Source organism: Oryctolagus cuniculus, chromosome 2, assembly GCF_051225735.1.
Source record: "Oryctolagus cuniculus isolate XC-2025 breed Fujian yellow rabbit chromosome 2, ASM5122573v1, whole genome shotgun sequence".
Classification (NCBI taxonomy): Eukaryota; Metazoa; Chordata; class Mammalia; order Lagomorpha; family Leporidae; genus Oryctolagus; species Oryctolagus cuniculus.
In genome coordinates this window covers 68,858,078-69,001,149 of record NC_142868.1, presented here as the reverse complement: position 1 = coordinate 69,001,149, position 143,072 = coordinate 68,858,078, and the positions used below count along the sequence as shown (strand labels likewise).

General features: G+C 47.2%; 1 protein-coding gene and 1 long non-coding RNA gene across 10 annotated transcripts; one reads left to right on the top strand and one right to left on the bottom strand.

Annotated features, from left to right (window-relative positions):
• Nucleotides 1-72,907: 72,907 nt before the first annotated feature.
• On the top strand, nt 72,908-140,444 carry ACSL1 (acyl-CoA synthetase long chain family member 1). Of its 8 annotated transcripts, none has more exons than XM_070068333.2 (21): nt 72,908-72,964; nt 94,035-94,261; nt 107,559-107,673; nt 112,250-112,314; nt 115,222-115,323; nt 118,119-118,218; nt 118,766-118,944; nt 122,223-122,255; nt 122,416-122,467; nt 122,999-123,072; nt 125,555-125,632; nt 127,243-127,377; nt 129,813-129,947; nt 130,549-130,644; nt 131,620-131,692; nt 133,760-133,848; nt 134,410-134,526; nt 135,936-136,079; nt 137,499-137,600; nt 137,712-137,783; nt 138,776-140,444. In XM_070068333.2, exons 2-21 carry the CDS (start codon nt 94,067-94,069, stop codon nt 138,914-138,916), a joined length of 2,097 nt encoding a protein of 698 aa, XP_069924434.1. In that variant the 5' UTR covers nt 72,908-72,964; nt 94,035-94,066; the 3' UTR covers nt 138,917-140,444. The 8 variants fall into 8 exon arrangements, with proteins under 8 accessions (XP_069924434.1, XP_069924433.1, XP_069924438.1 ...); XM_070068332.2 differs by lacking the exon at nt 125,555-125,632 and adding an exon at nt 125,411-125,488; XM_070068337.2 differs by lacking the exon at nt 125,555-125,632 and adding an exon at nt 125,411-125,488 and having other exon boundaries at nt 72,908-73,024.
• On the bottom strand, nt 95,376-107,520 carry LOC149127821 (uncharacterized). Of its 2 annotated transcripts, none has more exons than XR_016229056.1 (4): nt 103,371-107,520; nt 97,418-97,493; nt 96,913-97,040; nt 95,376-95,908 (listed from the first exon to the last, which is right to left on the bottom strand). It is a non-coding gene; the product is annotated as an uncharacterized LOC149127821 (long non-coding RNA). The 2 variants fall into 2 exon arrangements; XR_016229057.1 differs by having other exon boundaries at nt 96,913-96,985.
• Nucleotides 140,445-143,072: the final 2,628 nt, after the last annotated feature.

Here is a 143,072-nt window from a genome sequence, read left to right as displayed (position 1 = left end):
CTCCTTCTCTCTGTGTGTAACTCTGACTTTCAAGTAAATAAATAAATCTTAAAAAAAAAAGGCATCCAGGCAACCTCTCTGTGATACCTGCATCCGGCAGCCCAGCCGCTGGGGGAGTCCTGTTGCCGAAACAAGACTGTGTCATGCCCTTTCTTAAGCACAGGTAAAAGGCAGGGGGTCTTTTTGTTCCCTCTCTATTTATAAGACTGAGACAGAGACACAGCCCATCTTCGTGGTTCACTTTCCAAATGCCTGCAATTGGCTGGGGCTGGGCCAAGCCAAAGTCAGAAGCCAGCAACTTGCTCCAGGTCTCCCGGGTGGATGACACAGAGCCAACCACGTGAATTATCACCTGCTGCCTCCCAAAGTGCACATTAACAGGAAGCTGGAATTGGGAGCAGAGTCGAGACTTGAACCCAGGCATTTTATTGTGGGTCATGGCTGTCCTAAAATCCAGTCTTAGTCGCTAGGCCACACGCCCACCCCAGTCAGGTATCTTTAATGGTGGAAGAGAATGGACACTGATTTGCTTGGCTGAAGGGCTTATAGCAGCTGCATCTGTGGCTTGTTCCTGTGACCTGTTTGGCCAACTCCCATGGCGTTTCTGGTTTGAAGGCCAGGGAGAAGCGAGCAGGTGGCTTTGGGCCCTTTGTTGATGTTGGCCTAGGGGCCTGAAGGATTGCACATCTATACAATAACTGTACTCTGGAGTTCCTAGAAACTGCCTTCTGCTTGGGGATGGCACCTTGTGCCAACTGCACACACCAGGAAAGCTACAGCTGGGCTACTGGGCAATGAGATTCCAGGAAAATCAGACCCTTTGTGTTCTTTCCTGTCTTGCAACATATGGGCAATGTTGGGAACCTGGGAGCTCCCTCACTAAACCTGCTCTTTGTCTGGGACAGGCTGCCTAAGCCATTCCTAATCTGTGGTAAGCCAGAAGGGAGCAGAGTGAGCATGTCGTATGTTAAGGCTCCTAGTCCCTTGAGTGTTCCTTGGGTGTCTTACTACATATCGGGAATGTTTTAGGATGCTTCCAGAAGCTAGTCTATCCTCTAGGGGCTTGCTTTGAGCAATGAGCCTTCTTCTCTGTAAGAAATCCTTGGGCTGTTTGCTCAAAGCACACAGGAGCAGAAACATCACAGCACACTCTCAAAGACATGGTATGATAAGTGGATGATGGAACCACGAAGGACAATCGGTCCTTGACTGAGATGGTGGAGGTCGTGTTCCGGCAACAGTGATTTGGGGTGACGGAAACAGTGAGAAGGAGACAGAGACCTTTCTCCTATCTGGATGTGATTAGATCATTGCCTTATTGCTGCTATTATTGCAGTTTTGTTTGTTTGGATGGGTGAAAAGGCAGGGCAGGTACAGAACGGGGGGCTTTTAGCTTTTCATCAAGCATCCGCTGGCTCACAAAGTGGCCACTCAATGGAGCAGCATCAGGGCCAGTGGATGCCAGCATCTCACACTGGAGCAGTGGTTCAGGTCCCGGTTGCTCCATTTCCAGTCCAGCTCCCTGCTAATGCACCTGAGAAAGCAGTGGAGGACAGCCCAAGTGCTTGGGCCCCTGCACCTGTGTGAGAGGCCAGGAAGCTGGAGATCCTGGCTCCCGGCCTGGCCCAGCCCTGGATGTTGCAGTCGTTTGGAAGAACCAGCCAATGGAAGGCCCTCTCCTCTCCTCTCCTCTCCTCTCCTCTCCTCTCCTCTCCTCTCCTCTCCTCTCCTCTCCCCTCCCCTCCCCTCCCCTCCCCTCCCCTCCCCTCCTCTCCCCTTCCTCCCTCCATCTTTCCCTGTTACTCTGATGAAAAAAAATTATTATTTAAAAGGCAAAATCATATACACAGGATGTGTTGGGGGAATAGACGGGGAGAAAAGGAGAGAGAGATCTCCCAGAGACTCAGAGTCCAGGGCCCAGCCCACTGCAAGTGTGGCTCTTTCAACCTGGGCTGGGGGTAGTCTCTGGGGACCTTGTGTTGACTCCCTGCAGCTGTCAGAGGCCACCAAGCCTGACAGATATCTGCACGTGTCAGAATCCGAGCGCTGGACAGGAACCAAGCACCTTCCCCCGGACGGAGCTTTTGGTAAATGGGGAGTGGGGGTGGGGGCTCGTTAGCTGCTCCAGGGCCCCTGAAGCCCCATGCACCTGGATTGTGAGTGTCTGTGCCTGGCGGCCCATCTGGCTCAACTTTGGCCCAACCAAAACCCTGAGGCTGAACTGTGTGTGTTTACGGGACAGAAGAAACGGTCAGTGCCCTCCCGCCATTTGTAAAGAGAGATTCTGGAGACTGGAGACCAAGCGTGGTGGTGGTGGGGGGAGGGGGGGTGAGAAGGTGGACCTTAAAGGGAAGCCCAGGCTGGTGCCACAGCTCAGTGAGCTAATCCTCCACCTGCGGTGCCGGCACCCCAGGTTCTAGTCCTGGTCGGGGCGCCGGATTCTGTCTTGGTCGCTCCTCTTCCTGTCCAGCTCTCTGCTGTGGCCAGGGAGTACAGTGGAGGATGGCCCAAGTGCTTGGGCCCTGCACCCCATGGGAGACCAGGAGAAGCACCTGGCTCCTGCCTTCGGATCAGCGCGCTGCGCCGGCCACAGCGGCCATTAGAGGGTGAACCAACGGTAAAGGAAGACCTTTCTCTCTCTCTCTCTCTCTCACTGTCCACTCTGCCTGTCAAAGAAAAAAAAAATAATAATAATTAAAAAAAGGCGGGGGGGAAGCTCAGACCTGCTGTGATGCCAGCAGGCAAGAGATCATTAGAAACCAGAGCCTGCTGGGCCTCAGGATGGGACACGCTGGCCCTGGGAGCGGAGCGGTTGCTTGCTAGCGGAGCAATTCCTCCAGGTTGAGTTCCACTCTCCTTTTTCCAGGAGATGTGTTTGCTTTGGTTGGTGACTAGTAGGAAGCCCAGCGGGTAGCAGCCTGCCAGCCAGAACAATGAAAACGCCCCGACCGCCCTGCACAGGTACCCTGGCTCCTCCGAGAGCTGGGTTTCTTCCTCCTCCCCGAGGCCTTTGGGCCTGGGAGCAGCAGTGAGCACCCCGGGGCCCTGGGCTGACCCAGAGACCTCAGGAAGAAGAGAGAGGGCCCTAAGGGAAGAAGAACCCAGGGTAGCCAGTGGGAAGCAGAGAGTGGGGGTTGACTTATGAGGAAGCGGAAGCAGTGCTGGGGTGGCAGGGGTGTGGCTACACACGGAGGGTGGCGCAGCCAGGTGGGGAGGGATGGGAAATGTTGCTGGGTGCCTCGCATGGGAGACCGAGTCTTTAGGTAGAAGCTTTAGGTATTCACCCTCTTATACTGTAATTCTTTCTGTCTTAGCTTTTTAAAAATTATGGTAAAATATGCATAAGATTGCCATCTTAACCACTTTCAAGTGTGCAGGTGTGGGGCAGTAAGCAGGGTCACCATGTTACCCAGCCATTGCCACTAGCCATTTCTAGAACGTTCTCACCATTGCAGACTGAAACTCTGTACCTATTGAGCAATACTTCTTGTTTTCCCTCCTCCCCGCAGCCCCTGGTGACCTCTGCTCTACTCACATCCCCGTGAATTTGTTGACTCTCAGTGTATTATGTAGATGGAAAGGACGCTGTTTGTCCTTTCGTATTTGGCCTCTTGCACTTAGCGTGTGTGTAAGGTTTATCCCTCTTGTAGCAAATTTCAGGATTTCATTCCTTGGAAAGGCTGAATCATATTCCCTGTGCGTAGATACCGCGTTTCATTTATTCGTTCATCTATTGGTGGCTGCTTGAGTTGCGTCTGCCTTTTGGTTATGGTAAATAATACTGCTGTGGACTCCAGTGGGAGCGGCAGGATTTCCCGTTACCGCTGCCGGCACCCCACAGACTGATGTGCCGCTCCTGTGAAGACCGGAAGTGTTGGTGGCAGAGGGAGAGGCGGCCTGTCCCTGTGCCCACCTGCACCTCCGCTGGGCTCTGGTGGGTGGGGACCACAGCTCGGAGTGCCACCACTCGTAACAGGGGCAGGAGTGGAATCCCAGGACGGTGGAGGACCGGCCAGGGAGGGCGGCTATGGGGGAGGAGCAGTAGCCACCTTGAACTTCCCTCTCCATGCAAGGAGAGACTGTTGCGGCCCAGGGAGGCGACAGAGACGGGACCCAACCTACAAGGCTGTGGTGACTCCACTTAGGGCACCGCGGGGAAGGGTAGGGGAGCTCCGAGCCAAACGTGTCCAGTGCTTGTTTTGGCGGACGGAGTTTTGGTGATATTTACTTTCATATCGGATAATAACAGCAAGTTGATTACCGAGATTTAAAAAAATAACAAAATATTCTGTTTCCATGCTTGTACTCAAAGATAGAACCTTGTCGCCACTCCAGGTCTGCTCTGCCTTCCTTAATTCTCTCCAGAGGAAAGGTTTTTGCATCGGAATCATCACAAATTTTGTTAGTCTTTTTAAACGTTAACCTGAAAGACTGCGAATCCATGGCAGGACTGATCGTCTGTGTGTAGCGCTGTCAGGAAACTAAAAATGAAGTGGAGAAATGTTTAGACCATCAGAAATATTCAATGCCAGCACCATACATAAAAATCTAAGATCCCAAACCGAATTTCTGTCACTCTCAATAGAAATACTGGGTAGGTTGGAGGAGCAGGTGGCCAGCTGCTTCTCGGCGGGTCTCTGCGGGTTGGAGACCAGTGCTCCGGAAGGGGCAGAAGCAGGTGCTGCCACCTCACGCACCTGCCCAGCAGGAAGCTTCCATGGGTGAACCAGGAAGAGCGTGCGGTGGTGACCGCATTATTGCTCTGCCAGTGCCAACACTTCTTAGAAGGAAAGGGGAGTGTCTCAGTCCATTTTCTGTTGCTCTAACAGAACATGTCAGACTGGGTGATTTATAAAGGAAAGAGATTTATTTTCGTTCACAGTTCTGGAGGGTGGGAAGTTCAGGTTTGGGCTGTTGCATCTGATAAAGGCCTGGAGCTGTGTCAGTTCCTGGCAGAAAATGGAAGGGCAACAGGCAAGTAGGAAAGAGAGAAAACCAGGAGGGGTAATCTTGCTCTATCACAACTCGTCCTGGAGCAGCAAAGGCATCCATCCATTCTCGAGGGTCCCACCCCAACGACCCAAACACCTCCCACTGGGCTCCACTTCCCAAGAGCCAGAAGCTCCATCCGGGTCGCTCATGTGAGTGGCAGGGGGCCAAGGACTTGAGCCATCTTCTGTTGTTTTCCCAGACTGAATAGCAGGGAGCTGGACTGGAAGTGGAGAAGCTGAGACTCGAACTAGTTCTGTAATATGGGATGCTGGCATTGTAGATGCAGTCTTAACTCACTAGCCACAACACCAGCCTGGAGTCTTGATTCTAACACATGACCTTTGGAGGGACATATTCAAACCATTAAAGGGAGCTATTAGTAATTGTACCAGAACCAAATACACAAATCAGGATATGTGTTTCCCCTAATAAAAGGTGTGTGGGATAATGAGGTCGCCATCGTTACCCAGCAGCAGTGCGAAGCAACATTCTTTAGCCTCAGGTCAAACACGTATCCCTGTGCCGCCACTGGTGTGCAGTCTGAAAGCGAAGCCAGACTCAGCAGTTCCCCAGGGGAGCAGAGCAGAGTACTAGGCACATGCTCCCTTAGGGTGTGCCCAAAGGGTTAGCCACTGGCACGACTCCCCCTGCTGCTGTATTTAAGACTGGAAACTAGAGGGATCAATAATATGAGATGATTGGGGAAGTCCTCATCCATTCATATTAGCTTTTACCAATAATGTCCTCAAATGTTTTTCGTGAGAGGGACAAAAACCACATGATATAATGCTAAATTTAAAAAAAATGGTATAAAGGGCAGGTGTGGGTTCCAGAATCCCTCAAAGATACCAAAATCTGAGGACTCACAAGTCCTTATATGAACTGACCTAGTGTTTACACATAACCTACACAATCCTGTATCCCTAGGGGAGGCATGGTGGTGTGGGGAGCAATCCGGACTAGACTAAGTTACTCGAATTAGGACTTATTCTATGCATCTGCTCTCCCACAATATGGCGCTGGGAGAGAAGTAAACAGCTTCCGCACAGCTGCCTCCAGTTCAACCAATTAACTGTAGGACTTGCTCCTGATTGGAGAGCAGCGTACTCGGCGTGTGGGCAGCCGAGTTGGGATTGGCGGAGGAGGACTATAAAGGAGGAGAGAGACGGCATGCACCAGGAACATCTATGGGGAACATCTGAGGGAACCCGTGCAGCCCCCGAGAGAGCCGGCCGGCGGTGTGCCGCTCCCCTGCGGAAGTGGGGAATGCGGCCAGGGGGAACTGCCCTTCCACGGAGGTGGAAGGGATAGTAGCCAACCCGGGAAGAACCAGCAGCAAACCCGGGGAGGGCCGAGCAGACGAAAGAACAGCGCAGGGTCCTGTGTCGTTCCTCCACGAAGAGGGGGAGCGACATGGTGGTGCAACAGGCTAAGCTGCCACCTGAGCTCTGGAATCCCGCATCAGTGCACTGCGTCAAGTCCTGGCTGCTCTGCTTTCAAGCCAGCTCCCTGATACTGTGCCTGGGAAGATGGTAGAAGGTGGCCCACATCCTTGGGCCCCTGCACCCACAGGGGCGATGCAGATGGCCTTCCAGGGCCCAGCTTTGGCCTGGCCCAGCCCTGGCTGTTGCAGCCATTTGGGGAGTGAACCAGTGGATGGAAGATCTGGTTTTCTCTCTGTCTCTCCCCCTCTCTGACATTCTGCCTTTCCAAGGAATTAAACAAAATTTTAAAAATAAATAAATCGTCTCTAGATTACTTGTAATGCCTGATAGAAGTGCCGTGTAAACAGATGTTATGCTGCATTGTTTAGAGACTAATGATTGAAAAAATGTCTCTGCATGTTCAATACACACGCAGTATTTTTTCAAATATTTTCAATCTGCAGTTGGTCAAATCAGTCAGAAGATTGACCATATAGAATTTTGAGCTATTGGTCACTTGTAATAAAAATTCCTGCTGTTAAAGAAACTGAGACCCGATATACTTTCATAAAAAGTGGAAATGCAGGGGAAAGAAAGAAAACAGATAAATCCAAAAGTCCACTGAGAATTTCATTGAGGAGTGTGTCACTCTGGAATCCCGGAAATGACTGAGTATACTGGGAGCTCTGGTGAGCTAGGTAGGACCATGATTTGGGAAGAGGTTTGGGGTCTTTGGGCCCAGCAGGGCCACAAATTGTGCAACCCTCAATTTCCTTGCCCCTAAGATGAAGTCAGTGGTTCCCAAGCGAAATTCTGCAGGCTAATGGCAAGACGGTTACCACCAGATGATGCTTCTGCGTGTTGCGGACTGGGATGCACGAGCCAGATCCGGTGACTGCTGGGCTCTGTGATCTTCTCCCCAGTCTATCTTTTAAGTGGAGAAACCTAAATTTGCTTTGCTGATAGAAAGCTGTAGCAGAGAAGTGAAGAAGCCATCTCTGCTTTGCTAGCGCAAAATGAAAAGGAAAAACAAACACGTTTTAACATGATTTGGTGCCGGACATTTTTTTCTTGATAGGATACTAGAGAATTCGTCAAGAGTTGTTAAACAGGGAAGTCAAAGGTTCCATTGCAGAAGCTCACTCAATATTTGCCGATTAATAGATTGATGTGCTAATTCAAGCAGAGAAGGAATTTTGCCTCTTTAAAGTCAGGATCTCTAATTGCCCATTCAGAATAAAAATACACTCTGTTCAGCTCAGCAGCCTAGGCTGTCTGTTCCATTATTCAAACAAACACCAAAAAGAATCTAATGTATCCTTTGGCAACCAGAGATAGAACTCCCACATCCAGCTTCTCTCAGGCAGATGTGGCTGAGGGATATTACACAATCCGTGCCCTGGGTTTGACAAAGCAGGTTTAGGTTCTGAGCCCCCAGTCCCCACCCCCAGAAGGCCAGGCAGAAATCCTTAATCAAGCCCCACCTCCAGGGTGTTTACGGGGGCCTCCCAGGGAAACCGGCAGGATGACTGTGGCTGAGCTTTTCAAAACAGACAGAACCCAAAGTCCTTTCAAACAGGCAGCGATCAGAACTATTGATTCCAAAAGGAGCGATTTCCAGTGGCACGGAAAAGTTGGCCTGTGATCATAACTGGAATACATCTTCTTCTCAGCACATTGACTTTCTATTCAAGCGTATTCAAAATGTATTTTTGTTCAACACATTGAGAGCACTCAGCCTTTAAAAAGTGCCCCACTCCGGTCCCCCCACCCCAAATTACTTGTCTCTACCTCTCTCCATAGGCTCGTGGCCCTTTAAATGTTTTTTTGCCCTGTTAAGGTGCCATCACTTGAATGATGCCCTTGCATTTTAGGTAAATGTGGGTGATTTTAAATAATGACAATGCTAAGGTAGTAAAATATCAATGAATGGGCAACATTTGGAAACAGTACGAATGCCCCCATATCTGTGGGATCCGTCTAGAATGGTGTGGCCAGAGCATAGACCACGTGAAATTTCTACTGCACGTCCCTCGTCTGGTGGCTCCTCCACACTGTCCACTAGGACGTCAGGTGTGCCATTGGGTGACTCTGGAGCAGGGATCTGGCTGACTCACACAATGTTTTCTTAAACAGTCATTGTTTGGGTCAATTAACATCTTCCCATCCCTGTGACTGTGTCACTCACGCTATTATAAAGTAATGGTGCGGAAAACATTCTTTAAGTGGCTATGAAATAATGTGGGAGGTGACAGACAAGAAGGCCGGCTGCAAAATAAAAGGACTAGGGCTAGGACATTTCAACAAGCATCCTTAAAGCAAAAATGTGCTACCGGAAGTCTCCGTTTATGCTCCCTGAGAATATATCCCCTTCCCACTTTGTGATCACATTTGTAGGAAAATTAGACTAAACTTAAGAGAATCTTAACAATGTTCTTCTTCCGGAGGGCTGTTCCCTTTGAAACAGTTTCATGTCAATATAGTGTATATCCCTCCTGGATTGTAATCTCTGTAGAGGAAGCAGAAACCATCTGTTATTTTTGTATTCCGAACTCCAATGGCCTATTAATAACAATGGTGACACTGTGAGAGAGGTTTACTACTTACAAAGTCCTTTTGTCTCAGAGCCCCCTCCCAAGGATCCTGTGGAGTGAGTTTTATTGTTTTCCCTGGGTGACAGAAGACACAGGGATGCAGAGAGAATCCCTGCCTTGCTCACCCTGGGCAGCAGTGAGCGGTGGGTAAGAAAACTGTCCCGCTAACATTTGCCTCTTAGTCTGATACCCTTGTGTCTAGGCACGGCCTGGCATGAAGTCTGAGATCCCCGTGTCTAGGCACGGCCTGGCACGAAGTCTGAGACCCCGTATCTAGGCACGGCCTGGCCTCATGGGGGACAAGAATTTCAGTCCCTGTTCCCTGCTGCTGTCTGTGACTGTGCTGTGCCACCCCTTTCCCCCGGGAATCGGCTAAGGCAACACTTTTGTGCGGGGCTGTCTGGTGACCAAGAAAGGTCCCTCGTTTGCCCTGGTTCAATGCATGGAGCTGTGTCGGGTGGAGATGGCAAAGAGGGGCAGTATAAACCGTAGCAGAGTCACGGCCTTGGGTCCTCATGAGAACAGCGCAAAAATCAGGGGCTGCGTTCTATTTCCTCCCGCCACCCCCGGCAGTCAATTGGCCTGGATTCTTTTCTTCCAACCAGAGTACTGAATTACAGTTCAGGGAGATAAAAGTAGGGCTTGCAAAGCAAAGTTCATTAAAGTCCCTTCCAAAAGACGAATGAGTCGGTGGAGAGAAAACCTGGCTCCCTTTTGCTGTGGTTGGAGGCTTTTATCCCTGAAATCTGAGGGGCATTGACCGGTGATGTGGCCGTGATGCTCATGACTGGCGTTTTTGATTGACATCTGGGACTTGCATATCTCGAGCTCTCTGTGCATGCGGCTTCCCAGCATGCATCAGGAACGCCCACGGCGGGAGGAGGGAAAGACGCAATGCTGATTGTATTATAATAGATGAACAAGGAAGCAGGATCACTGTGCTGGCAAGCTGGGTCACTGTGCATGTCCCGTAAACTGGGCCTTTCTAGCTTGCCTGAGTTCCCTCAAGGTCAGAACACTTTAACTGGGTGGTCCTGGGTGGGCCCAGGGCAAGAACAGGGTCCCTGGTCACTCCCCTGGCGGAGCGCTTTGTGGACCATATTGAATTTTCTGCCTCTCATGACCGCCACAAGTCACAAGGTCTTGGAGCAGCCCTTAACCTCTCTAGCCCTTAATTACCTCTTCTGAAAAATAAGAACAGTCCTTATCCCCACTACCTCAGAAGACTGGTGAACTGCTGGTGTGGATGTCGCTTGTCCCCAAAATGTTTCACGGGCTAGAGGCCCGATCCCCAGTGTAGTGGTGCTGAGAGGTAGTTTAAGAGGTGGGGCTTAGGGAAAGATGATTAGGACCCTGAGATTGATGCTGGCCATGTGGAGTGAGCGACTTCTTTGAAAGAGCAGGTTGAGGGGCTGGCACTGTGGCATCGTAGATTAAGCCTCTGCCTGCGCCCCAGTATTCCATATGGGCACAGGTTTGAGTCCCAGCAGCTCCTCTTCTGATCCAGCTCCTGTTATGGCCTGGGAAAGTGGAAGATGGCCCAGGTGCTTGGGCCTCTGCCCTGTGTAGGAGACTCGGAAGAAGTTCCTGACCCCTGCCTTCAGATTGGCCCAGCTCTGGTCATTGTGGCCATCTGGGGAGTGAACCAGCAGATGGAAGACCTTTCTCACTGTCTCTCCCTCTCTCTGTCTGTGACTTTCTCAAATAAATAAATAAAAATCTTTAAAAAAAAAAAAAAAAAAAAGAAGAGAAAATAAAGAGCGGGTTGTTGTAAGGGAGGATGGCCTACATGCTTGACCTCTTTTGCTGTTTCCCTTTCAGCTTCTCTGCTCCTGCAGCCATGGGGGCCTCGCCAGGATGCTGGTGCCATGCTGCTTGGACCCTCCCATCACTAGAGTTGAAGGCAGATAAACCTCTGTAAGTTACCAGCCCTGAGTATTTTCAGCACCACAAAATGAGCTAATGCACAAACCCTGGGGATATTTCCTACCTAATGCATGCCACACGTGGCCAGGACACATCCAAGGACCTACCAGGAGCCTACAGCATGGAAGCCCCCTACCCCTCATGTCCCCCAATGCTCCCTGGTGGGTACACACAGGGCTTGGCTGTTATTGTTAAATAAACTCAGCTATTTGACTTCAGAAAACAAATAATAATATGATGGTGAGGCAGAGAAACTGACATATGTTTTTATAAACAAAACTGCTTATTGTTAGTTTTTACAGAGAGAAAATTATGTCTCCTTTCTGTTCTCTAAACTAAAATTGACAAAAAATTATCCAGGTAGAAGTAAAATCCATTTTTTTTTTTTTTTGACAGGCAGAGTGGACAGTGAAAGAGAGAGACAGAGAGAAAGGTCTTCCTTTGCCGTTGGTTCACCCTCCAATGGCCACCGCGGCCGGTGCAGCCAGCGCACCGTGCTGATCCGATGGCAGGAGCCAGGTGCTTCTCCTGGTCTCCCATGGGGTGCAGGGCTCACGTACTTGGGCCATCCTCAAAAGCATTGATTTTGGACGTGCCCAGAATGAGCAATTTTGATGTATTCAAAAAGAATGCCCCTTCCTTGTTCCCAGAATGTGCACAAGGATGGCTTTGCCCAACAGGGAGCTTGTCCTTGCGTCTGAGATCAGGGCGTGACTGGGCAGGTAGCACCAGGGAGGAGGAGGCCTGCTCCCACAGGCCTGCTAGCCTGGAAAGAGGGCGGGGCAGGAGGCGAGAACACAACCCCCCCTCCCCGCCCCAGGGCCCAGCAGGCAGCCTGCTCCCTGCCTTCTGCTGTCAGCCCTTCACCTCCCAAGCCGCCTGCTGTGTGCATCTGATTTCACTTGCCCTAGTGGATCTGCGGGCAGTGGTCTGGTGTAGTGGCATTTGCTCTGGGGAAAGAGAGCACCAAGCTTCATCTTGTGATCTTTTAGCTCTGGCTGCCTAGAGTACCATGTTGGAAATGAGTCTCAGAGCAGACGTGGCTCAGGGGCAGAGAGCACAGAGCACCCCTCCCATGCCACTGCTTTCCCTTCTCTTGGACCTAATGTTTTCTGAGGATGGTCTTGGTTGGCAGCCTATGGCACGCAAGCTTTGTGTTTTGTTTTATATGCACCATACTTGTGTATAATGTAAATTTTGTATATTGAAAAAGGTGTCTTCCATCTTACTTGCTGTGTAAATGTAGAGCTTACGGAATCCTCAGATTGCAGACAATCTAGTGCAAATCTAGATTCATCCCTTTCCCTTTAGTACACAGGGTCATTCTGAAGTTGAGGAGAGAAGCTCATGCAGATCCTGTGACTTGTCGGAGCTCACTCCCAGTAGGTAAAAGCCAGGGCAGAACAATTTCTCTGTCCTCTCTAGCCATGGGACGTGACTGGCATGACCACCATGTATCTGTCAGATAGGTCAGACTTGTAAGGATTGGAACCCGGGGCTAGGTGTCCCTGCTTAAGTGGAGAGCACATGGAGAGGCCTTGGCCAAGCACAGGTGCAGTCTGTGGCTGCAGAGGGAAGAGGTATAATCAACAGCAGCTGGAACCTGAGAGGTGGCGGTGAGAGTGGGTGACGTTGGGAGATTGTGCAGGTATGTGGTGTTTGGTACTCAGACCCAGGCATTACATTTTTGGTAACAGAAACTCAGCTCCACAGGACTAAAGTGGTTGGCAAAAGAAAAAAATGGATATTTAAGTTTAAGAAATAGGGCTGGAACCCAATGCTCAAGTCAAAGATGGTGTTCATTTTGGGGACAACAAAATAAGGACCAGAGAAGGCGGTGAGAGTACCTGGTTAAATCCGCTAGGGCTGTAGACAGGATTGGTCCCGGGGTCAGTCTGGGGTTGAGTGAGCAGGACGGAGATGTTGAAGGGGGACAGAATGGGGACAAAGGTGAAGAATGCTGACCAGAAGGACTTTGACCAGACTTTGAGTCCATTGCTCTTTTCTATTAAATATTTATCTGTTAGTTTATTTATCTTTGTAGTTCTACGAAGCTGGACACTTTTCACCCTTGGACCGTGTGTGAAAGACAGGATAAAGGGATGTGAGGCACTGACTGGCCCTGCTAGTTTGGGAAAGCAGTTGCATTTGCCCAGATTTAGCAATGGCATTTTGGATCACTCAGGCAAAGGGAAATTATAGCTCTGATAGATTCTGTCAAATTCTCCATAAATACTAGGGAAATGGGCACTTATAAAATGTAACATAGGTCAGTCTTGCAAACAGTCATATGGGAAGTAAAATGTGCAATCCAGTGAGAGAAATGTTGCCATATGTTTCATTGTTCGGGAACAGTGGGATTGAGGCTATATCTGGGGCAGGCCGGAGTGGCAAGAACACTGGTGCTGCTGGGGTCAGACCCTGTAGCTTGACCCTGCTGTTCCATTGGCCTGGGCACTGTTCTCTTCTAAGACCTGGGGATTCTACATCCCAGACAGGGCTAAGGATTCAATGCCGTCCTGCTCTGCAAGTACATTCTAGGAAGTGCAGAGAACCATCCTGCAGTGTGTTTTCCATCCCCTCGGCTGTTCAGATGTCCTTAGCTGACTTGAGGATTGAACACCCCCACCTGATTTGGTGTGTGTAGATTGAACTTCATGTTAACTCCACAGTCCCTCAGGAGCTCGGTGGCTGTCCTTCCAATAGCAACTCATCTTGTATCCAACCCCACACTCACTCTCTTAGAACAATAGAGAGAGGCTAGCATTCCTTTCCCTATCTTTGCATACAAAAGTATTAGGATCAAGTCTTATCCGACTAGCTCCTGTTTATCCCATAGCAAATACTGTATTGCAGAGTTGTCCTTGAGCTTATAGAAGAGAGGCGAGCAGACTGATTAAGGGTAATGTCGGATTGATTATAGCTAGCTGAATGAATATTTCTTTGGAGTTGATTAATGTCACTATGTTACAGGGAGATCACTAGGTTTTTGTTCTTGGCCATGGTCAAAGTGACCATTTTATAAGTGACACAGATGAAGCAAAGAAAGCATGCTTATCATATCTGTAACTGTGGGGAGAATAGTTACAACTCAATAACAAATGCTAACTAAATAAATGACGAGCAAAACTAAATAAATCCCCAAATGATTGTATCAATGACTTCCACTTCTTGCTGTGCAGTAGAACCGATGGAGGAGTATTTTTAGAAACTATACCTAATCATTTAGTATCCTTGGGAATAAAGAAAGGAAAGGAAAAAGAGGGGACACTGTCACAAAACCGAGCTCTCTCCTTGGAAGTTCTGATTCAGCGTGGCACCAAAGTGTGTGAACACCGTTTCAGAATTGAGAACAAGTAAGACAAAACAAAGATATAAAGTGGCATATGATAACACAGATATATATGCATGTGTGTGTGTGTGCATTTAATATATATACATATATATATATATATAAGATGAAAAACTAGTGAGGAACTACCCCACACTGTTAACTATGATTCATTCAGAGTTAGGAGGCCCACTGATAATAAATTACTCTTACTTTCTGTTTCACTTAGTCACCATAGATTGCTCTGCCTCCCCACCCTCCCCACATGTGGCCTGTTCTGCAGAACTGACCTCTCACTGGCCTCTCCCTCCACTCAGCCGCTCAAGAAGGAAAAGGGATCAGGCCTGAGTGAGTCCTTCGCATGAACCCACTGAGTAATGCCGGTTGCCAAAAGAATCATGAGAATTGTAGGCTGCGTGTGCATGAGCACGGTGGCCCCCGAGGGTCGGTCATGGCACTGCTGTGCTCTGCCAAGGGCAGATGTTGACCGCCCAGGGGACATCAGCCACCAGGAATGAGGAGTCTGCAGCCACGTCATGTGAGTCAAGAGCAGGAACCCGGCTGGGCAGAGAGAAGACCTAGAGGGACGTGACAACCGTCTCTTTATGTCCGACATGCTTTACGGGAGAAGGGCCGTCCTCAACTCGGACGCTCATCGGGAGGAACCGTTGACTCAAGGTCAGCCGGATGTGGAAGTGATAAGACAGTCTAGTGGCTGGGCAGGCTGCTTCCAGAGGCATCAGGCACCCCACACTGCAAGGTGTTTAAGCACAGTCTGGAACTTTATATATTTGGTAGGAGAGACTTCTATGCCCTGTGCGTAATCAAAAATTCACCGAGATACTTGCTGACTCAACAGATATTTACTGAGAATATTGTGTGTTCCAAGAAACTGGATTCAGTGGCCTTTTGAAAGTTCTTTCAGATCAAACCAGGATTCTACTTGGTTCAAGAGAGGGTTTGAGGTCTTATACTATGAAATTTATCCGAGAAAGTTTTTAGTAGGTACTAATTATCCAAGGAATATTTTTTCCAGCATCGACAATGAACTTATAAGATTCATTATATGAGCTTATCAGATTAAGTCTCAGGTGTGTGTCTCCCAAGCCTGCAAGGCCACGACCCTCAAGAGCAGCCGGGGAAGCCTGAGCAGCTCTGAGAATGCAGTCCCATTCCAGAGGAAGGCATTTGGCTTGACTCATCAGGACAGGAGTGACGTGAATCCAAACCAAAGTCAGCAGCCTTGAGAGAACCCAGAAAAGAAGCTGAAGTCAGGAGACGAGAGAGAGGCCTAAAAGGTACTGGACTCTTAAACGGCAGTGGATGGAAACAGAGATGATGGAAAGGCCGGGTGATCTGTCAGATTTTCCCATAGGACAGCCCTCCCCAGCTCTGCCTCCCCCTCCCCACAAACATCTGGCCTGTTCTGCAGAACAGACCCCTCACTAGCCTCTCTCTCCACTCAGCCGCTCTAAATACCCGATTCGCAGTGAGCGGCTCAGCACACCTTGCGTCTGTAGAGGGCCCATATGAAACAGGTCTTTTCTCTTGTTCATTTGCACTTTTCTGAGCTCTGCTTTGTCTCCGTCACTGGCACCCATGCACACAGGTATGTGTGTACACCCACATGCACATGCATGTACACACAACCATGGTTTTTCTGAAGCTCAGGAACACATGGTACTTCAGGCAAGGGGAGGAGCGAGTTAAGCATTGAGCTCCAAGAGAAGAGATTCTCACGGTTTATCAATCCATTAGCCCAGGCCCAGGAGCCTTGAACAAGGATCCTGCAGCTCCTTTGTGGCTCCCCTACTTGAGCTCTTTCTCACCCCTGGTTGTCCCGGAACTATCCCAGCACCCCCCACTGTACAGCAGGTAGTGAGAGCTGGACTCACTTCTGAGAGTGCTCAGGGCATTGCCCTCTGAAATTGGCAGCAAGGAACTGTCCAGGCTGGCATCAGTGCGGTCCCGCCCGGGAATCAGAGAGAGTCCCAGGACAGCCTTTCTGGGAAGATGCTGTTTATTCCCAGGGCTGTGTCCTCTGTCTGGCGCTGTGCTACCTGCTTTGTGTATGTGAATTCTTACAAAATCTTATAGAGCATCCGATTCTGGGGCAGAGTAAGATGAAGATGATAGAAGAGAGTGGCTTGCTTAATGTCGGCAGGTAGCAGGTAGCAGAGTTGGTATTCCAGCCCAACTCGGTTGGGGGACAAAGCCCATGCTGCTTATGTGACAACACAGTGCTAATAATTAACAGTGCTAATAATTAACAGGGCTCGGGAGAGGGGGAGGGCTGGAGCCAGAGCCTGAGAATCAAAGGCCACAGTCAGTTAGATCAAGGCCAAGAGCCCAATGCTGACGATGCAGACCCGTCCTCTCTTCCCTCCTCTGCCTGTACCTTTGCCAATCTGGGAGAGGTGGGACCCCATGGGGGTGGGGAAGGCATGTGCAGGGCCCAGAGGTGAACCGAGAGAGTGAGGCTCTAGGGATCAAGCAAATGGATCAGAGCTGTGAATTCACTGAGAGTGTGCAGGTGCGCAGGGCAGGCAACTCACATCTCCTTCAGGACAGGAGGCCAGCGCCGGTTGTCAGTCAGGCGACAGGCAGGACTGTGTGTGACCAGAGGCCAGAAGGAGGGCTCCAGGCAGTGGGCTGAGTCATGGCTGAGGGCAGAGGAGAGCGGCGGCTGAGACTGGCTCCGAGAGGCCACGCACTCCCGCTGCACTTAGCCTGTGCAGGCTCTGCTCGGAGTGTGTGTGTTGAATGACAATGAACGGTGGCTTGAATTCAGATACAAAGAATCAATAGTGATGATATTGCAGGAAAGAGGAAAACGTCAGAGAGGTCTTAGGGCAGGAACAAGCGGGAAGAGGGAGGAAAACCACACAGGAGTGGGGACAGATGACAACGAGTGGTTGTGTGGGACCGGTCAGCAGGGACCCTGAAGGCCGCAGAAGTATTTGGTTCGTTCTGGGGGCCACCCTAGTCGCAAGCGCTTTGGCATCTCTCTGGGTGTTGAATACGCAGCTCAAATGCATACTTATTCTAAAATGAGCCTCAAATCCCAGCTGCTCCCATCTTAGTCCATGGCCACTCCACTCTTCCTCTTGCTCAGACCCAAACTCTAAAGTCAGTCCAGAACCTCCCCTTTCTCTTACAGGCTGTGCCCAGTGTATTGGCAAAGGAGATTAGCCCTTCCTTCCTGCTTATGGCATGCAAGCCCGTCTCACCCCCTCCACTCACACCTGCCCAGACATCCCTGCCCAGGTCAACGTTATGGCCCCCTCCTTGACCTCCCTGACCCCCCTCTGTGCCCTAGAGTCCCTTCTGTTGGGCAGCAGCCAGAGGCATTGTTGTAAAACACAAGTCAGACCCTATCCTTCTCTCACTCAAAACCCATCAGGGGCTGGGAGGGAAAGGCCAACGTCTTAATGTTCAGCATGGTCAATGGCCTCGCATGCGTCCCTGCACCCTCCACCTTTCCAGCCTCACCTCCACCTGCCCTCCCCTAGTCACTGCCCCTGCTCCAGCTATGTTGGCCTCCCTGCTGGCCCTCAGCTCTCTGGGCATGCTCCTCTGCAGGTGCTGGGTGGCTTCTATGCAGCTCTTCTGTGCCCGTGCCCTGATGTCGTCATTTCAGACAGCCCTTCCCATCACCTGACCTAGACCTGTACTGCTCTTCCCTCTCGGCACTTCTATCCTTTGTGTTACTTTCCTTCATAGGACTTATTTTAATCCAACATAATTACATATTTGATTTATGTCTAGCTCCAGCAACTAGACCATAAGCCCCATGAGGCTCGGAATTTTGGTCTGTTTTGTATATTACTATGACTTTTGCCCTAGGACAGCCACTAGCACATATTAGGGTTTCAATAAATTTATGATGAATTCATGAAGGACTGATAGAACCCAGGTTAGGGAGAATATTAAAAGTAAATAACAAGAACAACACAGTAATAATGGTACCACTTTAACTTTTTTTTTAAATTTATTTTTATTTGAAAGACAGAAAGACAGAGACAGAGTCTTCCATCTGCTGGTTTGCTCCCCAAATGCCTACAACAGCTAGGGCTGGGCCAGGCCAAACCCGAGAGCATGGAACTCAATCTGGGTCTCCTCCATAGGGAACAGGAACCCAAGTACTTGAGCCATAGTCTGCTGCCCCCCAGGGTGTGCAGTAACAGGGAGCTACAAGTGAAAGTGGACCTGGAACCCCAACTCAAACACTCCGATATGGGCATCCCAAGCGGCATCTTCACCACTGCCCAAAATGCCTACCCCGATCCTTTTTAATTTTTTATCTGCTCGTTCGCTTAATCTCCAGCTTGATTTCAAAAGACTTCTCTTAGCTATGTTTCATTATCTGTCTTCTCTCTGTCCACCACTGTCAGGTGGCAGCTTTGCAATTCAGTTGACAGAGGTTTATGTGATATTAGGGGTCAAATTGTGTCTAACCCCCTAGGTACCTCAGAATGTGGCCTTATTTGGAAATGGTCTCTTCTTAAAAATTTATTAAGGGCCGGCGCTGTGGCTCACTTGGTTAATCCTCTGCCTGCAGCACCAGCATCCCATATGCACACCAGGTTCTAGTCCCAGTTGCTCCTCTTCCAGTCCAGCTCTCTGCTGTGGCCTGGGAAGGCAGTGGAGGATGGCCCAAGTTCTTGGGTCCCTGCACCCACATGGGAGACCAGGAAGAAGCACCTGGCTCCTGGCTTCGGACGATGCAGTGACAGCTGTATCAGCCATTTGGGGAGTGAACCAACGGAAGGAAGACCTTTCTCTCTGTCCCTCTCTCGCTGTCTATAACTCTACCTGTCAAATTAAAAAAAATATTAATTTTTTATTTAAATAAAGGGAACAAATTTCATGTGTTTCATATATAAAGTTTTAAGAACATAATGATACTTCCCACAATACAAAAGTTGCATTTTATATTCTACTTAAAACTATTGGTTGAACTCTGTAATTAATGCACAATTACTCTTAGGTGTTTAATTAATGCTATAACTAGTACTCAAATAGTATTTTACACTTTGTGTTTCTGTGTGGGAGCAAAATGTGGAAATCTTTACTTAATATACGCTAAATTGATCTTCTGTATATAAAGATAATTGAAAATTAATCTTGATGTGAAGGGAAGGGGAGAGGGAGTGGGAGAGGGGAGTGTTGTGGGTGGGAGGGAAGTTATGGAGGGGAGGAAGCTATTGTAATCCATAAGCTGTACTTTGGAAATTTATGCTCATTAAATAAAAAAAAAAGAACATAATGATACTTCCCACAATACCCTCCCTATTGCCTTCACTTGCATCATCTCTCCTTCTTTCTCATTTTTCTTTTTAACTTTTGCAATGGCATACTTTCAGTTTACTTTAGAATCACAAGCTTAACCCTCCACTAAATAAAGTTCAACAAGTAAGTCCTCAGGGATAGAGACAATGGCTATGAACAGTAATCAAATTTTAAAATGTCAATTTCACTCCATCAAGTTAAAAGTAGGTCATTAGCATGGGTTGTAACCTAATAGGGCTGATATCCTTTGAGAAAGGGCAAGTTGGACAGTGGAGCAGACACAATGGAGGGAAGAGATGTGGGCAGACATGAGAAGACAGCCATGTGCAGAGAGAGGCAGAAACAGGAGTTGCACTGCAGAAGCGCAGGCACCGCTGGGGCCGCCAGACCCTGGAGGCAGCATGATAGTTCCCCTCCCAGCCCCTGGAAGGAAGCAACCCTGGTGACAGCTGATCCATCCTGCACTTCTCTGGGCAGCACTGTGAGATGAAGTCTCTCTGGATTAAGCCACAGATTGTGGTTCTTTGTCACAATAGCCCCAGGAAATGAATACATTTGGGCAGCTTCCTCCTTTTTTTTTTTTTTTTAGAACTAATTTGTTTATTTATTTGAACATGCAAAACAATGGAGAGGGAGAGACAGAGAGAGATCTTCCATCTGTTGGTTCACTCCCCAAATGACTGCAATGGCCAGGTCTGGGCCAGGCCAAAGCCAGGAGCCTGGAACTCCACCTGGGTCTCCCATGTGGATGGCAGGGGCCCAAGCACTTGGGCCATTTTCCACTGCCTTCCCAGGTGCATTAGCAGGGAGCTGGATTGGAAGTGGCGCAGCCACAACACCAGTCGGCGCTCTGATATGGGATGCCAGCATCTCACGTGGCAGCCACAGTGCCAGTCTTAGCAACCTCCTTTTCACCAGGCAGTCAGTGTGATAGAAAACCATGGCCTCACATGTCCTCCAACATGTGGGATGTGGGGTGCACTTGGCAGGCCGTGTGCCTGCCTGTGAGGAATGGGAGAGCAGCCTGGGGTCCAGGTGGGAGAGAGCACAGCATGGTTTCGGTCTCCACCCCACCTTCTAGACCCCTGTGTCATCACTGCAAAACAAAGCTTTGGGGTGGCTCTGTCTGCAGCTGCTGGCAGCACCCCATATTCCAGGGCTTGATGGCATTCTCAGAGGTCTCAACACCCCTGCAGGGCGAGGAGAACATTTGATGAAACTGTGACCCTGAAGAGCTTTCCAAAATAACTATCAATTTGCAGAGCCTGGTGAACCAATTTAAAAACTTTGTGGGTTTCTCTTAGCCAGCTTCTCTGCGCTTATTCCCAGCCTGGGCTGATGTCACTGACATCACGCTGGGGACTGATGGGCCTGAAGGGGTGGCTACTAAATTAAGCCAGCTGTGGCCTCTCCGGTTCAGTTTAAAAGCAGACAGGGAAAGCAATCACAGAAAGGAAGAGGCCCCGTGGAAGATAGAATTTTTGGTCCTGTTAAAGAATAGATTTGTGCCGAGGGGCCCAAAATAACACAGCATTGGCAAGCTTCATGTCGTCTGCCACTTTAGTCCCAGTGGAATTCAATGTCCATTGTATGAACTGCTATAAATAATGATTAGTTTTCTAAAAATTATGTCCAGACAGAAAAGCCAGTGTCCTGAGGGACCCGCGTCTTTGAAATATCTGGATTTGGAAACGATGAAGCTGCCTCCCAAATCTGCCAGCACAGCCTGCAATCATCGAAGTGTTGCAGCCACCGGATTGAGGCAGCCCCTCCCCCTTGAGGAGGAAGTTGGGGGAGGGGATTATGCCCAATCGTTCTGAAGAAGACACAGCTGTTGTGGAATCTGGGAACAGGGACCTTTGAGGGTGTCTGTGCAACCAATCCTTCAACTCAAGACATGGAGTTGAAAGGGACTTTCACATTAATTTCTTCAACACATCCTATGAGAACTTACTGTCTCCCAGGTGCTAGCACTGGAAACACAAGACGGACCCTGTTCTGGTTTCACTAGGCCTATGATGTAAGATGGAGTGCTAGAAATGATTTTAGGACCTGCGAAGGAAACAGAAAATAACAAAGGCATTTAACTTTAGTAGAGTGATCGGGCCTTTGATTGACAGTGTGTTTGAAAAGGTAACACTGACACGAATGAGAGCAAGAGACGCTTAAGAGGAAGCTCAAGCCAAGAACAGCAGGTGCGAAGGCCATGGGTGGGAAATTTGTCTGCTGCTGAAGTAGAGAGATTACATAGAGATATAAATTCTTAAGTAGGGCAGAAAATTACAGAGCTGGAACAATGGTAGACAACAATTTGCCAAATCCGAATAGCTTTTATTATCAAAAGTTTCTCATTGCCTTTCCTAAATTCTAATGGTAAATCGGTAGAAGAGGGGAACTAGAACCCAGAACTCTGGGCTGCTTTAGGTGGCAAATTCTCTCTCTCTCTCTCTTTTTTTTTTTTTTTTTTTTTTTTTTTGACAGGCAGAGTGGACAGTGAGAGAGAGAGACAGAGAGAAAGGTCTTCCTTTGCTGTTGGTTCACCCTCCAATGGCCACTGTGGCCAGCGCGCTGTGGCCAGCGCACTGCGCTGATCCGAAGGCAGGAGCCAGGTGCTTCTCCTGGTCTCCCATGGGGTGCAGGGCCCAAGCACTTGGGCCATCCTCCACTGCCTTCCCGGGCCACAGCAGAGAGCTGGCCTGGAAGAGGAGCAACCGGGACAGAATCCGGTGCCCCGACCGGGACTAGAACCCGGTGTGCCAGCGCCGCAAGGCGGAGGATTAGCCTAGTGAGCCACGGCGCCAGCCGGCAAATTCTCTCTTACATGTGTGTACGGTCCCTCTCTCTTTTACTATAGCTACCACATTGTCAGTCACTGACCATTAAATAACTTCTGTACCTTTAAAGACCTTTAACATCCACCAAAATCTTACAATGACAGTGGTATTCACAGATATTTTCTTAACTTTCTTTTTCATCGCTATCAGTAGGTGATGCATGTCCATGATCTAAAGTCATACCAGGGTACCTTGTGGGGTCTCCCTCCCATCTGGCCCCAGCTACTCTGTTGAGCAAACCTTACTCCTACAACCTATGCCTACTGGTTTTGGTATAAATATTAATAGTCTTCAGTCTAAAAAGATCCCATTTAGATAAAAATATAGTTATCCTATCTATAGTTGCACTTCTTCCTTCAAGCTTTATGTAGACTCAAGCAAATTAGAATATATATTCATATTTCCCCTGTTTCTAAATATATATTTTGGCACCTTGCTTTTCTTCTTCTTCTTCTTCTTCTTTTTTTTTTTAGATTTTATTGATTTATTTGAGAGGTAGAGTTATAGACAGTGAGAGGGAGAGACAGAGAGAAAGGTCTGTTGGTTCACTCCCCAGATGGCCGCAACGGCTGCAACTGCGCCAATCCAAAGCCAGGAGCCAGGTGCTTCTTCCCAGTCTCCCATGAAGGTGCAGGGGCCCAAGGACTTGGGCCATCTTCTCCTGCTTTCCCAGGCCACAGCAGAGAGCTGGATTGGAAGAGGAGTAGCTAGGACTAGAACCGGCGTCCATAAGGGATGCCAGCAGTGCAGGCGGAGGATTAACCTACTGTTCCACAGCGCCGGCCCCTCCTTACTTTTCTTCTTAACTACATGGAACCCTTTCCATAAAGATGGTCTTCATCTTTTCTGTATTTCTTTTCCTTCCTTCCTCCCTCCCTCCCACCCTTCCTCTTTTCCTCTTGCTCTTTTTGCCAACTATGTGGTGCCCATTGTATAGATAACCATAGCTTATTTACTAGTCTGATGTAAACAGGCAAATGAGTTGCTTCCAATTGTTTGTTATTACAACCAATGCAGCAGTGTTGTTGATTTACAAGTGAGGGGCAGTGACATTAGGAGAAGACTCAGTTATAGGATTGCTGGGCTGAATGACAAGTGCACCTGTGATATTGATAGATATTGCCAATTTCTCTGATTGGGATGTGACATTCTGCAATCCTAAACCAAGACATGAGATCATGTTTTCCTATAGCCTTGCTCTTAAATGTCTCAGAGACTACATGACTTGATCCAAAATTAGAAACTGACCCAGAGGAGCACATTCTTGGCTTACCCCTTTCCTAGACCCAGACCTGGCTCCCTGGACCTGACACAGAAGTGCTAGCACATTAGCGGTTTGTTATAATAGTGATGTTATCTGATCAATCTTATAAAAATGGTCTCTATCGAAGTTTTAATCAATACTGAGTTTTAGTATTGATTTAATTGATTTAGTATTAGTTTTCATCAATACTAAGAACTTTCAGCATTTGCCCGTTCTCCCTCAATGATTTACTGTTTTTCGGTTAAATCTTCTAGAAAATATGGTGCTAAATGCTGCTGCTCTTTTATAAAACATTTGTTTTATTTATTTGAAAGGTAGAGTTAGAGAGGACAGAGACACATCTACCAGTTCACTCCCCAAATGGCCACCGTGCCCAGGACTGGGCCAGGCTGAAGCCAGGACCAGTGCTGCCTCTTTAATCTGATGCATGAAGATTATTAACTGTGGAAGATGGCTCTGGCAATAAATACATTGGGATTGCAGTGATTAGTTACGCAGTGTTTGCAGATTATTTGAAAAGTCTTCGGACTTTTCAAGTTCTTTGGGCTGATGGGATAAACTGGGTGAACTGCCCATTTCCTTCTGTGGCCTTCTAGGGTAAAGGCAGTGAGCCCAACTAGAAACAAAAAAATGAGGTTATATGTTTACCCCATTAGTGAAGAATTTCTCAAACTATGGCCCTTGGGCCACCTACATCTGAACATCTGAAAGTCTTGTTAAAAGAGTAGACTCTGGACTGTGTTTATGTCTACTTATCGACTCATTTTCTCTCACCAGCCTCTTTACAAGCTTTGTTGATCATTATCACTGTTATCCATAGCTGTTGACCAAAAGCCATGGACATGACAGCAGACCTATGTGCTGTTGGAAACTCCTGGCTCCGCTCACCTTGATTTTTGGAGAGAATTGCTTTCTTCCCTCCTTCCTTTCTTTTTCCTGACTCATGATAGCCTCTCCCTCCCAGAGCCCATACCTATGTTTTATTATGAAAATTTTCAAGCATAGGTGAGAGTAGTAAGGACAGTATAATAACCTCCATGGACCTAATATCCACCTAATATCCACCACAACATTTAACAATTCCCAACCAACCTTAATTCATCCCTGTCCCCATCAACATCCCCCAACCCTTGGAGATCCAAGACATCACAGTTGTTTTCATTTGTAAAATAAAGCTTTTATATGTGCCAAGAACTCCTCTTACTCCCATTAAGGAGCAACCAATGGAAGGGTAGGTGGAAAGTGGGCATGGTGCAGGACGAATTGCACAGCTGAGTCCCTAGGGCATCTCTCCTGGGCTGTAAAGACTTGGTACCTGGCACATTCCAAAGTCCCTTATGGCTCTAAAAGGCAGGTTCTGTGCTGCTTGGCTGTGTGCAGGCCACAGGTGAAGGGAGTTCCCGAGGTCACTCACCGCATTGGAGAGCAGACATCCCGATGTGGATACCTCAGCAGTACATTTTTATGCAAATGAAGTGCTTTGTCATGGCTTAAATATCTTGCTAGACTTTTTCTGCCCTTTAATAGGTTTGGCTTTTTGCCTCATTCCCTTCCCCTGCACATGCACTTAAATTCCAAACCTGCCTGGATTGAGAGTAGCTCATATGCAATACAACCAATTCTGATTTAATAGAGAAAACCCAAGTACTTTATTAACTGTATTATAAAATGCTACTTTATGCTTTTATAGCCATGATAAGATATCATTGGTAATTCTCTCAAACCCTAAAAGCCTTCAACCTGATTATACTACAGACCTAGCCAACCCTGGGGGCAGATTAGACAAAGGTGAAAGCAGAGTACTTTGCTGGACACATGATCACATCCCTCGGCATCCATAACAGAGAGAGCAAGGAGAGAGAAGAATAAGCCACAAACCAAAATGCAGGGACTACCTAACAAACCTTCTAATCATTTCAGAGTTTCAGAGTTTCCCACTAAGCTGTTGGTGGGGACATTTGAAGATCAGGTTCTGGAGTGATCTCTGGCCTGGTTATCAAAGGGCTTTTTCTGTTGGAACTGCTTTTCATGAAATTGGCAATCTCACATTCGGATTTCTACAGATTCTCTTTACTCCAATAAATTCCCAGTAGTGAAGCTCTTTCATCATCAGGTGAACTCTGCCTAAAGGAGCTACATTTGTGCAGCCTCACGAAACCACTGATGTCTTGAGAAAGACCATGGTTTCAGTGCCAGAAGCAAGGAGTTGGGACACAAAGCTCATATTTCTCAGCCTCACTTGTGCCCTCCTGTGTGACTTTCCATGAGCTTGCATATTAAGACCACTTGCTGGGAGTCTCTTGAACAAAGTCAGTCATGCAGAAAAGAAGAGGCACCAGGTGCCATTTTTCTTGTTGTACCTTTACAAGTTGATAGTTGGACCTAAATAAAAATGTGAAAAATGCAAGCTAAGAAATGTAAATTACAACAATAAACTACCTTTTCCACCTCTATAGTTAACAGATAGCTCACTGAATGGTAATGCCCTAGGTTAGCAATGATGTTGGTATAATTCTGCAGAGCACTGTGGCAGTACTTGCCCAGAAAATGTCTTTATGATGCAAACCTTTTAATAAACTAATCCTTCTTCTCAAAATTTAGTTCCAGAAAACAGATTCATCATTCAAACCTGTCTATAACAGATGCTTATAATAGGAAATGAAATGTCCAAAAATGTAGATTGGATTAAACAATTTGATATAAAATGGAGATTTCTGAAGCCAGAAAAATTATGAGATAGAGCTACATTTATTGCATAGAAATATTACACAGTGTATATATATTTGCATGTATTTCTTGTCTGTTTCTTTCTCCTCTGCAATCATAATTGCAACTATTGCAACCTAAATAGACATTAGAATTCTGAGAGGATGTGAGTGTTGTTAACAGTTTTAATAAAATGGTTCAAAAAAAATCTGCTGGTTCCTTCAATGAAATCAAACTTAGAGGTCATCGTAGAGTTCCAGTCTCCATTTGAGAAAAGGTAGCCCAACCGTGGATTTGCAACCCTCAACCTTGCATAGTCACTTTCCAATGTCATCCTTGCTGGATATTCTATATTTTTAACAAAAAAAAATTTATTCGGGAGGAAATAAAATTAGTGCAGTTGAAAAATCAGAAATTACTTGACAAAATTCTGACTTGATATTGAAGTAGGCAAAAAAGGAAGAATTTTTTTTACTGTTTAAAGCCTTTTGTGTTTATATGCATATTTTGACATTATTTACAAAGGAAACAAAACAGAGAGTAGACATATGAAGTGGGTGGGGTTAGATATTTGGTCTAAATTCTCCCCCAACATTGGGAAATTCATTCATAAGTTTATGTCTGTTTAGTAAATAAACATTTATCAAACACCTGTTATATGGCAGCATGGAGACATATAAATAAGCATTCATAATCTCTCTTCTTCTCCCAAGCAATCCAGAATCAGTAAAAGCTGTTCCAGAGGCACAAACAAGGAGCTGTGGGAACAGAAAGAGGATGCAGCCGCCGCTGGCAGGGATGGAATTCTGCAGGGAGTGAGGCCTGAGTGCAGCTGTCAGGAGAGGTAAAGGAGAGCAACCTATGTGAGAACAGCATGCTGTTTGCGTTAGCCACTAGAGCAGTGAAGGCGAGGTTCTCGGTCTGCTTTGTGCTGCTGTATACCTGAGACTGGGGAATTCTGCAGAATAGAACTTATTTCTTGCAAGTCTGGAAGCTGGGGAGTCCAGGCCCCAGGGCCCCTCCTCCGGTGAGGGCCTTCTCTTGCTGTGTCATCCCATGGCGGAAGGAAGAAGGGGAAGAGAGCATGCACATGAGAAAGGAGGGGAAGGGAGCCACGCTCACTCTTTTATCAGGAACCCACTCCTGTGATAGCCAAAGTACCATTACTTTGTGAGGACTGAAACCTTATGAACTAGTCACCTCTTCAAGGTCCCACCTCCTTTCAACACTTTCACTGGGGATTAAGTTTCCAGTACATAAACTTTATGTGGCACATTCAAGCAATTTAGCAGAGAGAGTGGAGGAGAAGACCAGAGGGGAGGTAAGGATTGATTTGTGAAAGCCATTGTACATTAGGCCAGGGAACATAGACTTCATTCTATGGGAAATAGAAAGACAACAATTATTTTCAGCAATGTTGTTTATTATCCCACATAACAATAAAGTTCCTTCCAGAAACATCAGCTATTTGACCAAAACATTATCCTGTTTGCACAAGAAGTTAGAAACTTTAGAACTAGGGTCTGGGAATAGGATATGGTCATCCCATGAAGTCATTGACCTGATCCATGACATTGCCCAGATGCAATTAGTTAGGGGCACCCTAATCCTCAATATAAAAGATTGGATTTATTCATTCATTGAAAATAATATTTGTTAATACCATGTGTTAGTAACTGTGTTAGGGCTTGAGGATGCAGTAGGTGTGATCCCCACCTATTCTCAGGTGGTAACACAGTTGGAAGAATGGACAAGTAGAAGAAGGTGCTGTGACACAGCAGGTGAAGTCGCTGCTTGGGACACTCTCATCCAGTATTGCAGTGCTAGTTCAAGTCCCAGTTACTCTCTTCTGAACCAGCTTCCTACTCGTGAGCCGGGAAGCAGTGGATAATTGAGTTTCTGACACCCACATAGAAGGTCCAGATGGGGTTCCTAGCTCCTGGCTTCAGCCAGGCCTACTCCTGGCTATTGTGACCATTTGGGGAGTAACTCAGCTGATGGAAGGTATCTTTCTCTCTCTGTCACTCTACCTTCCAAATAAATAAATAAATAAATAAATCATTTTTTACCAAAAAAAGGGTAGAAAAGTAAAACAAGTAATAGAAATATAGTAGGGTAGTGCTGTTCCCTAATCAACCATTCTTTTCAGCTCAGCATGAACTTTTCCCTGCAGTCCTGAATTGAGAATATTCTTAAATGAATGTAAGTCATGGATCCCCCTATCAAAATAACCCTGAATCCTGCCATTCTAGAATGGTTGTTTGATTTATTTGAGTTACAAAAGTGTTTGACTTAAACATTCCCTAATTGGTATAGTAAACAACAGAAGGAAGCAAACTCCTAAATGGGCATAGTTTTAGATAGGTAATGACTAGTCCTGCTTTTCAGTTATAGATAAAAATGATGTGATTACTGAAATATAATTTTATTTGAAAATGTTACAGAATTCATTGCAACTTTTGATTATTTTGTATTTTTTTCAATCACCATGAACCAAAAGTGTAATTACTAACAGATATTCTCAAGATTGATTTTATGTTAAACAGTGATATTTATTAATTTAAATGCTATAAACTACAAACATAAAGGATAAGTTCCTCATGGAATAGGGGGGAGTATTAGGTTTCTCCAAAGAGGCAGAAACAACAGCATGTATAAAGATATATATAGAAAAACTTTATTATGAGAGATTCACTTACATGATTATAGAGGTGGGGAGGGCTTACAGTCTACAGTCTGCACAGTGGAGACCCAGTGAAAGCTAGTGGTCTAGTTTTGTTCCACACCTGAAGACCTCAGAACCAAGGGAGACAACCAGTCCAAGTCCAGAGGCCTTGGAACAAGGAGCTCTGATGTGCAGGGGCAGGAAGAGATGGATGTCTCCATCCAACAGTCAATGAATTCCCCTCCCTCTGCCTTTCTGTTGATTAGGCCCTCAGTGGACTGGATGATGCTTGACCACGTTGGTGATGGTGAACCTTTTACTCAGTCTATGGATTCAAATCTAATTTCTTCCAGACACACTCTCACAGATACATCTAAGAAAAAAAATTTCCCCAGCTAAATGGACATCCCTTATCCTAGTTGACACATAAAATTGCCCATCACAGGAGAGGTAAGAGGGTGTGGGAAAGCAGGACTCCTGGGAAGGAGGAAACGGATGTTGAGAATTTTCTGTTCCAAGCTCATGCATTTAATACATTGATGCCTGATTGTCCCAGGTTTACTACATAGGCTAGGAGGTGTTTTAGTTGTATTCCAGGTGGGCGGGCCCATTCTATAAAAACTTCAGTGACCCATTCAATTAATTTTTTTCACTAAATTGATTAAAGTAATTTAACTAACTGGTTGCTTAGTGTCATAGACATTACATGGCCTCCAAATGTTAGAGTAATTTGGGGATAAAGATCAGGCTGGCTTGTAACATACTGTTTTTCATTTTCCTTAACCTCAAAGCTGCCTTACATTTAATGCAACTCACTGCGTATCCAGGGTCACTTGCACTTTCTCTCTCTCTCTCTCTCTCTCTCTCTCTTGCTCTTTCTCCTTCTCCAGTTTTTTCTTTGTAGGAATTGAACTTGAAGTATTGTCACAAGAAATTCATGATACTCAGCCTACTGCCTTTGCAACAATAAATTTCTTGATTGTTGACATTTGTTCATATATGTCTAGCTTCTAACATTATCCATGAAACTGTGGCAAACTAACTTGTTAGCCAGCAAGTAGGATAAACTCATATTCTTTACAAATCTCAATGTGATCCTACTGTACTAAGCCAAAGACAGAAGCCTAAACACTTAGGCCCTTGACACGAACCCATTTTACTGATAGATCATAATAGCCAGGTGATGTAGACAATGCTATTTCAGTCTATGAAGTGTTCATCCGCATTGATAATAAAGCTAGATACGTTACTGTGGACTTCATTTCTGTCATTTCTAAGAGTTTATAAATTCTGAACATTTGCGTCACAGTCCTCCTTCCCCAGAGCTGGTGAGTTTCAGCAGAACCACTATCCTCTCAAAGGTGGTGAAAGTGCTCCTGTCCAATCCAGGTGCTGCGCTTTGCACGATGCAGTGGAGTCAGAACTTCCTAAAAGGCAGGGTCGCTCACATTGTTGATTAGGGGGATCTCTGCACTTCAAATATTCCTTGGCTTATTGTTCTTTTTGAAAATCATTCAATTGACTTGGCATCCTTGCCAATCCTCACACAGAGGGACAGATGTTACAGAAATCAAAGTTAACGACACCTGTATCCATGCATCTGCCTTCAGAACAGAAGTCAAAAATCCCTTCTCTAAAGACTGCTTTACACATCCATTTGTCCCTTGATGCCTTTATAGACACTTCTGGATGGTGAACTCTAATTTCTATTAGAAACCATGATGGCAGCCTTGCCTCTGTTCCATTGGGCATTGCCCGGATGTTGGATTCTGTTCAACCACCCGGATCCCCACACACAGCTGTGACTTCATACCTTCACTAAGCTCCTAGAGTTGCACTCGTTTCCTTCCCGGTTACTGATTCTGCCTTCATGTGCCCTGTAAATGCCATTCACTCATCTTGTCATTAGCCAGAGTCCTGCTTCCAGCCAATCCAGGCCATCTTACTCTCTTTCCCACACAATGGCCATAATGACTGCACCCAGATCTCAGTCTGGCACTTCCTCATCACCATGACAACTTCATAAATGGATATTTTAGTGTCCTTTGCTTTAACATCTAATTTAATTCGTGCACTTTGATTTTACATTCTATAATGCAAACTGCCTTAAGAAGAAGGGCAGACTTTTACAAATAAGAATATTCCTTTAAAAATTCCAGTGCTGAATATGTCCTTCCTAAGTAATATTAACCTCAGAAAGTAAAACTGAGATTTGACAATTCGAGTTAGGTAAGCAACCACGTAGTGCTTAACCTTTTGACAGAATTTGACTTAAAGGATTATTCACTGGCTGTCTCTGGTAGTCTCCTATTGTTGCTATAACAATTCGCCACAGGCTTTGTGACTTACGATCACAGTGAGTTATTACTTTGAAGTTCTGGCGATCAGAAGTCCCAAAGCTGTTTCACCACTCCAAGGAGCTGGCTGAACTGTGAAGGCTCTGGGTGACAATCAGTTTCCATCGAGAGGCTGCCTACTGGCTGCTTCCGTTGTCATACCTCCTCCTGAGCCCGTCACATCGCTCTGAGCCTCCTGGCTCCCTTGTCATTACATCGGACCCATGCAGTTAATCCGAGATCATCTTGCTATCTTAAGACCTTAATCCCATCTGCAGGGTACCCTTTACCCTACAGGGTAATGTTTTGGGAAATTGGGCAGAATCCAGGTAACATACAAGGAAATATTTAGGCTGTGGACATCTTTGGATTTATTCTACCAATCAGAGTAGCAGACAAGGCCAAAAGGGAACACTAAGGTCTCTACTTTGTAGACTTGGGTCAGCAGCTGCAGGAAGCAGCAGTGTCTGCTGGGGTTGCAGTTAACAAAGCGAAGCCTCAGCCTAGGTAAAGCCGAGCACCTTTGAGACCGGGTGCACAGGGCAGAAACGCAGACTTTGGGAGGATAAGGTGCCAGGCTCTGAGAGGGGGCCGTGAGGCGGGGCCTCAGAAGGTCAGGAGAGCTGCAGACCACCACAGCTGGACAAAGTGCAGCTGCGGGAGGGGAGACGCAAGGCTGCCCTCGCCAACCGCACAGAAAGCAAACAGGAAGCCCATAGAGGCCCCAACAAGGAGCGGGCCTCTCTCCCTGCTTCCTGCCCAGCCTGGTGCGCCTCCGTGGCAGAGGCACAGGGCAAGTCTGCTGGCGAAGGAAACACACGCAGAGGCCCAGCCGCAGCTTGGTGAGCCTGAATTTCAGAGACAGCGGCTTCACGAGGGCCACAGGCCTCACCCTGATGAACAGCCAAGAGCGTGCGGCAACAGATTGCTTTGAGGGGGATTCTCCATCGAGACAGTGGATACTTTCATCAACTCTTTCATAAAAATGAGTGAACAGAAAGCCATAAAGGAGACATCCTGAGGCAGAAGGTCAGATAACACGAATGCTCTCCATTCTCAGAGTGCAGTCATCGAATTTTGGTTCCTGCTTCAACCTCATATTTGAATGCTTGTGTGAACACGGTTCTCCTGGACCTACCTAGTTTTCCACATTCATAGATCAGGCTTAGTTTCTACAAGACCTCATGCAATTCTTCTGCAAATTATCAAGCTATTCTTTTTTATTATTTGAAATGTAGAAACAGAGAGAGAGAGAGAGAGAGAGAGAATATGTTCCATCTGCTGTTTCACTCCCCAAATGGCTTCAACAGACAGGTGTAGGCCAGGCAAGGCTGGGACCAGGAACTCCATCCTGTTCTCCCATGTGGGTGGAAGGGGCCCAATTACCGGAGCCATCGTTCACTGCCTTCCCAGGTGCATTAGCGGGAAGCTGGATCAGAAGCAGAGCAGCCAGGACTCAAACCAGTGCTCCAATGTGGGATGACAGCAGAGGCTCAGCCCATTGCACCACAATTCCAGCCCCAACATTCTTGTTTCTATCCTGTATTTTATGCTTCATGTTGACTTCAAGAATATTCCAGGCTTAGGCACCTACAGTGCTACACTTGGTGACTCTTTCATTCTTACGTAGACCAATCACAGTGCTTCTGAGTCTTAGCCATGGTTTGCTGGCATTGCTTTCACCATCATCCAGTATACTTTTTTATTATACTAATCAGGGAATACTCAAACTAAAATGTTTATTCACCTGCTTCTAATACCGTATCCTCACAAGTTCTGTGTCTTCCCTCTCCCCATTTGTAAGTGTACCTTTTGATTTTGTGCTGTCATACTAAATGGCTACAACTCTGAAAATTGTTTGATTTCAAATAATTGATTATCACTTTGCTGGAACCCCTTTGCAAGTATGTTTCTTATGAAAAGGAAGCTAATACAAGGATAACAAAAATTAAATCAGGAATTCATTCCAAAAACACTACTGTTCAGAAGTTGGGTCTCTATACATGCCTGTTACTATGTACAATTTATATTTATAAATATTTGATAAAAATTATAATTCAAAGTGGTAATTCTAAATAACTGATTATAAAGTTCTAGCATACCAAAAATGTTTGAAATATGTGGCATAACATCATAACTATTCAGGCTTAGCATAATAGATTAACTTATGCAAAAATTATTTTTCAGTATGAATTAAAAAAATACTTAAGCCAACATTAAAAAAATGATTTAGTGTTATTCTTGAAAAATAAAAACAATAATATGTAAAAGTTGAATAAATTGGCCTATTCCAAGAATGTTTAACATTTATAAAAAGGGGGAAACTTCATAGTACCTTCTAAATAAATGCTGGAAAACAATTTGACAAACTTCAAAATATATTCATGATTAGAATTTTGAGCCAATAGAAATAAAACTGCTTGGAGCTGATAAAATACACACCCCAGGGATTGGTGTGGTGGCACAGCAGATTTAGACACTGCTTGTGAGGCCGGTATTCTATATGAGCGCCCATTCAAGCCCTGGCTGCTCAGCTTCCCATCCAGTTCCCAGTCAGTGCACCTGGGAAGGCAGCAGAAGACGGCCCAGGTGCTTGGGCTGCTGCTACCCGCATGGGAGACCTGGATGGAGTTCTAGGTTCCTGACTTCAACCAGGCCCAGCCCCTGCCATTGTAGCCATTTGGAGAATGAACCAGTTAACGGAAGCTCGATCTCTCTCTCCCTGTCACCACCCCCCATCTCTCTGTCACTCTGGCTTTCAAACAAATAAACAAATATATGTAGTTCCTGCAAAAAACTTAAACAAATATGATTAAATGTTAAAAATTTTCCCTCTGGAATTCAAAATAAGAAAAGAATGTCCTAGCTAATTTTATAGGCAAGACAAAGAAAACAATGTAAGAATATGAACTGGGGCCGGTGCTGTGATGCAGTAGGTTAATCCTTTGCCTGCGGCACTGGCATCCCATGTGGGCGCTGGTTCGAGTACCAGCTGCTCCACTTCCTGTCCAGCTCTCTGCTATGGCCTGGGAAGGCAGCAGAAGATGGCTTAAGTGTTTGGGCCCTTGCACCCACATGGGAGACTTGGAGGAAGCTCCTGGCTCCTAACTTTAGATCATCTCATCTCTGGCCATTATGGCCATTTGGGGAGTGAACCAGCGGATGGAAGGCCTTTATTTCTGTCTCTCCCTCTCACTGCAACTCTACCTCTCAAATAAATAAATAAAATCCTTTAAAGTAAAAAAAAAAAATATGAACTTACCCTCTGCACTTGACTTAGGCCTGGCCCAGCCCCAGCCATTGTGGCCATTTAGGAAATGAACCAGCAGATGGTAGATGGTAGATGGTAGACGGTAGATATATATATATATATATATATATATACACACACACACACATATATATGTATATGTATATATATACCCCCGCCCCCACCCGATGTACCTGCCTTTCAAATAAATAAATCTTTATTTAAAAAGGGGTGGAGGGTCTGGTTTTGTGTCACAGTGGGTTAAGCTGCTGCCTGCGAGGCCAGCAGCCTATATGAGCACCAGTTCTAGTCCTAGCTATTCCACTTCCAGTCCAACTCCCTGTTAATGCACCTGGGAAAGCAGTGGAAGATGAACCATGTGCTTGGGCCCCTGGCACTCATGTGGGAGATCTGGATGGAATTTGAGACTGCTGACTTTGGCCTTGCCTGGCCCAACCCCTGCCATTGTGACCATTTGGGAGAGGAACCAGTAAATTTAATCAATCTCCCCCCCCCCCATAATTCTTTCAAATAAATAAATAAATAAATCTTTATTAAAAAAAAAAGAATATGAGTGTAAGGACGAAAATTGCCCCTGTTCACAAGTAATTTGGTGATATACACAGAAAATCCAAAGGAATCTATAAATATTATTAAATTTATTTAGAATTTAACAAAATTGCTAAATATACTAATATACAAAAATCAACTGTATTTTTCTCTCCTAATAACACATAAACAATTAAAATGTAGTACTTATAGTAGTATTAAAACTAATCAAATGTATAGAAATAAACTTAAAAATATGTAAAATTTCTGTGGGGAGCAACTGGGAGCAACTCGGACTAGACTAAGTTACTGGAATTAAGACTTATTCTATGCATCTGCTCTCCCACAATATAGCGCTGGGAGAGGAGGAAACAGCTTTTACACAGCTGCCTCCAGTTCAACCAATAAACAGCAGGACCTGCTCCTGATTGGAGGAGAGCAGCGTACTCGGCGTGTGGGTAGCAGAGTTGGGATTGGTGGAAGAGGACTATAAAGGAGGAGAGAGACAACATGCACCAGGAACATCTAAGGGGAACATCTATCCGAATAACACCTGTGCAGCCCCCGAGAGAGCCGGCCGGCGGTGTGCCGCTCCCCCGCGGAAGTGGGGAAAGTGGCTAGGGGGAACCGCCCTTCCATGGAGGTGGAAGGGACGGTAGCCAACCCGGGAAGAACCAGCAGCAAACCCGGGGAGGGCCGAGCAGACGAAAGAACAGCGCAGGGTCCTGTGTCGTTCCTCCATGAAGAGGGGGGAGCGACAATTTCTACAGCAAGAGTATAAAATATAAATGACAGAAATTAAAAGTATATAGTGAGTGCACGGTCACATTTTGCTCATGGGTTAGTAGATTCTATATTGTAAATAGAGTTTGTCCATCTCCATGAACTGGCCTAGAGCCCCAAAACAATCCCAAGCTTATGTTTTGTGGTCATTGACAAGGTGAATCTAAAGTTTACAGGAAAATCCAAGGAATCACAAATGGAAGAAATTAACCTACTGAATATGAAAACTTATAAAACTGTCATGATTAAGACAATGTGGTATTGGTGTAGGAATAGTCAGATGTCTGGTGAAACAGAATGGAAAAATCCAGAAGCACTCCCACATACATGAGCCTTTGATTTCTGTCATCAGTGCTTCTGCAGAGTGGTGGGAAAGGAAAACTCTTCTCAGATATACACTAGGTCGATTGAATGTCCATATGTGGGGTGGGAGATTGAGCCTTACCTTACACCATACACGAAACATCAAGCATTTAAAAGAATAGGATGTTTTCATGATACCAAGGAAGGCAAGTGTTTCTTCAGCAAGACATGAGGCGTTATTATAAATGAAAAGACTGACAAACATGGCTACATTAATTTAAGAATTTCTGTTAATCAGAAAAAATATATAAAGATTCTTCTCTGAATGCTTTTATTTTTCCACTAAAATCATGTTTGTGAGAGTCATCTATATTCCTGTAGATGGTTTATGTTTGTGTATTGTGTGAGGTAAGTGTCAAGTTTCATTGGTATGAAATGGATAAAACTCAGTCCAGGGGTGTTAAATATTAGGATGTCACCTGCTCATGGAAGAATGATCAGGAGAGGAAACCAGGTGCTGCTGGTAATGGTCTAGTTCTCGCCCAGGCAGGCGGTTACAGGGGTGGGTCTGCTTTGGGAGAGTTCATCCAACAGTGCAAATGTGGTTTGCTCACTTTTTTTATATTTGTGTTATGGCTCAATAAAACACTTAAAGGGAGGGGGGAGTCTGTCACAGACAGAGAGCAGTAATAAAATCTTTACTTTATAAAAAGACTTTCCTTTACACACATAGAATAGAATTGAAGGTTCCCTTTTTCTGAATTGTCCCCAATTAGTTTCCTTTCATCAACTGCTGTCTTGTCACAACCTTTAATCTTTTTTTTTTTTTTTTTTTTTTTTGGCACCTGATGCATGCCAGGCACTTTGCTAGATGCAGTTGCATGCATGTCATGTTTAATCTCCCCAACAACCAGGGTATAAGGACGTCACTAGCACTGAGGCTCAGGAGGTGAACTGCCCAAAGTCCGACAGGCAGCAAACAGCAGAAGCAGGGTTGGGTTCAACCACACTTTCAAAATCAAAAGAGAGAAAACAGAAAATTCTAACATGCATTAACTCACTTGGACATTTAATCAATCTTTATAAAAGATGCTACAGAAAAGATGCACCAATATAAAATAACAGGAAGTAGTCCTGTTTTCTACCTACCTGACATAACTCAACAGTATTTTTCAAGTATATAGAACTTGTTTGATATAAAGTGAATGTACTGGAAAAGGCTAGACTTATAGTCAGATAGGAGTATTTGCAGCTTGATCACTTGCCATGTGAGTTTCCTTGAAAAGTTCCTTAACCTATTTAAGCTTTGAGTTTCTCATCTGAAAAAGCAAAGAATAGCACCTATTGGTGGCAAGCCAAAGAAATTGTATAGAAACCATTTTAGACTCCAGAGGAGCCGCAGTCAGCCTGTAAGCTTTAGAGACAGAGAGAAGAATTCAGCTTCTAATGAAAGCAACTGTAGCAGAAGGCTGAGCTGAGCTTAGGAAGTGCTGGGTACATTATAAATGGTGGAGGTTCTCACTTATCAGACCCACATCATACGCATACACATGGCTAGCTAGTCCCTACTCCCCACCATGACCTGTCCTATCACCTTTGACCCTGCCCTCCTCATAACTGATTTCTCTTCTTCTGGTATCATAAGAGCTACTGTAAGCAACTTCATAGATATTAGATATTATGTCCAGGAGAAGTCAAGTAGCCAATCCAATGCAAATTAAATCAAGATACATTTTTTCAACCAAATTAGTCAAAATATTTTAAACAATAGCACTCCTCATAGGCAAGTGTACAATAAACCAGCTTTCTCAAACTCAACTGGAAAAGTACAAAACCTTTCTGGGAAGACATTTGACCCCCCAAAATTGGAAAGAAATCATCAAGATATTTAGAATTTCATATATTCTGGCAATGTATCCTTAGAAAATATTAATCACATGCTGGGCCAAAGTCTTATATCTCTGGGTCCTGCAGCCTTCTTTACCATGGCAAAAATTTAAAATAACCTAACTTTTCAAAGATAGAGCAATTACATTACCAACTGTACACCAGTAGTAAGACTGTCACTCAAGCAGATGAAATATTTCCTGAAGACAACTCAATAAAGTGGAGAAATGCTTATGATCTAAAGTAAAAAGGGAGAGGCAAAACTATATACACCGAAATGCCCTTCCTTGAATGGATGGAATAGCAAAATGCAGCACATGCACGCAGTGAAATATGAATCAGCCATAGAAAAGAAGGAAATTCTGACACTTTCTATGGTATAAATGACTGTTAAGGACGTTGTGCTAAGTAAAGGACCCAGTCAAAAAAAAAAAAAAAGGCAAATGTTGTATAATTCTACATATACAAGGCACCTTAGAACAGGCAAGTTCACGGACACAGAAAGTAGAATAGAGGTTACCAGAGGCTGAGGGCAGGAGGAATGGGAAATTATTCTTTAGTGGGTACAGACTTTCAGTTTAGAGTGATGAAAAAAATTCTGGAAATGGACAGTGGTGATGGTTGCACAATACTGTGAGTGTACTCAGTGCCGTTGAATCGTGCACTTGAAAATGGTTAAACTGGTAACTTCTGTTTTTATAGACATCTTACTGCAATTTAACACACAGGGAGAAACTGTGTATACAAGTTTACCCCCAAAAATGCATGCTTTTAAATATAGAACAATATGTAATTAGATAGTGAGATGTAATTCTGAGTGTTGATTGATTCATTCAGAAAGAGGAACTGTATTGAGCACGACTGATGTGCCAATTACTCCCGTGGTTTTGGAGTTACAGCTTGGCAAACAGGACAAATGGCCCCTTACTCTCTGGAGGGAATACGATATTGAGATTGTAAGAACAGTCTTTCTTTTTCACCCCTTCTTACACTTTCTATTAGGAATTTTAATGAGTATGCTATTTTATATGGAGGGGGACAAGCAAGAGGAAGAAGGGAGTCTCTTAAGAAAAGCGATGTGGGCTTGAGCTGGTTGCTCATTTTCCCCCTCTTCGGGCTTCCTTCCTCGTTGTGACGAGAAACTCCATCAATACCAAGAGGGCCAGGTCTGAGGGTGGTGGGTGAGAAGGTGACAGGGGATCAGAAGTTAAGGAACAGGAGACCTGTGCTGTCCACTCAGATAATCCCCCCGCTCTTCTCTATGTCTTATTTTTGGGCTTTCTGACATCCAAAGGCATCTGGGATGCAGTGACTCCCAACCGTGACCACAGTGCCCCCATTCCCACGTAGTGTTCAGATGTTTTATTCCTTTAAAAACCGCCCTGCAATAACTCTTGAATAATTGTTTCGATCCCCATTCACTTTGGCCATTAAACCTCTTCTAGAGACCCACAAAGCTGATTTGAAAATATCAGGCAGGGATTAACAAACGCACTGACTCAGCACCTTTCTGCCAAGAAATTGGTACTAATTTTGGGCTCCTCTTACAACATGGTAAAACTGAGAGTAATTTTGGGACTTTGCAACATAGGAAGTCCCCAGTGACCTCATTTCTACATCCCCTCTCCACCCCCAAATAATTGACCCTAGGTTTTTGTTCATTCTTGGCTGGAATTGGAGGGAGGAGGAGAGAGACTTGGGTGAATGGAAGGAGCTCTGCTTTCTCATCATGGAGCAAAGAGACCCCCTCTGCTCTGGCAGACAGAGGACATACTCAGATCCTGCAGACTCCTCTCCGTCCCACAGCATTACGCCCATCTTGTAGCCGGCAGAGACCTGCCAGACAGGCACCTCCCACCGAAACCCTTCTGTATTTCTTCTGTAGTCGTTGGCCTGGGGCTGTATTGGAGGCAATCACTTTCACTCCCTCTCTGTTGGAAACCTCACCCTTCATTGAAATTTTGGAGGTATATGAACATCTGGTTTTTAGACTGTGAGTTCCCTCCAGGCTGCTGGCATGTTTAATTCTGGTATTCAATTATTGTTTAATTTATGAGTGGATGATGAATGATGAATGAATAAAACCAGCTTTCATTTTCATCTTATTTTCAAGGCAAATCTCACTGTATTTCCCCCATAAGGACTGATGTCTCCTCTTCTCCATTTCAGTTCTTTTCATCTCCCTCTCAAAAAAATGTCCAGTTGTCAGCCCTTCCATTGAAAATTCCTTCTCTACTCTCTCTTCCTACTTCGTCCTGATCTAGCGGCACCTAGGGAACACTGTGTGGTTTTGTGTTACAGAGCTCAGGCTGCCTGAGTTCAGATGCCGATGCCACTATTTGATGGTTGTAGACTGTGTGCATCAGTGTCCTCATTTGTAGTTTGGAGCTCATAGAAGCTACGTGCTTGGGTTGTTGGCAGAGAGACAGTGCATGCAAAGCGTTGAGCATAGAACCCAGTCATTGTTGGGAAGTGAACCAGCAGATGGAAGACCTCTCTCTCTCTCTCTCTCTCTCCCTCTCTGTAACTCTTTCAAATAAATAAATAAATCCTAAAAAAAAGAATCCAGTCATTGAAGAAAGATTTGATAAATATTAATCATTACTAAGGCTATTTCAATATAGACTGGAAAATTATCTAGGTAAACAACCTTTGCTTAAACCTTCGTCCACTCTAGACTTCATCACACAAGGAGAACATGACTGACATGTGAGGTACAATCTGGAAGAGTGAGTTGCTTTTCCAGAGAACAGGTGGCTGAGGAGCTTAACAGCTCCCACTTGCTCCAACCTTCCAGCTGGGAAATCTCTTCCATGGGCGTCAGCCTCTTTCACCTTTCAGCAACTTAACCTTCTATTTCAAGAGTGAACTTTAGAGGCTGGCAATGGCCTAGTGGATAAGACGCATTTGTCCACATCAGAGTGCCTGAGTTCCCTCCCCCAGGAGCTCTGGCTCCTGACTCCAGCTTCCTACCAATGCAGACCCTGGTGATGGGTCAAGTAACTGGGGTCCTGCCACCCACGTGAGAGGCCAGGATGAAGTTCCTAGCTGCCAGACTGGGGGGCTGCTGTGGCATTTGGGGAATGAACCAGCAGATGAAACTAGCTGTGCATGTGTGTGCATGTGCGTAGACGTGTGTTTGTGTGTGGATCGGTCTCTCTGCCACTCCAGAAAAGTGTGAACTTTAGAAAATCACAAGCTACCTACTTCTCAGCTATATTATTCCCCCTTTACAAGGGAGAAACTGCATCTTCAAGAAAATAAACAGCTTACCCAGGGCCAACAACCCGTAAGCAGCAAAGCTGAGTTGATATTCCAGGTATCCAGAGGGCCAGTCTGGGGCCTTTGGGAGACACAGATGCTGGGATGGTTCTGCACTTCCACTTAATCTCCCATGATTCCACAAAATCCACCCACTTCTGGGCACCTGCCCTTCCCAGCCAATTTCAGCTACAGCCTCTGATGCCTCAGCCCTTGACAGAGTCCTGGACTCCACAGGTGCACAGCGTGAGCCCCTCACCCCTCCCCACTCCCCTGGTGGACCTGTGAATAAAGCCTGACTCCAAATGCCTGGCTTGGGCGCGTCCTTGAGGTTCTTGTACCCATGGTCTTGGCACCCAGCCTGGGCCCTCCCTGAACTTGAGCCTTTGCATCAGCTCCTGCCCTAAACACATCTCAGGGAATGGTACTTGTCCTACCGACCCCTGACCGTTCCAGGGCTGCCTGCCTCCCCAGCTCACAGGCCTCGCCAGCCTCATCACAAATGCCTTTTCTTTCATCAGAAGTTAGGGCCTCTCTTCCTTCTTACTTCTCCCAGCCCTGCCTTGTCCATGGACCTATAATATTTAGTGGCCAAGTAGCCTCTATTTCAACAAAACGTTGGATTGCTGGTGTCTCTTCAAGGAAGGGAATTAGATTATCTGCTCTGAAGGTAGCACTGAGCAAGTCATTGTACCATTCTGAGTCTTCCTTCCAGTTAAAACGGGGATTCAGTTATATGACACCCTGTTTCTGTCAGCTGAGCAGAGGAAAATATGGTTGTTGGGCGAGGGGCAGCTTGGTCTCCAGGTAGGTCTGTCTCTTGGGGAGATTCTGAGAAGTTTTCCCACCACAGATGAAGAATTTGGTCTTTATTTCTAGCTCCAATCCTCCTTGCTGTTGTTTGAGAATCACCTAATGGATCTGCCTATGATGTATCATACTGGGCATTTGGTTTCAACACTTTTGTAAAATGCTCACAACTTTGGACATTGTGCTACCAACGTGAAAAGTCTGATCCTTTCCCTCAATATGGAAATGGCTTAGAGACAAAAGAAAATGAAAATAACTTTTAAAATGAAATGTCACCCTGATGCATTATGGAACATGGAAGACCCTGGGTTTCCACCACCATCATGCACCACATAGCAACGCTTCAGTCAGTGATGGATCCCATAACATAACAGTGGTCCAAAGACATTACAATAGAGCTGAAAAATTCCTATTGCCTAGCATTTTCGCTGTATCTTTCCTATGTTTAGATATACAAATACCATTTTGTTACAGTTGCCTACAATATGTGGTACAGTGACATACTGCATAGATGTGAGGCCTAGGAGTAACAGATTGTATACCGTATAGCCTACAACACATGTACACTACAATATTTGCACACAGATGCAATCACCTACCAATATATTTCTTTTTGCTGTTGTTTTTTTATATTTATATTTTATTTTATTTAATGAGCATAAATTTCCAAAGTACAGCTTATGGATTACAATAGCTTCCCCCCCATAACGTCCCTCCCACCCACAACGCTCCCCTCTCCCACTCCCTCTCCCCTTACATTTGCATCAAGATTAATTTTCAATTATCTTTATTTACAGAAGATCAATTTAGCACATATTAAGTAAATATTTCAACAGTTTGCACCCACACAGAAACACAAAGTGTAAAATACTATTTGAGTACTAGTTGTAGCATTAATTAAACACCTAAGAGTAATTGTGTATTAATTACAGAGTTCAACCAATAGTTTTAAGTAGAACATAAAAAATACTAAAAGGGTAAAGTATTAAGTTCTTTTTTTTCTTTTTCTTTTTTGTTTGTTTGTTATATAGTTATTTTTTTAATAAATGTAAATTTACAAAGTGCAGCTTTTGTATTGTTGTGGCTCCAATATATTTCTTAGACTGTATCCTCATCTTAAATGATGCATGACTATATTTCAATGTGATGTACTTTTTGTTTCTCAATATGTACTGTAATTATTGGCTAAATGATTAGCTTCTTAGTTCCCTTTTCATTTCTGGTTAAATTAAAAAAAATGCCTTGTTTCTTGGTGGGCAGAGTTAGTTCCCACCATATGACTATGAGTCATGATCTTATATCCTTTCAGTGCAGGAGGATGCTTCATTAATTTAGTAATCCATTTGTTCAGCTTATAAACTTCTTTTTTTAAAGATTTATTTATTTATTTATTTGAAAGAGTTACACACAGAGAGAAGGAGAGGCAGAGAGAGAGAGGTCTTCCATCTGCTGGTTCACTCCCCAACTGGTCGCAACAGCTGGAGCTGCACCGATCCAAAGGCAGGGGCCAGGAGTTTCTTCCGGGTCTCCCATGTGGGTACAGGGGCCCAAGGATTGAGCCATCTTCTACTGCTTTCCCAGACCTTAGCAGAGAACTGGATCACAAGTGGAGCAGCTGGGACTCAAAGCGGAGCCCATATGGGGTACCGGCACTTCAGGCCAGGGTGTTAACCCGCTGCGCCATAGTGCCGGCCCCAGCTAATAAACTTCTGCAGTCCTAATGTACTCATATGGTTTTGGGAGAGAGAGAGAGAGAGAGAGAGAGAGAGAGAGAGAGAGAGAGAAAGAGAGAGAGAGAGAGAGCGGGAGAGGGAGAGAGATACAGAGACCAAGACTCTGTGCATTTTTTAATCTTTATAACCAAAACATGTATTTGAAACTGAAAATGAAATCATTCCTTGTTTTCAGGCATGTTGGTTGATAGAAAACTATAACTCATGACTTTTTTAAAAATTCCAACCAACTCAATTCTGTATTTTCACCTAGAGAGGTTGATTCATAAAACCCATATCCCTTTCCTGGAAACACAGTCAAACGAACGTCCCAGTCTCTGTTGCATGCAGGTGGGGCCAGATGACTTGTTCTCAGCAATGGAAGGGGGTAGAAATGATGGGACCATGTAGGGGCTAAGGCAGCTGCCTTCCCTCTTCCCCACTTGCTGGCTGCATGATGCAGGGATGGCCTAGAAACTGTGTGTTGAACGGGGGGCTGGCGCTGTGGCGCAGCGGGTTAACGCCCTGGCCTGAAGCGCTGGCATCACATATGGGTGTCGGTTCTAGTCTCAGCTGCTCCTCTTCCAATCCAGCTCTCTGCTAAGGTCTGGGAAAGCAGTAGAAGATGGCCTGGGTCCTTGGGCCCCTGCACCGATGTTGGGGACCCGGAGGAAGTTCCTGGCTCCTGGCTTTGGATCGGCGCAGGTCCAGCCGTCGCGGCCATCTGGGGAGTGAACCATCGGATGGAAGACCTCTCCCTCTGTCTCTACCTCTCCCTGTAACTCTGTCTTTCAAATAAATAAAATAAATCTTTAAAATAAAAAAAAGAAACTGTGTGTTGAAGGTGGCAGGGCTACATGACAGGAACTGTGTCCATGACCATCTACATGGAAGGCCATCTACCTCACTCCTGATTGCACTGGGAGGCTTGTTATTATGGCGTAGGGGTTATTTCCTACCACAGGTAGCACACTCTTCTTACCCTTTGCTGAGCAAGCTGGAGACTAGTCTTTTTTTTTTTTTTTTTTTTGACAGGCAGAGTTATACAATGAGAGAGAGAGAGAGACAGAGAGAAAGGTCTTCCTTTTTCCGTTGGTTCAACCCCCAAGTGGCTGCTATGGCCAGCACGCTGCACCCATCCAAAGCCAGGAGCCAGGTGCTTCCTCCTGGTCTCCCATGCGGGTGCAGGGCACAAGGACCTGGGTCATCCTCCACTGCACTCCCAGGCCACAGTAGAGAGCTGGACTGGAAGAGGAGCAACCGGGACAGAACCAGCGCCCCAACTGGGACTAGAACCTGGGGTACCGGCACCGCAGGCGGAGGATTAGCCTAGTGAGCCGTGGCGCTGGCCAGACTACAGAGCCTTTAGAGCAGCTTTCCTTCAAGGTGTGATCGAAGACGCTGCTTCTCAAGCGGTTTACAGCACTCCTACCGCTTACTCTGCCTTCATTTGGAGTGATACCATTTACTACATCTCAGCAAAGGAAGGGGTTCCACGCCAGGAACACTGACTCTCCTTTTCCATTTACTGCTGCTGCTGACCCACAGTGGCCAGTCCTACCTGTCAGAATCCACAAACCTACCAAGATCTCTCCTTACTTTGACATTTTATGAATATGGAAAAATGGGCTCCCTGGTGTGACTCCATCTCAGAAAGCAAAGCAGGCGTACCTATGCCTTTCCTCTCAGCTCATTCAGTAAGTGGTGTCTCTGGAAATGAAAAGATGATCTAGCAGTGAGTTAGGTAATGGCTCTGGCTTTCCACGACCTAACTCCTGGGTCCCTGAGCTCATGCAACGCACTTCTTCTTGCTGCAGTCATAGCCTCACTTCTTCATTGTACGTTCCAAGGGTTTTTTGTTTCAATGTGTTTCCTAGGGTTTTTCCCTATGTTCTTTTATGAATAGGAATGCCTTAGGCCCCTTCTTCATTACTCTCAGCCCACTGTGTCTTGAAGTCCATCTGTGTCTCTTATCACAAATAGTCTCTCACTACTATTCCCTAAAAGTTTATTTCAAATAGTTTGCTCTTGAGTCTGTCTCTTCTTTAAGAGAAAGAATTGTAAAGCTCTACCATGTGGAGATCCGTACGCTTCTTCCTGTACCACAGTTGGCACCAACTGTTCTTCTGTGTCTCCCTTCTAGTCAGGCCTATTACAAGATGATTTGAACATAAGGCATCAATTGCTAACTCAAATCAGGAAGATAATGTCCAATTTGTTCTTGTTGGCTCTAATGCCTTTCCTAATGTTTAAATTTCCCCATCGGTGAACAAATCACATTGGTATTCTTTGCCAACAACTTTGAGATTATAGGAAGAGAACAGAAGAAACATCAGTACACTCCCAGTCATTTATGAGACAGCCATTTACATGCCACCATTCAAGAACAAAATAGTAGGGCTGGCGCTGTGGCTCAGTGGGTTGGTGCCCTGGCATGAAGCGCCAGCATCCCATATGGTCGCCGGTTCTAGTCCCGGCTGCTCCATTTCCCATTCAGCTCTCTGCTATGACCTGGGAAAGCAGGTGAGGATGGCCTAAGTCCTTGGGCCCCTGCACCCACGTGGGAGACCTGGAGGAGGCTCCTGGCTCCTGGCTTTGGATCGGCGCAGCTCCAGCCATTGTGGCCATCTGGGGAGTGAACCATCGGACCGAAGACCTACCTCTCTCTGTAACTCTTTCAAATGAATAAAAATAAATCTTTAAAAAAAGAAAAAAAATAGTATATGATACTAGTCGTCATCCAGGGTATATGAAAAGCGCATTCAGAATTGTAGAGCAGAAAGTGTGTGTGAAAGGGAAAGTCTAATAAAGGTGGGAGTCACCTGTGAGGCTTGTGAGCTGAGAGCATCAGAAAGCACAAGCATCTCCTATGGGGAGTGCTGTGAACAAGGCACTGTAACAGACACACACACAGTTCAGTGACCCTATTGACCAGACATCTCTCACGTGCCTTGCCTTCATGGCACTTGTTCCTCACAGCAGTCCTGGGACTACCAGACAGATTTTTACAAGTCATAGAATGCTGTTCTAGAGAAGTACTGAATGGCAGAATCATGATTTTATGTCTGGGCTTCACCTACTACACATGTAGTTAGAGGGGGATAGAAACAATAAACTTGAGCACTTAGTGAAGTTAGATCATGTAGGTGCTTTATAAGAACCTCCAAAAAACTCATGAGAAAACAGAATAAAAAGATCAGTTTATTGTGGTGCAAAAATTTTGAAACCCATGCATAGAGATTTTTCTTTAAAGCATACATTGGTTTATTTATTTATTTATTCGAAAAGGAGAGTTATGGTGTGGGAGGGGAGACAGAGAGAGAGAGGGATCTTCCATCTGCTAGTCTACAACCACCAGGGCTGGACCAGGCTAGAGCCAGGAGCCAGGAGCAAGGAGCTTCATCCAGGTCTCCTACATGGGTGGCAGGGCCCCAGACACTTGGACCATCTTCTGCTGCTTTTCCCAGGTGCATTAGCAGGAAGCTGGATCAGAAGCAGAACATTCAGGACTTGAACCAGTACTAGTATGAGATGCTGCTGTTACAGGCGGTGGCCTTACCCACTATGCCAGAGCACCAGCCCCCATTCATAATATGTATGTATGCATGTATGTATGTATGCATGCATGTATTTGAGAGGCAGGGTTACAGAGAGGCAGAGGCAGAGAAAGAGGGAGAGAGGTCTTCCATCCGCTGGTTCACTCCCCAAATGGCCACAATGGCTGGATCTGGGCCGATCCGAAGCCAGGAGCCAGGAGTTTCTTCTGAGTCTCCCATGTGGGTGCAGGGTCCCAAGGACTTGGGCCATCTTCCACTGCTTTTCCAGGCCATAGCAGAGAGCTGGATTGGAAGAGAAGCAGCCAGGATGGAACTTATCCAGTTATGGTGTCTGCAGATGGGGCCTGGAAGGGAATTGGGCTGGGTTAGGTGGTTAGTGTGGAGCCCCTTTGTGGAATCATGGTTGCTTTATGTGCAGAGACCACACAGAGGCTGGATGGGAAGCATTCCTGTCTCTGCTTCCTGGCTCACCCTCGATCTTCCCTCCGCACGCACCCAGGTCAGATGCCAAACTAACAGGGCCACTTGATCGTGGGATGTGAACCTCCCAAGCCTTTTCCCAAAAGAAACCTTTTTTTTCTTTTATGAATTAGTCTCCCTCAGGTATTTTAAAAACTGACTAATACATATAACTTGTTAAGTTTGGAAATTCTGAGGTTGAAATGTTGATAACACATAAGGGAATATACATGGAGCCCTTGACAAAAAATGTAGATGTATGTGTAATTATAATAACTGTGTTATTGAAAAATAAAGATGAACTAGAGTCTCATGTAAAGAGGAGAGATCACAAGGCCAGGTCTGACACTGGGGGGTACCTGCAGCTGGGGGGCTCGATATGGGAGAGGAGTGACAGAAAGACAAGGAAGGGGCAAAGGAAGAGGTGAGGTGATAATGTGATCACAAAAGTCACAGAACAGGAAAGGATTCTCCCAAAGGAGCAGGTGGTCTGCTGCACCTGGAGCTGCTGAGAGGAGACGTGGCTGGGCCAGGGAGACATCTACAGCGATGTAGCGACAGCGTGCAACCCGGATGGGGAGGAGCCAGATGGAAATAAAAGACAGCAGGTACCTCCCATTCACCGGAGATGTTTGTATACAGAGAGAGCTAGGCTTTAGAAGCAAAATGAACAAAGAATGTCGTTTTTGCATTTGGAGAGGCCAACACCACTGATAATCTTGAATAAGCTTCAGTTTGTCTCAGCCCCTTACCATGGCACTGCTCTTCATGGCAGAACCTTTTCAAAACCCTTGCCATTGCCACCACCTTTAGTCTGACTTCTGTAACTCTTCCACTTTGGGTCTCTCTGTTGCTGTCACAACAATCTTGCTCATATGACCCCAACCTTGCCATTTTTGACAATTTTGGGGATCTACGGTCTTTAACAAATCTATCTAAGGTTGTTTCTCCTTCAAAGGGGTCACCAGGAATGAAGATGGCTTCACCTAAGCTATTTTCCTTCGGGTTTGGCACAGTATCTAAAAAAATGACAGCAATTATTATTATCATGTGAGTTTCAGATCACTCCTCTCAAACATGTTCAAAGTTCTTTCACTTCTTGGTCCTCATTTCATCATGAGTTGTGCCCAACTGTTACCCAACAGTTTCTTGGATGTGCACCAGGAGTAACCTTCCTGCCCTAGCCCATCTGTGATGAGTCTTCGAAGTACACTTTCTCCACAAAGCCTGTCTAGTTGGCTTGCTCTAATTTGTGCCCTGGCCAAGTGTAAGATTTTTATCACTGTTTCACACATATTCACTTCTCAAACATACTTACTACATTCAGGTGCCTTGTCCCACTTGTTGGTGTTAACTTTGATCTCTTGGTAAAAGTGACATTGCAGATTTCTCTAAGTAAAATTGCTACTTTTCTTTTTGTATTAAATAATTAGTAGGAAGATACACTAGGACTTGTAAATATCCTGTTCTCCATCAAAATTTCACTCTTAAATTTTAGCATCTGTTGATCCTTGTGACCTGAGTCAATTATTCTGATGCCTGTAAAATGGTGATGTTCTACTTCTGTCATTCCTTCTGCATTTTACTTGCAGTCTAATATAGGGAAGGACTTTTCTTGCATGTCTCCCCCTCTCCCTTTTTTCTCTTTCTTTTGTATGTGCACACATATGTATATGTGTGAGTATGTGGCTGTATGTGTGCATGTGTATTCTCAGTGTAAGCACATGGGTTCCTATTTTAACCCATAGGTTATGATCCATGGCTGCCATGATGGCCAAGTTGACTCAGAGGTGGTCAGTGGGAGCCCATTTGAGCTAGCTCTTATGTTCTTTTGACACGTTCTCAATTTTTTTTTTTTTTAAGACTTAATTTCCTTCCGGCACAGCAAGATGTTCTAGACTTTTCCTGTGCTTCCCTTGTTCCTATCTTAACATCACATTTCTCCAAGGTACTCTGGTTCCTTTCAGTGTGGAAAGAGATTTACAAACCAAGATCTAGGTGGTGCGTTCATTGCTGCCCAAGTGTCATCGTTCCTAGGCCTCTCAGTAGCCAGGGCAAGATTACATGAGTTTCTTCTGACAGTGTAACTCCACCCTAACCTCATGGGATTCCTCCTTACCTTCTCCCGTTCCATGTGGTATCTCCCTTCTTCCACAGTGAAGATGTTGGCTTCCAGTATCTTTCTTTTTTTTTAAGTATTTATTTATTTGAAAGTCAGAGTTATGCAGAGAAAAGGAGAAGCAGAGAGAGAGAGAGAGAGAGAGAGAGGTCTTCCATCCACTGGTTCACTCCCCAGATGGCCGCAATGACCGGAGCTGCGCAGATCTGAAGCCAGGAGCCCGGAGCTTCTTCCAGGTCTCCCATGTGGGTGCAGGGGCCCAAGGACTTGGACCATGTTTTATTGCCTTCCCAGGCTACAGCAGAGAGCTGGACTGGAAGTGGAGCAGCCGGGTCTTGAACTGGCACCCATTTGGGATGCCAGCACTACAGGCGACAGCTTTACTCGCTATACCACAGTGCCGGCCCCTCCAGTATCTTTCTATTTACTCATTTTCTTAGTGCAAAAGTATTCGTATGTAGTTTCAGAATTTCTAAATCTGTAGAAAACAGGAGAACCAACTTTCTAGAGATCAAGATTTATTCTTAGTGATTTTTTTTTCTTCTTTTGGCTAGGCATTGATATTCAAAACATCATGTTCAAAAAACTTAGGGATAGGTTTTTCCCCGTGATTTAAAACAACATTGAATTCATTTTGTTTATGCCTATAATAAATTATGGAGTTTTCTCTGAATCATTTTTGAGCAGATCTATTGGGATCTGAGTCACCCACCAAATAATTCACCCATTTAAAATACACAACTCAGTAGATATTAGCATGCTCACAAAGTTTGCATTATCACAGTCAATTTTCCAACATTTTCATTACCCCCAAAAGAAATCCCACCCTACTTAGTCATCAGCCTTAAATTTCCCTTTCATTCAATCCTGAGCAACCCAAATCTGCATAGATTTTTGTATTCTGGTATGTCACATAGATGGAATCATGCAACAGTCTGTCCTTTGTTCCTGGCTTCTTTCACTCAGCATAATATTTTTAAGGTTCATGCATGTTGTAGCATGAGTCATTACTTTATTATTGTTATGGCTGAATAACATTCCCTTGTCAAGACTTACCACATTTTATTTTACCTGCTCACTAAATTGTGCACGTTTGAATTGTTTGCATATTTTGACTGTTAAGAATATTATGTACAAGTTTTTTTTTCATTTCTCTGAAATCTACATCTACATCTGCATCTATATCTATACCTATGTCTATACACACACCATTTTATATTTCCACCAGCAGCAAATGGGAGTTCTGGTTTCTCGCCATTCTCATCAACATTTAATATCTGTTTCTCTGATTATAGCCATCCTAGTGATATCTCATTGTGGCCTTGATTTGTATTTTCCTAATGGCTAATGATGTTGGGCACCTTTTCATGTGCTGGCATGAATTTGAAATATGTGCTGGAAGAAGCCTGTATGGCCGTAATTGAAGCATCAAGGATGATTCTGACTGGGGCTCTGAAGAAGACCAGGGACAGTCCAGAAGTTTTTAGCGATGACTCAAGTGATAGTGATCAGAATGTGGATAGAGATGTGGACAGTAAGTTTTCTGACACATTCTCAGACAGAAATGGGGACGATGTTATTGGGACCTGGGGTAAAGACCATCATTCCTGAAAAACTGCATTCCTGTTTGCAAAATAGCATGAATGTTTGGCTCTGTGAAAAACTGCTATGATGCAGAATGAAGTCACATGCTGTAACATTCCTTGTAACATTATTTAACTCATCCGTAGAGGTTATGATCACATGGATTCTCAAAGACTGGCTGAAACAATCCGGCCCTTCTCCCAGTCTCTTCGCACGGCGATAACGTTGGCATCCTCCCCGAGAGGCAGCTTGTGGAGCGGACTGGTCTTGTGACCACACAGTGGCGGGATGCTAGGACTCCCAGAAGGGGACCATAAACCACGATGCATCGTTCATCATGCTCTCTTGGGATACTTACTCATGAAACCAAACTGCTGTGAGAGATCCAGGCTGGAGGGAAGCCCACTGGAACGACAGCCACCTCCAACTCACCAGCCACGGGAGGGAGTGACCCCGAAAGTGGATCCTCCAGCTCCAGTGAAGCAGACGCTGAGTGGAACAAAGACAAGCTGCAGATTCACGGCAGAAGAAATGAGTGTGGTTGCTTTAAGCCTTCAGATTCCAGTGTGGTTTGTTACACAGCAACAGAGAAGTGCAACACCACCCATCTCTCCATTTACACCCTCTCCTCTCACTCCAGTTTGAACTTGTCCCCATTCCTAATCACAATTTGTAATTCTTTTCTCTGGGTCTTTGCTCCAGCCATTTCTGCCACCGGATGCCTTGTGTCCATTGAAATTTTTCCAACCCACAAAGGTCCCATTCAAATGCCACTTCCGCTATGGAGTGCCCCTCATTGCCCAGCTGGTTTTGGTATCTTCCTCCTCTGAAGTACAGAAGAATTTTGCTTCTGTCACTTCCATGGCACTTATTGCCAGGGCTGTCGTTCAGCACTGTTACCAACCAGGAAGGCCAGGTACTGAGCCTCTCAGAAAGGAAGCCCCCCGGCCACCTCCAGCAGTCAGCCTTGTGAGCCCCCTGCCTCACAGCAAAGTTGGTTCCATGCATCCTCAGCTCCTAGCCTGGAAACACCTTCAGGCCAGGTGTCCTCTCCCCAGTGCAAAACACAGGGGCTTGCAAGCAATAGAACTCCATCCATTATTTTACATAGAATTTGTTGAGACTTCCAAACTAGATCTCTGTGGGCCAGTGTTGTGGTGCAGCAGATTAAGCTGTCCCCTTGATGCTGGCATCCCATGTGTGTGCAGGTTGGAGTCCTGCCTGCTCCACTTCTGATCCAGCTCCCTGCTATTGAACCTGGGAAAGCAGTGGAAGATGGCCCGAGTCCTGGGGCCTTTCCACCCACTCAGGAGACCAGGATGGAGTTCCAGGCTCCTGGCTTTAGCCTGGCCCAGTTCTAGCAGTTGCAGCCATTTGGAGAGGGACCCAGCAGGTAGAAGAGCTCTCTCTCTCTCTCTCTCTCTCTCTCACTGTACTTTTCAGTTAAATAAATAAATATTTTCAAATATTCATTTGTTTGAAAGGTAGAATTACAGAGAGAGAGAGAGAGGCGATGCAGAGTGAGAAGTCTTCCATCCACTGGTTCATTCCCCAGATGGCCACAATGACCAGGGCTGGGCCAGAATGAAGCCAGGAGCCAGGAGCTTCATCCAGGTCTCACATGTGGATGCAGGGGGCCAGGCACTTGGGACACACTCTGCATTAGCAGGGAGCTGGATCAGAAGTGGAGCAGCCAGGAATTGAAATGGTTCCATATGGGATGTGGGCACTGTAGGTGATGGCTTAACCCACTACAGTGCAGCGCCAGCCCCTGATAAACCTTTTAAAAAAATTGATCCCTGATGAATAAAAGAGAAGGTCCAAGAGCTTAAATCTTTAAAACTATAGATGACTAAGAAAGATCACTTTTCTCAAATCAGCATGGAGAAGCTACATAATTTTTGATCTGAGAACCTGGAGATCATCTAAACAGTTCTCAGACTTTGGCGTGCAGAAGAATCACTTGAGAATGGTTGAAGGCATGCAGAATCTGACTCCCACCCACAGACATTCCAAATACAGAGGTCTGCCTGGGGCTGACAAGGTCCCCTTGATGAGCTCTCCAAAGTGACTCTGACTGGGGTGGGCGGCACTCTGCGAAGTGCACCTTAGGAAACCCTGGTGTAGACGGAGCCGTCTGTTGGCGTCTTTCTTGGCTCCTGATGCTATAATCTTGCTGGACTGCCATAGAACAGAGCAGTAGCATGGCCAGAATGAAAGCAAAGGTGGGGGGCCAGTGCCGCGGCTCAGTAGGCTAATCCTCCGCCTGTGGCGCCGGCACACCGGATTCTAGTCCCAGTTGGGGCACTGGATTCTGTCCCGGTTGCCCCTCTTCCAGGCCAGCTCTCTGCTGTGGCCCGGGAAGGCAGTGGAGGATGGCCCAAGTGCTTGGGCCCTGCACCCACGTGGGAGACCAGGAGAAGCACCTGGCTCCTGCCTTCGGATCAGCGCGGTGCGCTGGCCGCAGTGGCCATCGGAGGGTGAACCAACGGTAAAGGAAGACCTTTCTCTCTCACTGTCCACTCTACTTTGCCTGTCAAAAAAAAAAAAAAAAAAAAAGCAAGCAAGCAAGCAAGCAAAGGTGGGGAAATCCACGATGTTGGGGCTGTCTTTGAAGAGCAATCACTGCCTTTTTTTAATCCTTGGGTGGTGACGGAAACACTGCACCCAGATCAGCAGGGAGATGAGTGGCCTGGCTGGAGGAGTCCTGGGGGGGGGGGGGTGATCTGTTTCCTCATCCTCCAATGAACTGCTGGTGGCGTGACTCACTCATCTCCTGCTCAGCCTCCACCCTGGGCTACCCGGTTCCTACCAGTCCAGCATCTAACTTGAATTACTCACAACCCCAGGGCTATGCTGAGATTCTAATAGATCACCTCCTTTTTTTTTTTAAATTTTCTTTTCAATGTAAAATTGACCCAGTTCTGAATCTATCAACTATTTGGAAATGAATCCATGGAGTCTTTGCAGGTTTTTTTCCTTTCAGCTTCACTCTCTTCTCTGGAATCCTTGATGAATGGAGAAACTCTGATCTGGGGTCCGAGTCCCTGCGCCGCCACCCACCGTCTCTAAGAACTGCTCCACCGCCTTCCTGTCTGTATGTCCCTAGACTGAAAACCGAAGATGTGAACTGAAACAGCGGGCCCTTCTCATCACCAGCATCTTTTTTTTTTAGAAGCAGAAAAGGAAAGCAGCAGTAGGAAGCCGCTGACTCACCAGGAATTATCCCCAACTGTGAATTATTCAGGAGCTGTGGAACAGCCATCTTTTGTAAAAACGTTAGGGCTTTCTGAAATACTCTCCACCCGCCCCACTCCTTGTGGCAATTTTTTTGTTTTTATAAAAAAAAATCTGCCCAGACCCTAGTCAAGACAACTGCCATCTGTTAGGTGACCGAGACTTGGTAGAATCCAAATACTGAAAGAACACACCGTCTCCTGCAGACAAAGCCCTGTGATTTCCAGGGATGCTCCTTAGAGCAACATGTCTGAATCCCTGCCCCTGGTCTTTAAGAATTGCATTTTGTACTAATCCTCCGCCTTGCGGCGCTGGCACAACAGGTTCTAGTCCCGGTTGGGGCGCCAGATTCTGTCCCGGTTGCCCCTCTTCCAGGCCAGCTCTCTGCTGTGGCAGAGAGTGCAGTGGAGGATGGCCCAAGTGCTTGGGCCCTGCACCCCATGAGAGACCAGGAGAAGTACCTGGCTCCTGCCATCGGATCAGCACAGTGTGCCAGCCGCAGCGTGCCGGCCACGGTGGCCATTGGAGGGTGAACCACTGGCAAAGGAAGACCTTTCTCTCTGTCTCTCTCTCTCACTGTCCACTCTGCCTGTCCAAAAAAAAAAATTGCATTTTGTTGATTTTTGTGCCAACATGAGCCTTTGCATGAATGTTCTACAAAGCTGTCTTTATCATATGAGCTCATGTCACTCTACACAGCAGCAGTCTAAGACAGCGAGAGAGGGCTTCCATCCATGGACATCCAGGTGCTGATCACTTAAAATCAACAAACCAAGGCTCTGAGAGATCTAAAGACTTTCCCAAGGTCACAGAACTAAGAAGTAATGGGTCAGGGGCTTGAGGCCAGTTCCAGGGCAGGTATGACCGTGTCATGTGACACGAACTCTGTACCTGCACACAGATGGTTCATAGGAGACACTGGACATAGGCTTGTGCAGCAGTCCTAAGAAAACTCCTCAAAGAACTCCAAGTACAGCGCACATAGCTGGCCCGGGGCACCAGCTGCGACACTGAGCTCTGCAGTCCCCTCTGCCTTTTCTCATGGGTGCCTGAGTATGGCAGAGGCGTCAGGCCGGGCTTCTTCCTGAAAGACATGGGCCTCCTCTGACTGGTGCCTTTGCCTCAGGGACTCCCCTCGCACTCAGCTGAGGAAGCTTGCACTCAACCCTCCTCCCTCTCCTGCGCTTGGCCCGGGCTCGTGTTGCAAGCTGATGGCCAGCCTGCTCTCCCCCAGCTCCCTCACGAAAGCCGCTGCTGCTGCTGCTGCTGCTGCTGCTGCTGCTGCAGGTCCCAGATTAGCAGAGCCCATCCCCTCCTGTGCTGTGGATGCTGAGCCACCTGAACGAGAGCCCACTGCTGAGGCTCTCTAGGGCAGGCAGAGGACAGACAGGCGGGGCGAACTTCACAGGCTCGCCAACACAGACTTGAATCTGTCCTTGGACACGGAGGAGCCTGCCACTGCCACGGGCATGTTTGGATGGGCAATCTCCTTGAAATGGTCAGGAGGAAGTGGACGTTCTGCCCCATGGAACCCCATCTCACTGTCGAAGACAATCACTCCGGTCTGACCCTTGCACCCCTCTGAGGCCTCCAAAAGCCACTGTCCTCGTGGCCTGTTTTTGATGATCTTTAAAGTGCACATTCTATGGAGGAGACAACAATGCTGATGCCTTGAGCAAGAAAGCAGCATTGCTGTTGATTTATCCTGGTAAGAAGACGTCAGAGAAGGCAGTAGTGTTTATAGCTGCCATTTGAAGAAGGAACCGGTGTCAAAATCATAATCCCACAGGCTCTCCTCCCTGAGTCACTGCGTGAGCCTCCCATTCCCACATCCATTTATCCCCCAAGCACATGCTGAGCCTACAGGGTCATGCTGCGTGATTCGGAGAAGAAATACTGTCCAACAGAGTCACCATCAAGTGTCAGAGGAATGTGATGATGGCAAGTTTCTAGGGAGACCACACGATGGAAGCAGCTTCTACTGAAAACCAATGTTTTTAACCTTGCTGATAGCATATTTACCATAGTGATAATGTTCTCAGTTTTAAAACACACGGCAGTTATCTTCCAATGGGTCCCTAGTTAACCCATCTGTGGCTGGGACAGCTGAATGCACACCTGGGTAGCGATGGCACCCTTGTCCCCAGGCTGCCATGGCTACCAGCCCTTTGGGCATCGTGAACTGGTTGCTTTGCTCTGGTCCTGTGATCTCCTGAGTTTCCACCTCGCTGCTTTACAGCATCCTAGAGCTCAAAATGGTTTCCCAACTGCTGAAGATTACCAGGGGCCAGAAGAGAAGGGTTAGACAGGAAGGACTGAAGTTGTACAACATGCAATGGAGCTGAGCTGTCACTGGCCTCATGCGGCTATTGAAACATGACTCACCTGAATGGCGATGTGTCGTATGCATGTAAGGTATGCACAGATTGTGAAGACAGCGTGGAAAACACAAAAGATCTCATTAATACTTTTCATGTTGATGACATGTTGAATGGCGCTAAATTTTAGATATGTTGGGTTAAATAAAATATTAAAATTAACTTCAGCTTTTGCATGCTTAACGTGGTTACTAGAAAATTGCAACCATATGTACATTATATGAGATTCACATTCTATCACACAGTGCTGCCCTAGATGTCAGATTTGGTGAGGGCAGTGACTGTTTTTGTTCATCCAATCTAAAAGGTTTAACACAGAGCCCAGCAGAAAAGCACTCAATACATATTTGAGAAATGAATGAAAATATGAATAAAAAGGGACAGTATTCATGGACCTTACTTCAGGAGTTCTCTCTCTTTATCTCAAATTAATGTTTGAGAGGAAAAGTGATTTCAAAGCTCTATCCTCCCAGATTAGAAACTCCAGCCCTAATTTGCCCCTCTGAGGTTCCGATAGGGCTTGGATGTTGAATGCCCCCACAAAGGCCCACGTGTTAAAGACTTGGTCTAGAGGGTAGCTCTAATGGGTGTGGTGAAACCTTTAGGAGTTAGGACCTAATGGGAGATCTTTTGGCCACCGGGGGTGTGTGTGTCCTTGGAAGGTAGCTCTTGTGAGAGGGATATTATAAAAACCTCAATTTGGCCTTGGCCTCTCTCTGATTCCTGGCTCACCATGTGATCCTTCCATATCAAACCAATGGGGCCAAACCAATGGGGATTCCCAATCTTGAACCTGAATCTACAACACTGTGAGATAAGAAAGCCTTTTCTCTTTATAAAGTTAGTTATCTCAGGTATTTTGTTGTAGTAATGAGAAACTAATTACCACATGTCCAGAGTGTAGCTCTGATTGCCTACTTGCAACCTCTACTTAGATGAGTGACAAGCATCTCAAACCTAACATCTCCAAAGTTTAATTCTTTATTTTCTCCACTACCTGGTTCCTGCCCGATAATAGCATCATCATCCAGCCTGTCATTCTGGTGAAGTCATTCTTGAGCACTTATTTTCCTTTTCCTTTTCCCCCATTATCTCTGCCACCCAACCCAATCAAATCAAGAAACAACTCTACTTGGTGCTTTTGCAACACAATATGTTCTAGTTATGCCCACTTCCTCCACTTTCAATGCTACCACCTCAACATGGGCCGCTTTGATCTCTCACCTGCACTGTTGTTCTTAACCAGTCCCAATGTTGCTGGCACCACCATCAGAAATTCTGGTGAGCCATTATTACCTTTACGACAAAGACAAAAAAATGACCTGAATTTTATTGTAAGATGATCTCTACTGTATCTAACAAATGTACTTCAATAGAGGGATGGAAACAGCTGGGGCAGTCATCTCCATACACACAAGTCTTTAGGAAGTCTCAGGCTAGTCCAGACTGTCGCTCCCCCTCTTCGTGGAGGAACGACACAGGACCCTGCGCTGTTCTTTCGTCTGCTCGGCCCTCCCCGGGTTTGCTGCTGGTTCTTCCCGGGTTGGCTACTATCCCCTCCACCTCCGTGGAAGGGCAGTTCCCCCTGGCCACATTCCCCACTTCCGCAGGGGAGCGGCACACCGCCGGCCGGCTCTTCTCGGGGGCTGCACAGGTGTTCCTTCAAATAGGTGTTCCCCTTAGATGTTCCCCATAGATGTTCCCGGTGCATGCCGTCTCTCTCCTCCTTTATAGTCCTCCTCCGCCAATCCTAACTCGGCTGCCCACACGCTGAGTACGCTGCTCTCCAATCAGGAGCAAGTCCTACAGTTTATTGGTTGAACTGGAGGCAGCTGTGCGGAAGCTGTTTACTTCTCTCCCAGCGCCATATTGTGGGAGAGCAGATGCATAGAATAAGTCTTAATTCCAGTAACTCAGTCCAGTCCGGGCTGCTCCCCACACAGACAGAAATGCAGAAATTTATAAAGCTCTCCACAGACAAAGGGGCTGGAGACAGGTAGGCCTAGATTCTCACCATGCCATTATTAGTTGTCTCACTCCAGCCTTCTCCAGGGGTAGGTATGAAAGTACAGCAAGCATCACTCTCCACCCTTTTCTGGGACTTCACCAAGGATATTCCCCAGCTAAGAAGCAAGCAAAGCAGAATCTATGCCCCTCACTTAGAACATACAAAAGAGTCTTCATCTTCAGGATCACAGAAAAATGAAGGAGAAATCAAATACTGATGGATCTAAATCACAGACATGCTTTGCTGATTTGGTTATGTAGAGTTTGTATTAGAGCTTTGCTTATGACAAGAGGGGCCCCTTGGAGCCTGCATCTTTCACAAGGGGCTGATGCTTGCTCCCTTTGGTGAGAGGGGAGCAGGTGTCTTCCAAGCTGTGTTCTGTGATTAAACGTGGGGCACCACATCTTTATGCCCTCCCTCTGCATCTTCTGAGACAATCCTCCTTAAACAGCCTCCTCCCCTGCAACCCAGTATGCCCCAGCAAACATGCCACTTCCTTCTAGTAGGTATCATTTCACCCCTGCTTCTACCTGGTCTTTCATATCCCTCACCGACTTTGGGAACTCCTCCCGGTGTTTCTTTGAGCTACGAGTAAGTCCTGTGTGGAGCAGAATCCCATCAGTGCACCTCCATGGGAACACAAGGAGGCAGTCCTCGCTTCACCCTCTGCCCTGGTCAGCCCTGCTCATTACGGCCAGAGCTGCCAGGCTCATCATCCAGAAGCGCCGTTTCCTCTACCTTCGACTGCTAACTGAGGATCTGCAGTGGCTCCCTGTGTTTATTCATCCAGCTTTTAAAATCCACTTGTCCAGCACATATTGTGCCAGGCCATATGCTAGATGCTGAGAATAACGATAAACAGTCTGGCACAGATTCCGTGAGTTTGAATGAACTCCATTCTCTTCAGTATGATTTTGAATCCTTCCAAGCTCTCAAATAGGCTTTTGCTTATTAATTCCCAGGGTGAAGTTCCTCTACTTTTTTTCATCCTCTTGGACCAATTCAGAGCCTCCCTCCTCAATGGTTCTCCTCTCTTCATCCCTAATTCCTTTTCCTACCATTCATTTGATCCCTATCATTCTCTTAATTTTTTTAAGTGCAGTTACTTTTTGATTTATGCGAGTCTGATCCCTACAATTACATATAAATATAGATGTCCTGGAGGCGGTCCTTCCCCAGTGTCTAGTTAGTAGAGTGTTTTGATGAATTGATCTCTGTAGAAATGCTTCCTTTGAGGAGTCTATTTTGTCAGTGAAGGTCATATAGGAGGAAACTAGACTGGTCCTTTACTGCTATAGACCCAAATTGCCCAACTGATTTTCTATTCATTGGACTTCACATTACGTCCTTAACAAGTAGCTATTTCTTTCTGTTCCCCACACTGACTCACTGAAGTCACTGGCTCTGCAGTCAAACATCTACAGTGGATGCTCCTGTCCTTCCTTTCCTAAATGTGGCTCAGAGCCTGTGCTTTGATTTATCCCTTTACCTGGAAAGTCTCTTGGGCGCTATCCTCGCTGGCCCTCCTGCTTGTCCTTTTATTTTTTTCTTAAAAACTTATTTATTTATTTGAAAGGCAGAGAGAGAGAGAGAGAGAATCTTCCATTGGCTGGTTCACTTCCCAGATGGCTGCAATGGCCAGAACTGACCCAGTCCAAAGCAGGGAGCCAGGAGCTTCTTCCTGGTCCCGGCGTCCATATGGGATGCTGGCACTGCAGGCAGCATTTTTACCTGCTACGCCACAGTGCTGGCCCCCATTTTTCTTTATTTTTAAGGTTAATTTTATTTTACTTGAAAGGCAAAGTTACAGAGAAAGGGAGGGAGAGAGAGGTCTTCCATCTGCTGGTTCACTCCCCAAATGGTGCAACTGCTACGGGTGGGCCAGGCTGAAGCCAGGAGACAAGAGCTTCTTCTGGGTCTCCCACATGGGTGTAGGGGCACAGGCACTTGGGCCATCCTCTGCTACTTCCCCAGGAGCATTAGCAGGGAGCTGGATCAGAAGTGGAGCAGCCAGGACTTGCTGGCATTGCAGGTTGTGGTTTTACCTGCTAGGCCACAATACTGCCCACCCCAGCCACCCTCCATCCTTAAACACAGCACCTAGAAACCTTTGCATAATCTCTATTTGTAAAAAGAAGAGCCATGCCTAAAAGTCAGGATTGGATATGTCACTTTGTAAGAAAATTATTCCTCGTGTTTAATATGATAGTGAGCAAATAACAAGTTCCTGATTAAAAATGGTTGAGTGGAATATTTCCCTATGTTCCAATGGTTGGTTTTCTCATCTCACTTTACAACTGCATTTCGCTTTACTCAAAAATGGGATTGTGTTTCATCTACCAGAGCATCAACACTGGGACAGGCCTGCTACCTATTAGGGAAGAAAAAAAGTCAGTGAATGTGATGGATGGGTAGTGAGATAGATAGATGGACAAGTGGATGGACAAATGCCATGGGGCAGGAAAGATTTCTTACAGATAATTTCCTTTCCAGAAATTTCCTAAAGAAACTGGTAGTTGAGCTGTCCCTTAAAGGCTAAGGAAAATGTAGATGTGTGGAATGATAACAACACGTCACACATCTGTCACATTTAGTAACAAGGGCAAGCTCAGGCAAAGCAAACAACTCGAGCAAAAGCTCAGTGGAGCAGAAGAGTTTGACTGCAGTGAAACAGGCATGGTACAAAGTGACAGGAAATAGGAGTGATGACTGGAAATGCGTTCGATGCACGTCTGAGTCCATGAGAAGCGTTTTCAGCTCCTTGAAGGCACGGTCAGCTCACGGCTGGATTCTCAGAGCCTGGCATGGGGCCCCCACACTGAAAGAAGGGGAAAGGTAAACGTCCATGGTGGAAGGTGGGCCACCCTGTCCTGGCTCACCCATGAGTCCTGTGGACGTGCTTGACCTTTCCTAAAGGTGACTCAGAGCAGTGCTTTAGTTTTTGACAAGTCCTTGTGCTCCACTCCCCCGACCCTCCTGCTCTCTGGAGACCTTTGAACTTGCCATGTATTTGATCTTTCCGCTTGGAAGATTCTTCCTATTTGTTTTCATGAAACCCAACCCCTCCTTTCATTTACATCTCTGCTCAGTCTCTCTCCCAGCCTTGAGGCTAGAGTGCCCCTGTCCTTCTGTCACTACCAATCCCTCTAACCTGCTTTATCTTCCTTTAAGCTCATGTCCCTACCTTATATTGTTAAACAGTTGTTTCTTTATTGCTGGCTGATCACGTTAGAATGTAAGTTCTCATCCTAACAACCACACATAGTGGTAAGGACTTTTCTTTATTACTGCTATTTCCTGAAGCCTGTAACAGTGCTTGACTCATAAAAATCACTCAATAAATATTGGTTGAATAAATACATAAGTAATTCAAAGGCCTTAATCTGGAATTTAAGGCCTTTTATAGTCCAATCAAGTCCTAGTACTTTCAGTGCAGAATGGATCGCATTAGGATTATCTCGTTCCACCAAAGCATTCTAAAAAATGAAAACAATGAGATCTAGACAGACAGAGATCGAGCTGAAAGCAAAATCACACAGCTAATTGGTGAAGAGCCAGATTTAGAAACTTGGTCTCCCAAGGCTTACTCCAAGTTTACCTAAACCCACACCAGTCCCAGCCATCCACCATGCGTAGAGGGATAGGAGCGAGCTTTCTGAAATGGAATTGTGACCTCCCTTTGTTTAAAACTGTGCCCTGCTTCTTCATCATGCAGTCCGGTCATCTAAGCTGGCTGAGAAAACCTGCCAATTCTGTTCCATCTCCCCTCTTCACTCCTCGAGCACCACGCTGTCTCATACTTAGGCCTGCATACATGCTGTCATTATGTCGGCCCTTATTACATATGTATTATATATTATATATCTGCTAGGTGATTGTTATCCACTTAGCTTTCAGAACTTTGTTTAAGGGTATACCCACTGTGAGGCCTACCATTGTTCCCTACCCCAAGACCCCAGGACAGAAACAATGCCCTTCATCTAACCTAATTCTAATTTTTTTTTCAGATTTATTTTATTTATTTGAAAGACAGAGTTAAAGAGAGGTAAAGACAGAGAAAGAGGTCTTCCATCCGCTGGTTCATCCCCCAGATGGCCGCAATGGCTGAAGCTGCGCCGATCTGAAGCCAGGAGCCAGGAGCTTCTTCTCGGTCTCCCACATGGGTGCAGGGTCCCAAGGACTTGGGCCATCTTCTACTGCTATCCCAGGCAATAGCAGAGAGCTGGATTGGCAGAGGAGCAGCCGGGACTAGAACCGGCGCCCATGTGGAATGCCGGCACTTCAGGCCAGGGCTTTAACCCACTGCGCCACAGCACCAGCCCCTAATTATAGTATTTGTCTGTGACTGAGCACAGAATGTGGTGGACATTTGTCATGTTTTACTATCCAGTATTTAATTTCCTTCCTACTTGAGGGGCCATATTACCCAGTCTACAACTTCAGGCAACAAAGCAGAGAGATCTTCTCCCTCTCTCTACGCTGGCAACCGGGACACAGGTGTAAGACCATGGACTGGCAAACACAAGCTCTTGTTGAGGTTTTTGGTTCTCAACAAAGTGTAAAAGAGACAAAGGGAGGGTTGGGACTTACTCAAGGCAGAGGCTACAGTGTCCAGATGTGTCCAACATGGTGGCACTTATTGTATACACGCTGGCAGCGTTTGACCAGACTATTCTCATTCAAACATAGCTCTAATTACTCCTGCTTCTTGGCCCGTGTACGAGGTTGTATCTTTCGGCCTCTGAAATTCTCCAATTTGCTTCCTGAGAATTCTGGGTCTACCCAAAATAGTCTCAGTTGATTTTTGTTGCTTACAACCAAGAAGACAACTGTCTTACAACAACTCGTGGCTCAGTGCTGTGCAAAGCACTCGGTGCTCAGTGAGTGTGATTTTTGGTGAGATGGATATGGGAGCTCTTCAAAAAGTTGATGCAAAGTGCATATTATGGAAAAACTAAGTATGGATTTCAAACAACATTTTGGCACCAAAATGAATTTATCTTTTAATTTATTTTTCCACGAACTTCCTGAAGTGCCTTTGCATGCTTGGAAAGGAGACAAATTGAAGTGGACCAATTAACCTCAAGGTTAGACTAGACCACTGTGCTTCTTCTTCCAATTAGCATGCAAATTATGGAACCTTCATGGCATGCTGAACTTCAGCAGGAGCGACACCCAGGAGACAGAGATTCCAGACAATTACAGTTATTTAAGCCTTCAGTAACCTCTAAGGGTATTACAAAAAGCCAGTATTTTGGCAAAGTGGGAGCTTGGTACATTCCGAAAGATCACTTCCCTTGAAGAAGAGACCAGCAGAGCAGCAGCGTCCAGATGTTTTCAATAGTGGGTCCAAGTGACCAGAACAGAATGCCACGGGCTGCCTACATTTTAAAATGAGAGCTGGGTTAAAGAACAGCCTGATAAGTATTTTTAAAAGATGAATTTTTGATTGTGATACAAGACATTTTAATAACCTTAAGCTGTACAGAGTGCAATATTATAATCAATTTTGTCTGGTCGGTGAGAACGTTGATATTTAGTACTTTGAGCTAATTCTAAAATTCATGTATTCAGTGTGTTCAGACTGAAGGCATCGCACTCAATTTTGATGACACAGAATATCTTTGCATTTAACAGTCAAGGAAGAGGACGAGTTTTCAGACATGTGGGGGCTAAACGAGGGTTGCACTGTGATCACACTGCCCAAGTGCTGGAGGTGTCAGTAACACTGCTACGACCATAAATACCTTGGGTTTTATTTCAAGTTCTTACCCTCCATAAAGATAAGAATTCAAAGCAGAGGCATAAATACAGTGCACAGGCAAGAGTAGGATCTATTCAAAAGAAAGAGAGTGAATATGCACTCACATCTGAGTGTGGGCCACCCCACACAGAGAGAAATGGGTCTTGAACGGGCCAGAGAGTTATCCAAGAGGAGAGGGGAAGCGAAGAGGCCAGAGAAGGGTCCATAGCATGAGCCACAAGCCCTAAAAACAAAACAAAAAAAAGGGCTTTTCCTTGGATTTCAGTCTCTTCTTCAGATGGGGGTGGTGCACTAATTGAATATACGAATGGGGTGGAGTTTAGTATGCTTGAGGCTTTCTGGGAGTTTCATGGTGCCTCCACGGATTTCCATATAGCTATCATGGTGTCTCCTCCTTCCTGGTCCTGGATGAGACACAGGTGCATCATGGGAAAGTGGGCATACTGGATTGTTAGTTAGGTAAGTGGGTGAAGTTAAAATTAGGGGAAAAAATTCTTTCAGCTTTATTTATTCCAACCTAACTCTCTGCATAGTGACCTATATCAGCATTATGGATTTTAGTGTGTTACTAGGTGAAACATTTTGTGCTAAAAAAAATTAAGTGAAACTGCCTTTTAGGGATAAGCAGGCATTAGGACATCATGCTGTTGAGTTCTCTGAAATACACACACACACACACACACACATCTGCACAGCTAGGACTGGGCCAGCCTGAAGCCAGGAGCCCATAGCTCCAATTGGGTCTCCACAAGGATAGCACGATCCCAAGGACTAGGGCCATCACCCACTGCCTTCCCAGGAGCATTAGCAGAAAGCTGGATTGGAAGCAGAGTAGCCAAATTGGCACTCTAATATGGGATGTGGGTTTTCCAAGCAGTGGCTTAACCCATTGTGCCACAACACCTGCCTCTGAACATATAGCTTTATAACTACAAGTCTAGTACCCTTTCTATTCCACCAGGGATGCTAGGAGATCCATAGCAACCAACTGTGGAATGTTTATGAGGTGAGGATCTGTATCTTTCATCAGACTCTCAAGGTGGTCTGTGACTTTCAAAAGGCTTAACATTGCATGCAGGTGCTGAAGTGAAATTTACTTGGCATGATGGAGAAGGAGGAGATGAGAGTGGAAGTAGAGGAATGTTGATGTTGCTCCAGCCCTCTAAAATCCATACCCCTCCATGCTGATGTACCAAATTTCACCCACACCCTATGATACTTATAGACACATTCTACTCAGAGATACTCAAAGCACTGGTGTGCCTATGTGTGTGTGTGTGTGTATTGAAGGTGGCATGTCAGAGAGGCCATAGGTACTGGGATTGAGCCTGCACTTGATCTCTCTCCAGTGTTTGGTGATATAATTATGTTGCAGTCTGAAAAGTAGAACAGGAGTGGTACTCAGAATGTAGAAGTGGACTAAGACATAACTCAAGGAGCCAATGTCTGGCCTTGCTGTTAAGATGCTTGTTAGGGTATCTGCACCCCATATCAGAGTGCCTGGGCTCAATGCCCATCTCTGGTTCCTAACTCCTGACTCTAGCTTTCTGCTTGTGTGCACCTTGGGAGCTGGTGGTGATGGTTCAAGTAATCAGGTTTCTGTCACCCATGTGAGACCACCTGAATTGAGTACCCAGGGCCCAGCTTCAGCAAGCCCAGCCCTAGTTATTGCAGGCATTTGGAGAGTGTACCAGTAATGGGAGCCAGTAAATGGGAACTCTGTCTGTCTTCTGTCTCTCTGACAAACTTAAAAAGATACCAACTCTAATTTTGCTCTAGATTTTATAGATCACAGGCCTTCTTGGGTGTTAGAGATGAAATACTACATATATTGTATAAATTTACCTCCAGGCTGTGTATAAAAGGTGTTTATGAAACATAAATGCATTCCATGTTTAGACTTGCGTTCCCTCCTCAAGACATCTCAATATGTATATGCAAATATCCCACAAGCCAAAGCAATTCTGGTTCCAAATCTAAGGTATATTCAACTGGTTGTGTATCTTAGAACTGACCATGATTTTGATTTGATGCCACACGGTAATCATACTCACTTGTCAGTAAGAAAACTAGGCATTTGAGGGCTACTTACCCTCAGTCTGTAAATAGTAAGCAACGGAATTAGAATCCACACACTGTAACTCCAGAGGTTTTGCTCTCAACTTGCCAATAGTTCCATGTAGCTAGAGAGGAGAATGACAGACCAACTGGCTGGTGAGGGAAGCAGGGGGAGGTTATAGATGATCCTTAAGAACCCTTGTGAAGAGTTTGGATTTTACTGGTTGAGAATGAGAAGCCATTTAAATTGGAAATATGAAGATACTACTTACAACTTCTTTTTTATAATGGATTAAATAAAAATTTTATACCACTTCAAGAAACAGCAGTGGAAGGCAATGGATTTGACCCTCACCAAAATCTAATCAAAACCATCAATTTTAAGAAATCCCATCAATTGTGTTAGACTGAATTTTCTATGCTTTCTACAGAAAATTATATTATAAAGTGTCATATATAGCCTTCCTCCCAAAAATTCATGACCCCGGTCTAATGATGAGAAAAACATCAGACAAATCCCAAGAGAGGGGCATTTTTCAAAGCATCTGACCAGGACTCCTCAGAAGTGTCAAGGTCCTAAAAGGCAAAGAGAGTCTGAGAAACTGTCACAGCCAGGAGGAGCCTAAGGAGCCAGGACAAGTGCATGGCACATGGTGTCCTGGTGGGGACCCTCGGACAGCACAAAGGCTTTTGATAAAATTAAGGAAGTCTGAGCCGGCGCCGTGGCTCAATAGGCTAATCCTCCACCTTGCGGCGCCGGCACACCGGGTTCTAGTCCCGGTCGGGGCGCCGGATTCTGTCCCGGTTGCCCCTCTTCCAGGCCAGCTCTCTGCTATGGCCAGGGAGTGCAGTGGAGGATGGCCCAGGTGCTTGGGCCCTGCACCCCATGGGAGACCAGGAAAAGCACCTGGCTCCTGGCTCCTGCCAGGATCAGCGCGGTGCGCCGGCTGCAGCGGCGGCCATTGGAGGGTGAACCAGCGGCAAAGGAAGACCTTTCTCTCTCTGTCTCTCTCTCTCACTGTCCACTCTGCCTGTCAAAAAAAAAAAAAAAAAAAAAAAAAAAAATTAAGGAAGTCTGAATACCTGATGAACTTTATAATATAATGTTTCAATACTGGCTCACTAATTATAACAAGCACACCATGCCAATGTAAAGTGTTAATCCCAGTAGATACTGGGTTTATGCCATTTTTTTCCTATGCATTGAAAACTGCTCTAAAAAGGTAAAGTTTGTTTTAAAATATCATAAGAAGAAGCAGTTAATGAGTATGCAGCCCCAAACATGAAAAAACTCCTTATGGAGAGTGGGGAAAAATGTATACAATTTTAGGTTATTTTTCTGGACTTTCTGCAATTTAACAGGTAATTTCATGGGCAATATTTTTTTTCGTAGTTCCCTACTGCTGAAGACCCAAGAGAACCCAGACTTTAAAAATTCATAGTTTATTGTGGTTTCTGTTCTCAGTGTATAGAAACATTCATCTTTATATCCAATTAAGAGGTCCCCTAAATTGTATAAGTTTCAGGCTCCACAAAACCTGGCTTCATCTTGGTTGCCATTGATCACCTGGGAACAGTTAGAAAAAAAGTGTCCAGTTCAGCAATTGAGCACTATTCTGTCTACACAGGGAAGGGGAGGGGAGCGATGGTTTACTGGATTCATAGGGCGGTTCAGGCACTTACGTTTCCTGGGGGAGGTGGATGGACCTCCATTAGAGGCGCAGCCTCCAAACTGATTGAGTACCTTTTTACCAAGATGCCTGTGAAGGCAAAGAGGTTCCCGTTCCTCCCAAGGCTGAAGCCAAAGCCAAGCCTTCCGGAGCAAGAGAGCAGTGCCGAAAGGCATCCACAGCCACACAGAAGGATCTGCCTGTACCCACCATCGGGGCCAAACCCACTGTGGATCTGCAGGCAGCCTGCTGTCATTGGAAAGGTCCCCCAAGGTGTTAGTGTCAAGTTCTCCCCAGCCACTGAGTCTGCCATGAAGAAGACAGAAGACGACAACCCGCCGTGCCCCGAGGATGTGACGGCCAACAGGTGCCGTGTCAGACAGTGTGTGAAGCAGCTGAATGGCACTGCTGTGGCCGAGCCATGCCCTGATCCAGCCTGATGGGGAGGGGAAGGCGTTGTTCCACTGCTCCTGGTTATGATGCTCTGGACGCCACCAAGCACAGTGCCATCATCTACACGGAGTCCAGCTGCCTCACTCCACACGTGAGCTTTTTCTCCATAAGACAAACAAGCACCCAGTGACTGCTACCTTCCCGTGATCCTCCAATTACCAAGGTCTGGAATTAAAAGCACCCTCACCACGATTAAGTGATGTGACGGCACTTCTCTTACCATGCTCAGAAATAGCAGATGTAGTAGTAACAACACAACTGGGCAGCTGGCAATCATAAGTGGGGATGTTTGAGACAGGCCATCGTGAACCTGCCAATAGCTTGTCCCAAAAGAGATTGACCCATCAGTTTTAGAAAGATGTAGATTTGGATTGAACCAGAACTAGCCATAAAATTTTCATCCAGCCAGAAGGTAAAGGAGCTGGAATAACTGAGAAGAAGTTCAACCTTCCATCAGGAAATTTGCTCCACTGTATCATCCAACTGGCTCTGGTTCACTGGGCTACTGAGATGTTTGGAAAAAAGAAAGTAGTCAAGAGGGCTAAGACTAGCTTTCCTCTCCTTAATTCACAAACTGGAACTCCTGACTCTGGAGTCTGGAGCCCTCATTTAATGGGAAAACTGAGAGCATGCCTGCCAGTCGTCATGATATCCTTCCAAGGCGGTCATGGCCTGTCCTGCCCAGGATGACACAGGGCTTCCCGCAGACTTGCCCAACCCCAAAGCCGTGTTCTTTCATTTATTTATTTTTAAGAGTTATCTGTTTATTTATTTGAAAGGCAGAGAGAGAGAAAGAGAGAGAGAGATATCTTCCATCTGCTGGCTCACTTCCAAAATGGCTGCAATAGGCAGGGTTGGTCTGGGCCAAAGCCGGGAGCCGGGAATTCCATCCAGGTCTCCCACATGGGTGCAGGGGTCCAAGCACTTGAGCCATCCTCTGCTGCATTGGCAGGGAGCTGGATCGGAAGCAGAGACTAGAACCAGTGCTCCGATATGGGACACTGGCATTGCAGGCGGCAGCTCAGCTCCCTGCACCACAATGCTGGCCCCCAAAACCTGTGTTCTAAAGCAGGATGTAACAGGCTCTAGCTGATGGCCACAGGACCACCCCACAAATTGTAAAACTTTTGAAGTGATTAGTGGGAATCTTTAAGTGTTTGTGCTGAAAGCACCTAGGAGAGTTTTTAAGTCCAGCTTCCTTATTTCCACGTGGAAAATCCAAGGTGCTAAGGAATGAAGTTGCTGCACAGGGTCCACATAGCAGCTTCAGCCAGAGGGAGCAGAAACTCAGATCTGATTTCTGGCTGCGTGCAATCTCTAGTCTAAAGTTGTAAATCATATGCCTTAAGGGCTAGAGGCTAGGGCCAGGCACCCAGTTTGAGGAGACAGTGTCTCGGAGGGGAAAGGTGAGATGGCTAGTGACAGCGATCCATATGTTATGGGATGAATTGTGTCCCCCCTCCCCTGCACTAAATTTGGAGAAAGAGAGAGACATCTTCCATCTGCTGGTTCATTCCCCAAGTGGCCACAACTGCTGGGGCTGGATCAGGCTGAAGCCAGGAGCCTGGAACTTCATCAGGGTCTCCCATGTGGGTGGCAGGGGCACAAGGACTTAGGCCATCTTCCGCTGCCCTTTCAGGCACATTAGCAGGGAGCTGGGTCAGAAATGGAGCAGCTGGGACCCGAACTTGCACCTGTATGGGATGCGGGCACTGCAGGCTGCATGACAATGCCAGCACCAGAGATAGGGTATTTAGAGTTAACATTAGGGTAGGCCCTACTCCAGTAGGACTGGCATGCTCATAAAGGGGAAATGTGGACATGTACTATAGAGGAAGGATGCGACGAGACACAGGGAGAAGACAGCCTCCTGCTAGGCAAAGGGAGAGATCCGGGGGAGTCCCTTCCTTACAGGCCTCAGAAGGCTCCAACCCCACCCACAGCCACAATCTGTACTGCTAATCCCCAGAACCCTGAGAGTACAGTTTGTTTTTAAAGATGTATTTATTTATTTGAAAGAGTTACACAGATAAGGAGAGGTAGAGACAGAGAGAGAGGTCTTCCCTCTAATGGTTCACTCCAATTGGCCACAACAGCTGGAGCTGCACCAATCTGCAACCAGGAGCCAGGAGCTTCCTGTGGGTCTCCCACGCGGGTGCAGGGGCCCATGTACTTGGGCCATCTTGTACTGCTTTCCCAGGCCACAGCAGGGAGTTGGATCAGAAGTGGAGTAGCTGAGTCTCGAACTGGCAGCCATATGGGCTCAGCAGGGGGTGGCTTAACCCACTACGCCACAGTGCAGGCCCCAACGGTACAGTTTTGTTGTGAAGCCACCCAGTGTGTGACACTTGGGTACAACAGACTTTGAAAACTAATGCACTGCAGAACTTGAGAAGTGTCTACAGAGGCTGAGGGCGGGTTGGAGAAGCTAGAGGCAAAAGGAGAGGCTAAACTGATGAAACTGTAGGCGGGGAGAAAAGACTGGAAAAGAGAAGCCAAGGATTAGCCAGATGGAAACCAATGAAAATGAAAGTAGACTCTATTTTTTCCCTCTTAATGGGAGTTTAGCTCTGGAAGATAAAGATCTAGAAAGAACTGGGCTGTTGGAGACCCTGGGTATTGTTGGTTGCTCTCAGTACCACTGAACCGCCTGCCCAGCAGCCGTGAGAGCAAACGGTGCTGCCACATTTAGGGAGGCGGCAGACATCCAAGGTGAGCCCTTGGGTATTGCTGGCTGGAGTCATCTGAGGAGGCTTGGGCGGCACCTGCTGTTGCCCCAGAGTGTGGGCCTCAAGACACCGGCATAGAGCTGTTCTCACCCGCATTTACCCGCTGTGCCTCAGTTTCCACTTCTGTAAAAGGGACGTCATGGCAGCATCCACCTCACAGCGTTGTGACGAAGATGAAGTAGGATAATGTGTGTGAAGTGTTTGTAACAGAGAAGCAGCAAGCGCTCAGCCAACGCCGTATTATCTATTCTTAAAGGCGTTTCTCCTGCCTCTGCTTCAAAGCAGTACTAGACGGACAGCCCTCCGCCAGCTGCGTCCCCCGGGCGCAGACACTGCTGTTCTTGCAGGCTGAGCACGCCGAAAGCCCCAGGAAGGCAGAGCTCCAGCAGGGCCAGCGCTCTGCGGGGTCTGCAGGCCCTGGGCACTGGGCAAGAGAAGCCTGGCCTTGAGCAATGTCTAGCGGGTTCTCTCCCTGGCCCAGAGCCGGCCCGAACTGCCCAGGCAGGGTTGCTTCACGTTCCGGGGCCAGGGAGTGTGGCGAAAGCCCCTGTGGGGACCCTGGTGAAATCGGGTGAAAAGGGGGTGGCGCAGGTCGGTGCCAAGCAAACCTTCCGGGCCACCGGGGACTCTCCCAGGATGACCCCTGCCCACCAGGAGTTCCAGGGTTACTGGAGCTTGATGATCGAGACACCACGATGTACCCTTTGCCCTTCCCGGGACTCGTTACGAAACCCGACGGCACCGGGGACCGCCCCCTGTGCCCGGCCAGCCACGCGGCCGTCCGGCCTGGGGGCGGGGCCTGCGCGAGGGGGCGTGTCCGGGGCGGGACCTGCGCGGCGGGGCGGGGCGGGCGCGGCACGCGCGCCAGCAGTAGCCTGGCTTGGCCGCGACAGCAGCGGGGGCGCAGCCGGCGAGCGGCGGCGGCGGCGGCGGCGGCTGCGCCTTAAATAGCGTCCGGAGCCGGCGCGGGGCAGGGAGAGGGCTGCAGTGACAGCCGGCGGCGGCGGAGCGGCCCGGCCAGCGGAGGGGGTGAGTGCGCCTGCCGCGCGGACCTGCGTGGTTCTCGAAGCCGTGCGGGGATTCCAGCCGGTGCGTGGGGCTGAGGTTGCCCCGCCGGGCCGAGTCCCGGAGGAGGCGGCCGCAGCGGCGACGCGTGAGCCGCCCCTCGGATCTCGGGCACGTTCCGTTTGTCCGGCCTCGGCTCTGCGGCCTCGCTTCCCCCGGCGCGGGGAGGCTTCCAGGCCGCTCGAGCCGCGCCGCCGCCGCCGCTTCCTGCGGCCGAGCCGGGGATGCCCGGGCGGCGCGGGCGGCGTGGCCCGGTGACGCGCGCCGCGGGACTGTCCCCTTGTTTGTGCGCGGGGAGCTGGTCCCCGGGGGGCGGTGTCGGCGGGGTCGCGGCCACCAGCATCCCGTCTGCCCCCCCGGAGGCCAGGCGGCTCGCGTGCCCTGGAGCCATGGTGGCCCCTGCGGCGAGCGCTTGGCCGAAGGGTCGGAGGGAGCGGCGAGAAGCCGGTTGCCATCTGTGAACATTCTCGGGGCGTCTCCAGGGGCGCTCCCGCAGCCCGTAGGGAGCCGTGATGGAGGCTGATGGAGGAGCCTGGGGCCGTTCGGGAAATAGGAAGCCGAGAGGCTGTCTGTCACCTTGCGGCGTAGACGGAGCGTGCCGGTGGACGACTTGGAAGACCACGTGGGTCGGAAGCCAAGACGCGCGCGAGTCGGGTTGTATGTGTGTGTGTGTGTGTGTGTGTGTGTGTCGGGGCCTGGAGACCCCTCCCCGCTCCCCCCCACCCCGGGGCGCAAGGTGATGGCGCTTGGCTGAGAGTGGCCATTGTACGCGTGGCTTTGCAGGGCTCTGCTCCTCGGCGCAGGGGTCCCTGGAGGACCCCGATTCTCCACACCCTCCCCTCCTTTCGGGTACTGACGCTGGAGGAGCAGAGGAGAAACTGGCTGAATCTCGCGCTTTCTGACACATTTCACAGCTTCGTCCGTGACCCTGGCCGTGAGAGCATTCATCAGCTTAACATAAGCCAAAAAAAAAAAAAAAAAAAAATCCATCAAAAACTTTAAGTCGGTTCTGCCTACCCTCCCCCCCCCGGGGGGGGGGCAGGTGCTCGGGGCAGGTTGGAGCGGCTGAAGGTGTTCTGGGGGTGGGCTTGGGAAGGCAGCGCTTTTTCGGGAGCCCTGGCTGGAGCGAGACAGCACCGGGTGGTGTAGTGGAAAAGAGACGGGGCCAGGTCTTGGGAGATGTTCTTTCTGGTCAGCCCCAACTGGGAAAACCCCATCCTAGTCCTTATTTGTGTAGAGATGGCCTCAGACTAAAATCTTGCATAAGCTAACATTTTGTGACTAGAAAGTCTTTGAATGCAGCACTCCTGCTCCTTAGAAATAAGGTATGCATAGGAAAGGTCTCTGATTTGTGAATTTACTGTAAATAGAGACCACTTTTTAAAATCGCCCTTCCTCCATGATAATAAGCATTTAGACATATTTCCTTCCTGTCTCTGTTATGCATAGATTGGCAGCATTTTTATTATTATTGCAGACAACCTGGCTAAAAAGGAATCTCTGGGTTTTTTCATTTTTGGCATTTGAGAGGTGACCGGTAACCCATGTAGGTAGGGACGGGTATCTATTTATAAGGTCCAGATGGGGTTTTCCCAGCTACCTCTTTGCTTTCGGGTGAAGTTTGGGATAACCGAATGTGTGCCGGCATGCCATGGTGTTAGGCTTGGGTTTTGGCACATCTTCAGGCTTGATGTGACTGTCCTGTGGCAGGAGGTGGTGTGTTTGGGACAGGGACCCGGGAAAGGGGCAGATTCTCTTGTCATTGGAGGTTTTCCCTTCCACTCCCCCTTCCAAACTCACCTTTCTGGAAAGAGCAAGACTATAGAAATACTAGTAATCCCTGGGTATTTATACTCAATGACTGTAGAGGAACGTTTAGTTTTTAAGGTCATTTCAATTTGCTATGCAAGTTTGCCATTTAAAACATATTCATTATTCATTTAGCATTTATTATCTTATATATAGTCAAAGTGCCAGGTGAGACTCCATCAGTTATGTTTTATGGACAGTCTAGTTTGGATGATGTAATGTGTAAGACTCCTGTGCTCCAAGACAGAGTTTTCTGAAAGGTATCTCAGAGCTGTTGGGTATCCTAAGCCTCTTTAAGCCTTATTCTCCCACAGGCAGTGGCCGGTCAGGAGGTAGATTAAGGTGGGTAGATTAAGGTGCCAGAGCACCTTATTCTGATTGATTGATTGATTGATTTTAAGCTATTTATTTATTCATTTGAAAGAGTTATATATAGAGAGAAATCTATTTGTTGGTTCACTCCCCAGATGGCCTCAATGGCCAGGCTGAAGCCAGAAGCCACGAGCTTCCTCCATGTCTCCTATGTGGGTGGCAGGGGTCCAAGCACATGGGCCATCTTCCCCTGCTTTTCCCAGGCCATTAGCAGGGAGCTGGATTGAAAGTGGAGCAGCCAAGACACGAACCAGTGCCCATAGGGGATGCCAGAGTCTCGGGCAATGGCTTTCCCTGCTGTGCTACAGTGTGGCCCCACCAAGGATTTTACTGAAGGTTGTCAGTCCAGCTTGGTAGTTGCACAAACACCCTGGAGTGTCTTTGACTCTCTTGCGGGGAGGAGATTCTCCTTGTACATCCTCAGAAGCCTCAGGAGGATGACTTTGTTTCCCTATGCTGGGACTTTTAAAGAAATGCAATCCCCAAAGAAGTAGCTGAGTAATACAAACTAGAAGATAGAGGCCATTCTACTGAAGTTCGTGGCCGCAACTCTGATGTTGTCATTTTACACAAAATGGTGAATGCAAACTTTTAGGAAAGCTTAGTTCCTGTGGGCCACCCCCGCCAGTGATACATAGTAGCAACAAGAGAAAACTATCCTGCAATCCCAATTGTGAAGTTTTCCACTTCTGACACCCTGAGCTTTGGAAGTTCTTGTTAAGATGGAGACAACACTGGAGTCTGGAGGAGGGGAGGAGCATGCCGGAGCCTTCCCTGAAGCCTGACTGGCTTGCAGGGCAGCACATTTGCACGAAAACTTCCTTAGAGTAGGGGGGTGAATACATTAATCTGGAGGCAAATGTCTTGTCTCCGGAATCTGAGATTTCAAAGAGGTGGCTCTACCATCAGGTGCCTGGGCTCATTTGCTCTTCATGAGTTATTTGCCAGTCTTCAAGGCAGAGGATTAGCCTAGTGAGCCGCGGCGCCGGCACACCGGGTTCTAGTCCCGGTCGGGGCGCCGGATTCTGTCCCGGTTGCCCCTCTTCCAGGCCAGCTCTCTGCTGTGGCCAGGGAGTGCAGTGGAGGATGGCCCAAGTACTTGGGCCCTGCACCCCATGGGAGACCAGGAGAAGCACCTGGCTCCTGGCTTCAGATCAGCGTGGTGCGCCGGCCGCGGCGGCCATTGGAGGGTGAACCAACGGCAAAGGAAGACCTTCCTCTCTGTCTCTCTCTCTCCCTGTCCACTCTGCCTGTCAAAAAAAAAAAAAAGTTATCTATGAACTGAATCTCAACTATTTACTCTAGAAAAATTACATTTTTTATATTATAAAAGTAATGTGTACTTATTATGGAAAACTTGGGAAATATAAAAATGACTGTGTCTTCCAGACACTAAATACAGTTAACATTTGTTGTATTTCCTCCCACTCTTTGTTTTTCTACACAAGGGTCAAAACAATTTTCTGGGAAATGTTGTTAATCGAAGATAAAAATTTTGACAGTTTAGGGCTGGCGTTGTGGAACAGCAGGTTAAGCCTCCGCCTGCAGTGCTAGCATCCCAAATGGGCACAGGTCTAAGACCTGGCTGCTCTACTCTCTATCTAGCGGGACCCGGATGCTCCACTTCCGATTCAGCCCCCTGCTAATGGTCCGGGAAAGCAGTGGAAGATGGCTTAAGTGCCCCTGCACCCATGTGGGGGACCCAAAGGAAGCTCCAGACTCTTGGCCTGGCCCAGCCCTGGCCATTGTGGCCATTTGGGGAGTGAACCAGTGGATGAAAGATCTCTTTCTCCTCCTTTCTAAGTAACTCTGCTTTTCAAAAAAAAAATGTTTTTGACAACTTAATTTTAATCTTCTATGTTAAATTGTGAACTTTTCCCCCATGTTGTATATTTTTCAAAAAATGAATTTTAAAGGTGAGTACATAATGTACTATATGGGATATTCATGCTTATTTACTTTTCTCCTACTGTTGGCTATCAGGAAAAATTGTTCATTTTAGAACAGTTTACTAAAAATTCTTATTTATTTAAATATGTTTATTTTTAATTATGACATGTTCTATTGTAAACCTCTTGAAGTTGACAATGGCCTTGAAATTATTTTTACATATGAATAGACTTTCATGGACTTCTGAGTTCATGTTTTCAAGTGAGAAAGTTGTTGAAATAAGAATTTCATGACTTGGCAAGGTAAGTTGAAGGAAGTTAAGCCAAGAGGAAGAAAGGTGGGTTTTTATGCCATGTCCTTATTCTGGGAGGGACTTCTGATAAGTGAATTATCTGTTCATTTGCATGATTTTGGCTGCTGTAGAAATTGGGCTTGTTGTGGGAGAAATGCTTTTGCAAATAAGGCCCAAGCTCCTGAACACCATTTATTCTTTGGTTCAGCAGAGGCAAGAGAAGGTTGCTGCAGGAACTGGTTGCTCCCTGGGGACTCAGTTGTTGCCTACCAAAGAGGGCGGTGCTGGCTGACAGTGGTGGGTGCAGCTGGCTTTGGATGGGATAGGCCCTGTTTGCACCTAATGGCACAAGGCAGTGTTCTTGGAGCTTCCGGTATGTCAGCTCAGTTAATCTTCCAACAACACTATGGTATGTCCTGCTCTTATCAACATTTTAGTAAAGATAAAGGAACAGGTGTGGATTAAGTTGCCCAAACCAGGATTTGAAGCTAGGCAGTCTGGCTGCACAGCCTTTGCTTCTAACTGCTTGGCTCAGTTGCGCCTCTAAAGCTAGAAGGAGCCTCGTTCCAGCTTATCAGCTGGCGGCAAGGCAGGCCGTAGCTGGCTCTCCATTCCTCTGTTAGTGCTCCTTGATTTTTCCCCATCTCATTTATACTCTGCTGTCCGTTTTTCCCTTTGTACCACTCGGGTGCTTAAAGAAACAACAAATTTTGATGGAGCTGGGTTCATTGAATGACATCACTTGCTACAGAGCTACAACTTTCTAGAGAATGAAAGAACTAAGAGGCTTGGCTCGCTCTGGAAGCCGATCTTGGGAGGCTAAGAGGCGCAGTCAAGTGCCCAGTGTGAGGGTGGCAGAGTGCACGTTCCAGGTGGGAACACGAGTCCTGGCACAGCAGAGACAGGCGAGTGACGCTCGCTCGAGCAGGAGATGGCCTTACCACTGCACGGAGGTTTGCCCTCTGCCACCCATCTTAGAATACTTCTACAGGAGAATGACCTTCCAGATCATGTTGAAAATTTAATAGACAAGAGGCTCGATGTGTGAATTCACAGTGTGAAGGCAAGTTCATATTCTTGGGTGAATTATGGGTCTCTTCTTCCCCAGTGAACTTTTAGGCAGAATCCCAAGATGAGCCGTAGATGGGGCAGGAGGGGTGGCTGGGAATCCCAGATCACACGGGCACGGGCATGAGCACGGGCACGGGCATGGGCACGGCGCTGCCTCTGCCTCCCTGGCTGCCTCTGAGCTCTCCAGCACCAGCCCACGCTCTGTAGTAGCGTACCTCACTTGTTTTCCTGATCCAGAGACTACAGCGCAGGGAGACGGCGGTGACTAGCCAAGGTTGCACAACCTGCCTTCCCCTCTGGCCATGGCACACATGGTGGAGTTTGTTCCTGGGCCTTGGCCTGTTCAAGACATGGCTGGACTTTGGTGTCGCCCTTGACTTCTGCCCCCAAATCCTGTCAGTCAGCGCCCTGTACTATTCTGAGCTACGCTGTCCGATGTTGCTCAGCATACACACATTTCTTCCTTCATTCCCAGTGTCACGGCAGCCTGGCGTCCAGCACCTCAAGTTCAGCAGCAAAGGGCAGGACTGTGGTCCACCCTTGAGCCACCATCTTCCAGGCTCCAAGTCTTCCTTAAACTCGCCTGATCCCAACCTGCCATTTCCCATGCCTCGCCCAAACCCTGACAGATGGGTTTCTGCAGAGCACGCTCAGGGCGCTTCCTAGTTCCGCCGGAGCTGCTCCCGGGCCTGCCTGCCCACCTCGCCCTGGCTGGAATGCGGTTCCTCATTCTGCCCTCATTCCTCAGAGCTCCGCTTCTCATTCCACAGAGGTACTTTTCCTCCAGTGACTCTTCCCTTTCTCAGACTCCATGTCATTCGCCACAGCGCTGGGCTGACGTTTAGCTAGGATGCACCAACAGTGGCACTGGTGGTTAAAATATGGAAATCCTGGGCCGGTGCCGCAGCTCACTAGGCTAATCCTCCGCCTGTGGCACCAGCACCCCAGGTTCTAGTCCCGGTCGGGGCGCCGGATTCTGTCCCGGTTGCCCCTCTTCCAGGCCAGCTCTCTGCTGTGGCCCGGGAGTGCAGTGGAGGATGGCCCAAGTGCTTGGGCCCTGCACCTACATGGGAGACCAGGAGAAGCACCTGGCTTCTGGCTTCGGATCAGCGCAGCACCGGCCATAGCGGCCATTTGGGGGGTGAACCAACGGAAGAAGACCTTTCTCTTTGTCTCTCTCCCTCACTGTCTAACTCTGCCTGTCAAAAATAAATAAATAAATAAATAAATAAATAAAATATGGAAATCCTCCCTTACTGGTTAGAAAATTGTTAGTATACCCCAAGCGCCCCAACCCTAGTTCGGAAACTGAAGTACCTGGTCTCACTAAGGGTCTTCAGAACTTTGTGTGGTGCTCTGGTCTATGTCTTTGCAGATTGGTTGATGCCAAGCCATAGTGATTATGAAGTGTTTTGAGTGGCACCCGTCTCTGTCCTTTGTGTGCCTTTTCATGTGTGCATATCTTGCTTCTCCAAGAAAGCACGAGCCACGGTCTAAGCATGTGGCGACCTCGTCCTTACCAGTTGGAGCAGTGCACATTTGAGCCATTCTTTTCAGTGTAGTTTCAGTTAGTCTGAGGAGCAGGTGGCCGTGGGCCTTGCAGGATGTGGGAGGGGAGATTAGTGTCAAGTTCTGCATAATCTTATATAACTGTACTATAGTCTTCGTTTACCTGGTATTCCTACTTAATCGTACCTTGTTTGTAGGCCGCTGGTGAAATGGTCAAACAGCTCTTTGTTCCATCTGTGGGTCAGTCTCCCCCATTGTGCCTCGGGCAAGCTTCTGAGGTGTACCGCCTGTGGAGCTGGCAAGGACCTCATGCATCCAGCAGTCCAATCAAGCACCTCCCAGAGGAAGGAGCTGAAGCCCAGAGGGGTGTGGCCCAGCAGTCCAGAGTCACAGGTTGGACTCTGCAGAGGGTGCCAGTGTTTTTCTTTGCTGGCATGAGCCAGAGCCGAGCTCCCCTGATGCCAAGACCTCTCTAGAGTTCAGGCCAGGTGAGGCTCCTTGGTCCATGGGCCAGGGACTGAGGCTACCCCAGGACAGACTTCCTCAGATAAGGCCTGCCCCTGAGCCTGCCATGGCCCTGAGGCCTTGACTTCCCTTCCTGCATAACAGCTCACCCAGTCCATCTGGTCTCACGCGTGGCCAGGTGACAGTGGCCAGCCGTGCTCTGCCCTCCCCACATCACTGGGTGAGATGTTGAATATCTTTGTTTCTCCCCAGTTAATGTCGCAGGCTCTTTTTGCAGGCTTTGGCAGGCTCTGTTCTTCTGCTTTCTAGGGGTGCTTCAGTATGCACTTTGATTTTTTTTTTCCCCTACTAGGGATGCGATGGAGACTCTGGCTAGGCAAGTGACCTGAGAGGCTGCAGATAGTCCCCAGAAGACTGAGGGCTGGTCTCCAAAATGGGACACATGCATAGGTGTGTGTGTGTTGGGGAGGGGGGGGGATTGGGATACAAGATGGAAATAATGGAACTTCTATAGTTATTTTTTTCCTTTCTTTCAAATTCCTATTTGTGTACTTGATAGTGTTTGGGAAATACTTGTTGTGTTTGCATGCATATAGTTTATAAATGAAAGTGTTTACATATTAGGGGTACCTTGATTTACTACTGATTAGGATGCTTTATCCAAAGCTCAAGAACTAGCATGTGAGCTCCTTCTGTACCATACTAGTACGGCAAGAGACTTCCAGATGCAAGCATAGAAAGGAAAGAGCTCATTTTGTCAGTCCCAGGGGCCCAGAAACTGCTGCTCTTTGTAACCACATTGTGATCCATGTCCAGATGGGTCCCCGACTGCAGGACCCAGGTTAAATCCGGAGTACGTTTCACCTTTGGTGCCAAAAACTTGACAGTGTGGAAGTTTCATTAAGGTAGGGGTTTTGTTTTTTCTCCATTGTTCATTTCTGTATGCTCTGACGCTGGAGCTATCACTGGCATATAGTTGTTACTAAGTGACTGTTTGCAAGCTGGAAATAGGGATCTTTTCTCTCTCTCTTTTTTTTAATGATTTTTATTGATATAAGAGGAACACATTTGGGGAACACATTTCCTGTGTTTCATATATATGGATTTCAGAACATAGAAATGCTTCCCTCGCACCCTCCCTCTGCACCTCTGCTTCCTTTCTTTTTTTTTTTTCCTTTATTTCTCAAGTTAAAAAAAATTTTTGTTTATTTTAGACACACAGATTCCCCACCCACTGGTTCACTTGCCAAATGCCCAAAAAGAAGCTAGGAGCCAGGAACTCCATTTGGGTCACCCACATGGGTGCCAGGGACCCCACCACTTGAGCCATCACCACCAGGAGTTACATTAGCAGGAAGCTGGGGACTTGAACCTGTGGCCCGTGCCCGCAAGCGACCTGGCAGAGGTTGAGCTGGGCTGCGCCTGCGCACCAACACCAGGCGCCCCCTCCCCACCGCGCGCCGGCCCCAGCTCCGGCCTCCGCCCGGCTACTTACACCCTCAGCTCCGAGGTGCAGTCTGTCCTGAGCATGGAGTCCGCCAGCTGCTGCAGAAGAGCTTCGTGGGTGCCCACCAGCTTCCCAGGGACAGAAGGAGCCCAGCTGGGGCGGGGTTGCTGCAGGCCCCTCCTGGAGAGCTCCTCCAGTGCCATGCCCCCGGGATGAGTTTAATGAAACAATGTTAGCAAAGTGTTTACTATTGTTGGAGCTAAAGCTGGAGTAATAAATACATGTTAGCTTTGTTAGACTATTCCGTTTACTATTGAATAGATTTAGTAATTTCCATAATATATGTTTAAACAAAAAGGGAATATAGAGACTCAAAAACTAGTGTCACTTATTGCAAGCAGGTAATGGCCAAGCTGGACAAGCTCCATTCTTTCTCTCTTGTAAGTACTGGCTGGTTGTTCCATGATCCTCTGCAACTTGTTAGATTTGTTTTGTGTTTAGCTTCCCCAGGGTCAATCATCTCTTCTTATGGTGACCTGAACTTGGTGTAATTTCAGCTTGTGTCCCGTGGTTGTCACCAATACCTCTCTCATGCCTCCCCAAGCAGTGAGCAAAACCCCTAACCTTTCCTCTGTGTCACCTGTGGCTTCCTCGAGCAGCAGGCCCCACGTTCTGTGAAGGAACTGGCTGGTCCAGGAAAACTCACAGCCTAAGAGTGGTTCGCAACTCCAGTGGCAGTGCGCTGTAAAACATGTACCAACTCAAAACGGGTTCCCTCCAAATTTGGGAGTAGCTACGTGGAAGTCCCTGTGGGTATTCTAGCTGCTACTTACATCTGTCCCGCGAAGCCACTTCTCTAGTTCATCAGTCACCCTGAAACCCTGCTCTATTTTCAGAGGTGTTGGTAACCCTACCCGGCCTTGTGTCCTCTCTGGCCTTCTTATCCAGGTCACCGATAGCTGATAGCTGCGACCTCTCTGAGCGGCTGGGCCACAGGGCCTCCTTGAGGTCAAGGACTGGTCCCCCCAGCTGACCCTGGCAGCAACCTGGAGGGCTCCATAAACTATATGCCCACTGGGCCAGGGCGGGCCTCCAGCCACAGTTTCTCAGCCTGTTGGCAGGAGTGCCACTGTGTGCCAAGCAGAGTTTCCCCACCTCCGCGTCATGACGCTGCCAGTCCTGACCCACCTGCCGCCCCCACCTCTGCCTGCCTCCATGCTCCCAGCACGGACTGGCTTTTAGCGCTGGCCTGCTTTGATTTGGCCTGGTTCCACCCTCAGCTCTCTGGACAGCCCTCCATTGGGGCTGTGGCCCAGGCACAGAGTTTGCTCCCACCTGCAGCTGCGGGGAGCACCAGGCCCCCGCCTTCCTCAGTTGTCACGTCTGTTCTTGTGTAGTCTGCTTAACTGTTGCAGGCGTGTTTGCCTTCACTGACACTCCAAACAGCTGAGGGCACAGAGAACGTTGTAAATGCTTTTATCCTCATGGTGGCATCCTCTTCTGTTTGCGAAGGACTAAGGAGAGCTTTTTATGCCCTGAAGTTTCCAGAGCGTTGCTTGTTTATTTGCAATGGGGCACTCTTTCGAAGGAACACTCAGGTAGAACCAGGGCCCAGATATGTATTTTCTGGGAGGGGTTTATATCCCATCTGTCACTCTGGCTTAGGGACAGCTTGCCACCCTGTGTCCTTCATGGAGCAGGAAACTACTGATCTGACTCTTCTGTCTTACAAAATTAAAAAAAATACAGTTAATGTTTAATATGGCTGATTTTAAATGCACTTTACCACAATAAAAATGGTGAAAATATAGCATAATTCAGTGAATAATAAAAGAGTAATAGTAAAAACACCCATAGCTCCCCCCCAAAGTTGATGATTTTCAGTTGTGACTATTTTCTTCATAAGTTCCTGTTCCTAGGCATATCTGGGTGCAGGTGCAATCCTGGCCATCTTTTGGCTTCTTGTACAGAGTCGGAGGTGCTCCCAGGGCTCCTGCTGGTAGGGGATGGAGCCCTGCTCTGTTCCCACTCCACTCTCTATCTTCTCTGGAGCCCACACAGGCTCAGGGGCTGGCTCAAGATTATACAGCTTGCCAGGGGCCCAGCCCAGAAGCCAGAATGCGATCTTCTTACGTCTGAGTCTAGGATTTGCTCCATGTTGCTGTTCCGTTTATTTCCATAGTTACTGCTGGAAGATGCTGGCTTTGTACAAAGAACCTGAGAGGACCACAGGTCATAGGACCTCCTCTGCATGCAATTTCTCAAACAAATGGACCTACAGTAGAGGAGAGTTTCTGCCTATTGTCAAAGAACATTTGATTCCCTTCCTGTGGACTTAGGGGGGATCTTCTTTCTTCAGATACTTTGTGGTTCATCCCAGTCCAGTGTGGAAAAAAGTCTTTCTGGATTATTTTAGTGGGAGAAGGAATTTTAGCTCCTTCTCTCACTGTTATAATAACAGGCCCTACTCGTCTTGCCTAATACCCTTCAACCAAGGTGTCATGTTCTTCACACTGCAGTCTTAGAGACAGAATGAGGACTCTTCCCTGGGCTGAATGTCTTCTGAAACATGCCTCAGTAAAGGCAGTCTGTGAGTAGGAAGCTGCTTCTGTCCTGCTTCTTGCAGAGGGGCTAGGGCAGCCGAACAAACAGGTCTCCTCCTCTCCATCAGCCGGAGCAGAGCTGAGCCACTGAGGCTTCTGTTCTGCCCAAGCCTGCACCCTTCTCCAGCTGTTATCAGTAAACTTCCCCGCCTCGGCATGACATATGCGCAGAAATCACCTGGCAGTAGTAGACCAACATTAGAAGACAAATGGAATAATTTGCACTCTCTTGGGAAATTCTTTCTAATGGAAGCATCCCATCTTAAATACCTCCCCCTGAACTTGAACCTTTCTGTCCCACACAAAGGCATTGGCATGACCAGGCTATCTTCCTCGGGCACGTGCTAACTGTAATTACCATTTTCACAGGTGGATGTCCAGGACAGGCCTTCATATCTCTGAGTGAAGCAAGGAGGAGGAGGCAGTATGCTCCAGGGAAGGTTGGGTGGGTCCTGTTGCCAGTGGGCCGCCCACCCAGCTTAGTATTTCAGGAGCCCCCTCCTCAGGAGAGCCCTTGCGTGGTGCTGCAGCCTACATGCTGGAAGAAACCCACTCTGCTTCTCTGGTTTGGAGGACCCTGTTTTCTGTTGTAGGATACACGTGTTTAGAAGTTGGAGGCCAGCCCCATATGGGGCTCTGGGCTCCAGCTCTCCTGGCATTTGCTAATTTCCCCAAGAAAGGCACAGCATTAGTCTCTTCCCTTCCACTTGAAAAGCCTTGCTTTGCTTCAGGAAGTCAACAGTCATGTGAGAAATGTCTAAGTGTCTTCTAAAGCCAAGAGAGGGCCCTTGCTCCTAAGCATATGCAGAGTTCTCAGGATGACATTATACCTGAGTGAGATCATATGAGGAAGAAACATCCATGGGGCAAGACAGTGTTTTCCTGTGGCTTTACGTAGTGACTTGCAGCTTTTTCTTATTTCCTCTAAATCACCTTGGAGGTGCTCTGCCCTCCCTCTGTACACTGACTCATAGCCACCCCCTGTGGAGCTAGCAGGGGAGAGGAAGGAGGATACCGGAGTCTGGAAATGCTGTGAATGCCTGCCTCCTCCGTGGAGAGCCACTGTGCTGTCAATGCAAGCGACGATGCAGCGCCTATTTGGGGCCAGGCACTTTGTGACACATAGTTTGGGTGGGAGTTGGCTCCCTAGTGTGGCAGTGTTGAGGTGGGTCACAGTACCAGGTAAATCAGTCACAAGGGCACCTCTCTCAAAAGGGATTAATACTGGTCTCAAGAGGACCAGTCCTGGGTCAGTTCTCAGGAGAGTGGCTTCTTGTAAAGTGAGGCTGCCCCACACACGTGGCCCCTTCTGCGGGGAGCTGTTTCCTTTTCTGCTTCCCGGTCAAGTTGTGACACAACCCAAGGCGGTGAACAAATGGGGCTGCCCAGTGTGTGACTTCTGCCCTCTCAAACTGTCAGCTAAACAAATCTCTTTTCTTTCTAAAGTACCCCGTGCCGGGTATTTTGCTACAGCAACATGAAATGGATGAAGGCAAGTACATGGGCCTATAAAAGTCATCCCTGCTGTGGAGGATACAGGAGGAGCTAAAGACCCCACCAGGGTGCACATCAGGTATTGCTGGGGTCCAAAGGCAGGACTGGTTGCTAGAGAACATGGCCTTGGCCTCCCCGTGGTAGGATTTGCACATCTTGAGAATGCACACTGTAGGTGAAGGAGGCAGTGAGCGAGTCGGCAATGCAGAGCCGGCCCTGGCCATAGGGAAGACTTTACTGAGGCAGGGCTGTGGGGGGAGCAGACAGGACGGGAGCCCCGGGAGGGGCATGCGCGCTGACACCCGCCTCCATGCAGGTGTGAGAAGTGCGGGGCGGCGGTGGAAGCTCTTCCTCTTCGCCCATGAAGGAAGGCTCTCAGGACCCTGGAAAGTGGGGCTGGTAGCACCCCAACTCCCTCCCCCATTCCCACCGCTGATTCCCAGGCTCAGAACCCAGCCCTCAGTGTCATACCTTTTGTGGGTTATTTTTTTCTTTTTTTCATTTCTATCTTGGTCACAAAATCTTAGCTTTAAAAATAATAGAGAGAAGAAATGATTAAAATACTTTTTTTATTGTGGTAAAATACACTTAACAGAAATTTTACTGTTTTAAACATTTTAGAGTATGCAATTACATAATGGCATTAAGTACTTCACAAAATTGTATAACTGTCCCCACTTCATAGTTCCAGAACTTTCCTTTATACCACACAAACTCTGCCCGTGAAGCAATGTCTCCCATGCCTCCTTTCCCCCAGTAGCCTCTGTCCCACTCTCTGGCCCCACAGGTTTGGATTGCCATTCCAGGCACCTCATATGAGTGAGGTCACACAGTCTTTGTCCTTCTGTGCCAGGCTCGGTTCACGTAGGGTGATGTTCTCAAGGCTCTCTGTATCATGGCAGGTGTCTGAATCTCCCTCCTTCTAAAGGCTGAGTCCTGTGGATCTGTATGCACATTTTTGTTTGCCCTTTCATTCATCGATGGACATTTGCCTTGAGATCCTGGCTTTTTAAGCATCATGGTGCATGGCTTTTGTGGTCATCAGTCTTGCCAGTGGCCTTGGTCGGTATCTGAATCACTGCATGTCTGGGTTGCGGCACTTGCCACCCCAGGCCCCAGGCTCCAGGCTTTGGCTTCAGACCTGGGTTCTAGTCCTGTGCCTGTATGGAGCAGGCACAGGACATGCACCTCCACAGCCTGGTTTCCTGATCCTTGAGTTGAAGGCAATAGCAACCCCGTGTGGACTGCGTTCAGTCATCATGTGTGTGATTGCTTAGCCCTGAGCCTGCCACAAAACAGTACCCAGTGCACAGGGTTCTTAAGGAAGGCCCAGCTCCACTGGTTTCCCCAAGCACCTTCCTGTCTGGTCCAGCCCTGTCACTTGTTCAGATTAGTTTGCCAGAAGTTCTGGCCGTGGGGTAGGGACTTGCTTTAGTCATCTTGTTTCTGTCCCCACAACACGGAGCGGCGCTGGTTTTCTTAGCCAGCACTCATCCTCGGAGGCCCTGTTCAACTCCACCTGCCTTTCTCTGCTTTCCGCTGCTCTTACTCTCCTGGTGGTAGGCTGCTGTGTGCACGCACTGTGCCGTGGACTGGATCTTATTCTTGTTTTTCAGCTTGCATCCCCATCTGAATGCAAAACAATCCGTATGCCCCAGTCTAAGTTGAGGGTTTCCCTAAACCACTCTTTCAGTCCTCATTTTAAAGTTCTTCCCAGGCTGCCTTCATGTTGAAAACCAACATCAGGCAGAGAAGGTACCTGGCCCTGAAACCTCTGGCGACTCCAGTCCCGGTCCTTAAGAAGCGCAATGAACTGGACTTGGTTTGTTCTAAAGCAAAGGCATTTAATACCAACTGGGTAATTATTTCTTGAGGTTTGACCTTAACAAGGGCCAGTGTTGGATATTATTGTAAAAAGTTTTTAAAAATCAGTTTTGAAGAACAATGAAGTATGAGGTTTAACTATATGAAGGTGGATCCATAGGACTACTATTTTGTGTGTGCTTTCCTAACCTTGCACACTTGTGTTCTTGTGACTTGGCGGAGTTTGTTCCAGAAATAGCTACATCTATGACTTTAAAAAATGTTTCAGCTTAAACGGAAAAGAAAACTGTACAGAGATGCAGATCTAGCACAGAATCGTTGGGCATCTCCAAATGTGACTTGAGAGGTGCCTAAGACCACTTTGAAGTTTGAAGGTGCATGTCCAAGGCATTTGAATAAAATGTTAATGAAATATGAATTTACAGAAGCAGATTTCTACAGTAATTGAGATTGTCATGTGACTTAAACATGAGAGTACTTCAACAAGTCTAGGAAAGTGAGTTAATAGAAAAGTTTATTTTGGTGAAAAATGCTTTGAAATCCATGTATAAGATTTTTCATAATATGCATTTTCTATGAACTTTTTGAAGACCTTTCCTGTGTAGTTTAGTGAATACAGAAGCTGCTGTGAGTTAATATTTGGCCATTTCATCTGCATCCCTAAAAATATTTCTGTTCAAGTTGAACAGCATGATATCTGGGGTCTCTTGATTTTGGGGAGCACACATGGCAGTTGTAACCGATGCTTTGCTTCTGAAAGCTTGGGTTATATTCCTTCTCGGAAAGCTTTAACAGGTGGGTAGGGAGTAGATGAAGTGTAGAAGTACTCAGCTGACTTGAATATTTCAGCAAATCAACTTTATAAAAACAGGGCATCTCAGCTCTCTTTCCACTTTGTGTCCTCCTGGAAGTTGAATTGGTAATCCACAGGATCACTTTAATGACAATTTAAAACCCAGTGGTTTGAGGTTTATTATAACTTAGTTGAGAAGAAGAGTCCCAAGGCAGTGGATGAGGATATTAATTCCCTATTTGTGCATAAGAGCCCAACGTGCCCCCAAAAGGCTTTTTTCCTTCTGCTCTGAGGGAGAAGCTGGGCGAGAGGCAGCGACTGCAGTGAGGGATTCCTGTGTAGGATGGGGTTTGGACAGCGACCTCTGCTTCCCTCTCAAACCCAGAGCCTCTGGCGTCTCTGGAGCTTCTGGGCCTCCGTCTCTGTAGGGACGGCCTGACTGCTCTTTTGGTTCAAGAGGCAACGGCTTAAGCAAATCTAGCTTTAGGTAATTTGCCAACCAGGGTTAGGGAGCATGCATCCAGCGGCTTTGGAGTGGCAAACTGAAAGGCCAGCAAGTGGTCGGGCTGCTGTCCTCTTGTTCCTTTCGGAGGCCCGAGCTCTGCCCAGCGAGTGCAGGACAAAGGGGGAGCTTTCAGCCTCTCTAAATGGCCCATTGTACAAGGGAGGAGGTGGGGCAAGGAATGGCTGTGTCTTGCCAGCTTGGCTACACCAAGGAAAGATGTCAGGGTTTCGTCATTGGCTGCTGCTGGGGCGAGGGTGACATTTCTGTGGGTGGTTTGAGGGTGCATTCCTGGTGAAGTGTTCCATCTACCTGCTGCTCAGCTTGAACACTTGAGGCACTTCCAAAGAAGTAGTCAGATCACCTGTATTTTCGGTTTATAAATGACAAGAAGAAAATAAAATGCTTGTGTAAGTATAATCTTGCGGAATTGCAGGAGCTGTGTGTGTGTGTGTGTGTGTGTGTGTGTTTGTTGGGTTGGAGTAGCGGGGGGAACGTAAAGAATGATGGGCCCTGCACCTGCATGGGAGACCAGGAAAAGCACCTGGCTCCTGGCTTCAGATCAGCGCGGTGCATCGGCTGCAGCACGCCGACCGCAGCGGCCACTGGGGGGTGAACCAACGGCAAAAAGGAAGCCCTTTCTCTCTGTCTCTCTCTCTCTCACTATCCACTTTGCCTGTCAAAAAATAAAAAAATGATACCCTGAAGTGTTACCTCTGGCTGGGAACCACCATTTTCATGGTACAGACTAAGTGGCAAGAGGTGAACCCTTGTGTACACTGGGCCTTGAACCCACATGTTCAGAGGCCAGGGTGATGAGATGAATGCTAACGTTTACGCTGCAGTGGATTTTGGATGCAGCCCCTTGGAAACCTGATCTTGTGGTTTCCAGCTGGGGGGTTCACGGGGGACCTGCGAGTCCCATGTGCCAGTCATTGTGTGGGTGTCCTCAGAGGAGAGGGTTGGTGGCCCAGCAGAGGTTAAGAATCACGCAGATTGGATTTAGTCAGGCAGGTGTCCTGTTCTTGAGCACCTTCGGGAAGCTTTGGGAGTCTTGAGCCTCAGCGTCCTCATCGTCACTTTCTTATTGTGATGTGCAGATAAGACCAGACATGGAAGGCTTTCTGAAACACCAAAAAAATGCCAGCTGTGTGGCTAGCTGTGTTGTCTGGAGTCTGGGCCTGCTGGCACGCGGCTTCCTGTTTTCTGACACTCATGCCCCCCAGTTTCTATCATCCTGCCCTACCGCATCTCTTTCTGCCCAGGTCTATTTAAAGGCGTCCTCGGCTCTGGTTCTTTACGCAGGCTTGTGCCAGATTTTCCTGACCCTTGTTATGCTCCCTGTCGTTTTGTGGTTTTAGATCCCAGATTTATAGGAAATTCGAAAGACCCAGCTGAGCAACCCACTTTTTTGTAGGTGTGGGGAGGAAGGGCGTGCAGGAGCAGCTGCAGAGAAGGGAGAAGCCAGCAGTCAGGAGCCTTGTCTGCCCCCCTGAGAAAGACTGGCTTCGTAAGCCTGTAAGCCAATTGAATCGTATTTTTAGAAAACAGCAGTGTGATTTATGTGCCTGGGCTATCAACTCCCCTAGATGATGGTTTGCAAATTTGCTTTTGAAAGAATAAAAATAAATATTCTGACTAGAACACCTCTGGAATAAGAATGATATATGTCTCTGAATTCTAAACATTTGTTAGCAAGTACGTGAGTCTTACTATTTCTTAGAGACCTGTTAGGACTGAATCTTAAAGCATGGTGCCTGTGTTCGCATAAAGCATGCAAAGACAATTCATCGTGTTTAATTTTCTCTGCAAGTCTGCGTTCATATTTGTATAACTCAAGTACTTTGTTCTTAATAGCGAGGTAATAGAGGGGAAAAGATTTCTAAGGTTGTGATTTACATGGATCTAAATGAGGAAATGTCTTAGTTCTTTGTGCATAGACTATAGTTCTCCAATGTACATTTGCAGCTTGTTACCTGGCTGCCAGTAAGAGGCATGAACTGAACCGTAGCTTGTCATTGTCACCCAGTAACTGTTAGAATTTGGCTGGATTTAGGAGCTTAGCATTACACATTAGTATCTGATAGAATCCCCTTACATGCATGCATGCTACTAAATCTAAAGTTTTCTCAAGTTTTTTTTTTTTTTTTTAAACCTTTTTCTCTAAACTTATTAAACTTTCTTAGTGTAAGGCAGGCTATGGCTTTGCTTCTGCTGATGCTTGAAATAAACAAATTACTCATGTCTGGCTGTATTTGTTTACAGAGGAATTCATATCTCATTCAGGAACATCGTTCTGTTGAACGACCCCTGTGAATTCACAGTTAGGTTTTATGGAGATGACTTCAGGGGCTTTGAAAAGTGAGAAGGGTGTGTGTGGTGGGGGTGGCTAACTCCCATTCACGCTGAGAGTACTAGAGCAGGTGAGCAGGCGATGATGTGAAGACGGGCCAGGCTTGCACGTTAGGTTCCTGAGGTTGCTTTGCGTTTTAGAGTGGCAGGATTGTTTCTGACCTGCAGCACTCGGGCCAATAGGAGCTGGACTTGATCTGTCTGCTTATCTCTGAGGTCTCTCAAAGGCCTTCCCTTATGCCTGGCAGACTTAACTTGCTTAGGTTTGTATCATCCCCTTTAGATGGTTAACCCATTGAAAGCCTGGTCCAGGTCATTAGCCCTGTCTCTCCAGCTCCTAGCACAGTGCCCCGCACGCACTGGACACTCAAGTGTGTCAAGCATCAGGAGCAGCTCAGTTCCTGTGAATTCATCCAGAATAAATGTGCTGTGAGTGCACTCTGGGCAATCTGCTTCTCTCTGGGTCATGTTGCCTATTAGTTAGACATGCCACCCAACATCCGATCCCGCATTTCAGTGGTTTACGATAAATATGCCCATTGTCTCTTCTTATTGGGAAGCTGAGCAGAAAGAAAACAGTATCTGTTTGCAGAACTGGCACTGGCAGCCACACTCACTGATGCCTGTCCCTGCCCATGGGTGGAGCAGTGGGGTGACTCTGCTGCCTGCTCCTCATTGGCCCATCCTCCACCCCTGTTCTCCTGAGAAGTCAAGTATGGATTTTGCCTGCTAGTTACCTTTAGCCCAGTGGGCAGCCGCAGAGCCCTCGGCATGTGACTAATGCCCTGAAAGACCTTGGCAGGCCGGGTAAGCGCCGGCTGAGCTCTGCAGCCCCACCCCCCTCGTCGCCCTTTTCTGTTGCTGCAGTGGCGTGTCACCTAGCAGTCAGCTGTCGGTGGCACAGATGGTGAGTGGCTTTGTAAGTACTGCTGCTTTCTCTCCAGAATTAGGACCTGAAGAAACTTGCTTATCTGCTCTTTCTCTGTTGTGTTAAACCTTGAATTCTCCTCCGTGAGAGAGAGAGAGAGAGAGAGAGAGAGTAGCACATGATTGAGTAAGCCAAGCAAAGATATCATACTGGGTCCTGTCGTATTGACAGCCAGGAGAAACAGCTTGATATCCTGCTATTCTGAGAAAAAAACAAAAAACTATTCCAGTATAGACTATAAACAGAGGATTTCTATTTTTGAAAAAAGATACTTTCAATCGTGTGATTCAAATATTAAAAAGAATATATGAGTATAGTAAATAGCTCACGAATACCATCTGAACTTGGAGTTAAAATGTTAGCACTTGTTGCATTGCCAAGAAGTTTTTGAGAAAACTCTTCTAGATCATTTACTATTATTTCCTTCTGTTTGGGGCCAAACTTGAGAGTAATTATTCATCAATATTTTTCTAATTGTAATTATTCCCACTGATTTTCTGCACCACATGTTGATTTGATATATTAATCTATATATAAACTGTGACATTCATTTGGGACTTTCAGTTTTTCTATGTAGATGTATCAGGTTACGCATCTAAGTTTCTTCTGTGTATTTTAGCTCCTGACTTTGTTGGTAAACTCCTTGTAGGCAAGCATCATGTTTATTGCCTTTGGACCTTACAGTTCTGCACTTCACACTAATCACAGGGCATTGGTAAAGGAAGTAGTGATATCTAAGTTTTGCTGAGCGCCTCCTGGTGTGTGGCACCTTCCTAAGCTCTTCATGTGTGTCCTTTAGTCATCATAAAGGCCTCAGAGGATAGGCAGTATTGCCATCTCCTACTGTAGATGAGAATCCTGAGGTCCGGAGAGGTGAAATAGTTTGTCCCAGACCATAAAGCTAATGGAGAAGCAAGACAGGGCTCCAGACTCTAGACTGTTAACTGTTCTGTACTTTCTCTCACATACTGTGCTATAACCTCTCGCAAGAGAGCTGGTGTGTGTTTTAAAGTTTTCGCCTACCATTTTATTTGTTTATTCATTGTGGATATAATAACTTAGGGAATATAAAAGAAAATGATCTTATCAGAAAAGCTAACTATAGATTTCCCAACATTTATATTGCCACCCTGTGGCGTGACCAGTGCAGGGAAGGGAAGGGAAGAGACGTGTAGAAATGTAGATCCAGTCTGTTTTACCAGTTGGGGAACTTGTCCTGAGATCTATTGGAAGAAATAGAAACTGATGGCCCTTAGATGGTTTGGTCTTGTTTGTTCCTTTCCACTCATATCCCTAGTCAGTAGTCTTGATAATGAGACTTGAGTGTATTTGATTAGGTGGAAGAGAACAGAGATGTGATGTCAAGGAATAAAATAGAAACTCATACCACTTATGTGAGCATTTTATGATGAGAATTCTTTGTGAGTAAAATCCTTTTGATGTGTTTAAAGAAAGCAAGATAATTTTTAACACAAGATAATGGAAAAATAGAACAGAAATGAATTATTAAAATGGTTTTAGAAAATGAAATTTGACAGCCAGGGAAAGACCCGGGCCAAGGGGGTGTGGGTTTGACGCCTGGTTTGGTTGTCCAGCAGCCGTGTAAGATGGCTGGCCTGTGGGAGCTCTGGAGAGCCATCTGCCTCCCTGGAATGAACGCACCTCTTCTCTCTCTCCTGACAGAATTCAGCTTGGGGAACCACCAACACAGGACCATGCAAGCCCACGAACTGTTCCGGTATTTTCGAATACCAGAGCTGGTTGACCTCCGGCAGTACGTGCGCACCCTTCCCACCAACACGCTCATGGGCTTCGGAGCTTTCGCGGCTCTCACCACTTTCTGGTACGCCACGAGGCCTAAGGCCCTGAAGCCACCATGCGACCTCTCCATGCAGTCAGTGGAAGTGGCGGTAAGTGGAGGGCCCAGCCTGCCTCCCGGGTTTCTCTGCATTTCTTCAGATTAGTCAAACCCCACTGAACATGACCCTGGCCGAGACCACAGTCACAATCAAATTAGCCGTGTATAAAGACACTTTGTATATAGAAATGTGTGCAAGAGACAGATGGCAAACTGAGGTAGAGGCCAAAATATAGGGCACAGGGACAAATGAGGTGATATACGTTGGTTGTCTATCCACAGTCACACAGAAGATCATTCCAGAAATCACGTTGGGTTTCCACCCTGTGCTGGGCACTGTGGCAGGCCCAGAGGGTTCATGAGGCGAAAGGTAGCAGAGTCCCTGTTCTCACAAGGGTTGTATTCTAGTAGAGAAGTGTCACACACATGTGGCAGAAGGAGGAATTTCATTTGTTTATCTCATACTCTGGACACATCCTCAAACTGTTGAAAAGGACTCTGAGATTTCAAATAGGATACGCCTGGCACAGGGAGTTGCCAGGTTAACATAGCTGCAAGACATAGGCTAGGATGTGAAGAAACAAAACATTCCAGAGGTGTCTCGAGTTGTCGAGTGCGGTAGTTGTACGTGACTTGGGCAAACTAAAAATCATGCTCTCTTAATTACAGAAATTAAACCAGAACATGCGTGATTAGGGATTAATGGATTAGATGCATGGGGAAACCCTAAGGCTTTTTCTAGAAGATTCTTTCTTCAAGCACCTGCTCTGCTTCCCTTCTTAACCTCTTAAATGCACGAGGGGCTGAAAGGATAAGAAGCCAAGTTGGTGCTGCTGCTTTGACTCTTTACATACCCCACCGTGCCATTGCCCACTTTCCTCTGCTTAGGCCAGAACTGGTCTTCACTGTTCAGGTCTTTCCCCACCTGTACAGAACAATGTTGTGAGACAGAATCACCTGGTTTGCTGCTTTCAGCAAACCCTTCCCCAAGTCCCCCAGTCTGATTGCCCGAGAAGAGCATGTGCCCTTCCAAATAAAGTGCTGACTTGATTAATAGCTTTTTGTTATTAAAAGGGTTATAGTTCTTTGCTTTATTTTAGACAAGTTCTTGGATTCATTAATGTGAAACTCTTAAAATATATTAAAGACATGTCAGTCTAATTAATGCCAAAATGTGAATGTAGAATCAACTGAACTACTGAGAAAAGTTGTCTTTATACCTGTTTCTATTCTGAAGGCAAGGTATCTTAGTATTAGCTAAGCTAAATATTAGCTAAGCTAATCTGTGTGCCAGTTTAACTTTTTCTGATAGATTCATGTGAGTTTTTTTGGCATTCCTTGTCTTCTGGCAGACCACCAGTAACAGTGTCATAGTTATGAAAATAGTAGTTGGCAAGTCCAGAGTAAAGACATTTATAATTTAGCAGAAATACCTAATTCTTATTATATAAGAAATTACGGGGGCACTTACAATGTGGATTTTTTTTTAAGATTTATTTATTTATTTATTTGAAAGTCAGAGTTACACAGAGAGAAGGAGAGACAGAGAGAGAGAGAGGTCTTCCATCTGCTGGTTCACTCCCCAGTTGGCTGCAACAGCCGGAACTGTGCCCATCTGAAGCCAGGAGCCAGGAGTTTCTTCCAGGTCTCCCATGCAGGAGCAGTGGCCCAAGGACTTGGGCTATCTTGTACTGCTTTCCTAGGCCATAACAGAGAGCTGGATCAGAAGTGGAGCAGCCGGGACTCGAGCTGGCGCCCATATGGGATGCTGGCATTACAATTGGGAGCTTTGCCTGCTACACCACAGCGCCGGCCCCACATGTGGGTTTCAACTTCAAGTTTAATAGAAAGCTATTGTGTGTTATTAAAATAATTTTACCATTCTCTGCAGAACAAATTTAAAACTATGGATAAGCAGAAAGAAAAAATCTGTATTTCTCCCACTTAGTATAGAGGCTTGTTGATTTTTCTCCTTTCCTAAAGGAAGGATTAGATTTAACTTTGGTTTGCAGAATTTGTAGGTCTTAGGAGTAGATCCTGAACTTGCTTTGCTTTTTGACAGAGAAATTTAAAATGTTGAATTAAGGAAGTGACCCTGGAGTTATGGGACTTAGTGATTGTGATGCTTTGCTGTAGGCAGCATCATTGGATGGACTCCTATGGCAGAGAGAGGGGAACTTAATTCACGTCACACAGCATTGGTGAAGAGCCTGGATTTCCAGCACTGCCGTCAGGCCGGCTGCCGCGAGGGGCCGTTGTTGCTTTGCTTGTCCTTTGGAAACAAGTGAACTCCACTTGCCAGTTCTCACCGTCACCCACCCTTGCATCTCCCATGTGTGGTTTTTATCACTCTCCCCTTCCCAAAAGCTTTACATGGGAGATAAAGCCAGAGGAGGCTGCACTTTGTGGGTTGGCCACTTCTCACCACAACCCGCTCTGGCTGTTTCCCAGCCACACTTTTTTAAAGCAGCAGCCCAGGGGCTGGTTCACCTTCCGCAATTTCCTTTTCAACAGCAGGGCTGTGAAGAGGCCGGGAGCCTCCTGCGTGGCCCTGGGAGAAGGCAGTGAAGACGCCTGCTGTAGTGTGGTGCAGAGAGGCTGGGCTCGGGCAGAGTGCAGCATCTGTCCTAGAGCTTCCAGCGTGTCTTCACCAGGACCCTGCTTGAGAGCTGTGGCCTGTGTGTGCTGTCAGTGTTCACCAACCTGCGGCTCTGGGAGGAGCTTCCGTCTTCCAAACCTTGGTGGTGCTGCTGCTGCTCCGTGCCTGGGCAATGCTCTGCGGGGTGTATTTGCTCACTTTCACAAGATTTCTGGTTTTAGCTTGTCTCCCCCTGTTCTCAGATGGAGAGGAGCCCCACGTGAAGATGGTCTTGGAACCTTTTATGATTGGTTGGGCCCAGCCCCCAGTGGCTATGCCGGTAAAGAAGAACAGGGAGGCAGAACTGTGACCGAGGCTGGGCCTGCTCTCTGTTTAGCGCGGGCAGCCCTGGGCAAGTTCACTGGCCTTTTGCAACCTTCAGAGTCCTCATCTGAAGTTAAGGCACCTCCCCTCCTCCCGTACTGCCAAGAGGACCACACAGATTCAGCGTCCACCTGGCCCGCAGTACACGTGCAGTGAATGCTAGCTGTCTTCCCAAAGTGTCTTCTGTTATCACCCTCCCACTGTGGACGTGGGGAAACTGGGTCAAAGAGGGGAAAGCTGTCTTACCGTGAGTGGGAGGTCGAGCTGCGCTCTGCTGCTTCCACAGGTGGTAGCTGGAAGCCGTGCACTGTAACTAGGGCTCCTGGGGGAGGGAACAGGCAATAAATAAGGCTAATCAGGAAAGGTGCATCTGAAGAGTCAGTGGCCACAGCCACAGCGGGCTCTTACGAAACTGGATATTTATGTATTTTAGGCACATGAACCAGAAGGTAGTGAGAGACATACAGGTGGAAAGGGGACAGGTAAGATAAGAAGTGACGCCTAAATTCTGTACACAGGTGAGGTACAGCATCAGAAACTGCCAAGAGTCAGGTGAGGGTGAGGGGTACGGGGCTGTGAACACGTGAGCAGTTCTGTTCTTCCCACATCCAGGTGGGGACGTGGTGGGTGGGGACAGAGAAGAACTTGGTGTTGCTAGGGGCGTAGACCCATCTGTCATGGCTCAAAGGGTGTAACCATGAGTTATGAGAAGTACAGATGAGAATTGTCACTGCTGAGGAAGGTAGTAGAAAGAAGATGTGAGCTGCTCTCACTGATGAGAGGTATTTATAGGCACTGAGATGACTGACTTGTCAAATTGGATCGGAAGGTTTTAGGTAGCTGCTGCTAGATTACAAAGCACTTAAATGAAAACCCGTGTGATTTTTGTTTTTTACACAAGAGAATGGAGTCATAGCAAGTAAAAGCTTTTTTATACATCCAAGTCCTTAGCCCTAAGACTTTATTATTTTAAGAATGTGATGAGGATTTAGATTAGATTTTACTTCTGGTGCCTAAACAGTTTAGCCCATAGCATATTCACTGTCTAGACTTCTCATTAGACCTCGGTTCTAGAGTAAATTCATATCCTTTAATGTGTGGAACCAGTTCCTTGGGTATAACTCGTCTTATTACCAGATTGGTTGACTTAGTTCCACAGCAGATGATCTTGACATTCAGGTCACATGCTGATTAGTGACCCTTTTGCACAAAAGCTTAAAGCTTAGATGTCCATATGTTGGCATAGAGACTCCTCTGCTAAGTGACTTTCCTAAGCATTTTAATCATGTGTTCCAGAAAGTCCAATAGGGAGGATGTGAAGCTTTGGATTTAATTCTCCACAGACCAAGGAATAGTTATCAGAATCATTTTCTTTTTTTTTTTTTTTTTAATCTTTTATTTAATGAATATAAATTTCCAAAGTACGACTCATGTGTTACAATGGCTTCCCCCCCCATACCGTCCCTGCCACCCACAACCCTCCCCTTTCCCACTCCCTCTCCCCTTCCATTCACATCAAGATTCATTTTCGATTATCTTAATATACAGAAGATCAGCTTAGTATACCTTAAGTAAGTATTTCAACAGTTTGCTCCCACACAGAAACATAAAGTGAAAAATAATAGATGATTTTTTTTATTTTTATTTATTTTTTTTTTATTTAGATGATTTTTTTTAAATGATGATGAAATCAGATCAGACCTATTGTCATGTTTAATCCCAGTGAGAGTCAAGTTGGGAATTGATAATTTCTTTTTTTTTTTTTACAGAAGATCAGTTTAGTGTACATTAAGTAAAGATTTCAGTCGTTTGCACCCCCATAGAAACACAAAGTGAAATATACTGTTTGAGTACTCGTTATAGCATTAAGCCTCAGTGTACAGCACGTTAAGGACAGAGATCCTACATGAGGAGTAAGTGCACAGTGACTCCTGTTGTTGACTTTACCAATTGACACTCCTGTTTATGGCATCAGTAATCTCCCTATGCACCAGTTATGAGTTTCCAAGGCTATGGAAGCCCCTTGAGTTCTCCGACTCTTATCTTGTTTAGACACGGTCATAGTCAAAGTGGAGTTTCTCTCCTCCCTTCAGAGAAAGGCACCTCCCTCTTTGAAGACCTGTTCTTTCCACTGGGATCTCACTCACAGAGATCTTTTTGCCAGAGTGTCTTGGCTTTCCATGCATCAGAATCATTTTCATTCAACAAATGCTGGAGCTTCTGCCACCAGATGTGCACAAGTCCAGGGCAGAACACGCTGCCCTTGCAGAGCTTTTGGGCCAGCAGGAAGTGCTGCCCTTTATGGCAGAGGGTGAGAGGCATCCATAAAGTAAAAACAATGCAGGTGACTGGTTTTGCTGCCACAAAACTAGAGCTGTGGTTCCTTCCCAGGTAACAGCGTGACTGCAGCACAGTATGTGTAACATCTCTAGGCTGTAGTGGTTTTAAAATTCAAAAGTCACTGTCCCCCACAGGTTTGCTCAATGGTCATGGCTTGCACAAACTGACCACAGACCTCCCAGCCCACATGCACATTGCAACAAGGCCTAACATTCTTGGTCCACATTTAGAGGGGGTGTGCATAGAGCATTCTACTGTCAGGTTTTCCCATGTGGCTGGCAGAAGTGCTCATTTTCGCATAGTCAACCTTGACATACGTGTGTGTGTAAAGGCACACTTGCAGACCTGCCTAAGCAGTTATTTCAAGAGAAGAGAGGAGGTGATTGAGTCCTAAGTTTCTGTGAAGACCCACACCAGACTGGGGGAGATAAAGCAAGTGCAGACCTCTGGGGATAAAGATGATGGAAGCATGAAGAATGACATTTCCCATCTAGACTTGAATGGCTGGGCCTGGCTCCGAGCAGGGGAGCTTTTGTTGTGTGGGTTGGGGTCACATACTGCTGTGAGGACCAAACCCACCATGGAAGCTGCCAGGGAGGACATGTGGGATTGGGTGGTGCCTTGGGTGTCTGTCACCAGCGCCATCCTTATGGGTCTACAGGGAGAGTGCCAAAGCCGGTTGACAATAGGCTAACAAATTTGTTCAGGAAGGAGGTAGCAAGTGAACACTAGAGGAAGGAGAACTGTTAGGAAGAGTAGTAGTATCTGGTTCTTTCTCTAGCCATCTATATAAATCTGACATATTTCTGTAGTCATTTGTTATTGGCAACCTATTCTACTGGTGGCGCACATGAGACTGTGGAGGACTCTTGCTCCAATGCTGTGGCGTCACATCCATCAAGATCCTTGGGTAAATCTTGTAAATGTTGGCTCTGCCTAGGCCCTTGCTTGTGTTTACTCACTGTTACAAGTTCCCAGTCACTATGTTTTATAGCCTGGACTTCCCATGACTCGATTGCACAATACTTGTGCAAGCAGTCAAATAAAGATGTGAGCAAAGGTTTACCTTTTAGTTCTGCCCCGAGCAACTTTGCTAAGGTGTTACTCAGAGAATTCTTAGGTATAGTTTCATGAAAAGTGTCCCAGCATTTGAAGGCATTTGCAGCAAGCAGTCCTAGTGGCTGGAGGGGAGAATGGAGAAAGTGACTGCTTTTGTGTAAAGTCATTATTCTGACAGTGTGACAGTCTGCAAGTGCCAGCACTTAAATTTACAGGTAACTTTTGTACCTTTTCTAAAGCACGATGGGCTTCTTAATAAAAAAATGGAAAACCCTGCTTATTACTTTTTCTTACTGCACTCACATTATAGGAAACTGCACTGTGAGTTGCTTTTGGAGGTGTTTGAAGAAACACTCTTGAGTGCTTCATGATTTGAATTAGGTGCTCAAAGTATGGCCAGTGATGAGCAGGACGGTTGGTTGGGGTGCCACGCAAGTGTATCACGGCAGCTGAAGGCCAAGTGTCTGAACTTTGAGTGACTACTAGGCAGCAGGAGCAGTAAGTATCTGCCTAGGTATTCAAGGAAAGAAAGGAGTTGTTTGTTATTTCTAGAAAACTGTCCCTGGGATCCCCGTCACCAGGAAGAGAAAGCTAAAGTTCACTCAGTTATAGGAACAGGGTCAAGCAGGTGAAAACACAATTTGATGTTATACCAGTGGTGCCACTTCTCACAGGCTCGTTACACGAGGAACAAGTGCACCCATAATTGACAGAAACACAAGCTGTGATATGCATTTGAATTTAAAAATAGCCTCTCTCCCAAGTGGGACAAACTGGTGCCAAATGAAAAATGACAAATGTAGACTCCGTGTGCTGCTCAACAAAATCCTTACTGCACACCAGCATCCTGAAGGCTGGTGACGGTGAGAGAGAGAGGTGGGTGCCTTCCGACGAGGCAAGGGACAGTGCCTGGCGCGTTCTCGGGCCGTGTGCAAATCCATGGCAGCCTTCCTTTGTTGGAACAATGTATGGCTGAGGGAATTTGTATCTCGTGACTGCAAACTTTCTTCCCTTTCATTGAGATGAGAGGCTGATCTTTTCTCTCCTGTGACTGGCTGACTTTTTCTCTGGTGATGAAATGTTTTGCTAAGTACCGTGTCAGCCTCCTACTCCCATTCCCATGCCCTTAAGCAAATCCTATGATTGGGACAGTGAGAGGTCAGGAAGTCAGAAACTGGAGGTGAACTGGGGATGGCAGAAAGGCCAGAGGTGCTGAAGAATCAAGACAGGTGGCTGGACATCAGTGATCTGGACCCTGTCTCCCCAAGAGTGAAGATGAAGCTTGTGTGGGCAACTTTGGAGCCTGCAAAGTGACACTTAACATACCTGGCTGGCCCAGGGAGCCCGTTTGAAGCCCTGCTCCGCCACGTTGTGAATGCGGGGCTGAGAAGGGAGCGTGTCCTCGAGTCTGAGTGTCCTTCTCTGGAAAGTGGCTGGCCTTTAGCAGGTGCTCAGTAAACAGTCACTTACCTTCCACCTCTCATCACGCTGGTGACAAAAGCCAGCACAGACTGTTAGAGATGGTTCCGCCTTCTCTTTGCCCCCCTGAGAGTAAAGGATCTTGGGAAGTTAGCTCAACAGGGAGCCGGAATACCGGGTCCTGTGAGATTAACAGTTCACACTGGGGAGTTTAGGTAATTTTTTAGATATGCTGCCCATTGTTGTTCAGAAATTATTGTGGGAGTGCAGGGTGGGGGCAGTGATGGCTCAGGTAGTTGGATCCCTGCCATCTGTGTGGGAGATCTGGATTGAGTTCCTGGCTCTCAGCCTCAGCCCTGCCAAATGCCCTTGTGGTTGTTCAGAGGGTGAACCAGTGGATGGGAGCATGCTCTCTCTCTCATTCTTTCCATCCTAGATAAATAACTGAATCACTTTTTCAAAGATGTAGTTTGATATATCCAAGATCTAAAGTTGCTTGATATGGTAATTGATGCCAGAGATCCTCTTTGAAAGGTCACCAGATGGAAAAGTAGTTTTGTGCCCATTTACAAAAAGCAGATGATGGTGGTTTGGGCCGCAGGAGAGGTGTGCAAACTGCATGTGCTGGGAAGAACTTACTCCTTGTGGAAGGAAGTGGGAGGAGCAGAAAGAGGCATTTTACCTGAGGCTGCATGCTGCTTTTCTCCCTGGAGGTGGGTTTAGCTCTGCATCCAGCCAGTTACTTGCCCCGCCCCCTTCTCTGCCTCCCTGCCCTTCCTTCTCCCCTTGGGTGTCTCCCCCTCCCCCATTCCTCTCCTAGGGAATAAACAATAGTAACACATTGGGCATCTGATTGATAAAGCCGGTAGATACCCATTTCATAGACCGAAACAAATGAGATCACCATTTGAAAGCTTGGGCCTTCCCACCCCTAAAAAATTCTCTAGAAGTTGTAACTTGCTTTTATATTTAAATAAGGGAGCAGCACAGAATAATTCATAGTCTAGACTCCCTGTTCATCCAATATTGGCAAGAGTCTTTGTCTTGGAGCCGCTGATCCCCAGATGTTCACTGTTTTTTTGACCCTCTTCCCCCCTCTTTTTCCCCGAACTTGCCCTTAAGGGGAATTTGAACTTTAATTTCCTCATTCAGCCTAATTCAACTTGAACTTGTGCTTTCTGATTCCCGCCCTGTGGGGCGCCTGACCTCGTGCAGCGCCTTAGCGCCTGTGGTTGTTGCAGGGCAGCCTCAGGTCCTCACGCGCGCTGATTTGACCAGGGTGCCTTTGACTCATCTTTGTTTTTAAATTGGGAAAACTGGAACCACACCGAAGAGGTCAGCAGCAGAAGAAACCAAAAGCCCATAATCTGTGCTCACTCACAGTTCTAACGCCCGATTTCCTGCCCAGTCGCCCTGCGTGGTCTGGCTGGCTTGCCCCGGCTCCTGAGGACCACTGAGAGAAACTGAAGCCCCCAGCCCCGTTAGCAGGTGAGGGCTGACAGGCTGAATATCTAGTGGTTTTCATGGAAGGAGGTGTCGCTGGAACTCGCCCCACGTGCATGGTTAAAACAGTAACTGAATCCCCTACTCCTGTAGCCTGGCTTCCTGGCCATCTGGAGCATAGCCCCTAGCTTCAGTAGGGTAGCACCAAGGTTGTTAACACCCAGTGCATAGGTCTGGCATTTTCATTCATGGGCTCATGCCCGTGAAAAGTGTGGTTCTTTAGGGGAATGTGAGAGAGCCCCAGATGAAAGCCCAGATCTTGTTGCTTAATGCTCCCTCCCCCATCTTATTCAGTCTCTTCTCTGGAAATCACAGAGGGTGCTTACAATCCCATGATCCTGTGACCTTTCCCCCAGTTTCACCTGTGCCATGAAATGAGTGTCTCTCTTTGGCATATATCCCATTTGTTGTTTGATTTTTCAGGCTGTTGCTAATTATTCTAATTGCTAAATATCTTACCCCCAGGTTACATTGTCAAGATGGCTTTATTAGGGGATATAATTAACTTATTTAACTTTGATTTAGCTCTCTTATCTCCATGTATCTTAAAGTACTGAAGAGGAGACCACATACCACCAAAAATTCAAACATAACCAAAGAAGTTTTTTAGCTAAAGGTTTGTTATAAAATTATCCTTTAGAGCAGTGATCCTCAAAGTCAGAATTGGGAAGTTGAGTATGATAGCTGGTCTATCTTGAAGGGATGTGGTCTCCACATACCCAAAGCTAAACTTTATCTGTTTTTGGAAACGGACCTCTGATCTGCTGTTTGATCAAGTGAAACTGTGCCTTCTCAGCCTTCCAAGTCTCCCCTCATTTTCTCCTACACCCACTCACCTGCCAAGTCCTGTTTGTTAGTAGTGTAAAGTGCATCCAAGCTCACTGTACTCTTCTGTCCCACTCCTCTGCCCTAGCCCAGGCCATGCAGGTTGCCTTCTGTCCAGTACCTCTGCCTCCGCTGGGTTGCACACTGCTTCTGCTTCCCGTGCTTTTCTTTCTAAAGCGTTTCCCGGATCTTTGTTGCGTTCCTGCTGGGGACTTTACTGTCCATAGCATGGTGCTTCTTGAACGTCAGTGTCTCCTGAAGCATGGATTTCTGGGTTAGACCCCAGGGTTTCTGCTTCAGGAGCTCTTTCCCAACAAGTGCCGGGTGGTACACAAGGACTGTGGCTCTCGGAGGAGCCTGTGGTCCTGCAACTCCTGGCCTCCTGCTGTCTGTGCATTCTGACGTCCTCTGAGCCCTTCTGCTGTGCCAACACTCCTTGGAGTCCCTCTGCTCCCTTCAGGACAAGGTGTGGGCTACTTCAGTACCAGTTGTGTCTTACTCGCCTGTTTCCCATCCTCCCCATGCATTGCCATGAGAATAACACAGCAGAACGGCCATTAAGAAAAACCATGGGTGAATGAATGTCGTGAAGGGAGCCATATAGGAGGCCCTCTGTGAGCCAGCCAGGCTGCTGTAGCTTTAGGCCATGTTTCAACAGGCAGCATAGGTTGGGCCTATGGCCAAGAGACTACTGTTGATGGCAGCTGGCTGCTCTTCATCTTGCATATCTCTATCTCTTACCTTCCTTACCTTTTCAATTCCTCATCCTTCACACTTTCTGTCGTCCTCTCCTCCTCCCCTTCTTATCCCCCCTAGCCTTAGTGTCCAGGGTCTGTTGGTGGTGTCATGGGTGGAGGTTTCTGATGCTTACTGTAGAACCTCAGAATTGCTTTTTTTTTTTTTTTAATTTACTTGACAGAATTAGACAGTGAGAGAGACAGAGAGGAAGGTCTTCCTTCCATTGGTTCACTCCCCAAATAGCCGTCATGGCCAGCACTGCGCCGATCCGAAGCCAGGAGCCAGGTGCTTCTTCTTGGTCTCCCATGTGGGTGCAGGGCCCAAGCACCTAGGCCATCCTCCACCGCCCTCCCGGGCCTCAGCAGAGAGCTAGATTGGAAGAGGAGCAACCGGAACCAGAACCTGGCGCCCATTTGGGATGCCGGTGCCGCAGGCAAAGGATTAACCAAGTGATCTACGGTGCTGGCCCCAGAATTGCTTCTGAATCTTAGGCTGTTGGTTAGTGTAAAGATACAGGTTGTGGACGACTCGAAGTCAGGTCATGTTGACTGAGTAATGTCCTACACACATTCATACTTTCAGGAAGCATCCTGTTTAATTGTAAATAACCCTGGAAGTGGATATGACATCTCCATTTTATACAAAAGAAAACAGACTCAGAGATTAAGTCAAAATAACGTGTGATACTGAAGTGAGAAGATTTTTCCACCATTAGCCATAGGAGGAATAACTTCTTTGCTTATAAAGTATCATGTTGTGGGGAATGGCATTGTGGCTTAGCGGGTTAAGCTTTGACTTACATTGTCAGCATCCCATTTAAGCACCATTTTGAGTCCCAGCTGCTCCACTTGATTCCAGCTCCCTGCTAATTTGCCTGAGAAAGCAAGTACTTGAGCCCCTGCCACCCACGTGGGAGCCCCATATTGAGCTGTGGGCTCCTGGCTTCAGCCTGGCCGCGCCCCAGCTGTTGCAAGCATTTACGGGGTGAACCAGCAGATGAAAGATACAGTTTTTTTTTTTAAGATTTATTTATTTATATGAATGTCAGAGTTACACAGAGAGAGGAGAGGCAAAGAAAGAGATCTTCCATCCACTGATTCACGCCCCAATTGGCCGCACGGCCAGAGCTGTGCCCATCTGAAGCTAGGAGCCAGGAGCTTCTTCCAGGTCTCCCACGTGGGTGCACTGCTTTCCCAGACCATAGCAGAGAGCTGGATCAGAAGTGGAGCAGCTGGGTCTCGAAACGGCGCCCATATGGGATGCCAGCACTGCAGGCCAGGGTGTTAATCCTCTGCGCCACAACGCTGACCCCAAACGATATGCTTCTATGTCTTTCTCTCTCTCTCTCTCTAACTCTGACTTTCAAACAAATAAATAAATTAAAAAAAAATTGTAGCTGTCACATCACAGTGGTTGAGCTTTCATTTATCAATCGCTGAGGAACACTTTGGGAGCCTCCACAGTGTCCCTGTTGTCCTGAGCGATCAGCAGCTCCCAGTAAAGAGCTGCTACCCGGCAAGATGGCAGCGGCGTGCGGCCAGGGCTGTCTCCTGGTCTGGTTGGGAGTTCTTGCAGATCACAGGTGTCCCTATGAGTGAAGGCCGTGTAGAGAAAGGTGTGCGGCCACGTCCAGGGTGCATACCTGTGACACAGTGAAGACCTGTCTCGGCACGCTGTGTATTTGGTAACTGAAGATTGTAACGCTCAGGTGCCGTGCAAGAAGCTGGAGTTCCTAACAGAATACAGTCAGTGCAGTCCGTGTGGACGGAAGACTTCACAGAGAACTGAGTACGACTGAGTGGCTGCTGTTCCCACCTGGGCTGTACAGGGCCCAGTCCCCCACGCGCGGCTGCTTGAGAATCGGCCCAGGGAGTGTGGTGGCTGCAGGTCTGGTTCTCCCCTTTGCTCTGCGTGGTCTTGTCGGGCAAGACCCACGATCGTAGACCCGGGAGCTGCTTTTCTTCTCTCCTCAGCTGTTTCCCGTTCTCAGGAATTCTTTCTCCATTCATGTGGCCCTGCTGGCTTCTCTGCACTTCCCTCTCGGTGAACGAAGGCTTGCGTTAGCGCATCACTTCCCTGCTTCGGCAAACCCTCGGAGGGGGCGGGGGGCTGCTCTGCAGGGGCCCTCAGGGTGCTGAGCAGACCCTGGGAGCGTGTTAGACCTCTTAGTTGTTTTGTATTTATTTATGTATTTTTAATTGGAAAATAAAAGTTGGGCACATTTATGGTGTACAACAGGAAAAGTAAGTGTGGGAGGTACAGTCTGCGTTAGGATGACTGTAGTTAACAATGTATTAGCTGCCCGGAAATTGCAGCTAGATGTTAAGGCAGTAAATTTTAAGGGTTCTCCCCACAAATAAATGATGTGAGGTGCTGGGTGTATTGATTGGCTTCCTTCAGCCATTCCACAATATATACAAATATCACAACATCGTGTTGTAGCCTCTTGGTTTTTCACACTTTCTCCTAATGTGCTCTTGTGTCTGTCATTCTCTTCCAATAGGGTAGTGGCGGAGCTCGAAGGTCCACGCTGCTGGATGGTGACGAGCCCCTGGTGTATTTCTATGACGACGTCAGAACCCTGTACGAGGGCTTCCAGAGGGGTATCCAGGTGTCAAGTAAGCATTCCTCACCTCGTGTGATTAACGGCATGCTTCATCAGGGAGCAGCGGGTGTTGCTTGACCCTCTGTCTGCTCCTGTAATTTGTCCAGAGTCAGTCCCGAGGCTCCCCGGACCCTCTCGGTGTTCCCTGTGGCCAGGTGGGCTCCAGCGCCTGCACGTTCTCACACCCTGGGTTTTGTGGACAGCCGCGCCCGGTGGGGTCTGATGTTTCCTGCAACCAAGGGAACTGTTTCGTGGGCTCCAGTCCAGCATTTTTCAAGCTTCCCGGACTGTGAGACCCATGTTTTGAGAAAGAAATACTGGCATCCCGCAGAAGCAGTGTTCCGTCAGAGACACTGGAAATGTTGACTCACGGGATTAGCCTGAATTATTAACGGTGACACGAGAGAGCCTGTGCATGTGGCACCTGCCTCCTCTCCAGACCTTCCTGCTGTACGTCCCACAAGAGCCCTGAACTGCTTGCGGAGCCGTGGCCATCTCTGCTCTCTCAACCCCACCCCACCCCACCCCACCCCACCCCACCCCACCAAGCCTTTGTGCAAGACTTTTCTCTCTCATCTTTGCACCCAGCCAGGGTTCTTGATGTATTCTTATGAATCTTTTAAACCTCGTTTTGAATTTCGCCTGTCTAAACCCTTCCTGGTCTATCAGTCTCACCCCTTACCTCCAAGTGACATGTTTCCGCCCTCCCCCCCCTCCTGAGGTCTTCTGCTTACCTCCAGGACAGCCCCTTCGGGCACCGAGGTGTTCCCAGCCATCCTGCCCCGGCTGTCCACGCCCCTTGAGAGCAGGGCAACCTCCGGTTGCTTCAGCCTCTCCATTTTTACCTACACCCGGCTCCTCTGTAGAAATGAGCTCAGGGAGCCATGATTTATTATTTAAATCTCTCAAAGGTTGGCTTTTATATTTGCAGCTGCTCGCCAAACCATCATCCCTCCACACTCAGGGACTGCAGGGATACGGCCGTCTGTGTCCCCACAATATCCTGTGTATATTTGTATCTCAGGAAGTGCCCATGGTTTCTGACTTGACATTGGTAATACGGGACGACTCAGCTCCACGTGTATGCTTCATCATTCCTATAGCTCATTCATTAAGACCCCTCTGAGGGGAAAGTAAATTGATGAAGCGGAGAGAGCAAAGGGGAGAACCAGACACTGCAGCCACCACACTCCCTGCCAGGGCCAGGGTTTGCTGAGACAGTAACTAACCATAAGGTAGAGCAGGCTAGCACCAGGCCAGAGGAAACAGTGCGTGTGCTTTCTGTTTTTTCCCTTGAGAGGTGGGAATTAGAAAGAGAGCTCCCATCTGCCACCAAAGACCTGCAGCAGCCCAGGCTGGATGGGGCTGGAACTGAGCCCCAGGTTCTCAATTCAGGTCTCCCTCGTGGGTGGCAGGACCCAATTATTTGAGCCATCACCCACTGGCTTCCTGGGTTTGCATTAGCAAGAAGCTGAAGGCAGGAGCAGAACTGGGGATTGAACCCAGTTACCCTGATAGGGGATTAGGAATCTTAACCAGTGTGTTACCTGCTAGGCGAAACACCTGCCTCTGTGTGTGTGTGTGTGTGTGTGTGTGTTCTTTGCCATCACAAAGCATACATACAAGTGCACTTCAGAAAGTTTGTGGATAAGGAAATTGAAAGATAAGTTTATTTTGGTACAAAAAGTTTTGAACTCCATGCATAGTTTTTTCATAATATGCATTTTCCGTGAACTTTCTGAACACCCCACGAACATGTGTGCTTGGGAGGGTATTTAAATGTAAGTAAGATGTCGGATTCACCCAGGAGTATGGTGACTTACCTTCTGTCCTGTCCCTCCTCTGAGCTTAAGGCAAGTCCGTGACTTGTTTTGGGCACTTCTCCACTGGGAAAGCTCTCCCAGAAATGTTTCACAGAGGTGAGGGAAGTGACTTCAGTCGGCTCACTCGGCCCTGATGAAGGGAGCTGCAGTGCAGGTCACTCTTGCCTGTTTTTTTTTTTTTTTTTTTCTCAGAGGAGCTTTTTATTCTAAGCGTAACTCTCTTACGCTTCTATAGGATTATGTTTTATAACTTTTTAAAAGATTTTTTTAATTTATTTGAAAGTCGGAGTTACACAGAGAGAGAAGGAGAGACAGAGAGAAAGAGGTCTTCCACCCGCTGGGTTCACTCCCCAGATGGCCACAAAGGCCGGAGCCAGGAGCCAGGAGCTTCTTCTGGGTCTCCTACACAGGTGTAGGGGCCCAAGGACTCAGGTCATCTTTCACTGTTTTCCCAGGCCACGGCAGAGAGCTGGATAGGAAGTGGAGCAGCCGGGACTCAAACTGGCACCCATATGGGATGCTGGCTCTGCAGGTGGTGGCTTTACTGGCTACACCACAGTGCTGGCCCATAGGATTGTTTTATAGAAGAGCAAAACCCAGCATTTGGGTACGATGATCAAAAGTTTGTTGGGTGATGGGAAAAGTCAGCCTAGAGGTTTTTAATTTTTTTTTAAGATTTATTTTATTTATTTGAAAGGCATAGTTACAGGGGGCAGGCATGGAGAGAAGGAGAGGGATTCCATCTGTTGGGTCACTTCCTAAATGGCTGCAGTGGCCAGGGCTGGGCAAGGCCAAAGCCATGAGCTTCTTCCAGGTCTCCCACGTGGGTGCAGGGGCCAAGCATTTGGGCCGTCTTCTGCTGCTTTCCCAGGCACATTAGCAGGGAGCTGGATTGGAAGTGGAGCAGCCAGGACTTGAACTGGTGCCCATATGGTGTGCTGGTGATGCAGGTGGTGGCTTAACCTGCTACACTACAACACCAGCCCCCAGCCTAGAATTGTTAAACCTAGCATCTTTATATAGCACTTAGGAAGCCGTTTATAAAGGTTGAATTCCCTGTCCACCAATGGCTCCCTAGCTGCACTTGGTTATCATCTGGGGATAAAAATATATTAATGAAAATTATTAAAATAATTAGTTATTAAAATATATTAAGGCCCAGGCCTGTCACCATCCATTTTCTTAGCAGGACCTATATGTAAGACTTGAAGTCCCCCAGTGAGCTGGAGCTTAACTTTCACTCTCTAGAGCTGCAGTCAACACACTTGTTCTGTCAAGGGCCAGAGAGTAAATATTTTGGGTGTTTTGGGCCATCTGCAAATACTCAGCTGCAGCCGTAGATAATTCATGAGCACGTGGGGTGGCTGCCTTCCTGCAGCACTGTATCTGCGAAAGCAGGCGGTGGCCTGATTTGGCCCTTGGCTGTAGTTTGCTGATCTCTGTTCTTGCGGCGTGAAATAACATCATTTCATTCATGGATAGATTTTGTTTTCCATCTGAAAACAGCACCTGATGGAACTTGTCGTGTGTGGCCCTGTCTTTGTTACAGTCTCTAAATTGGAGAGGGTCTGAGAATGAGACTCTCTCTGTTTTTATCCAGGCAGGGTTTTTATTTTTATGTTATTTATATATAAATTTTACTTGAAAGGCAGAGAGAGAGAGAGGTTTACAGATAGAGCTCCCATCTGCTGGTTCATTTCCCAGATGCCTGCAACAGCTGGGGCTGGGCCAGTCCAGACCTGAGAACGGGAGCTCAGTCGAGGCCCAGGCTGGTCATGGCCAACGGGGACCGTTCTCTTCTTGTCTTCTTCCCAGTTCTCCCATGTCCCCAAACCAAGCAAGAGCCCATGCATGAACTGAGGCCTGGGATGTGTGTTGGTGGTCTCTTTCTGCTCGTCTCTTACCTAACCAAAAATTGGGACCCATCCTGATGTTTCCTAACTTCTGCTCTCACAAATGCTCCCTGACTTGCCCTCATTTTGCATCTTTTCTTCATTTTATGTTTCTCAGCAATCGAAAGTGCCTATGAGATTAGGATTCCAGGTGATTCTTCATACCTTTGATCATCTGACCTTGGACGGATAAAAAATTTTTCTTTCTTTTTCATACTGAGTTAGAATATGTGCTTAAAAGTTATCTAAAAGACAGAGAGAGTGTGAATGAGAGAGAACTCCCCAAATACCTGCAACACCTGGGGCTGGACCAGGCTGAAGCCAGGAGCCAGGGGCCGATTCGGAACTCCTGACATGGGTGGCAGGGATGCACCGACTTGAATTATCACCACTGCCTCCCAGGGCTCATTAGCAGGAAGCTAGAATTGGACGTGGAGCTGGGACTGAAACTCAGGCAGTCTGATAAGGGACACGGGCACCTTAACCTCCAGGCCAGAAGCCTACCTGAGTTAGAACGCTTTAAACTTCTTTGGAAACGTTGAGGCACACCTCTTCTGAAAGCCCCCAGCAGCAGATTTCTGCCCCTCACTACTGACTCCCGGCCTAAGCCAATAGTTTTGTGTTTGCTGTCTCACCTCTCCTTATCCCCTCTCCTGCCCCGCTTAAGAAATAAAACAGAGATAAACAGGCAAGCAAAAATTAGACCAAAACCCGGGGAGAAAAACCCTGTAATCGGACTCAGCATTTCTGGAGTGGAGAGGAGTGGAGTGGGGTCTGCCTGGCTTTCTGTGAACAGTGGTGGGATTAAACTCTGGGAGTACTGATCGAAGCGAAGCCCATCCTTTGTTTTATCATTGTTGTTTCTGTTTTGTAGATGATGGCCCTTGTTTAGGCTCTCGGAAGCCAGACCAACCCTATGAGTGGCTTTCCTACAAACAGGTGAGTTTCCCAGCCCTGTGGACGACTCCCACGGCTGCAGTGCTTCTGTGTGTTCCTGCTGGGAGCCCTCAGGGCCTAGTGCTGGACTAGCTCAGAGCTTCTGGACCAACAGGGAACACCCAGCTGGAGAAACTTGACACAGAGGTTTGGGGTAATCCAGTTAAGTAATATAACTGGTGGTTTAAAACTGGTGTGGATTCGGTGGCTCACAGTTTGTAAGATGAAATTCTAGAAAGTGCTTGAAGCAGGTGAATCCTGTTCTGGAACCCAGCTGAGAGGATGGGACACCCCCCACTCTGCCTGTGTTGTGCTAGGAGGCCTTAGAAGCCCCAGCGTAGAGTATCCCTCTCATCGCATAAACGAAAGACAGAGAGAGAGAACCTCCATCCTCTGGTTCACTCCCGAAATGGTTGCAACAGCCAGGGCAGGGCCAGGCCGGAGCCAGGAGCTTCCTCTGGATCTCCCACATGGGGTCCAAGCACTTGGGCCACCCTCCGCTGCTTTTCCAGGCTTTTGCAGGGAGCTGGGTCAGAAGCGGGGTGGCCGGTCCTCAAACTGGCAGCCTTGTGGGTTGCAGGTGCTGCAAGCAGCAGCTTACCCTGCTGCCCCACAGTGCCGGCCCCTGCAGCATTGCGTGTGGATTTCTCCAGTGCATCGCGCTGCTGCTCAAGCAGTCCTTGCCCGTCTCACCACTGCTGTGACGCCTAACTCCAGAGCGACAGTAGAGGAGCCACCTGTGGGACTGTGCAGAGACAAAGGAAGCTGGGGTGTGGCTGCTTTCACTCCTGTTGCTCTCCAGTCCCCACTACCAATGGCTCAACTGCAGGTAGCAGAGCAGGAAGGCGTTGCTCTGTATTTTTGTGACTTTGTTGCACTTGGGAGTGTTTATGTGAGCAGAGCTACCGTGTGGAGCCATTGACGTACTCCCTTGGCATACCATTTGTTGGTTCTTCTGAAATTAAAATGTGATTTCTTCCCTGCCCTCGTCTGAAGTCCACAGAAGGCAGAAGGCCTCCCACCTGGGTAGCATGTGTCTCGTCAAGAGCACGGAGAGGTGGAGCAGCTACCATGCCTTGCTGAGGAAGGAGTGAGGAGCTGTGGCCCGGGTGACCTGAGGCGTTCCCTGCCTTTATTTTGCCTTACCAGAGCCTAATAGTTTCCCAACCTGACAGTCATTTCCAGGGTCCTCATTTTCCCAAATGGTGTCTAGAGTGTGTGAGTGTGTGCTGCAGACATGACACTGCTCGAGGCCTCACAGAGTCCTCGGTGCCTTTTGGATTCTTTCTGTTAAATGTACTGGCAGGAAGAGAGAAAACGCACCCACTGCACGCTGGATTTGTCAAGGCAAATTGAAAACCACTGTGGTTTCTGAAGGGGTTACTCTGATTTGTACATTGCACTCAGAAGCTGGTGCAGATAGAACTGGCCTTACCTGAAACAAACTTTCAATTTGTACAATTAAATCATTTTTCACCCAGTGAATCTGATCTTAGTGGCTATGAATACCTTTGAGATCTTTAAAACAAATTTTTTAAAGATTTATTTATTTGAAAGGCAATGTGACGAAGAGAGAAAGGCAGAGACAGATCTCCCGTCGTCTGCTTCCCTCCCCAAATGGCTGCAGTGGCCAGGATTGGGCCAGGCTGAAGCCAGGAACCTGGAACTCCATCCAGTTCTTCCACGTGGGTGCGGGAGCCCAAGCGCTTGGAGCATCATTCACTACTCTCCCCACTGCAGTAGCAGGGAGCTGGGTTGGAAGCTAAGCAGCCAGGACTCAAATCTGCTGCACCACAATGTCAGTTCCTGAGATATTTTATAAGAAAGGTATAGACTGTCTTTCTAGAAATGTAAATGTTTGCATATTACTCCAATAATGTATACAGATAATTGCAGGCATTTTTTAGGTTCCACTCCCTTAAACGCAGTCAAAGAGCTGTGAATGAGTCCTTGGAGTAGTAGGCACTCAACTCAGCTGTCACGTTACCAGTGTTGATGTGACCCGATAGGCAGGGCTGGGGTGGCACCACTTGCCAGAACCAACAGGATTCCGGGCCAGGGAATGCTGTAGGCATGGTGTGCCTTGACAGTGCTCCTGAAAACTCTACCAGCTCAGAGTTTAAAAAAGCTTCGAATTGTAAGACTTAAATTTCTTTTAGTTAATTTAGAATAAGAGGAGCAAGAAGGTGACCATGAGTGTATACTCAAGGCCTAATTTTTGTAAATTTACCTATTTTTATTTATTGTTACAATAAGATGCATTTAAATTTTTCTCATGTTATTATTAATGATTCTACCCCATGTGAAATGATTTTTGTAACCATAATATTTACCAGCTATAACTATCCAGCCACTGTCCCCTGCCCCCCCGACCGGAGGTTATTGAATTTAGATAATTTTGAAATATGCATCTTTGTACATAGACTTTTTAAAAACCTCCTTCCAAGATTGAAATTTTTCCTGAGAATAAATTCTCAAAAGTGGAATTGTATGGCCTCATAGGAGTTTGCTGTGTTTTAAAGGTCTACAAATTTACGGCTTCTGGGTTTCAATTATAGGTTTGGGCTGCTTTGTTGTTTTATATAAATGCTTTACCCTCCCCACCCCTCAAAAAATCAGTGTATTTGTATTTATAATTTTATCAAATGCAACAGAAGAGCATAAATGTGCCACAGCCCTGACATAATCGCGTGTGACAGCAGCTGTCGGCAGGAGATGCATTTCCTTCGTGGAGGAGCCCTAGGTCAGTTCTCTTCATAGCGAGTTCCAGAGAAGGAAACCGTGCGTTTCCCAGACACTTGACAAGGAGGGGTGTCTGGGCAGCTTGTCCTCTGGCTAAGGTGCCGCTCCATCCCTGGTCAGCCGTGTTCCTGATGCCGAGTCTGACTCTGCCCCTTCCTCCCGCCCCAGGTGGCCGACTTGTCGGAGTGCATCGGCTCAGCGCTGCTGCAGAAGGGCTTCAAGGCCGCGCCCGATCAGTTCATCGGCATCTTTGCTCAGAACAGACCCGAGGTGCTGACACCAGGCGCTTCCTCTGCTTGCTGCTCAGGCTTCGCGAATGTCGGAGCTCACCCGAGTTCACGCCTGCTTCTGCTCGAGACGAGGGTTCCTAGTCTGGTTTCTCCTGGGAATGTGACTTTGTGTTACTCCGCTTAGAAAGTTACACACACAAAAAACCTAGACCAGAGCCTCCCAAACCTTTAAGAAGGGAAAAAAAAAACTGTAAAAAATTGTTTTTGGTTTTTAAGCCCAGATCTCCAGCAAAATTCTTAGGCTAGCAAACAAGGGACTCTTCTCACTTTAAAGGCTAGCTCTGTGGTTAGAAAAATAGCACATATAAGTGACAGAGAATCTTCAATATGTATTTATGATGGCAGACTCTCGTGTTTTATTTCTGAAAGATCTGAGGCTTTCCCTCCACTGGCTGCCAGGCTTAAACCAGCTTGGGCCTTGGGGGAAGTGGCCCGCAGCGACCTGGCCTGCCTTTAGACACGTGGTGCAGAGTTTGGCTGTGGGCTCAGGCACAGAGCTTCTGTAAACCACGGGGTGAAGGTCGGTTTAAATGCAGAGCTCTTTCGGAGGCACTGCAACTGCGCTTACTTGACGGTTTAGTGGCAGAGCTGGCTTGGAAAAACTCAAGCACCTGGCTTAAAGAAATCCAGGGTGTCCTGATACCTACTGGTGCCCCTAGACATGTTAGCTCAATCCCTTTGCCACGTACTGTTTTATAAATTATGATGGCTTCCTAGAGTTTTGTTTTGCTAAGCAGAAAACAGTATCCTCCACAGCTGGACTATTCCATGTCTAGGCTCATGGAATCTAGTTTCTTTCTTTCTTTGCAAATGAACACATCCAAGATAATGTAGTGGAATTTTATCACAAATCTATAACTACAAAACCTATTCCTTCCTTCAAGGATAGACTCCTTCCTATATGTACAAGTTAGTTCAACAACTATTTATCAGGCACCTAATGTATGCACGCTACTGTGCAAGGCTCCAAAGCATCCCCTTCCTAAGGTCTAAGGAAGGAAGGCCAGGCCCAAAAGCTGACACCTGCTCTGTAGTATGCTGTGGGCCTAGGGCAGAATTATGGGAGCTCAGTCAAGGAGAGCTTCCTGGAAGTGGTGCCTGAGTAAAGTCTTGAAGAAAATACACACTGGGGGCAAGGGAATGCGAGGAGCAGCTGCGTGTTTGTATCAAACAACACGTAGGTGTCAGGGAATGAAGCATTTCAATGTGGCGGGGGAGGCAGAGAAGGAGAGCGTGCCCTGCTAAGGAAGCTGGACCTGACCTTCATCTTGATAATGTGAGATCTGTCCCACGGCCAAATACAAGAGCACAGGAACTCAGTCCCAGGCCAGGCGAGGGTGAGTGCCGTCCTGCCTTGCCACAGCTGCCAGGCCCACATCTGTGCTGCACCCCAGGGCTGCAAATGAGTCCCTCTAAGGAGTGGGTGGAGGTAATGCGGAGCTCCCGGGGACTGTGAGTGATGAGTAGGCTCATCCTCCGGGCCTTGGCTGCGTGGCCCACGGGCTTAGAGGCAGGGCGACCAGTTACTTCCCCGGGGGGAGTCTGTGGAAACCGTTTTCCTGCTAGACTAGTCTGTGGCTCCTTGCCCTATCCCTGGGCCAGACTTTAGCTGCTGCCAGGTTGATCTTCCTCAAATCCCAGCCCCTGTTATGCCTCCAAGCCCTCTGTGGCTCTGCATTGCCTGTGGGCTCTGCAGCCACAGGCTCACTCAACCTGCCTCTCTGGCCCTCTCAGCCCCCACGCCCTCCTCCTTGCCTTTGCTCATGAAGTCCCCTTTGTGGGGAGCTCCTTGCCTCTCTCCTCCCGCCATCCCCTCCTGCTGTCTCCCCAGCCACGGCACCGGTCTGCATCAGTACCCACAGCCACCTAGGCCCACAGTGGACTTTCCCACCTCAGGGTCGGCCAGGAGCGTGAATCAATTAGTGAGATCTTCACATATTTGCCTCAGTTCTTTGGAAGGCTGTGATTTCTTTTTTTTTTTTTCCCCTTAAGATTTTATTTATTTATTTATTTTTATTAGACAGGTGGAGTTACAGAGAGAGAGAGACAGAGAGAAAGGTCTTTCATTTTCCATCGGTTCACCCCCCAAGTGGCCGCTACGGCGCGCTGCAGTGATCCAAAGCCAAGAGCCAGGTGCTTCTCCTGGTCTCCCATGCGGGTGCAGGGCCTAAGGACTTGGGCCATCCTCCGCTGCCCTTCCGGGCCACAGCAGAAAGTTGGACTGGAAGAGGAGCAACCCGGACTAGAATCCGGTGCCCATATGGGATGCCGGCGCCGCAGGTGGAAGATTAGCCAAGTGAGCCATGGTGCCTGCCCAAGATTTGTTTTTTATTTACTTGAAAGGCAGTGTTACAAATGGCTGTGGCAGCCAGGGCTGGATCGAGGAGCCAGGAGCTTCTTCCAGGTCTCCCAAGCTGGTGCAGGGGCCCAAGCACTTGGGCCATCTTCCACTACTTTCGCAGGTGCATTAGCAGGGAGCTGGATCAGAAGAGCAACCGGGTCTTGAATGGGCACCCACCCGGGATGCCGGCATTGCAGGTGGAGGCTTAACCTCCCATGCCACAGCACCAGCCCAGGTTGTGATTTCTTCTCAGCAAGCAGCCTTGTGTTTGTTCTCTTTGTGAATCCATGGCAGCCAGTGCCGAGCCTGAGGGACACAGATGTTCATTTTATGAGCTCAGATGTTTTCGCTTTGCGCCTGTGAGTGTTGCCGTCCTTGGAGCGAGTCCACATTGACTTCTTATTTTCTCTCCCTGACCTTTGCTATCTGTTTAGTGGGTGATTATTGAACAGGGATGCTTCACTTACTCCATGGTCATCGTTCCACTTTATGATACCCTTGGAACTGAAGCGATCACGTACATCGTCAACAAAGGTATGGCTGTAGTCTTTGGTGGACATTGGCCCAGGTATTAGGCAGATTCAGGGACTACATCTGCTCATTTGGTCGACACTGGTTGCGGGATGGGGTTGAGGAGATTGGTTCCTGGACCCCCACAAATGCCCAAATCCCCGGATGCTCAAGTCCCTTACATAATGGCAAAGTGTTTGCAATGTAGCCTGTGCACATCCTGGCCTATGTTTTAAAACATCTCTGTACTACTTATAATGCCTCCTTCAGTATAAATGCCATGTAAATAGTTGTTTACACTGTACTGTTTGGGGAATGACAGTGGAGAAGAGGTCTGTACCTGTTCAGTATAGGCACAGTTGTTTTCCAGATGTGTTCAGTCCACAGTTGGTTGAATCCACAGACCAGAACCCTCAGATAGGGCCAGCTGACTGCGATGTGACAGATTTCATGTCTAAGTGCACAGCTCCCTTTCTGTTACAGAATGCAGTACATAACATATCTTTTTTTGTGTCAGATATTACGGAGGCAACCTTTTAACTTATTCCTCCCTGTCTCTCTTCATTTACAGCTGAACTCTCTCTGATTTTTGTTGACAAGCCGGAGAAAGCCAATCTGTTGTTGGAGGGTGTAGAAAATAAGTTAACGCCAGGCCTCAAAGTCGTGGTTGTCATGGACTCCTACGGCAGTGACCTGGTGGAGCGAGGCAAGAAGTGTGGGGTGGAGATCATCAGCATGAAAGCCATGGAGGTGAGTCAGTGCTGCCTGCTTCCCTGGAGGGTTTCCCTGAGGTCATCTTGGCGCAAATGGCCAGTGCCACCACACAACCCCAGCCCTGGCTGGTTGTCCTAACAACCCGTGAAAGATAAAGAGCAGCAATTCCTGTCTCATTTCTGGAAAGCGGAATCCGGCCTGCGTGCTCACTGTACATGCGGCCCATGTGACAGAAGCTCTGCTCTAAAGAGCGTTGCAGCACTCACCTGTGTCTCCGAAGTCAGAGCAGCCATGGCTGTAAACGCGAGGAATGTGGTGCTAGCTTTAGGCAGGTGGAAATTTAGGTTTTATGTCCGCCTTAGGCCTCCATGGCTTTTCTTACTTGTCTCTCTAAAACAGGCTGCTTTGGTAGAGTGCTGGTGAATCCTCTGCAGCCACCTTTGATTTGGTTCATCTGCATACTAAATTTATTCAACTTCACATGAATGAACAGCTGTGACCATGCTGGGGCATGAATGTGGCCCATGTTTCAGTTGGCTGCTTGATGTCAAATCACAGTGAAGCTGTTCCCACAGAGGCACTTAATTAGAGTCCCATCTCAGGAAGCTGGCATGAGGAGAATCTTTCTTATAAACACATCCCAGGACGTGAGCAGCTAAAGAGAGTAGTCCTCTTTGCGAAGGTGCTGCAATAGTTTTCTGAAAGCGTCACAAACATGGTTTTCACATTGTGTTTATGATCTCCCACAAAGAACTTGAAATTGCTGGAAGGATTTGGGGAAGTTTACTTGGAGGACCTGGTAATCAGAGCTGTCACATTCTCACAGAGCCTTCTGTCACATGCATCTGCACACACATACACACACACACACCATGGTCCCATAAGCATTACTGGGTGTGCTTCATGGTTACAACGGGATTTTAGCCAACTTTTACCTGGCATTTTTTTTACTTTGTTTTACTTGTAATCCCCTTTTAGAATAATGTAATCTCTTATCTTTACCTTCTCTTCTCTCCCCTCTCTAAAACACACACACAAAGGAATTTTTCCTCGTCTTTTTTGACTATATTATGATAAAGAAGTAATTTTAAAGCCGGCCGCAGTGGCCATTGGAGGGTGAACCAACAGCAAAGGAAGACCTTTCTCTCTGTCTCTCTCTGTCCACTCTGCCTATCAAAAAAAAAAGCCAAATTATTTAGATGAGTGACTGAAGATTGTATTTTACCCTTGCTTGTGCAATTCATGTTTATTTAAAATTTGGTAAGCAAAAGATGAAGATTTAAAGATATTAATGTAAAATTAGCCTTATGATTGATCTTGTGGTCAAGTTTTTATTGATATATAGTTTGAAAGGATCAAGAATGGAAACATTAGTCTTTGGAACATTTGCATTTCAAATATATGAGCCAGAACCATCTGAAATAACTAGACAATAAATAGTCACACAGCATTAAAAACCTATAAATAACATATTAATATATTTGCTTTATTACATTTAATCTATCATTCCGCCCCACTGTTCATTCATCAATCTTATTTTTTGATGCATTTTAATAAGTTACATATTTCTTTTTTTAAAAAAAAGTTATTTATTTTATTTGAAAGTCAGAGTTAGAGAAGGAAAGAGAGAGAGAGAGAGAGAGAGAGAGAGAGGGGTCTTCCATCCACTGGTTCACTCCCTAGTTGGCCGCAACGGCCAGAGCTGCACCAATCCGAAGCCAGGAGCCAGGAGCTTCCTCCCAGACTCCCATGTGGGTGCAGGGGCCCAAAGACTTGGCCATCTTCTACTGCTTTCCCAGACCATAGCAGAGAGCTGGATCAGAAGTGGAGCAGCTAGGACTCGAACCAGCGCTTTTAATGGGATGCTGGCACTGCAGGCTTTACCAGCTACACCACAGTGCCAGCCCCAAGTTACAGATTTCTTTACCCCTAAATACTTCGGTATGCTTATCATTAACTAGAATTCAGTTTTTACCTATGAGGTTGTCTTTTTGGTTTTTTTTTTTTAACCTGAAAAATAGCAACTTTTTTTTGTAATGGTTCTCTCTCTGCATATATACATACATAGATTTTTTTTTTTTTTGATGCAAGGGGAAAGTATGTTTATTAGAGTGACCACTCAGCAAGGTGCTCTGTCGTTCCGCATATGCTGTTCTCAATTTTCACTATATTTTTTTCTAAATGATAACAAGACAGATTTAAGACCATGAAACTTTCATGGCAAATTGTGTGCTAGTTTGGGTAAGACTTGTCCTCAATAAGTCAAAAGCTGAATTGCATGCAATCTTTATTTTATTTGATGTCAATATTTGAAAAACTGGACATCTTTAGAAGTTATGTAAGAATGATGAATAAACATTTGGAGCCAATAAAGATTATTTTGGAAAAAAATCACAGAATTATCATTGGGTTAGCTCCTGAGTGACATCTAATTAGATACCAGTGTTCCTGTTTTTAATCAGTGGACTGTTATACATGTAATTTAAAATGTGATTAAGGTTTAAAACTGCTGGGCAGAAACTCACTGAGCCCTGAGCACACCCATCTAATTTCCATTTAATATTAGACATGTTCACTCCATATGCTCACTCAAGCTGCTCAATTTTAATAGGAAAAGAATATGAATGGTTCATTTTACAAAGTTAATAGATAGTGAGGCGGCCACCTGCCTGCCTTAATGTAGTAAGCTGAGCCACACCAAGTGGCCCTAGCTGCGAGCCTGCCGCTGGGAAATGAAGCCACCATCTGTGACCTGTGTGTCCACTCGAGAAGCAGTCTTAGAGCTTTTCTTGCGGCCGGTTTTGTTCATGAAGGCCCCCAGATCCTTCCTTACTCCACGTCCCGAACACAGTTACTTGAGCCTCTGCAAAATGGCTCAAGTAAGTACTCCAATCTGGAGGAGACATATTCTCCCCAGGCGGAAGACAGCAGACGCAGAGCTGCGTGCGCCGATGGTGCTGCGCTCTGATCGGAGGAGGGCGCAGAGCTCGTTGTTTGTCGGTATCGCGGGACTTTGTTAGAGTAGGCTGGGAGGAGAAGTGAGCCACCACAGAGCTTGATTGCTGTCTTTGAATAAACCCCATTTCAAAGATCGGTGGTAGAGCTCACGTTGCCATGATTTTATAGGAGAGAGGAGCCAGCAGAATTTTGACTCTGGCTAATGCAGATCGCCATCGTTCACTGACCCGAAATTAGGCTGACTGAGCAGCGGCGACTGAACCCCGCAGGAAGCCGCTTCTGTGATTTGCCGTGACCCGACTTTACAGTTAGACGGTGTTCCCACTTAAGAATTCTCTTTTTCTCTTCTATTTTAGAACCTGGGAAGAGCCAACAGGAGGAAGCCCAAGGTAAGCCTGCGGCACTCGATCCAGCCCCAGCCCAGCCCCCTCTGCGGCTTCCCCTAGGCGGTCAGTCGGGGACTGGCAGCAGTCTGGGGTGATAACTCAACCCTGGTCATTTTCTGGTCCGATTTATGCCAGCTTTTGTTTGTTCTGTTTAAATCTTTAGCCTCCAGCACCGGAAGATCTTGCAGTAATTTGTTTCACAAGTGGAACCACAGGTCAGTTTTGAAATGAAATTGCTTCTACGCCGTGTGTGAAATTGTGCGCTCCCTGCCCTCTGTTTTCCCGGATCACTTATGAGTTAACTACGGAAGGAATGAACGAGAAGAGGAGGAGGCACCTCAAGCACTGTCCTCTCACACACTCGCGGACAGTCTCAGGGCCCGAGTGTTCGTGAGTTCTTAATCATCGAGTGCCTCACACGTTTATTAATGGTGACTTCCGTCTCACCCATCTTGCTAGGGCCCTCTATGGCTTCCAGGAATAAAAGTCCTGATTTTTCTTCTCTTGCTACTCCACATTCCCTCTAAAATGGGCCCATATTAGCAAAGATTGCCTATGATTATTATAAGGTACTTAGTTTCATTGAAAGCTTTGCAGGTGGCTCAGAGATTTAAGTTACTCTGTGGGCACATCGAGCAGTAGAGGAGTGTGAGGTCCGAATTCTGCAGGGTTTCTTGGCTTGCTCAATTTCTGCCATCCCCCCATGGATCTCTTTAACTATGTTCTGCTTCCTCTGTGCTCTGCAGGCAACCCCAAAGGAGCGCTGATCACTCATCGAAATGTAGTGAGCGATTGTTCAGCTTTTGTGAAAATGACAGAGGTAACTTTTGGGGATGTTGTCATCTTTCTTCATATTTATTGATTGGCCCTAAGCCTCAAGAATGAGAGAGAGAGAGAGAAAGGTCTTCCTTCCGTTGTTTCACTCCCTTTTAAATGGCTGTTACGACGGGCGCACTGCGCCAATCCGAAGCCAGGAGCCAGGTGCTTCCTCCTGGTCTCCCATGGGGTGCAGGGCCCAAGCACTTGGGCCATCCTCCACTACACTCCTGGGCCACAGTAGAGAGCTGGACTGGAAAAGGAGCAACCAGGACAGAACTGGTGCCCCAACCGGGACTAGAACCCAGAGTGCTGGCGCCGCAGGCAGAGGATTAGTCTAGTGAGCTGCAGCGCAGGCCGAAGCTTCATTTGGATGCTTCTATGTAAATAATTCTGGCAAAGGAGGAAGAAGAGATGACTCTCATGTGCTTTTTATACCACCCTAGTGTTGGGAAAATAATTTCTTTATGTTGACAATGAAATGTTAAAGGCTGTTGAATGTTGAAGGGTTGTGAATGATTATTAATTGACTTCCAATGTATGAGAAACACTTCAGGGGTCTTTGTCTGCACAGGTTGCCATAATGAAGTACCGCAGACTGGGAGGCTTAAACAACAGACATTTATTGTCTCAGTTCTGGCGGCTAGAACTCCAAGATCAAATTCAGGTTCGGGTGAGGGCCCTCTTCCTGGCTTGTGCCTGTGCCCTCACATAGCCTTTCCTCTGTGCATGCACAGAGATGGCTCTGGTGGCTCCTGCTCCTCTCAGAAGGCCACGGGCCCTGCGGGATCAGGTCACCCTGTACAGTCACCTTAGAGCCCCATCTCCAGATGCGTTGTGGGTTAGGACTATAACGGAAGAGCTGGGGGAGAGCACAGTGTGGTTCTTGGCACCAGAATTTCTAACTTGCCTCTTAAAAAGGTCCTTATGATGCTTCTCCCTTGTACTCTTTCCTCAGTGAGCATCGTTTGCTTTTGCAGTTTCTTGGGAGCATTCTGTAACCTTGATTTTTATGGCAGGAGCCTGTGCTTTGATGGTTTGGGGCAGTGGACAGCTTTGGTCTTTGGTGCTGAAGGGTGATTTTTGAGAGCTGTTGCCCCTTTTCACACCTAGTCCCAAACACTTTTTTTTTTAATTGATGTGCACTTTCTAAGGAGCTCAACATTTATTACCTTAGCAAAGTGAAATTTTAATTTCCTATTTGGCCTTGAAAAAAAGTGAAAATACATTGACGCTATTAAGGCAAAAGCTTGAACAGTTTTATTTAAAATCAGTTGTATCAAGGGGCATTTACAACATTGTAAAATTTCTGCTTATGAAAATGGACATTCTTTTCATGCTAAATCACAGAATTGGAAAGAATCATTATTCATGGTTCTGATTTCTCAGTTTCCTACTGAGAAATACTAGTTGGGATGCAGGCCACACTTGGATGGCTTTACTCTAAGGTTCTGGTTTTCTCAGTCTACCCTCCAGCGCTCGGGGTCGTAGGGGTAGTCTCCACTCTGGAAGTACGATTATTAAGGATGACCCGGCTTGGGGAGGGGAAGGGCACAGCTCTGAGGAGGGTCCGTCACCTCCCAGGGAACTTGATAACACCCTCGTTGTTTATTTGGTATGACAGCAGCTGCTGTTGGCCAGAATTGTTCACGTTAATAACATGAACATCCCATGCAAACCTTCATTGTGCTGGGCCAGAAATAAGGTCCATTCTGAGGAAGAGTAGGTGTCCAAACGTGATCTACCTATGGCCCTATCACAGTCAGCATTGTAGAGGCAAGCAAATCCCCTGATGCCAAGTCTGAGGTCATGTTAAGCAAACTGAGCTAGTGTTCGTGGGGTAAAGTAGGACTTTCAATAAAAATGTTAATCAAATGCAAATACTCTAGATACATTTATACTGTAAATTAAAGGACCTTGGGAATCCATTTCCTTTTATCTCTTCTCTCTTTTCCCTTTGAAATAGGTATGCTATCTTTCCTGGAATGGATCTTGTATTTCTTACCTTAATGTAGAATTGAATTTGCTGGGTAGCGGGATACTAGAACCCTGAAAAACTAAATGATTTGAGCACATAGACCCTTAACGTTCCAATTTGAACAGAATTTTCCTTGTTTTGATTAAAGTCCTGAAGTGGCTTTGCTTTGTCATTGAGGACGACTCCAAACTATTTGAATAATTGAAAGTGTTGCTTTTCTTCCCATTCTTTGGTGAGAACAAATTGCAGATCATAAGCTAAAGTTATTTCTCCTTAGTGTTGGGGTACTATGTGCTCTAAAATAAAATGGAAAATTACTGGAAATCTTAATGCTTTTCTGCCTTGCTGGTGTCTTTGCTTACAGACTGCAGTCAATCCTTGCCCAGATGATATTTTGATATCTTTCTTGCCTCTCGCCCATATGTTTGAGAGAGTTGTAGAGGTAGGCATTCAGTTTTGTTTTGCTTGCTTGCTTGTCTGTGTTGTGCTGAGTTGTTGTGTTTTACAGAAAGCACTTGCCCTGAATGCCAGCGACACACACATTTCGTTTTTACCGCTGGCACACATGTATGAGCAGCTCCTGCAGGTAAGTGTCTCGTGTGGGCTGCGTCCCCGCAGGTGAGCCTGGGCTCAGCCCCCATCCAGAGGAGGAGCACATGACGTGGAAGAGCATCCTTGCTTTTCCTGGGTCCGAACTGGCTATTTAGTCATCCATTTTCATATCAGAAGCACCAACTTTTGAGGGCTACTAATGTGGACTGGATTCCAGAAGGATGAACTATAAAAGCTAAGATTTTTATGAATTCATTCCCACAGAGCCTAGTGAGGCTTCTGTCCCGTAAGCATGCTCTGCTTCCCATCGTGTGTGCTCATAACGCACAAGTTGGCTTGTGACTGATTGTTTTCACCGCTATTCGAAGTGCCTTTAGAAAAGCAGAATCATCTTTATGTAGCCTTTATCTAAAGAAAAATTGGATGTACACAGCTGTGTGGATAATGTAGAAGTCGACATCTTTTCTCCTTCCTGGAAAATTTTTGGATTTTGTACCACAGGGAGAACAGTTGGCCATGTTGGTTTGTTTAGTGAGTGCTTATTGAGTGCCAGCTGCATACCAGGCACTGTGGTCAGTGTGGGAGACCAGGGACTGATGGGAATCATGGCTTTGGTTGGCCACCGAGCCTACAGGACCAAGTGTCGTTAGAGCCCATCTTCCATCTGCTGTTCCACTTCCAGCACATCCTGGGATTTGTGAGTGTAAAGTGACCTCAGCTGAGTTGGTAATGAACCATATGTGCCTGGCTGAAGTTTTAGAGGTGTGCCTAGGAGGTAGACTCCACCCCACAAATGCCTCCTGAGCTTTAATTTTTAAACAGTGACCCAAAGTGTACCTTTCTCGTGGCTTCTGCTTTCAAATCAGAGGCTGTTTGTACTGCTGTTACATCATCTCTGCATCACCTTTCCTTTTTTAAATTAAGAACAGGCAGACTGTGGCTTGCTGGTGCAGTTTGCCCTGGACGGGGAAAACAGAATACAGTATATTGTAGCTGGACAGCAAGCCACTTGGGTATGAGATATCCTGGTGTGTTCAAAAGCTTTATTTACATTCAGATAAGTGAGTGAGACTTCAGTTAAGTCTGGACTGGAGTCAAGTAGTTAAATTTGTATTTTGAGAAGTTTCTGGAAGCTGAAAGTATCTGGAATGTATAATAATATCACCTAATTCATTCAACAGATGCTTATCATGAAACTAATGTGGCGTCTCTGTGATCATCCCTGAAAGCAGTGGGCCCATTTCATACCCACTCCTGCATCTTCAGGATGATCAAGAGAAACAGCACATTTCCAAGTTGAACTGTGACCAGTAGATACAAAAGCATTTCTTTTTATTTTCTTTTTGTAAGCTACCTCTGTTTGGATTTGTGGAAGAGGCTCACAAATCTACCCAGAGGCTGTAGCAAGATCTGGGATTGAGTTAGCCACAACACAACCGGATATTTCTGGTTTCATCCAGCCATATCAGGACAAAGTGTTGTGGCATTCGTATTAAATTGACTCAGAAATTGTTGTGGTAGATCTGGGAGATTTGTGGAAGCTGGCCTGAGAGGCTGGCGCTGAGGTCCGTGTGTTGTGTGGATGTATTTGGTGGACCCTGGCTGCAGGGATAAAACATGTGCGGTTTCTGTTTGCCTCGGCAGTGTGTGATGCTGTGTCATGGAGCTAAAATAGGATTTTTCCAAGGAGACATCAGGCTGCTCATGGATGACCTCAAGGTGCTTCAACCCACTATCTTTCCTGTGGTTCCCAGACTACTGAACCGGATGTTTGACCGAGTAAGTTCCAGGCAGCAACATGTGGGCCTCGGAGTGCCGGACTCCTGAGTGGGAGCCTCGGGCGGGAGTGGGGCTCAGCCACACACCCATCCATGTGGCCACAGACAGTCGCCTTCATCTTCGGCTCACTCATCTGTGAAAGTAGAGTGCATTTGCCTCTCAGGCTTGTGGGAAAAGATAACGAGAGAAAACACAGCAGAGCGCACCTCGAAAGGCTCACGAGAGCTGTCAGAACAAACGCTGAGCCTCTGCTGTCTCATCTATACACAGACTGTTACCTCTCCCGCCCCGCCGGCCATCTCATCAACTCCAGTAATTGGATCACGTGAAAATATAGCTGTAAAGCAGCCGTATTCACTGTAGAGCTCTATGTCAGGTCTTAGCCACACGGAGGGAAGCAACTGCGCTAAGGTGGGGCCTCACAGAACGCCAGCCCTAGTATGGCAGCGACCATTCAGACGAGGGAAGACTAACGTGTGGAAGGGCAGTCTCCAGAAAGCATTTTCGCTGGGCAGAATTCATAGTCTTTGAAGCCGAGTTTGCATCATCATTGAGACCCTTCCCTTTTTTTTTTTTTTTTAAATGCAGCTTTAAAATTTTATTTTGAGAGCAGACAGGCAGCGAGAACTCTCATCTTCTGATTCACTCCCCAAATGCCCACAACGGCTGGGGCTGGGCCAGGTCAAATCTGGAAGCCTGTTCTCCTTCATGGATAGCAGGGACCCAACCTCAGGAGCCATCACTTGTGCCTCCCGCCTCCGCCTCCCAGGGTGTGCACGAACAGGAGGCTGGAATCAGGGGCAGAGCCAGGACTCATCCCAGCACTCTGCTGTAGGAGTGGGCATTCCAGCTAGTGTCTTCACTGCTAGGCCAGATGCCCTTTTCCTGCATTTAGTAATTTAGCAGCAAGCATTTAGCCTAGCAGTTAAGTGCCTGGGTTTGATTCCTGGCTCTAGCTCCTGCCTCCAGCTTCCTACTAATGCAGACCCTGGGAGACAGTGGTGATGGCTTGAGAAGTTGGGTCCCTAACATGGGCTGGTATTGTGACACAGCAGATTAAGCTGTCACCTACAACACCAGATCTCATTTTGGAGCACCGGTTCAGATCCTGGCTGCTCAGCTTCTGCTCCAGCTCTGCTGATGCTCCTGGGAAAACAACAGAAGATAGCCCAAGTACCTGGACCCCTGCACCCATGTGGGAGACGGGGTAGAGTACATGGCTCCTGGCTTCAGCCTGGCCCAGCCTTGACTGTTGTCGCTGTTTGGGGAGTGAACCAATGGATGGAAGATCTTTCTCTTTCCCTTTCTCTGTCTGCCCCTCTCTTTGTTTGAAATAAATAAAGTCAAATAAAAGGGAAGAATAGGAAGGAAGGAGGGCGGTAGGAAGGAAGGAAGAAAAAGGAAGGAAGGAAAGAAAAGAAAGATACTGGATCCCTGCCAGCCATGGGGAGACCTAAATTGAGTTTCTGGCTCCTGGCTTTGACCTGGCCCAGCCCTGGCCATTATGGGCATCTGGGAAGAAAACCAGTGAATAGGAGCACTATTAGCCAGCAATTAAGCGAATAGGAGCTCTCTCTGACTATCATTCTCTGTGTGTGTGTGCATCTCAAAAATATATCTGATTTTACCTGCCACACAATTCACCCACTTAAAGTCTACAGTTGAGAAATTCTCAGTAGTTTCAGAGTTCTGCCATCAGCGTCATCACAGCTTTAGCGCATTTCCATCAGCTCAGAAAGAAACCCTTTCTCCGCTCTTAGCTTGCCTCTCCCCCTGCTCCCACCCCAAGCAACCACTCAATCTGTACATTTCTCTCTTCTGGACTTTCACACGGATCGTGTAGTGCTGTGTTCTTTGTAACTGGCTTTTTTCATTCGCACATTTTCAGAGGTCATCTATGTAGTGTGTATGAGTCCTTCATGCCTTCTAAGGGCCAAATAGTGGTCCACTGTATGGCTAGAACACATTTTGCTGATCCATTACTTCATTTATGGGCATCTTATTGTTTCCAGAATTTAGCTGTTAGGAATGATGCTGCTGTGAACATTTATTTGAAGTTTCAGTGTGGACATAAGATGCTACTTCAAAAACTTCATTGAAAATGGAATTGAAAGATAAGTTTATTTCAGCATTAAAAAACGTTTGAAATCCGTGCATGGTTCTTTTATAATTTGCATTTTCCATGAACTTTTTGAAGACCCCATATGTTTTCCTTGCTCCCGCCATATAGCTGGGAGTGGAATTGCGCCTCCATGTCTCACCTGAGCAGGAACCAGGAGACTGTTCTCCACGGCAGCCACACCGCCAGACATTCCCGCCAGTGGCGGAGAGGGCGCCAGTTTTCTGCTCCCTCACCAACATTTGTTATTTTTTTGACTTTGTGGTTCTGGCCATCCTAATGGGAGTGGAAACCTTCTGCTTTGTTGCCTCGTCAGATTTTTGGGCAAGCAAACACCACCCTGAAGCGATGGCTGTTGGACTTCGCTTCCAAGAGGAAAGAGGCCGAGCTGCGCAGTGGCATCATCAGGAACAACAGCCTGTGGGACAGACTCATCTTCCACAAAATCCAGGTAGCCCGCGCACCCAGCCCCGTGTCCTGGGGACCCACCCGGGTTTCAACTCTCTGAGAGCTTTCTGTGTGCTCTGCAAAGAGACCTGAGAGTAAGGGAGACAAGGACCTGTTTTTATGAATTCTGTCAAATGTCTAGCTATTAAGGATCAAACTGAATAGTCAGTCCCAAAGATACATTTGAAGATTTTGCAGGAAAGAAAGGATTCAGGATAGTCTTTCTAATTCTCCCTTTGTTTGTCTAGATTAGGTACATCACTCTGGAGATAATTCTTTAAGCGTGGGTCCTCCCAGAATGCCAGAACAGTAGTAGTTGCCACATCTACCTCACTCGTGTTCTGGTTCCCTACAATCTCTGTGAGCAGAGGTGCTGGCTGACCTTCATAACCACTGAGAACGCGTGGGCAGTTAGGAGTGGAAACAGACCCACACCCTGTGTCCCGGTTATGAACGCCCTGAGGTCCTCTCTGCATTGACTCAACTGTGGGTTTCCTGTAGCCAACAGAGGAGCACAGGGGTCCCAGGCAGGTATCTGGGCATCTGGGCACCCACTTCCAGATAAAGAATCCTCACCTGCTCTCTCTTTCTCCCTGTCTTTCAAGTCAAGCCTGGGTGGAAAAGTCCGGCTGATGGTCACAGGAGCAGCGCCGGTGTCTGCCACGGTGCTGACGTTTCTGAGAGCAGCCCTCGGCTGTCAGGTGAGGTGGGCTCCACGTCCCCTGATGACCCAACTTTATGTGCTGGGACCGCTTCCTTACCAAGTCACTTTCGTTCTCCTTGTGTGTCTTTTTCTAATTAGCAAATAAAAATCGCATGTGTTTATGGGGGACAGCATGATGTTTTGACATGTGTGTGCATTGTGTGATGGCTCAGTTGGACTAATTAACATATGCATTACTTCACACACATGCCACATTTTTTTAGTAGTAAAAACTCATAATCTGCTCTCAAGCAGTTTCAAGTATGGAAGCATTGCCATTCACAGAGGCCACCTTATGGTACGACGGGTTGCTGGAATTTCTTCTTCCCGTCCAACTCAAGTTCCGTGTCCTTTGGCCACCATCTCTTCAGTTCTCCCTACTCCCTGCCTTGTGTACCTATCTTTTTCTTGTTTGGAGGATATGTTAATACTAGAGGGTTTAGGGACATAAACGTATAAACCTTACTTATCCTAGGCAGGGAATATGTGTTGTGTTCACCATCTGTGTTATTTTTTCCAGGGTAAGGCATAAGATAAGCCTTTAGAGACAGGCATGGGGCAGGGGAGTGGTCCTGAGTGATACATGTACTTGCACACCAGGCCAGAAACTTACTTTAAAGGAGTAGGGAAGACGTGGTGCAGACAGGATGTGTAAGGCACGCCTGTGACCTGACAAGGCACGTGCACTCCAGGGCAGACCGTGACCTGCTACATTGGGCTTCTCCTTTGCTGTGCACAGGAAGTGAAGTAGAAGATGGACGTGGACAGGTAGTTGTTGTGGGAGCAAGGGTGTTAGGCTGCTGCCATAAGGCGTGTTGTGCTCTTGGACAGACAGAGTCACCAAGCAGAGAATTTGAGAAGAGACTTCCCAGACAGCCATCACTCAGCAGTTAGTGGCACTTAATCACTTGTGCACTTTCAGCAAAGGTAAGGCTCTTGCTTGCTAATCGTCTTTCCTCTCTTGGTGACACAGTTCTATGAAGGCTACGGACAGACCGAGTGCACAGCCGGGTGCTGCCTGAGCGTGCCTGGAGACTGGACAGCAGGTGAGACGGCGGGAGCCTTTGCTGCAGTCTTACTATGCTAATGAGGTTATTGGAATGGTTGGGAGTCGACAGACTGATCATTGACTGGTTCATTGAAAGAGTTGAACAAGTGCCCTGTCCCACATAATTAGGCCTCGGGGCAGACGGTCCTGGAAGTCGGGGAGCTGGGGAAAGGTGCCCTGTGGCTGATGAAGTTTTGCCCAGCTCTAAAGCCACCCTCAGGAAAGGGTGCCCTTTACACCTGATTGAGAATGTCTGGCCCAGCAGAGCTGGGTAATGAGTTAGAACCTCATTGTTTGCTGGTAGTTTTAATCCACAGCTAGTTATTAAGTTTATACTGGGCACAGGACAGGAGTAAACACGAGACCTTTTTCTCAAAGGGCTATAGGGGGCGGATAGACAGAAGTAACTGCGCACCTGTCCTGGACTAGGTTCTGGGTTGGGTGCTTTGGTGTGTGTTATAGGAGTGCCGTCCACCAACATCCCTGTGATCCCTGTAGGATATGTACTCTTAGCTCTGAGAGGACATCAGGGTGTTGCTTAAATAGGATGTAGTGCATAAGGGCTCACACAGCATTTTGCTTCAGAGCTAGGATTCCAACCCGCATCTGACTGCAGAACTCCCCTGCTTTGCTGTGCCACGTTGATAAGTACATATTCCTGACTTGTTATAAATATGCGCACCATTTAGGAACATAGGTTCTCGGGTTTTCTTTTTTGAGAAGGATTTATTTATTTATTTGAAAGAGATTTTTCACCTACTGGCTCACTCCCCAGATGGCTGCAATGGCCAGTGCTAGGCCAGGCCAAAGCCAGGAGCCAGGAGTTTCATCGGGGTCTATCATGTGGGTGGCAGGGGCCCAAGAATGTCATCTTCCACTGCTTTTTCCAGGCTGTTAGCCGGCAACTGGATCAGAAATGGAGCAGCCAAGATACGAACAGGTGCCCATATGGGATGCTGGCATTGCAGGTGCTGGCTTAACCCACTACGGCACAACGCAAGCCCTGGGTCTAGCACATCTCATACCATAATTCTACTGGGGTTGAGGCTCACAGGCTATGAGCCTTCTTCATGGTGTTTAATTTTTAACCCTGGTTCCTTACAGAGAATTTCGAATAGAGACCTCTGTAAGCTAAAATTATTAAAACATAAGAAGAACTATTTAGGATACTTTTTAAGAGTTATTTATTTATTTGTTCATTTATAAGGCAAAGTGAGAAAGAGAAAAAGATCAAGATCTTCTGTCCGCTGGTTCACTCCCCAAATGGCCTCAATAGCCAGGGCTGAGCCAGGACAAAGCCAGGAGCCTGGAACTCCATCTGAGTCTCCCACATGGGTGCAGGGGCACAAGTACTTGGGCCATCTTCTGCTGCTTTCCTGGGTGCATTAGCAGGAAGCTGGCTCAGAAGCAAGCAACAGGAACTCAAACCAGTACTCCTAGTGGGATGCCAGTGTGGCAAACAATGCGGGCCCATGTGACACTCCCAAGTGTGTAATATCCATTACTTTGGTTTTTGGAAAGATAGCTCAAATGAACACCCACTGGCAGGAGACTCAAGGTGGCTGTGAAAACAAGCCTTGTCCTCTCTTACTAAATGTGAATCTGTCCTTAAGGAAACGAAGGCCATCTGATCAGAGCCAGCTGGTGTGTTTGTGAGTAATCAGGGTCCCCTGAAGCTGTACCCATTGTGTCCTTGTTATGGCGAACAGGAGGGGACAGGTCATGGGCAAAGCAGTCAGATAGGGGAGCCAGGTGAAAGTTCTAGAAGGTTTGTTTCCAGATATTCGGAGTAGCCCTTAAACCGAGCAGCTGAATTACTTACACTCTGAAGAATGACTCAGTGCATCAAACATTAGGAAATCTCCTAGGAGCCTTTTTGGATGTTTTGTCTCCATGCTAGGGGTCAACTCAGCTAAATTGTTTTACCAGAGCGAGGATGGCCCCAGTTGCACAAACCAGGCATTTCCCGAGCTGCCCTTAATGCCCAGCTTGTCTCTGTCAAGTGGCTGCCCTGGGAGTGCCAGCAGTCCCCATAGGCATAATCACTCTCTCCTTCAATATGCAGGCCACGTGGGTGCCCCAATGCCTTGCAATTTTATCAAACTGGTCGATGTGGAGGAAATGAACTACCTGGCTGCCAAGGGCGAGGGCGAGGTGAGTGGAGCCCCGTGGGTCATTTCCCGCAGTAGCTGCCGTTCCAGGCAGCGCCATTTCCCAGCATGGCTTAGTGGGGAGGTGGAGCCTGTCTGTATTGGCCATCTGGGAGTCAGACAGGCCTCTCCGGGAAGGCATATTTCTGTGGCCTTCTGCAGGGGTGGGGACGGGAGCACTGATGACCACCGCCCTCTGCCACACGCGGTTGGGATTGGAGCCAGAGCGGGATGCAGAGGCTCAGGGACCCAGGGCCTCAGGGCACATCTCCCGTCTGCTAATTGCCCTGGATACCCAGCAGTTACTGGGGGGGGAAGCCTCATGATGTCACAGCCATTTCATCCCCTGTGGGCGTTAGCCCTGCAATTTGACTGCAGCTGAGGTTATTAAAACTGGGAACTGGGGCATTGAAGCTGCCTGCAAGACCCTGATGAGAGCTCCCTCTGGTCCTGGGCTTCAAGGCTTCTCGCCAAAGTTTGGGGCACACACACACAACACCAGGTTTCTTTGGAGGAACTGCAGTAATTGTTAAAATGGCATCTTTTGTTGGTTGATTGGTTTTAGGTGTGTGTGAAGGGGCCAAACGTATTTCAGGGCTACTTGAAAGACCCAGTGAAAACAGCAGAAGCTTTGGATAAAGATGGCTGGTTACACACGGGGGACATTGGAAAATGGTTGCCAGTAAGTTGTCACCTCCCGTGTTCACAGTTTGGTTCCACCGTGGGAAAGAGAATCTCCGGGTGCAGCCCAGCCCGCTGCATGCCAGGGGCACCCTCTGTGTTGTGTTTCCTTTTCTCCTTGTGGGAGGGGCCGTGCAGGTTGTCCCACTTCTGCAGGAGGCAGGGTGATGCTCCTAGCACACTTGTTTAGGGTCTTCTCTCACCTGGAACCCCTGTGTTTAGATTTGATGGTTAACATGAACTCTGGTTGCCACATCCATGGAAATCAAAGTGACCTTTTACAGTGTCCCTGCTCTGCCCTGACACTGGGGCCTGAAACTAGATACGGGGGGAATTGTAGCCTGCCAGGAGTATGCGATGCGCAAATATGTGGGAATAAATGTGTTTCTTTGGTTTGTCAGTTCATTGTAAAAAGGGGTGTTTCATGGATTAGGCCAACTGCTGTGAGTTTAGCCGCAGAACCATTTTTAATGTGTTGAATTACAAACATTAAATTGGCTTTTGTAGTTTTTATTGCACATTAGCAAATTCATGTAGATTTAAGGTGCTTAATCCTCTGGAATTTTTATTGACTAGAAAAATGCCCCCCAAAATTAATTCAGCTTTCCTGATACCTCGCCTATTCAGAAATGCATTAAGTCCCTCTTCAGGCTCAGAAGGAGCCAAGTGCCAGCTTTGTTTCCTGCTCTGGGTCCGATGAAGGCATCTCCTTGTTTCTCTGGCTCTCAGTTCACTCCTTTTGAAAATGGAGAACTGGCGTGGAATGAGAGAACCCTGGGAACGTCCCAAAAGATGCATTTGAGGGACATACTGATGGCCCCAGGGTAGGGCTGGCTTGGGGGTGGGGTTGGGGTCTTGCTACCTGGCAATTGGCCAGTGTGCTCCTAGGATGCTAGTGAGCATTCCCAAAGTTCTTTGGGGAGTCAGCTGACCCACAGGGCCAGGAGTATCCTCCACAACAGTGGGAGAGGAAGCTGAAATTCGGCCCACAGAGGAAACACGTCTTGACCTTGGCGGTCTCTGCCGCAGAGCACCATGGACAGAGAAGTCTTTCCCTGCTCTGAAGGAATGGCACTCTGCTGGTGACCAGGCCCATGTGGACCTGATTCAGAGGCACGGCCAGAGTAAAGGAAGCAGGCAGAGCACTGCTCGTTAGCAGACACGCCACTGGGGCCGAGCAGGGAGTGAGCATGGGCTCTGGAGGCTCTTCTCTGGTTGGCCCTGCGTGAGTTACTTCATCTCTCCCAGCCCTGGTTTCCCTCCCCGTGAGATGAAATGATAACGAGCTTTCTTCAAGATGTTGTCGGGATTCAACTTCAGTGCCTGTCAGTTACCTTGTACTGTGTTGTGGTGGATCCCAGGGGCAGCAGCCACACACCCACTCAGAGCCCCCTTCCCTCTCATAAACAGAATGGCACCCTGAAGATTATCGACAGGAAAAAGCACATATTTAAGCTGGCACAAGGAGAATACATAGCCCCCGAAAAGATTGAAAACATCTACCTGCGAAGTGAGCCCGTCGCCCAGGTGTTTGTCCACGGAGAAAGCTTGCAGGTATGTGCTCTCCGGGTTGGGAACTCTGCTGCTGGGCGTTGTAGTGCCTCAAGCTCCAGGGCATTAAGTGGGATTGGAAGTTTGAGCAGGATACGGTGACTTCCACATCTGATGTGCCAGAATACCCTTGACATATTGTTAGGTCTCGCTGCTTGGCATCTCCTATGCAGAAGAGCAGTTTTTCTCATTAATTTCCATGTTTTCACCTTACCTGGCATGGCCTGATGTAACAAGGAAGTTGAATAAAGATACTCAGGGGGCGGGTACTGTGTGTTTCTAACTATGAAGGAAATGTTGATGTGGATCATAAGAAAGTCTAAGGTTTCCAAATGCATGAAGCCTAGTTGACTTATGATATTTATGATATGATAAGATTTGCCTCCTAAATCACATTTGAGGAAATGGTATTTGTGGACTGAGAATACAAAAAGTTGAAACCTGCAGTGTTGCAGTGAAACGTGTGTTTGCCAAAATGCTGCATAGACGGTGATGTGGAAGAGAAGGGGATCTGATCTCCTGCAAGTGAATCATTTGACAACAAATCTTGAGATTTGATAATTACTTTAGAAGGATGGTTTCTTACATTGGCAAATGTGCCCGTTTTTAGATTGCATTTATTTGCTTTGCTTTAGAATCCTGCCATGGTTTTGATTTTTATTTAACTTTATTACTGCTAGATTGTAAAGGACGAGGTACTAGAGTTTCAGAAAATGAATCTATATAAATTTTCTTTCTCTAATTTTAGAGTTATCCAACACCTGTTTGTTTCTCTGACCCTGTTTTTTTTTTTTTTTTTTTTTTGACAGAGTGGATAGTGAGAGAAAGAGAGAGAGAGAGAGAGAGAGAGAAAGGTCTTCCTTTGCCGTTGGTTCACCCTCCAATGGCCACCGCGGCCGGCGCACTGCGGCCGGCGCACCGCGCTGATCCGATGGCAGGAGCCAGGTGCTTCTCCTGGTCTCCCATGGGGTGCAGGGCCCAAGTACTTGGGCCATCCTCCACTGCACTCCCTGGCCACAGCAGAGAGCTGTCCTGGAAGAGGGGCAACCGGGACAGAATCCGGCGCCCCGACCGGGACTAGAACCTGGTGTGCTGGCGCCGCAAGGCGGAGGATTAGCCTAGTGAGCCGCGGCGCCGGCCCTCTCTGACCCTGTTTTATATTATACACATGCATGTAAACACATACAGAGACACACACTGGAAGTAAATAAACATTAGGGTTCTGTTGGGTTTTGATTTCTAGTGGTTCTTTTAAAACATTAATTGCAGAATTCCTGGTCTCAGCTGCACCTTAGAGCCAGGAGCTCCTCCTGTGGAGAGGGGGCAGACCCTCCCAGGGCTCCGTGAGGCAGAGAAAGAACAAACTGCTGATTGGGAGCGTGTGCATCCAGCCCTGACACGACTGGCTTGTGTGGGTTACAGGCGTTTCTCATAGCGATCGTGGTGCCGGATGTGGAGACGTTGTGTCCCTGGGCCCGGAAGAAAGGCTTCGAAGGCTCGGTGGAAGAACTCTGCAGAAATAAGGTGAGGCTCAGAGCATGCAGTCTGCCTCGGCGTCCTGTCTTCACGCTCTGTGTTCCTGCAAATGTGCGGAGCCCCAGCAGAGGAAGTACCTGCTTTTTCTTACTTTCTTAGGACGTCAAAAAAGCTATCCTGGAAGACATGGTGAGACTTGGCAAGGAGGCTGGTCTAAAGCCATTTGAACAGGTACGACTGTCACCCAAGCGCACGAATTCTTGTACAACAAAGGTTTGACTCAAACATTTTTTAAAACGAGTATATTATAGAAGATGAGGTGATCTAAAGAAATAAATGAGGCGTGAATGATGGTGTGGGTTTTTTAAAATTTTTTATTTTAATTTTTTTAAAAGAGGCAGAGACAGAAAGCTCCCTTCCATTGGTTCACTCCCCAGACCCCCACAACAACCAGGGCTGCACCAGGCCAAAGCCAGTAGCCTCAGTCTGGGTCTCCCACATGGCTTGCAGGGACCCAAATGCTTCAGCCATCATGCACTGCCTCCTAGAGTAGAGTATGCATTAGCAGGAAGCCACACAGAAAGTAGAAGAGCCGGGATTTGAACCAGGCACTGCAGTATGGGATGTGGGTGCCCAGGTGGGGACTTCACCATTGCACCAAATGCCTGCCCCAGAGGGAAGGACTCTTTAACCAAGCTTCCGAATTCTTGTTTCCTGATAGCCAACATGCAGTCCTGATTCCTCTCCTAGGAGCAGGACCCCTGTGCTTTGTTAAAGACATGCAGCCTGGCCAAAGTGAGGGGAGGGGTTGGGTGTCTGCAAGGGTGTTTATGCCTCCACGGGCCTAGTGTGTTTCAGACTGGGTTGCGTCTGTCCTCTCCCTTTTTTTTTTTTTTTTTGGGGGGGGGGCAGGCAGAATTAGAGGGAGACAGAGAAAGGTTTTCTTTCCGTTGGTTCACCCCCTAAATGGCCACTATGGCCAGTGCACTGCGCCAATCTGAAGCCAGGAGCCAGGTGCTTCCTCCTGGTCTCCCATGTGGGTGCAGGGCCCAAGCACTTGGGCCATCCTCCACTGCCTTCCTAGGCCACAGCAGAGAGCTGGACTGGAAGAGGAGCAACCAGGACTAGAACCCGGGGTGTCAGCGCCACAGGAGGAGGATTAGCCAAGTGAGCTGTGGCACCGGCCTGTCCTCTCCCTTTGTAACAGCCTTGTTTGTTTGCAGATCAAAGGCATTGCTCTTCACAATGAATTATTTTCCATCGACAATGGCCTTCTGACTCCAACGATGAAGGCAAAAAGGCCAGAGCTCCGGAACTATTTCAGGTCACAGATCGATGAACTCTATTCCACCATCAAGGTTTAGGGTGAGGAAGAACGCTCAGAAGAAATGGCACACCTCCACCGTCTCTTCTGCTGCTGGCCTTCGTGATGGTAACTTTGACTACAGCAAGCGTGGGGAAGGAAACATTTGTGCTTGATTGTCCATTCGGGTTCTTGTCATAGGAATGCTAGAGGAAGTGGAACACTGCCTTACAGTCACCTCGTGCTGCAGGCCATGTTCATGGTGATACACAATTTCCAAAGTGAGCCTTAAACATTGCAAAGGGGAAGCTATCAGTGTGCTAAGTTATTTGAGACTTGCTCCGTGTTACAAAGGTCCACACTCTGTCTCCCTGTTTTTCTAACCGCGGGGTTAGGACTTTGCTCTTTCTGAGATACCTGCTACTGCCTGCAGATTCTGCAGTTGTCTGCTGCTCCGAAGAGTGCAGTGCCCTGGAGGGGAGCCGTCCCCTTCACACAGAACGGCCATCCTGGCTGCCGCGTGTCACAAGAGGACCAGAGGTTTCTTTTCTTTTTTTTTTTAATCCCTGCCACCTTCTCTTCCCATCCCCATCTCCTGTGCACTCCCAAGGCCCTTGTGATTCCTAAGGGGTCCAGAGTCCCCTGCTGGAACGTGAGGTTCCCAGTGACCTGAGGACACGCCCAGCTCTTCAGGGCAGGTACCGACTCTCAGGAGAGCAGCTCTAGGCTCTCTCACACCACTGAATGCACTCAGGCTCTGCTCTCCGGGCCCGCCCCCTCCCTCCGGCCCGCCCCGCCCCGCCCCGCCCCAGGGGCTACTGAAAAATCTGCCTTAGACTCTACAGTGAAGACAAGCATTTCAAGGAAGAAAGACTTACTTGGCTCAACCACGCTCAGCTGTGATGGCGAAACAACTGTCCGCTTTCTCTTCACTGAAGCACTCTGTTTGTAATGGCCAACGGATTTCTAATGTGGTTTTCATATCAAAAGATCATGTTGTGATTCGCGTGCTTTTCTGCCCCCAAAAAAACTCTCAGGCAAAGCATGTCTTTGAAAATATTAAGGGACTAGATACACTTGGGTACTTGAAATGGACAGTAATAAGCAAATGTTCTTGAATATCACAATGCTACCTGATTTCTATGAAATGTATTTGACAAGCCAAAATTCTAGGGTGTAGAAATAAGGAAAAATCATTTCCTGGGATTAACTTCTCAAGGTTTTGTTTTTGTTTTTGTTTTTTAAGTTAATTTGGGAAATTAACAGCATTTCACCATATTGCGAATCTTTGCCACTTTTGACTGGATTGAGCTTTCATTTATACACTTAAAGCAGTTGTTTTTGGATTTGTGAGAGAACATGTGTTACACAAGCACAACAGGGTTTGCACTAATGAATTGTCATTGTAATAACACTATTTGGTAGCCTAACTTCATATATGTATTCTTAATTGCACAAAAAGTCAATAATTTGTCACATTGGGGTTTTGAATGTTTGCTTTAAGTGTTGGCTATTTCTATGTTTTATAAACCAAAACAGAATTTCCAAAAACAATGAAGGAAACCAAAATAAATCTTTCTGCATTTGAAGTGAGTGAAGAATCTCTTTTGATGTCTGGTTTAACACCCGGGACAGCTGTGGTGTGCACAGGGGAAGAGGAAGACTGGCCCAGGGGTTCAAATCCCTCGCACCCCGTCACCTTGGCTCATCCAGAGACAGCGACCCAAGCCTCCTGCCAGGGTGTCTGTGGCCACATTCCTGTATTGTGGAGATGAAAATCACGATGGGAATAAGATGGGTATTTCTGGGAATGTACTTTCTTCTCTGTAAGGCTGCATTTCAGGAGACACTGGCTGTACTTAAGAGTACCGTGGTGAATTGAATCCTGAATTCTTTGCTTTAGTAATTCTCTTACTGTAGAAATATTGTAGAAGATGTCTCTTTATAACAGCCAGCCTCTCTCTTTTCCTCTGTTTTTCCCCTACTCCCTACCACATTCAAGATTATTCTTTTCTGTAGATTTCTCCCAAGCTGGTCATGTTGAAGTCCAACTCCACAGTCTTCCAAGCTGGTCGTGTTGAAGTCCGTCTTCTTCCCTCCCTCAAATGCTGTGTTTGCCATGGTGCTGTTTATTTCCTGCCTCTGGAGCTCACACCCTGTGCACTTGTCTTCATGCATGTTCTGTTGCTGCGGCTGGGTGATTTGTGAAGACAAGAGGTTTATGTAGCTCAGGGTTCCGGAGCCTGGGAAGTCCAGGAGCCCATTGCTGGCGTCTGGGAGGGGTCTTCTCACTGGTGGGAGCTCCTCGGGGTCCTGGGGCGGAGCAGAGTGTCACATGGAGACAGATGGCCAGCCTGGCTTTTCTACCACCTCCCTCCCTGGACAACCCATTGATCCATTAGCCCATGAGTGGGTTACCCAGGCTGAGAAGGCGGAGCCCCCATGACAGGTCACCTCCCAAAGTCCCTCCTCCAGATTCCGCGGGGACTAGTGCTGAAGCCACAGTAAGGCTCTCAGTCCCTCTGCCTCTCTTGTTAGGAAGCCCTTTTTCACGCTCCCCTTCCTCTCTTGCTCTGATGGAAGTGTGAGGTGTTGAGAGCAGGCGTAACTTTCTCTTGCCTCCCTTAGCACCATTAGAAAGGAGAAGATCTCCATTAAGTAAACTCTTTGAACAAATACTTGAAATGTTAAACAAAACTCCTCTTGCAAGGAGGCTGATAATGAGCTGGGGTTCGGGGAGTTTATGGTGAAAGGACACGCGTGCAGTTACCATCCTAGCCACGTTTTTAAGAGGACAGCTCGGTAGAATTAAGTGCATTTACTTTCTGTACTATCATCAGTGCCCTGCATTCACAAAACTCTCTTCGTCTTGCAAAACAGAAAGTCTGTGCTCATAACCAGCAACTCCGCATTCTCCCCTTGCCTTGGCCCCTGGCGACCACCGTCTGCTTTCTGGAGCCCTGAATTTGACTGCTCTAGGTACCTCGCATAAGTGGGACCTTATCTGTCGTTTTGTGACTGGCTTATTTCAGTTAGCACAGTCTCCTCAAGGTTCATCCGTGTCGTAGCACGTGCCAGGATTTCCTTCCTTCCTAACACCAAGTGATATTGCACTGTGTTTATAGCCACACGTTGTTTAGCCATTCCCTCCCTGGGAGACTCCTGAGTTGTTCCTGCCTTCCGGCTACTGTGAATAATGTTGCGTGTGCACACTGTGCACGTCTCTGAGTCCTTGCTTTCTTTTCTGCATAGACCTAGAAGCGGAGTTGCTGTCTCACGTGGGAATCCTAGGTGTAATTTTGTTGAGGAACTGCCATACAGTTTTCCATAGTGACTATGCCATTTTACATTTCCACCAGCAGTGTGCGAGGCTTCCCACCTCTCCACGTCCACACTAGCACTTCTTGCTCTCTGGGGTGTTTTTAGGTGGTGGTGTATTGGTAATAGCCACCCAATGTGAGGCACTATCTCATTGTGGTTTTGCTTTCTTTCCACTTTCTCATAATTAGTGATGTTGAGCATTTTCTCATGTGCTTGTTGGCCACTTGTATTTCTTTGGAGAAATGCCTATCCAAATCTTTTGCCCATTGTAAAAATTGGGTTCTTTGGGGTTTTTTGTTCTTGAGCTATGGAAGTTCTTTCATAGTCTTGGATTTGAATCCCTAAAAACTTTTAATTTTTTAAAATGTATTTATTTGAAAGGCAGTGTGATATATATAAATACAGAGAGACCTTCTATCCGCTGGTTCACTTACCAAATGGCTGCACCAGCCTGGACTGGGCCAGGAACCAGGAACTGCATCCAGGTTTCCCATATAGGTGGCAGTGGCCCAAGCACTCAAGCCATCTGCTGCTGCCTTCCCAGGTGCGTTAGAGCAGGGAACTGGATCAGAAGCTGAGCAGCTGGGACTCAAATCCATTCTCAGATGAGATGCTGGCATGGCAAGTGGCTGCTTACCCTGCTACACAAAGCAAACCTCATGATTCTGAACTCTCCTGGTACACTGTCTGGGGTCAGTGCTGCTCTCACCAGCACTGTCCACCCGCACCTCAAACGCCAGTCAGTGACTGTCTCAAACCTGTTCTCCAACCAGAGCAGAAAACAGAACTGACTACAAGATGTCTGTATGCCTGACTGTGAAGCAGCACCCTCTTCTACCCAGTTCCCTGGGAATTAAGCTTCTGTCCCCAACACCCAGGAGAGCTGGTCTCCTGGT

Bases quoted from the DNA above. Each gene is read 5' to 3' on its own strand.
- ACSL1 (XM_070068333.2), top strand. From the start codon at position 94,067: ATGCAAGCCCACGAACTGTTCCGGTATTTTCGAATACCAGAGCTGGTT. The intron at 118,945-122,222 runs GTGAGTCAGTGC...CTTCTATTTTAG, and splicing joins TCAGCATGAAAGCCATGGAG to AACCTGGGAAGAGCCAACAG. The intron at 134,527-135,935 runs GTAAGTTGTCAC...TCTCATAAACAG, and splicing joins ACATTGGAAAATGGTTGCCA to AATGGCACCCTGAAGATTAT.